Here is a 141,843-nt window from a genome sequence, read left to right as displayed (position 1 = left end):
AATGCACCACAACCCTTGGCAAATTCATCCGTTTCTCCTCTTGCACCTGTATAAATCTGGCAACGCTCCAGTGGAGTCACGCCAGCATGAATGAGGTTGGGACTGGGCCCAAACCGGTTCAGCTCAACCCAGGGCTAGATTTCTAACGATTGTACAGAATCAGAGGGCTGCTGCTCTCTCCCACCCCCACACCTTGTGCAGTCATTTAGACGGACTAGTTCACAGTGGGTAGGGAAACACTCCCGCAGTGACCTGGGCGGGGCTTGCACTGGTGCAAGTGACTACATAAGGTGTAAGCCAATTTGGACGTGGATAGGATTTAGATCTCCAAATCTCATTTCAGCCCAGTGGCACGTAGACCCCTGGGAACTCCACCTGCCTAGATCTTCAGGATCACTTTGGAGCTGACAGGACTCTTCTACCACCAGGCGGAACCTGCTCCGAGTGGGAGCTCTGGGCTTGCACTGAATTGCTCCCTTGTGAAGCAGGGCTCGCTGCTGCGCATGCCATAGCGAATCGTATCCCTAAGCCTCTGACCTGTCTGTTCCCAGGACGCTGGCCAAACCCACTCTGCCCTGACCTTGTGCAATCTACTTTGTAACTCTGTTTTCTAATCAGCGAATGACCCTGTCGCAGCAGGGGTGGCTGGGCGGGGAGATGGCAATGGGGCTCACTGAGCCCTGGCTCCCAGTCTCTGCCTTTGGGATACCAGGTGCTGTCACTGAGGAGAGAGCTGGCTCCTTCTGTCTGGGGTCCCTCCCCACGCCAGCTCCCTCTGGTGCGCTAGGGAGTGGGCAGCCTGGCTTAGGCAGGGTGGGGGCAGTTTGTTTTAGGCTTTTTATTTCTACTTTGGATTTGGGGGGGATTTTAGTTTATTTTATTCTTTTGCCTGGAGCGGGTGGGGTTGTTTCCGCTTGAATGCCACACGAATCCATTACAGCTGTCCGCCCCCTCGCTCCTGGAAGCCGGTGGGGGCTCACTCCAAGGGCACTAGCCAGCAGCTCCAAGGGGGGATGATAAGGGGCATGGAGCCTGAGCTACCCAGCTGGGCCTCCTTGCACCTCTGACCTAGGCATGCTGTGGCGGGAGCTCTTGTGTGTTTCTCTGGTGGGGAAGTAGGAGGGTTGGAACTTGCCCAAGGTGTCACTACAGAGGGGACTCGCACCAGCCTGCGGAGGGTCCCCCTGTAATTCCTTTCCTGCTAGCCATGGGGATCGTGTCACCCTCTGGGATCATTAGCCCCTCATCTGCTGGAAGAGGCCATGGCATCTTTGGAGCTGCCAGCAGCACCCCAGGCCCCCACTTCTGATCCTGGAAGCTCTCTGCTTCTAGCTCATCTCGTTGAGCTCTGAGCTGCCCTGGCTCCGAGAAGCTGGAGTCACCCCCTGCAGGGCACTCGGCAAAGAGAATGGGAATGGTCAGGGGGCTGGAGAATAGATGGGGGGGTGGAAGGGCCAAACCTGCCCACCCTTGAAAGGCCTAATGTCAAGAAGGGTGGGTGAGGCAGCAGGATTTGTGTGCACCGGGCGGGGCAGGGGCATGGAGAAAGACAAAGGTAGGGGGAGATGTGTCCCCAGAAAGTGGAGGGGGTTTCCCCCAGGGCCTGGGGGATGCGCCCAAGGGGCTGATCCCGCCTCAGAGGAGGAAGAGGAGCTGAATATGGTGGGTAGCTCTGTCCCAGCTCTGTGCTTTCACCCAGTGTACCGGCAATGTTGGGCAGCAGTGGGGGATGCAGAGAGGACCCCCTGCGACTTGGGCCCAGCAGTGGCAGGTGGTGTAGAGCTGGACGCCTACCAGGGCATGGATAGATTTGGATGCAGGGTTAAAGGTTGGGCAGGCAGGAGAGGACGGGACGGGAACTGGTGCCCACAGAGCTGGGCCTCCCAAGGCCAGCTTGGGGGAAGCCTGCAGGGGAGGGGGTGATTTTTCCAGGCAGGGATGGGGGGAGGTCAGGGGGCAGCCAGGATTCTGCTGTTCTGTGTGCGCTTTTCTGCAGGCAGTGACGGACCTCATGCTGCCCCATTAAAGCTGAATTTTCAAGCCTGGGCCTTGGTGCATTTGAATCATTGGTCAGTTTCCTCCTCGTTATTCCCTGCCCCGCCCAGCTTTGCTGTCCACACTGGAGAGGAAGCGGAGAGAGGGGTGGCAGTGGGCCAGTGTCCTGGGCTAGGAGTCACCATGCCTTGGGCTTGTAGGCTGTCTCCGCCACTGCCTTGCTATAGGGCCCTGGGTACGTCCCTTCCTCTCACAGATCTGGGCAGTTAGTGCTGGCCAGTGTGGTGTTCAGGAGGGCCGTGCTGCAGGGAGCAGGATGTAGGGCCTTTTCCCCTTGGACTCAAGGACGGCTCCAATGCCCCCGCTGCTGCCGGCGGGGGCCATGCTGCTCCGGGTTTTGCCTTTTGGCTGTGACGTGGTCCTGATTCACCCTAGGATCCCAGGGCACTTTTTTCAAAGAGCCTCATGACCTGGCCCTACTCCACCACTGGCAACTCCATCCTGCCTCCTTTAAATTCCCACTGCCGATTCAGCCAGGCCATGGATGGTTTTCTGCTTCCTGCCATCAGCTGTCTTGTTGCTGGGCCGTGTTCCGCCCCAGGCATGGCTGCAAGTGCAGCGAGGGGCGTAGAGGGCTTCTTGTCTCGTCTGCAATCTGCGCCTGACTCCTCTGCACCTTAGGCAGCCACTTACCAGCGCAAAATGCATGCAGAACGCTGCCCTGCTGCGTGACACTGTCCCCAAGGCGTGGGCAGGGAGGCAGCGCTGGAGGGAGGAGAGCTTCATGGAGCAGCCTGGCCACCAGCTTGTACGCCTGGGCTCCCACCCAAGCGGGCCTCTCCTCTTTCTCCCGTTCCAGTTCCGCCTCCCACATGCCCTGGAGTAAGTGACGGCGCGAGGTGCCTGGAGCGCTGGGCCCACACGCGTCTCCAAATGCCCCAGCGATCAGAGGGCAGGTGGTCGCACTCGCTCTATGAGCCTTCCAGTCCCATTCACTTGCCCCTGGCGCAGCAGGGCTGCTCTGGCCTAGCGCTGGTGGGTGCGATGTGTACGTATCAGCAGCCAAAGGGTTAACCCATTGCAAGCTCTGCCCCTAAGCCTATTGCTGCTGGGGATGTGGCCGGTGTTGTCCTGTGCTCCTCCGTTCCAGTCTCCCTGCAGGCAGGAAGGTGCCAGGAGCTGCTGAGGGCAGGATTCCTCCGCTGCCCCTGGGATGTTAGCTGCAGCATGGCCCAACTGCATTGATTTCGGAGCCAGAGCACCATGGCTCCTGGGATCGTGGACGGGACTCATGGCCAGGACGGGGGGGACGGGACTCATGGCCAGAAGTTTTAGGAGTGGAGTGGGCTTTGCTGCATCGGCTTTCTCTGTCTGACTGGACACGGGCCCTAGAGGGCAACTCCCCTCTGAGAGCCAGAGCTGGGGTGCAACCAGACCACAGAGAATGAAAGCCTTTGTTGCAGGGAGTGAGTCAGGCATTGAGGGGAACGAAAAGAGCGGAGCAAGTGAGTTCTTAGGAGCAGGGCCTGCCTTTCTGACCAGCACAGCGGGGCCCTGGTCCTTGGCTGGGGCTCCTGGGTGCTACTAATAACACAAAGCCCCTCTCACCAGCCTGCTTCTGCCTGATGCTGCTGGACATTTCAGACTCTAATTGGCATTAGCCTCACTTGTGACCTATGTGTCCCCCTCCCGATGGCACCATCCAGCTAATTTTTTACATTAAAAAAAACCCCGCCCAACATTTTAGATTTTTTTTTTCCTGAGCCAAACTGTCCACCTCAGCTCAGCTGACTAACCCTACACTGAGATCCCAGGGTCTTCATCTCACGCGTGACCCTCCACTAATACTGCAAGACTTGCCTATGGAACTCAAGGGACTTTTTGGAACACTGCAAGTAACAGCTCCAGCGCGCACGGGCCCTTGTTCCTTGCAGGCTTCCAATGAAGCTTTTCATTTCTATAAGCGAGTATTAAAGTAGCCCAGGGTCTCAGCCCACTGCCCCCTAGCAGCCCTACAATCAAATGGCAGAGAGTGTTATTTTATTGGCCCTACAATAACAAACCAGTCTGTATAACTTGTGCTTAAGTCCAACAATGACAAAGGAGTGCACACAGCTAACTCTCCAGGGTAACCCTTTGTCAACAGTACAGTGCATGGTGCCCGTGCACATGAGAGCCCTACAATAACAAACCACTGTTTGCATTGGAAAAGTATGTGTGAAGGAAACAGATTTCAGGGTGAGGCTCCCAGGAAGCTACTGTAAACAGCACAGCGAGGAAAGAGTTAAACATTCTCAAATGTGATCGCGCACCTCTCAGGACTCCGGGGTTCTCTGCCCACCACCACCACTGGCCTTCTGTAGGCTCTTGGGTAAGTCACCTTCTCTCTTTGCTGCAGTTTCCCTGTCTCTAAAATGAAGCTGTGCTTTGAGATCCTCGGCTAGACAGCCCCGGAGTGCTAAGCAGCGGGAAGTAATCTTGTGCAGATGTTTGTTTCAAGTGCAGTGGAAGGGGAGCCACTTTACCGCTGCTAATTTTCTTACGCCTGTCACAGCTAGAGTTTCTAGCTGAGTTTAGGGCCCTGTGGCACCAGGCGCTGTACGGACACAGAGTGAGAGCCAGGTGCTCATGATCTAAATAGATAAGACAGGTGGGAGGAACAGAGATGGGAAGGCACTTGGCCAAGGTCCCACAGCAGGTCACTGGGGTGGCCCCAGAGCAGGGCCTGGCCCCATCCTGCCCCCAGCCGCCCTGTCACTTCCCTTTCTTACTCCGTCTGTTCCCAACCTCCCCCCTGTCATGTGCATTTCCTTCCGTAATTTTGCGGCCGCTCTGAGCACAGCTCTTTATTTGGACTAGCCACCCCCGAGGGGACACAGACTTCAAGCGCCAAAGGATTGTGGGTATGTGCTTTCCTGCCCACCCCTGCGGCGATGTCTCTAAAGCTCTTTGGCTGCATTCCCCCCGTTTGCATTCACCACCCCCCACCGCCCAGCTAGGTTTCTTTCAAATGTTTTCACTTCCCCTCTTTTTTGGCGGTGAAACTGCGGCTCCATCACAGCTCTCTGCCAGCTCCTGGCTCTTCAGCTCCCAAGCGTGTGTTGTAAGGTACGTTCTGTCCCTGTCTGACCTCTCCTCCTTCTGCACCGCCTGCGCACCGCAGTGCCAGCCAGAGCCAGCCAGCTGCAAATTGTGGGTAAACGGAGCCCGCTTGGAAAATGTGAGTCGAGCCTCCCTCCCCCTCCCCGCTCTCCAGTTACTGCTCCATAGAAGGATATAACAGCCTACTATTGCTACCTTCAGTTCCAGTGGCTGGGCTGTGCGGCTGAAGCTCCAGTAGTTCAAACCCTGTTGAATTTGTTAGGTAAATGCCCCAATCCCCTCGTTTTACCTCCTTTATCAGCAGCCACCCTCCACCCCAGAGGTGGCTGCATTTCTGGGGCGGGTGACTCTATTTGAGGTGGGTAAACACCAGAGAAGGAGAAGAATCAGTTTGGCATGAAGGGGCGCATCTAGAAGTGATGGGGTGGAATGAAGGATGAGAGAATTTAAACTGACTGCCCCCCCCCCCCAGGGAAGGGGTGGGAGCCCCCTGGTGTGGGACAAGGCCCAGGAGAACACACCAAAGGGTCCTTCCTGCCTTTTCCAGTATGATCGTGCAACCCCTGCACACGGGACCAGTGTCTAATCTCAGTGGTCCCCGTGTCAATGCAGACACAGGCCACGGGTGCCACGGAAGTGACTGCAGATTTACACTCCACTCAGAATCTACCTGGTGATCCCTGTCGTCCGAAAGAAGCCATGGCAGGGTTGTGGAGAAAGGCTCGAGACACAGAATCTACAAATTGTGATGGTGTGCAAATGGAACACACTGGGAAAGTCCGTGTCGAGCCCTCCAGTGACCTGGTCCACGTACGAGGATAACAGCCTACCACTGCTGCCAGTAAACGGAGTTCAGCAAATGGGCTCAGAACACCCCCGAGTACTGCACTGTTTAAATCTGAGGGTTAGTTTGGGCCCTTTGTAAAAAGAGTACCCATGCACGGCTCAGAATGGTTATTAGTATTTATTGTCTGTATTCCAGCACTGCCTGCAGGCCCCAGGCAGGATCAGGGCGCCATGGCACCAGATGCTGGAAAGACAGCCTCTGCCTCCAGGAGCTCACAGGTTAAGGCCGGAGGACCTATAACTGTACACTGTACCCGCAAAGTGCTCACAGCTTCCCCTGGCTGTGACAGACTGACAACTTCCTGCAACCTCCTGAACGAACATGAGTTCAATCTTATTGAATTCGGTTAGTATCTTTGGGATCCACTGTATTAAAAATGCAATTGTCTTTGTGTGATTGAGGCATTGCATGTATCGTTTCCTTAGGAAGGGTAAACAGGAGATCAGCAGGGGGTGATTAGGCGAATTCATCTCCAGAGAAGCCGACCCCGCTGGAGATGGGTCACATATACTGTTTCAAACTGGATTCTCCAGGGACCAATGGCCAGATAAAGGGGTTTTGGATAAACAGCCTGGTTTTAAACTGATTCAGGGCCTTCTCCCTGATCCAGCAAACGGACAGGACCCCAGGGCCACAGAGGGCCCCAATCCTTTGGGAAGGGTTGGAAGGACGGGGCCTACTGTGGCCCCATAAGATGGAGCAGTTATTCAGAGCTGAAGCGGCGATGAACTTGTACCAACAAGGGATGGGTGTCCGAAGGCCTTCTGCTGCCAGAATCCATGAGACAGGTGGGAGGAATCCTGGTGAGCTGATTGGCAGGTGTGTAGGTTCTTTAGTTGCCCTGCATGTGTTTTCTCCGTAACGCTTTCACCTTGAGAATAAAGCAGACTTGTCTAGGAAATGCTGCGGGGTACCTTATAACTGTAGCAATGACATCAGGTCATAGGACTGAACAGGCAGGTGGAGAGAGGCAATTGCACCCATTCGCCATCTCCAAAGAGAAAGCCAGCAGGTGTCCTTGGGCAACCTGAACACCGGGCAGGGAACAGTGCAGCCTGGAGGAACCCCAGCCAGAAGGGCTACACCCAGAAAAGCAATGGCTGGGGAGCTGGCCTCCTGAGGGTGGGTGGCCTTGCTGGGCCACTGAGGGGAAATATGGGTGCAGTTGCCCTAAACCAGCCTCCCTGAGTGAAACCAGTTGAGCCAGCAAAAGCACAGATTTGCCAGTATAACAGCTTCTGTCACAGATTGTCCCCATACCCACAGGGCTGGCCAGGCCTGGCCTGGGTAAACTCAGGTCTTGAGTCTCGTCTGTCTCTGCTGGTGGCCAGGCGCTATCCCTTGCTGCTGTTACGATTATCATCACCATGCACTTTTTACAGCAGCTTTTCATCCGTTGATCTCTAAGCTGGTCAGTCTAGTGACCCGTTTTGCAGATGGAGAAACCGAGTCATGAAGATTTACCCAAGGGCGAAGCTGGGACTAGAACCCACGTCTCCTGCAGCTCAGCAGGCCACACTGCCTGCCTTAACAGCACCTCCGTAAGCCGAAGGGGAAAACTGGGTAGCTTTTCTTTGCCGTCCAAACGCCACCTGGGCCAAGCTCCGCCGGATGGGCGGGCTGAATGCTGGCAGAGCCTTCGCTGGGGCAAATGGGACTCAAACACTGACCTGGACAAATCTCCCAGCATTTGGTGCCTAATGAAAAACAAAATGTCCTATCACCAAACCTCAAAACCTTTATAACCCCCTCCCTCGATGTACCCCTTTTCCCCCCCACCTCCATTGCCTTCCCCCTGTCTGCAGGGAGATGGAAATTTGCCACTGATCCCTGGCGCTTTGTAATTATTTATTACATTATAACAGCTTCCCAGCCCCTACCCCAGCTGGCCTCCTGCTGCAAGGGATGGATGGAAAATAGGTCAGGGATAATGTTTGTCTTTCGGGGTGGGGGACAAAGCATTAGGGTGGGGGAAGGGAGGACTCAAAGGGTCTCTTCTTCTCGCTTGGGATTATGTTTATTCCCAGGGTCCTTTAACGACAGCACTTGGGCCCTGTGTGACGATCACTGAAACAGACAAAAAACAAACAAAAAAAAAAAAACCAAGGAGTGCTTGTGGCTGACTAAGAGCTCTTACTAGTAGCATTAGGGTAGCACCTAGTGGCCCTGACTGAGACTGGGGCCACACTGTGCTGGGTGCTGTGTGTGCATCTAGGAAGAGACCGACCCTGCCCCAGAGAGCTCACTATCGAAATAAACCAGCCAGACACAGAGTGTGTGTGCGCGTGTGGGGGAAACTGAGGCACAGAGAAGAAACACGACTTACCCAAAGTCACTCAGCAGATCAGAGCCTGGCCTAGAGCCCAGATGTCCTGACTCTCCATCTCACGTCACAGCTACAAACTGACATCTATCATCTGTCGTGGCCCCAGCTGTGATCAGAGACAGTGCAACTACAGCGACTGTTCCCTGGGCACCTCCAGGGAGGCTGGAAGCGCCAGGAATTGCCCACCAGGGCCCATTCTCTTGATGTTCACTCCCATGCGTGGAGGTGCTTAGAAGTGAGTAGCGGGCGGGTGTGGCGCAGCAAGGTCTAGATAGCCAGAGCAGAGCTGGAGAAATCGGCTCTGGGGATGGCCGGCCTGAGCACCCCATGCCACAGACAGAGCTGAATCCCCAGAGTCTGTCAGGACCTAGGCAGCAGAGAAATCTGTGTTAAGGGGCCAGCCCACATGGGTCACATAGTGGAGGAAAGTGGAGAAGGATTTCAGTGGGCCTGATTCTCCTTTGCCCTGCTCCCTGGGCCCAATCCTCCATGGCCCTGCTTCTTGGGCCTGATCCTCCATGGCCCTCCTTCCTGGACCTGATCTTCCATGGCCCTGAGCCTTGTGCTCGATCCTCCATTGCCCTGCTCCCTGGGCCCGATCCTCCATGGCCCTGATCCTTGTGCTTGATCCTCCCTGGCCTGACTGGCACCTTGCACCATCATTTACAGCAGCATAAACCAAAACTGTCGCATTTCACATCCACTTTGCCCTGATGTAAGAGCCACACGCTGACTCGTGGCCAGGGAGTTTGCAGGGCTGTCTCATAGCAGCAGCTGGCTGCCGTGCACAGACTGGGCTGTAATTAAGTCCCTTGTTTGCTGCTGCAGACTGAATGCCTGGCTCGAATCCCTGCTCTTCTCTGGAACTGGGCCTCCCTGCCTTCAAATGGCAGAGACAACTCTGTGTGCAGAGGCTTTATTTGGAGTGGCCTGCACCAGCCTGAGCTCAGGAATGTGGTCCCTGTTCCTCGCCATCCCAGGAGATCTGGTTCGTGCAGAGCAAAATCCAGACCCAGGCTGAGGTGGGAAAGAATCCAGCATGGAAACAACCGGGCTTGCTATTTATTGTGTGTATTTTTAGATCTGGCCACTGCAGACTTGCTACTCGAACTAGACACATTTAGCCTGCAAAGGCTTTTTTAACTGGGAGGGGAATTAACCTCTGGAGCAGCTCACCATGGGTTCATGGATTCCCCATCACCTGGAGTCATTGCATGCTTTTCCAAAAGATACACTCTAGCTTACCCACCAAATATGGGCTGGATGCAGGAATCACTGGGTGAGGTTCTCTGGCCTGGGGTTATGCAAGAGGTCAGACTAGATCTCAGTGGTCCCTTCCGGCCAGAGCTCTAGGAATAATCCCTAGAGAATCACTGATTTGGCAGAATTCTCCTCTTTCTCAGCTTGCAAATTATTTGTGATCAGTCCCTGATTTTCTACAATTCATTGGTTGTTCCCTGAAGGCTCCCACATCACTCATGCTTGGTTCATTGCTCTTTCAGCACAGCGGTTACAAATGTTCCATCCCCAAAGTGCCGGCTATGTCGGTTTCATTTTGACTGGACACTCAGGTCACGTGATATCATTTCCAATATCCAATTTCCAGCACTCATATGGGACACTAATTAAGTGTGTGTCATGTATACCCCCATCTTCTGGGCCACATAAGAGGATAACAGCCTACCATTGGTGCTAGTTGATGGAGTTGCTCCATTAGCTCAAGAGTTAGAGGCTCCGGCACTCTTTATGATAAAGGCCACGGGGTCAGTTCTCTGCAATGACTCAAGGTGGAGTAGGGTCAGCTGTTGCTCAGTGAACAGTTCAGAACTGGCTCTCTGCAAATGCTCACTGATGGTTGCTTAAAAACTGCTGGAATATTGATGGGATGGGAGCACCGCTGGGCACCGACATAGCCAGCTCCAGTGAGCTCAGCCCATATTCCCAAGGACTCAGCACCTGCATCCAGAGCTAGATTGTCAGGAGAGTCATGCACCCAACATGGCGAGTGCTTGGGAAAATCAGACCCCTAATGGTCTTTGGCCTGGGCCATGCAGGAGGTCAGACTAGAGGCTGCTAATGGTCCTTTCTGGCCTTAAAATCTATGAATCACAGGGCGGGATGTGTGTCTGTTAAATTAGAGGGAACTGTGTTTTCCTCCCCAGGCATGCTGATCCCCATGGGGTCCATCTGGTGGGTCTGATTGAAGGAGCAGGGTCATGTTCAGTCCTGCCCAAAGTCTGTTCCAGTCAAACCCATCGGTTGTTCCATTGCCAGCATCCCAGTGCCTTGGATTTTTCCATTTGTGCCTATGTTCTTTAGAAACCAACATCTTTACCTCCGAGGTGACTGTATCCATCCAGGCCCTGGCACCAGCCACCAGGCAGCTCCCTGCAGTGGGACATCAGCCCAGAGCAGCAAGTGACATAGGTATCACAACAAAGCCACAACCCTTCCTTTGGGGGAGGGAGGGGACAGCTCGGGGAGAGGTAGGGCACAAGGAAAGCAGGGCAAAGAAACTTTACCTGCTGCCAGATTTAGAGGGTAATTTTGCTTGCTAATTAATTAACTGGCACACGGCACTTCCCCACTGATGGAAAAACAGCCCCTGAGACCAGAGCTGCCCTGGAAAGGTTCCTCTGCTCACCCAGATCTCGCTCATGCCCCGCTAGCAGAGCTGGGCTGGGAGCATTGCAATATCCTGCCATTGCCCTGGGATGCAGAGGAGAGATGCAGTGGCAGAGGATGCTCTGAGTACCACAGTGCCCTGTGGTATCATGCTCAGCAGGACATGCTACTGCTATCACCAAAAAATAGCCAGGTGCTCGAATCATGCCTCCAGCAGCCCCAGTGTGCAAGGAGTCTGTGGTCTGGCCACGCCCACATGCCAACAGGCCACACCCCTTTGGAAATGTGACGCACGGTAGCTGGGGCTCTCTTAGACTGAGCAGGGGTGCTGGGTGGGTATTCAGCCCTGTTCTTGAGTGGGTGTGTGGGAATGCCGGTGCCCTGTCTCTCCTAAAATACCTGCTAGCCTAGCTATAGATTCGAACTGAACCCACCACTGAACTGCAGCCACTTCTGGGACAGAGCGTGGCAGCAGTTCAGCAGCCACATGGCACCCCTGCAGCAGGGTAGGGCCTGAGGGAGAATTCTGCATGCAGCTGAACTTGGAAGGAGGGGGTTAGTCTGACTTGTCCAGAGACCAGGGCTAATCTCTGTTCTCCAGCCACAGAAACCATGGGATCAGTAATGACAAGTGGTCCCAGGCCGTGCTTTCCCTTTTATTTGAGAGGCAGCAAGCACCTCACCAGTGCAACCTAATGAGCCCCCCACACCCCTCCCTGCAGTGCAGCACCCCCAGCTGAGCCCCCCACACCTTTCCCTGAAACACAGCTCATCACACGCTGCAGCTGGCAAATTGGAGCCATCAGTCATCACGGAGCAGAAGAGATCTTCACCTCTGGAGCCATCAGCTTCCTGCAACACCTGAGTTTTCCTTGCAGGTCTCCCAGCCTGGTCCTAGCCAGCTTTGACCCAGCTTTGCTTTGGAGAGTCAGTGAGCTCCTGGCCCAAGCAGGGCACAACAGATACCTGACGGGAGAATCCTAAGGGCCAATCTTCCCTAGCAGCCCAGGCTGTTCCCAGCATGTGCCAATTCTGGGGTTCCCATGGGGCTGGCCCTGCAGGCGCCAACTCTGGTCTGAAGACACAGAAGAGCCCAGATGGAGCGAGCAGGCAGAGAACACGGCCCCTCTTTAGTGGAAGGCTGAGGGCAGGCTCAGCTCGCGATTCCGGGGCTGGCAAGACAGAACGAAATCCTGCTCTGTGCCCTTTGTTCTTGAGTGGGTGTATGGGATTGTACAGAGGCGTTTCCTCTGGTACAATGACATCTAGTGGCAGGGCCAGGCAGTGGCTAACATTCGAGGAAGAAGGGATTTGGAGTGAAAACTGGAACTGGTTGACTTTATTTTTTTGGTCCGAACAAAGCCAGATTCTGAAAGTTTTCTGTAGCCTACAGCAGTTGGGTAGCGTCTCTTTACGGAGGCCAGGAATTCTCTAGTGAGCAGCCTGCCTGGCTGCTACTGCAGAAGCCACTAAAACCTAACAGAGCAGCAGTGTATCCATACGCTAGGCCTTGTGGATTTATATACAGCTCGTAAAAACACGGTTATTTGGAAGCCAGCTATGTTCATGTCGTCTGGATTCTTAGTATCGTGTAAAGAGCAAAGACACAGCATTTGCAATGGACTTTCCCCTCCCCTCCGCCCCACCTCCAATTTTTCATTTTTTGTTCCACTTTCAGTTTCTGGGCTGATTTATTTTTTTTTTTGTTTTTTCATCAGCACATTGCGCTATTTGGTCTATTCACCTGGGAGGAGGTTTCCACCCTGCTCCACTCAAACAACATTGGATTCTGCAAATAGAAAGTGTTCCTGGAGTGAAAAGCACCGACTCGGGGAACAACAACCACAACCAAGAATTTTATTTTTAAAAGTCTGTTGAAAATTTGAAAGAGGCCAAATTGGTTCAGGTCAGTTCCAAAACCAAGAGGAGGAAAATGCATTCATGATTTTTGAAATGTCCACAAATGGCGGGGTAAAAACACAGCCCAAAAAGACAGCCCCTGCCCCAAAGTGTTTACAAGCTAATGGTATGGAGGCCTGTCCAAATACTCACAGATATTTAGGTGCCTAACTCCCATTGGTCTCAATGGAGGGTACGCACCTAAACAGCTGTGCCTTTGTCAGCAGCCTTTTAATAATCCTTTTGGTGGACAAACTGCTGCTGGAGTAGAATCCTTCCTTTGTTACTGATAATTTGTATAAAAGCCTCAATCCAGATCAGACCACCAGTGTGCGAGGATCTGTAAGCACACAGAACAAAAAGGCAGTCCCTGCCCTGTGATGTGTCACAGTGCAGTGGCCGTATCATCAGAATTAAAGCTCGGATCTGCTTCTTCTTCCTTCTTCCTTTATGCCCCTTTCCCTGATGGGGGTCGTGGCGGCAGCATGGAGAGTAGGGAGGCCCAAACCCCCTTTTCTTCCGCAGCATGTTCCAGCTCCTCTTGGGGAAGATTCACCAGCATTCCCAGGTCAGCCGGGAGATATAATCCCTCAGCGTGTCCTGGGTTGGCCTTGGGACCTCCGCCCAGAGGGACATGCCCGGTAGAGTTCCAACAGAAGCCTCCTAGGGGGCATCCTTATCCGGTGCCCGAACCACCTCATCTGGTTCCTCTTGATCTGGAGGAGTAGCGGTTCTATTCCAAGGCCCGCCCGAGTAGCCGAACTCCTCGCCCTATCTCGGAGAGTAAGCCAAGCCACCCGGCGGAGAAACCTCATTTCCGCCGCTTATACCAGCAATCTCATCCTTTCAGTCATTACCCAAAGTTCATGACCATAGGTGAGGATGGGGACGCAGAGTGACCTGTAAACCAAGAGCTTCATGCAAGACCTCAGCTCCCGTGTCACCACCACGGATCGGTACAGCGCCCGCGTTGCCGCCACCGCCCCAATCTGCCAATTGACCTCACGCTCACGCTTGTCATCACTCGTGAACAAGACCCCTAGATACTTGAACTCTTCCACTAAGGGCAGCTGCTCCCTGCTCACCTGGAGAGAGCAGTCTACTGTCTTCCAGGAGGGGACCATGATGACCTCTGATTTGGGGGTGCTGATTCTCATCCCAGCTGCTTTCACACTCAGCAGTGAGACCTTCGAGTGCATGTTGGAGATTGCAGTTTGAACAAGCAAGAAGGGGGTGGAGTCAAGTCAGGCCACCTATGTAACCTGGCTGGGCCCAGCCCGAAAAGGAGACGGGAACCCATCTTGCGGGCTCACTACCCGCGAGGTGAAAGGTTGGGGGTCGGGTGCGATGGCAGAATGGCAGCGGGAGGGACAGACTGGCCCTCCGCAATGGAAACAAATGCAGGGATCATTAGTAAAATATTGCCGGGGGGAGGGGAGGGATTTGGACAAATGTATGCCACATTTTTCCTGCATGTGAAAAAAACCCACTAAGATTTGTGACATTTTTTCATAGTTTTTCTCTGAAAACTTCCCTCCAAAATTGTTTTGTTAGTTTCCATCACAAACCTATTTTGTTTGATACGTTGTCATGCCAACGCCTTTCTGGATGAGACACTTTAGCCAAACACAGTTTATAAACTCAGTTTATAGGGCTCTAACCCAGGGGAATCTGGGTGAAATATAATGGCCTGTGATATACAGAAGGTCAGACCAGATGGTCTAATGGCCTCTTCTGGCCTTAACACTCAGTGGCTGTATGGATTATTTCTAATTGTCTCCAAATACATTTATGATTGGCCACTTTGCAACACGTGGCGTTTTCTAAAAAAAGTGGGACTGCTCCAGAAATGGAGGGCGTGTCTGGAGAAATCACAGTTTTGGATCATGCATGTTATTGACTTTGGGCAGAAGCAGGAATTTATCCTAGCATGCTGCACAGGGCAAATTATATCCTACGTTGTGCAATATCTGGTCTAACATTATCCCCACCATACTAGATATTCATGAACAAAGTGGTTAGCCAGTACATATGCAGGGGAACCCAGATCTGATGGTAAATACACGGACGGCATCGTGAACAATGATTATTGTCCTTCACCCAGACAGACCCAGAGAGTCGCCATTTTTGGATGGTTTTTTCCCACTTGGCACACACAGAACGGATCTGTTCCCGCAGTGACTCCATTGCTGGATGCTGAGGAAGTGGAATTTGGAAGCTTTTTCCAGGGCGTCTTTCTGTCTCATACCCTTTCTAATCGCTCTTCCAGGCATGGAGTGTTAAAAGCCAGGCTCCCAGAACTGAGGACTGGAGTGCCTGATGTGAGATCTCTGCCACCTCCCTGCTCTCTCGCAAGCACTCTCAGCATCGGATGCTACCACAGTTCAGTGCCACGTATCTCTCTTGCTCAGGTTAAAAGCTCCACTCTGTGGTGTTATTGGGAACTCTGCCCTCAGCCATGCAGGCCCCAAGTAAGACATATAAGCATGGGCTTAAGTGGTTTGCAGAATAGGGAGCTGAGAAGTTCCTCTTTTTTTCTCTGGCCATTTTACCAGGAAGATGTTAATTTCTCACTGGTTTGAGGTGCATCCATTTTTGGGTACTCACCATGGCACTGGTTTCCATGGGTGCAGCATCACTGGAATTCAGACCCTGGGTATCTCAAACTGGAGGCGCCCAAAACTAGGGACCATTTTTGACAAAATGAGTCCCATTGCAATGAGAGACCTGTTCCCTAAACACACGTCTCCGAGGCATGGTCTGCTCCTTTGCCTCACGCTGACCCTGGCTCTTGAAATCCAGCATCCCCTTGATTTAAGTCCCTTTCATGGAGGAGAGGTCCATCAATGGCTACTAGCCAGGTTGGTATCCCTAGCCTCCATTTGCCAGAAGCTGGGAATGAGCAACAGGGGATGGATCACTTGACGATTACCTGTTCTGTTCATTCCCCCGGGGCACCTGGCACTGGACACTGTCGGAAGGCAGGATACTGGGCTAGATGGACCTTTGGTCTGACCCAGTAGGGCCGTTCTTATGTTATGTTCTTTGTTTTTCAGTACACAGACCAAAAGTCCAGATCCTCAGCTGGGGCAAACAGCTCTGTTGAAGTCAGTGGACTCTAGGCTGGGAACCGGCAGAGCTGGCTTCTATTCCTGGCCTTGGGTGAATTGTTTCCCCACCTGCCCTTTCTCTTGTCTATTGTGAGCTCTTGTGGGACTGCCTGTCACTAGGTGTGTCTGTGTGTAGCGCCACGGGTACCTGAGCTCAGGAGTGGTCCGCCAGCACTGCTGTAATATAGCAGATAATGGCGCAACTCTGATTTACACCCGTTGAGGATCTGGCCCAAAGCCTTGGAAGGCAGAGGGGAGACGGCATGTCCATTTCAAAACCTTTTTTATTAAAAGAAAGCAAGAGAGACAGCAAGCTCGGGAGCTTTGGGGGTGCTAGTGTGTCTGAGTGCGGGGGAGGGCAGGGCACTGGGGAGGTTCTATAGGTCACCCGACATCATGCTGCCCATAGCTGGTCCTGGTCTTTGCTGCAATTCTCCCTCAGTTCCTTTTTATCCATCTACCCTTCCCATCCATGAGTTTAATCTTTGCATAAATCCCTCAACCTACTGAGTTACCCATCCCAAAGCCATGTTGACCACAGAGCTTGTCCTCATGGGTCCTTCTCCAGCTCATCTACCTACGTATTCAACTCCTTGACATTGCCCATCTATCTCTCCAGCTATGCAGATACACCAGTGCATAGCCCCCTTCCACCCACCCCACGGTCTGTGCACCCAGTCCCTCGCTCCTCTGTACACTTATCGAGCTGCTCCACACTCTTCTGCTTGCATAGTCGTCTTTCTGCAAGGCCATTCTTCCAACGCTTCATACCATGCACTCCTCTTCTGTTGTCCCGTTCACTCATCCATCTTGTTCTTTGCTCCATCCTTCCATCCCACCCGTTTGCTCCAAAATGACACACCATCCCATGCGTCTATACAATTGATGTCACTGCTATAAAAACCCTCCTCCTGCTCCTTCGCGGAGCGGGCCTCGTTCATTTATCTGGACAGCTATAAAATAGACATATGTGTATAAAGATCTGATTTATTACCTGCATATTCACCCCTTGCACACCACTCCGTCACATCTGCAGAGTCTCTACCACTATCCATTTTACCCTGTTTTATAGACCCAAATAACCGGGTACATCTGCCATCCATTTGTTTCCCCATTCACTCTTCTCTCTACCTCCTTTGCCAGCTATCACTCTTTCCTCCGTTGATCCCTCCTTCCCAAACACCTGTCGCTTCATGAGTCTCCTTCTTCTCATCCTTCTACCATCCCCCAATCTTCCATTCTGCACCTGAACACTTTGTCCTTGGCTGGCTCCGTCTCCCCACCGCTGAACCATCCCACTACACCTTGGACTCACTCTCCGAGTTGGCCAGGCTGCCGTTCCTCTCCTTATCCCCTGCTTCTTTCTCTGTCCCTTCCTCCACCTTCTCGTCCAGCCGACTGGGGATGGACCAGTAGAGGTGGGCGTCCATGCGGGCCGTGGCCTCGGCCAGTTCCTTGGCGCTGCAGCTGGGCGTGGGCACCTCAAAGGTCTGGTGAAAGCTGTTGTAGTCCACCTCGTAGAAGCCATCCTCCAAGCTCAGCACTGACATGAAACGATGTCCCCACAGCACCTCGTCCATCAGGTAGGAGCTCCGGGCCTGGCAGGTCATCCCTAGGGAAACAAGCGGAGCACTCATAAGGCAATAAGGCCTAGTCGGGAGGGCACTTGCCTAGGATACAGGAAACCAGGCTTCTATTCCCAGCTCTGAGCTGCTGGACAGCCTTGGGCAAGGCACTTCCCCTCTCTGTGCCTCAATTTCTCCTACTAACCAGTGTCCATTTAGACTGTAAGAGTACATCTACACTGCAACTAGACACCCAGGATTGGCCCATGCCAGCCGACTCTGGCTGCAGGGCTGTTTCATTGCAGTGTAAACATTCAGACCCTAGGACAGTGCGAACATCTACACTGCAATGAAACAGTCCCACAGCCTGAGCCCAAGTAAGGGCTCCTGTTGATCATTAGCTTTCCTTAGGGCTACAGCGATCCATAAACCCCCTACAATTATAATGGCTAGTGACAGAAAGCAAAGCTGAGGACAAACTAATAATTATTCAGTGCATTGCAACAGAATGGGCTAAAGCGAAGCATCTCCACGAACCCAGCACATAGCACATGGGCACAAAGGTCTGGGTCTCCATCCGCCTGCAATTGGTGGTAGACAGACAGGTTCCTAGAGCTGCCTGCTCCTTTACTGAGTCTACTAAGCTTTTGACCACAGTGATATCATGTAGCAGTGAGTTCCACAGGCTAATTGTGCGCTGCATAGAAAAACATCACCGGTTTCAGTTCTATTCCCTGGGAGTTGCATTGAGTGACATAGGGGGCCAGCAGAGGTCAGGGCATTCTTGGAGAACACCTGCTGTCTGCTGGACCAAGAGACACGGAGGAGACAATCCTGGGGCAAACATTGGCCAGGAGGTGGGAAGTGCCCCCATTGCTGTTTACAACTGGTTTAGTTAGCACATGTTGAGTGGCACTCAGTGAACTCTGGCTTTGTCTTCACAGCAGGAAAGGGCGAGTTTTCCCATTGCTGTAGCTCTCTTGCTGGGAAATCAGGCAGGAGTCAAGACTCTGGAGTTTTTGCCATCGCTGAAGGAGGTCACACCTGGCTGGGGGAGCCTATAATGTTGACCCTACCTAGCTATACTGAAGTAAAAGCTACAGAGCCTTGTCTCCACTAGGGTTTCACAGTGAGAGAGCTAATTACGTACGTCAATATGTTCGTTATCTCGCTGAAAGAACACGCCAGTTTTGGCAGTGAAGACATGGAGTTGATCTGGAATAGTTCATCAATTTTAAATTCGCACTCAACCTTATTCTGGGTTAATTTTCATGGGCAGACTGTAACATGATCAGTGGACTGGGAATCAGAGGGCCCATGTTCCTTGAAGGGGCTGTTATTGAGGGGACTCTAGGGGAACAGGGCACTGGCGGAGTTTGGCTGAAAGCAACTCAGCCACATGGATACAGCAGTATATAGGATTTAATACATTTCCACGTGTTCACATGAGCCTGCATCCAGCTTCAGTCATTGCTAATGAAACACAGATAAATTCTCAGGCCTGGGTTACCCAGTTTTTGTCTTGGTATAAAGATGTTGGTTGGTTGGGGGGTGGTGATTTTTTTACCCCTCTACTTATGCTGGTACAACCCAGTTAGGCTGTGGCTACATTAGGAGTGCCGTACTGGTATAGGCACCCCGGTATGTTACACACACAACTTGCTTCTGGTGTGGAAAGAACAGGAGGACTTGGGGCACCTTGGAGACTAACCCATTTATTTGAGCATAAGCTTTCGTGAGCTACAGCTCACCAATGGAGTGAGCTGTAGCTCACGAAAGCTCATGCTCAAATAAGTTTGTTAGTCTCTAAGGTGCCACAAGTCCTCCTTTTCTTTTTGCGGATACAGACTAACACGGCTGTTACTCTGAAACCTTCCGGTGTGGAGGTAACTGTATCCCCAAGAGCAAGCTACAGCTGTAAAAGTTCAGTTTTGCTGGTCTAGCGGCTGCAGACTTCTGCCAGCACAGCTTTGCCGGTTAGGGATCCAGTGCTGGCAGAAGTCTGTGGTGGAGCGGTCTGATTGCTCACAGCTCCAGTATGAAACTGGAGAAAAGCCTGTTGAGAGTCTTTGGATTACGTTTAGAGGAGAGAGCGACAAGGGTGATGTCGTGGTGGGCATCTGCTACAGACCACCGGACCAGGGGGATGAGGTAGACGGCGCTTTCTTTGGACAACTAACAGAAGTTTCCAGATCACAGGCTCTGGTTCTCATGGGGGACTTCAATCATCCTGACATCTGCTGGGAGAGCAATACAGCGGTGCACAGACAATCCAGGAAGTTTTTGGGAAGTGTAGGGGACAATTTCCTGGTGCAAGTGCTGGAGGAACCAACTAGCGCCTCTTGACCTGCTGCTCACAAACCGGGAAGAATTGGTAGGGGAAGGAGAAGAGGGTGGCAACCTGGGCAGCAGTGACCATGAGATGGTCAAGTTCAGGATCCTGACAAAAGGAAGAAAGGAGAGCAGCAGAATACGGACCCTGGACTTCAGAAAAGCAGACTTTGACTCCCTCAGGGAACTGGTGGGCAGGATCCCTTGGGAGCCTAATATGAGGGGGAAAGGAGTGCAGGAGAGCTGGCTGTATTTTAAAGAATCCTTATTGAGGGCACAGGAACAAACCATCCCAATGTGCAGAAAGAATAAAAAATATGGCAGGCGACCAGCTTGGCTTAACAGAGAAATCTTCGGTGAGCTTAAACTCAAAAAGGAAGCTTACAAGAAGTGGAAACTTGGGCAGATGACTAGGGAGGAGTATAAAAATATTGCTCGAGCCTGCAGGGGTGTAATCAGGAAGGCCAGGGCACAACTGGAGTTGCAGTTAGCAAGGGATGTGAAGGGTAACAAGAAGGGTTTCTCCAGGTATGTTAGCAACAAGAAGGAGGTAAGGGAAAGTGTGGGACCCTTACTGAAAGGGGGAGGCAACCTAGTGACAGATTATGTGGAAAAGCTGAAGTACTCAATGCTTTTTTTGCATCTGTCTTCACAGACAAGGTCAGCTCCCAGACTGCTACACTGGGCATCCCAGTATGGGAAGGAGGTGAGCAGCCCTCAGAGGTGAAAGAACAGGTTAACGTCTATTTAGAAAAGCTGGACATGCACAAGTCCATGGGTCCAGTTCTAATGCATCCAAGGGTGCTGAGGGAGTTGGCGGATGTGATTGCAGAGCCATTGGCCATTATCTTTGAAAACTTGTTGCGATCGGGGGAGGTCCCGGATGATTGGAAAAAGGCAAATATAGTGCCCATCTTTAAAACAGGGAAGAAGGAGAATCCAGGGAACTATAGACCGGTCAGCCTCACCTCAGTCCCTGGAAAAATCATGGAGCAGGTCCTCAAGGAATCCATTTTGAAGCACTTGGAGGAGAGGAAAGTGATCAGGAACAAGCAACATAGATTCACCAAGGGCAAGTCATGCCTGACGAACCTGATTGCCTTCTATGATGAGATAACTGGCCCTGTGGATATGGGGAAAGTGGTGGATGTGATATACCTTGACTTTAGCAAAGCTTTTGATATGGTCTCCCACAGTATTCTTGCCAGCAAGTTAAAAAAGTATGGATTGGATGAATGAACTATAAGGTGGATAGAGAGCTGGCTAGATCATCAGGCTCAATGGGTAGTGATCAACAGCTTGATGTCTAGCTGGCAGCTGGTATCAAGCGGAGTGCCCCAGGGGTCTGTCCTGGTGCCGGTTTTGTTCAACATCTTCATTAATGATCCAGATGATAGGAAGGATTACACCCTCAGCAAGTTCATGGATGACACTAAGCTGGGGGGAGAGCTAGATACACTGGAGGGTAGGGATAGGGTCCAGAGTGACCTATTGGAGGATTGGGCCAAAAGAAATCTGACGAGGTTCAACAAGGACAAGTGCAGCGTGCTGCACTTATGATGGAAGAATCCCAGGCACCGCTACAGGCTGGGGACCGAATGGCTCGGCAGCAGTTCTGCAGAAAAGGACCTGGGGATTAAAGTGGACGAGAAGCTGGATATGAGTCAGCAGTGGGCCCCATTGCCAAGAAGGCTAGTGGCATATTGAGCTGTATTAGTAGAAGCATTGCCAGTAGATAGAGGGAAATGATTATTCCCCTCTATTCGGCACTGGTGAGTCCACATCTGGAGTATTGTGTCTAGTTTTGGGCCCCCCATTACAGAAAGGATGTGGACAAATTGGAAAGAGTCCAACGGAAGGCAACAAAAATGATTAGGGGGCTGGGGCACATGGCTTACGAGGAGAGGCTGAGGGAACTGGTCTTATTTAGTCTCCAGAAGAGAAGAGTGAGGGGGGATTTGATAGCAGCCTTCAACTACCTAAAGCGGGTTCCAAAGAGGACGGAGCTCGGCTGTTCTCAGCAGTGGCAGATGACAGAACAAGAAGCAATGGTCTCAAGTTGCAGTGGGGGAGGTTTAGGTTGGATATTAGGAAAAACTATTTCACGAGGAGGGTGATGAAACACTGGAACGGGTTACCTAGGGAGGTGGTGGAATCTCCATCCTTAGAGGTTTAAGGCCCGGTTTGACAAAGCCCTGGCTGGGATGATTTGGTTGGTGTTGGTCCTGCTTTGAGCAGGGGGTTGGACTAGATGACCTCCTGAGGTCTCTTCCAACCCTAATCTTCAATGATTCTATGACCTGGACTTAGAGTGCTATAAAGGTGCTTTATGATCTAAAGATGAAAAGTGCTATATAAAAGCTAGGTATTAATTATTTTACCAGCATAGCATTTTCACCTTCTCGTGTGGGAATAGTTTCACCAGGATAAGCACATTTATATCAATATAATGTGCCCACCATCAGAGGATTGGGCTCCTATCTGCATTTTAGGCACCTAAATACCTTTAAAAGTCCAAAACCTAGATACAGCAATGATGTAGGTAGGATAAGAAGTAGGACAGAATAGAATAGAATAGAATAGAATAGAATAGAATAGAACCCAAACTGCGAGGCCCTGCTGTGTTTCAGCTCAACTCACATAGCAGGACTTAGGCTGCCTGGTTCTAGGACTCACCACAAACATCTGTGTCCTGGAATGAGCACTTGGGGAGAGTCCAGATCAGCCTGTGCAAATGTGTTAATTATCTTGAGTTAATTGACAATCAATTTACTTGAGCTATAACCTCTTCTGTAGCAGGACTTGCCTCCAGGGGGAAAAACTAAGGGGTGAATTTAAATGGGTATAACCTTCATATGGACACTTATCTCAGTATAAGCAGGGTCTTTTTCAGTTTAGCTTATGTCACTTGGGAAGGGGGTTAAAGATAAACCAAACAACAACCACTCTTGTACTGGAGTGCTGCATGTCCACTTGGCGAGGTACACCGGTATAACTCGAGGGGGTTTTAACTGTCCAGGTCCAATGATAGTGATATGACTGATAACGCTTTCCTGTGTAGACAAGCCCCCGAAGTGTTTGTGGAGAACCTGGGACTGGCTTTGGGTTTGTAATAAACCCTTTGGGAGGAGAGAAAAGATCTGTACAATCCTAGATTCTGAGCCCAGAAGGGACTAGCTTGACCTGCTGAAAAACTATAGAACTATAGTTAGGCTATAGTCAGGCTATAGAACTTTGCTGGATTAATTCCTAGTTGAACTAGAGTAAATCTATTACAAAAATATCCAGTCTTGATTTAGAAATTGCCAGAGATGGAGAATCCCCCACAGCACTTGGCACATTGTTCCAATGGGTAATTACCCTCACTGCTAAAAATGTGCACCTAATTTCCTGTCTGAATGTATCTAGCTTCAGCTTCCAGCCATTACATCTTGTTATACCTTTGTCTGCTGGACTGAAGAGCCCATTATCAAATGTTTATTCCTCATGTAGGTACTTATAGACAGTGATCAAGTCACCCCTTAGCGTTCCCTTTGTTAAGATGAATAGATTGAGCTCCTAGAGCCTATGACCACAAGGCAGGTTTTCTAATCCCTCAGTCATCCTCTTGGCTCTTCTCTGAACCCTCTCCAATATATCAACATCCTTCTTGAATTGTGGGCAGCAGAGGTGATAGAATGGAAAGAGAAGTAGTGAGAGAAAAGAGAAACAACCAGTGGGTAATCGTGAAAGAGTCTGAAAGCAGAATGGGAGAAAGATAGTGAAAGAGTGAGAGAAAGTGAAATTGATCAAAAGGAGTGAAAAATAAGTGAGAGAAGAGAGAGTAAATGAGAGGGTGACAGTGAAAGAGGAGAATGGGGAGGGGGCTGTTTGGAACTGGAGGTTATATTGCAGTGTGCACATCATGTACTCAGCTAGTTGGCATGGCCCGGCGCTGCCATCCATTCCTCTTACACTTGCATTCACTCCAGCCATTCAGAGGGATTAGCCTTGTATAATCATGATCAATCAAAGCATTAAGCTTCAGCCTGGATAAAAGATACATGGATCCTGACTAATGCTGAAATCCCTGGGAGAGGCAGCCTGGCCCACCCTCTCGGAGGTCAGAGCGCAGGCTCCCTCGGGACGCAGAGAAGAGCTTGTTGGGGCCCAGACAAGGTGTAAGGAGGTGAAATTCCCATTGGGCTAGTGCCCCAATAGGAGACAGGGTGGGGCGGGAGCACGTGGAAAGAAAAGATTATCAGCTTCCAAAATTAGGGCCAGAGAATCAGTGACACACTCAGTGCACATGACAGCAGGTGACCAGGGTTTATGGGCTTCATGCCCATCCTGCTGGGGCACTGCCAGTATCATCCAATCCCAGGAACACCCCCCTGCCCGTCCCCCCTTACACTGGTTGCAGGGCACATAGGGAGAGGGCATCATAGCTCACCATGGAGCATCAGTGAAGTACCGGTGCCACCTATAGGTGCAAATGTGCCATGCACCCCTTTGTTTACAGCTCGCTTCTGCAACCATGTCCCCAGCCTAGCTGGTGTTTCCAATGCACCCGTCACCATGGTATCTGGGACCTCTTATATTTGGGGCAGAGGCTGCCCTTTGCCTGGTGACACTGCCCACTGGGAAGGGTCAAAATACAGGCTGCTGGTTTGCTTTCAAAGGGCAGATCAGAGCCTGGCCAGAGAGACAGAGAATCCCTGGGAATGTAGTGTTCAGAAAGGATCCAGCTGCCGTGTGTCTGACTCTTCTTCCCCCCTCAGTTGATAACCATCAGCAATAATAACTGAGTGCCCAGCTGGTGAATCAAGCGCCCGCATGTGAAATTCAAATCCTGTACATATGCAACCACCAGCAACATGCAACCACCTCTGAGGCAGGGGCATCATTTCAGAAACATTCAGGGGTAGGGCCATGTTGTGTGTCAGCATATGGAACATGACATGTGATTATATTGTATCTGGCAAAGTCAGGGTGGGGAGTGGAAGAGATAATGGAATATACAGACCTATGAAAAGTCGGCGGGGGGGGGGGGGGAACCAAGTTTAGGGGAGCAACTGTCCCCTTGCTCCATAGCAAATAACACCCTTACTCTGGGGCGGGATGCCATTCGACAGTCATGCTCATTGCATAGGCATACACAGCTCCGTTCATCTGGCTGGATCCCACCAGAGTGCACCAGTTTCATCGTGCCCTCATGTCAGAGGGCACAGAGGCAGCATAGTCCATAGGATGGAGCAGAGACCTGGGACTCTGAAGATCCAGGTTCTGCTCCTAGCTCTATACTGTGTGACCTTGCACAAGCCCCTTCCCTGCTCTGTGCCTCAGTTTCCCCATCTGTAAATGGGGGGTAATGATGCCCTGTTTTGAGCAGAAACTTCAGGGGCAATTTTGTAGGATCGTTATGATGATGGTGCTGTAATGTCACTGTAACATCCAAGACTGGCCCCCTGGTCCGCTACGTCCTGTGCGTCCACCTACCAAGAGGCAGTCCCTGCTGTGAAGACACTGCAAATAGACCAGACAGACACAGGACGGGAGGGGACTGAGAGGCACAGGCCTGCGCAAGGTCACACGCCATAGCTCGGGTCTCCTGATTCCCAAGGCAGGGAAGTGGCCTAACCACTCACCCACACTGCTTCTCTCGCAGCCTACCGCCTTTGTTCCATAAGAGTCCTGATGCAGCTGTAGCCTTGCCAGAAGGACCACAGGGCCGGAGAAGTCGGGGGCTGATCCCCAGTCAACCCTCCTATGAGGGAGGCACGTAGCTCTCGCCCAGGGGATGCATCTGCTCTTGACCTGCTCCTACCCTCTCTCAGAGCTAGCCAAGAGGCAGAATTCTCCACTGGTGACATGGGCCTGGGTTGCCGTGGTGACGAACGTTGCACTTAACGGCAGGGTTACATAACTCCCCGTGATGTGACGGGGCGAGGAACAGGTTTAAAAATAAAAGCTGCTGCTCCCATGTCCAGGAGCAAGGGATGAGGGGGAGAGAATGGACAGGAAGGCCGTGAGCCCTGGGAAGATGGGGCCCTGGGGAGAATTTTTTCAACAAATCCCCAGGAGGCAGGATCCTGTCCTTCATCATCTCTGTGCTGCCCAGAGCATGGCAGCCAGGCTGGGCTGTGGCTGAGGCCATTGCTTGGTCTCCCCTCTTAGCCAAAGTGCCACTGGAAAATTTCCACAGAACACCCAGGATTTGACACTATAAGAATGAGACCTAGCGCACTTCTCTAGCGCATCTCCTCTGTCGCTTTCAGAGCAGCTCAGGATCCTTGTCCCCCTTTCGCAGCTGGGCAAACTGAGGCAGAGGGGTGACGTGAGCTGCCCAAAGTCACCCAGCCAGCCAGTGACAGAGGCCGAGAGAGTTCCCGGGTTTCCTGAGTCTCTGTCCAGTGCTCTGTCCGGTAGAACACACTGCCGGCCATTTTGGCTGTTTCCACCAGTGTTTAGATGGCTGGGGCATGGTCTCTGGGTTAGAGTTTAGAGACTTGGATTCTAGTCCTACTGACTCACTGGGTCGCTTCAGGCAAATCTCTTCCCCTCACTGTGCCTCAGTTTTCACACCAGTATCCTGGTGAGACTACTACCTCACTGTGTCTGCCTTGTCTAGTCAGACTGTGAGCATTTCCAGACAGGGACTGTATCCAGCACTTAATTTGTAATGAAAGAAGTCCCAGGGCTCAAGCAATTAGGTGCGGGGGGCTCAAGCAATTTTTTTACTTTTATAACTGACATGGGAAGCCCAGAGGTGCCGGGGCTCTGAACTGCCAAGCCTAGAGGTGCCGGGGCTCAGCCCTGGCACAAATTAAGCACTGACTGTGTCTCATTATGCGTCTGTGAAGCACCCTCCACAATAGGACCCTGATCTTGGTTAGAGTTTGTGCAGTGTCAAACCCAATGTGGCCCCAATCTCAGTCAGGATCTGGGCTGCACCTGGCACAATGGGCCCCTGATCTCGGTGGGGCTCTATGCCCCACTTGGCACAATGGGGACCCTGATCTCAGCTGGGGTCTGTGCAATTCCTGGGGCAATGGGAGCCCTGATCTTAGTTGGGTCTCTGCAGTGTCCAGCCCAATTCGGGGGGTCCTGAGCTCAGACAGGCTCTGGGTAGTGCCCAGCACAATGGGGCCCTGACTTCATTTGGTGCCTCTATGTGCCACTGCAATACAAATCACAGTTCGCTACCTACTTCATAGCAGTTCTGTGAGGGTTAACAGACGTCTGAAAAGTGCTTTGAACATACAACCCCCATACTGAAATGCGAAGCCCAGCAGTTCTCAAACTGTGTTCTGGGAAGGCCTCGTGGTCTGTGGGCAGATGGCTGGGCACAAGGTGCTGGCTGCTGTAACACTTGCTCCGGATGCTAGATTGTGCCAACAGACAGCTAGAATAAAACCTGTGCCCACTCTGTATCTCTCCCAGAACGCCACGTCTCTGAGGTTCACAAAAGGAGGGCCCAGGGGCTGCTGTCGCTATGGACCTGCAAAAGGAAAGGCTGCGGCACTCCCCGGCTATCTGCCGCTGCTTATCTGGCCCCATCATGGCAGACCCTGAGTGCCTCACAAACCTCAATGAATGTAGCCTCACATCACCCATGGGGGGCAGCATTATTAGCCCGGCTTTAAAGGGTAGTGTGGTCGAGTGAATAAAGCACTGACCTGGCGCTCAGGAGACCTTGGTTTTAGTCCCATCTCTGCCACTGACCTGCTGCATGACCTTGGGCAAGTCATTTCCACTCTTGGGGCCTTGGGTTCTTTGCCTGTCTAATCTAAATCAGGAACTGTTTGGGGGCAGGGACTGCCTCTATGTGTCTGTGCCGCATCCGGCATGATGGTGCCACGACCTTAGTGGGGCTTCTAGGCACTACCCTACTATAAATAATAATCGTCACAGTGTGACAGATGGGGAATCTGAGGTGCGGAAAGGTCAGGGTTTACATTTTTGAAAGGGAGAAGTGATCTGGCGGGGGAAGGGGGCTGAATTCGTGACAGGAGCTGGATTTTCAGTTGCGGGGGGGGGGGGTCAGCACTCAAAGCCATTAGTCACAGCTGAAAACTAAGAGCTATGTGTCTTTAAGGGTCACGCAGGGAGCCTGTGGGAGCCCCAGAAATTGAATCCCGATCCCCCGAGCCCCTGTCCAGTGCCTTAATCACACAGCCACTGCCACCCGAAGAGCCCTCTTCACTACAGAGCACGTCCTGTTCGATTACATCGATCAGCGGCCAATGGAACTGGTGCGTAACAGCGAAGAGAACAGCTAGCTAGCACTGCAGCACAGAAGTGCCCGCGTCAGAGCAGAAGGCCTCCAGCACCCTGAGTAGCACAGATTTCATTTACACAAAGGCTCCAGGTCATTAACAGGGAATAAATGACGCATTCCTACCACCAGCTTCTGTCAATGGTGTGATGGTTTATTGCCTGTACTTGACATGAAGCTTCAGAATAAAGGAGAATTGTTTTTAGCTTCTTCAGAGTAATGGTGATTCATTCCCTACTGATTGAATCAAACAGGAATTGCTGTTTATTTAATGATCTTCTCTTAGGGTTCCTATTTCTTCCAGCTGCCCTTTTTTTTTCTTTTTCGTTTTTAATTAACTAACTCAAATGCACCCAACATATTATTATTTGGATAAAGGTCGTGCTTACAGAACATAACCAAGATCAGACTGAGAGTGGGGCCCCACTGTGCCAGGTGCTGCACACAGTCCTTCCCCGAAATCAGTGCCCCATCGTGCCAGGCACTGCACAGACAGGGATAGACAGTTCCTGCCTGAAAGAGCTCACAGTGTAAATTCCCATTTTACAGCTGGGGAACCTGATGCCCAGTGAGAGATCGTGACCAACCCAAAAATCAAAGGGAGTAAGTGGCAGAGCCAGAACTGAACCCAGATCACATAGCTCTGAGCCAGTGCCTTGTACCCATGATCTGTGTAAGCATTTTACCTCTACCTTCATGGGTTATCAGAGGGTTTTGTACCAGTGGCCTGGATCCCACTTTTAGCATTGCAGCACAGACCTCTCTCAACCTCTTGAGCAAAAGGAATAATTCCATTAGCTGTCAGGAGTAGTAGGTTGTTATCCTTTAAGTGGCTCTGTTGCTTCCATTGCTATATGGATGAGATGTGACCAGGAATGAGGCAGGAGGTGAGCTCCAGGGGAGATCAGGAGTGCGGCTGACAGAGATGGCAGAGCACCAGACAACCACAGGCTTCTTTGGAGTTGGATCGCAAAGAGGCTACATATCTGGGGAGGAAACCAGACGGCATGGGGAGGAATGTAATAGGCTGGCACACTCCCCACTGTGGATCCAGCTGGGGAATGGCAAGTGAGCTTTCTCAACTCACTGAAGCTAGGAGGCACTGCCCGCCCAGAAACAAGACAAATAGGAGCAGGCTGTCTGGGGAGGGAGCACCTAGGGTGTGGGCTGAGCAGTCCTGAGGTAGAATCCCAGGTGAGCCCAGCCTGGGGAAAAGTCTTGGTCTGGATTCCTATGGGCAAAAAAGGACACACCCCGCCCCTGTAAGTGATGTGTTCTGACCCAGTGCAGCTGCTCAGGGGTGCAAGTGGAGCAGCCACATGCTCACCTCCCAAGTTAAATGCTGCCCAAGACCTGGATTGGATCCAGCCTGAGCCTAGGAGGAACTCACTCTGAACCTTGTCCCTAAACTGGCTGGGAAAGTGTGAACCTAGGATAGGCTCAAAACCTGGACTGGAGTTTGTGTGAGACTAGAACGGACTCAGACCAAATATGGTCCCAAAACTGAACAAGAACTAGTGAGAGTCTGGATTAGGCCCAAATCTGGACTAGATCCAGGGCAAGACTGGGGCAGATTCAAGGTAAACCCTGTCCCCAAACCAGCATTAGCCTGGGTTAGGCCCAAAACCTATCCTAGTCCAGTATGATCCTGGGGGACCCCAGGCAAAACATCTTACCTGTGGCCTCCACCATCCCTTCCAAAATGACGACAATCTCAAACTCGTCCTTCGCCAGCTGCTCCCTGGAGACCTCCCAGAAGGGGCTGTGCTCATTGATCTCGTGGCTGATGATGAGGGGCGAGACCAGGAAGAGACGGTCATCGCCCGTCTCGAAGCCCACGTTGATGTCCGTCTGGTTGAGGGGGATAAACTCCCCCTCCTGGGTCTGCTTGGACTTGATCAGCTTGGCCCGGATGGAGGCCTCCACAATGTGGGAGCTGCGCAGGTCCCCAACCCGGAACATGAGGCACAGGTGGTCGTCGCGCAGCGAGACCACGGCGTGGGAGGAGAAGACGAGGGTCTCGGCCCGCTTGTTGGGCTGGGAGATCTTGACGAACATGCAGCCCACCATGAAGGCGTTGACCATGGAGCCCAGGATGGCCTGCAGCAACAAGAGGATGATGCCTTCAGGACACTTGTCTGTAATGACCCGGTGACCATAGCCAATGGTGGTCTCCGTCTCGATGGAGAAGAGGAAGGCCGAGACGAACCCATTGAGGTTGTTGACACAGGGTGTCCAGGTGTGGTCCTCCAGGTGGTCCAGGTCGCCACGGCAATAGGCAATGAACCACCAGATGAGGCCAAAGAAGAGCCAGGTGATGGCATAGGCCAGGGTGAAGACCAACAGGCTGAAGCGCCACTTGAGGTCCACCAGGGTGGTGAAGATGTCCGTGAGGTAGCGGTAGGTCTCCCGCACGTTGCCGTGCTGCACGTTGCACTTGCCGCCCTTCTCCACATACCGCTGGCGCCTTTTCTTCTTCTCGGCCTTCTCCCGCTCGTTATCCCTGCGGAGCCGCGCTGAGGCCTTGGACGGGCGGGAACAGAGCGGGGGCTTTGCCTCACTCACCGGAGTCTCAGGAATGGTGGAGAAGCCAGAGTTCTCCTTCGCCATCTTAGCACCCTGGAGGCTAGCTGCCCTGGCCAAGCTCCTTAGAGTCTGAGGGAGCAAGCAGGACACTGGGGATAAATAGATGCACCCCCCACTTTCCCAGTAAGGACACTTAACTCTTATAGCGCTGAGGACCTACAGACCCACCTCCAGTGCTCCCTCTACCCCCCACTATGGTGTCCCAGCTCTTCGATCAACTCTTGATTATCTCCCTGGTGACCCCTAACTCCCCTTACTCCTCAGGCTTTCCCTCAACTCCTGATTGCTCCCCTGGTTCCCCCCAACTTCCCTGAACCCCAGACCCAACCCTGACTGCCCCCCAGCAGCTCCCAAACTCCCCTCAACCCCCCAGACCCAACCCCAACTCCTGATTGCTCTCCTGGATGTTCCCCAACTCTCCTCAACCATCCCAAATCCAACTCCAACTCCTGACTGCCCCCCAGTGACCCTCAACTCCCCTCAACCCCATCACCCCCGAACCCAACCCCAACTCCAGACTTCCCTCTTGCAACCCCCAACTCCTCTAAACCCCCTCAGGCTTACCTCCCAACTCCTGATTGCCTTCCTGGTGCCCCCTGACTCCCCTCAACCCCAGACCAACCCCTAACCCCTGATTGCCCCCAGTGACTCCAACTCCACATAACCACCCTTCCAGGTCCACCCCCAATTCCTGATTATCTCCATGGTGCCCCCCACTCCCCATAGCCCCCTAAATCCCTCCCAACTTCTGATCTTGCCTTCTAGCCCCCACTCAAAATACAGCCCCTCAGAGCCCCAACCTGGCTCCCGCTCCCCTTCCATGGGCCTGGCTTCCTGCCAGCTCCCTTCCCTGAGCTGCCCCCACACTTGCCCTGTGCCACCCCTCCTGGGCTATGGGCTGCCAGCATGGCTCAGTGGTGAGGGCCTCAGGCTCTGCCACTGATTGGCTGCCTGGCCTTGGGTAAAGTCCCTGTGCCTCAGTTTCCCCCTCCCTCTGTGCAACGGAGGGTGATAGCACTCATCCTGCTGCTCAGGGCACTCTGGGGTAGAGGGAGGAGTGAACAGAGCAGAGACATTTAGGGATGATTTAGTTGGGGATTGGTCCTGCTTTGAGCAGGGGGTTGGACTAGATGACCTCCTGAGGTCCCTTCCAACCCTGATATTCTATGATTCTATGATTAGCAGAGCCTTGACGGGAGGAAGAAGCCAGTGGACGTCCCCAACAGCCCCTCCCCAGCGCCCGTGGCTGAGCTGGCTAATGTACTCAGGAGCTCACCAGGGGGTAGCCGGCATTGCAGCAGAATTGGCATTGTTCAGCATGCAGACTAGCAGGGGGTGGGGTTCCATCCTAAGATCCTCTAGCACTGTCTGGGTTTCTGCACAGCAGAGGTACACGTCATTTACCCACTTACCCCACCTCACTTCTGAAGGGCTGGGGCAAGGCTGATCTCCTCTCGGACTGCTGGAGAGCATCTCCAGGGCCCCTGGAGTCCTGCTTCCTGAAGCACCCTCTGCAGAGCTCAGACGAGGGGGGTCATTTATCACAGTAGTTTCTGTGATGTGGATACGGATCAAAATAAAACTCTGATGTGAAGAGGCTCCAGTGCATGGCGCCTCCCATCACCGAGCTCTGGGGACTGAACTGAGACCTACAAACTCATTGCACTGAGCCCATGGAGCAGCCGTGAGGCTCAGGTGACTTTCAGTCATTAGAGAGCACGTAAACCACTGACTGAAACTGCTTTGGAGTGTGTCCACTGGGATTAGGCCCAAAATTTAGATATTGTAAAGGGGGGGAAATGAGTTTTAATGAGCTAGATTTTGGGGATCCAGTTTTTAGTCTCTTCACAGGCAAAACTCCTGTTGAGCTACAGTGATTTAAAAAAAAAAAAAACCTGCATCAGAACTGGACCAAAACTTCAGGATTTAGCTCAGCACAAACAGAAATGTCAGATCCTCATCTGGGAGTCTGTGTCCAGTTTTGGGCCCCACACGATAAGAAGGATGTGGAAAAATTGGAAAGCGTCCAGCAGAGGGCAACAAAAATGATTAGGGGACTGGAACACATGACTTATGAGGAGAGGCTGAGGGAACTGGGATTGTTTAGTATGCGGAAGAGAAGAATGAGGTGGGATTTGATGGCTGCTTTCAACTATCTGAAAGGGGGTTCCAGAGAGGATGGATCTAGACTGTTCTCAGTGGTAGCAGATGACAGAACAAGGAGTAATGGTCTCAAGTTTCAGTGGGGGAGGTTTAGGTTGGATATTAGGAAAAATGTTTTCACGAGGAGGGTGGTGAAGCACTGGAATGGGTTACCTAGGGAGGTGGTGGAATCTCCTTCCTTTGAGGTTTTTAAGGTCAGGCTTGACAAAGCCCTGGCTGGGATGATTTAGTTGGGGGTTGGTCCTGCTTTGAGCAGGGTGTTGGACTAGATGACCTCCTGAGGTCCCTTCCAACCCTGATATTTTATGATTCTATGATCCCGAGCACAGCATCTCTAGGCTGGTGTGCCACAGAACCAGGATGTGCAACTGACCAGAAAGACAACCGTGAAACTGACTAGGATGCCCTCAGCTGAATGACCTGCAGAAAATCAACCAAACAGCATCCACAGCGAACAGTGAATGGGAGCGTTCACAAGCGGTATCGCCTTGACTCTCCCCGGCCCTGCATACTGATGAGCTGATGATGTTTTACATAAAGTTTGCCCAGGTGTAATAATAACACCTAATTCTTACATAGTGCTTTTCTCCAGTAGTCTCAAGGCACTTTACAGAAGAGGTCAGTATCATTACTGATTTGATAGCTGCTTTCAACTACCTGAAAGGAGGTTCCAAAGAGGATGGCTCTAGACTGTTCTCAGTGGTAGCAGATGACAGAATGAGGAGTAATGGTCTCAAGTTGCAGTGGGGGAGGTTTAGATTGGATATTAGGAAAAACTTTTTCACTAAGAGGGTGGTGAAACACTGGAATGCGTTACCTAGGGAGGTGGTAGAATCTCCTTTCTTAGAAGTTTTTAAGGTCAGGCTTGACAAAGCCCTGGCTGGGATGATTTAACTGGGAATTGGTCCTGCTTCGAGCAGGGGGTTGGACTAGATGACCTTCTGGGGTCCCTTCCAACCCTGATATTCTATGATTCTATGATTATCCTCATTTTACAGGTGGGGAAACTGAGACACAGGGAGGCCAAGTGGCTTGCCCAAGATCACTGAGCAAGCCAGTGACAGAGCCAGGAATAAAGCAAATATCTTCAGAGTGTCCGTCTAGAGCTCTGTCCACTAGCCACGCTGGGTGCAAGGGAGGGGAGAATTAAGACCTTTCTGTTTTAATAACCGCCAATGTCAGTAACACAGTGGTGAGGTTTGGGCCCCTCTGAACTGCTGCTTAGCAACCCCCACAATTGCTCCCTGCAACACACTGATTCCCCAGTGTTGCTACACAGCATCCCTCCCCCGTGCCTTCCCCCTGCTGTCTGCAGCACAATGTCCCCTCTCACTGCACTGGGATCAGCAGGGGCTCAGAGGGGAGGGCGCCCCCTACTGTATCACCAGCACCAATTCCTGCAGTTCCTGAGGTCTTCCAGCGGTCTCCCCTCCACACAGTGACAAGGCTGCTTAGCTGGAGAACTAACCAGGCTACAACTGGAGGGATCTTTGCAGGGTCTTGTAAGCCTCACTGAATGAGCCTCTTCATATGCCTGAGTGGAGGAAGCTGAAGACTGGGAGGGGCCTGGGCAAAGCCCAAGTAGCTGGGCTACACAGGTGAGGGGGTTGTCAGCTGCACATCCAGGTCCAGAGCCCTCCCATCCCACCCCACCCCAGACACAGCTCAGGCACCCTCCTTGTCTCTCCTCACCGGCTGAGTGCCTCATTGGAGAGATGAGCTGCGGCTGGACTCCCTTCAACCCGCAGGGAGCTGAGAGCAGCGGTGGGAGGGGGTGGGGAGAAGGGAGGATGACAACCTCTCTGCAGGGAGGGAGGCCTGGAGATCTCAACCCTGTGACAAGGACCCAGGCAACTCGATTGCAGGCACCGCTAGGCTGCATGGTTGGAGTGAGCCATGGTCACAAACAGCCAGGGGCCACTAGCTGGCTGTGAGTCTGTCCTCCCAGCCCCCCCTCTCCTCAGCATGAGCTCAGGGGTGTTCTTCACTGGCCATCCTCTGGAGAGGGGGCTTCCCTCAGGAGAGGTGCATGCTGAGCAGATGCACCCCCACTTCCCTCCCTGCTAACATCTCCCGCCTGCCTGAAGCCAATTCAGCCTTGCCTGGACCCAGAGCTCACACCTGGAGCCACCTTGCCCCACTCCTCATTGTAAGCCTGGCTCAGCGCCCCCATCTGCACTGTAACAAACAATAGGAGCTAGGGTTAGAACAGTGGCTCCGCATCTCCAAAAGCCCAGGCCTCCACTGCTTGAGCTAATGGAGGGCTCCCTGAGTCACCAGCAGCAGCAGTAGTAGAGCCTTTATCCTCTTGGGGTCAGCGATGAGGGAAGCTGCTGCCTCACGGATGGCAACAGGGCTCAAGGCTGCAGCTTACTGCTCTGTGCGGAGGCAGCTGCTCAGATGGACTCAGAGCCAGCTGCAGCTTTGGCCCAGATCCCAACCCCTTTCTATTTTCAGTTAATTCCCACTTGGCCTTGATGCCCCCTGTCCTTACCCTGGAGAGGTCACCCCATCTCAGCATGAACCTCATGCCATTTCCAACCCCTTTTCCAGGCCAAAGTGCTTTGGAGACAGAAGCGAACCCAACCCTCGAACTGCCTAGGGGTCACCACTGCGGGGCAAAGTCTCCCCTCTCTCTCTGAGCTGCAGGGCGCAGCAAGAGCCCACCGTGCAGAGGGGCAGGGCAGGGGGACTTACAGGCAGGGACTTTGCAGGGGGGTGGGACACCTGTCTAGTCTCCAAGTCCCCTGCAGGGGGAGAGCTGCCACCGTGCAGGCTACAAAAGCTACTAGAGCTGGGGGACTCGCTCCTCCACTCCCATCCAGGGCTCCATGGAACACCCCACCAGACACCCTCCAGGTCCCCACTCTCTGGTGTGATGCAGTGATCCAGCCACACCTCCCAGTCTCTTCTGATGACAGTGAAGTACAGACCCATAAGCCTCACTGGAGGGCCATAAGCCCCTCTGCCCCCTGCAGAGCATCCTGACCTCTAGCATTCGAGACATGGCTCCCCCAGGTCTGGTCTGGGACCGTGCCCCAGTGCGCCGGGCACAGCGTGGGCAAGTTAGTGATGGGGGGCTGAGAAGGAGCAAATGTCAGTCAAATCCTCCAGACTCGGGCGCTGGGGAATCTTTATACACTCATGACAACAAAGGACTCGTATCGCTGGCTAGAGCTGGGGAATACTGTGGGTGCCTCATGGTATTGACGCCCAGTACCCTGGCTATTCCTGTCCTGACCCCCCACTCCTGCTCGGCTGATGCTCCAAAATCCAGGTTTGCAGAACCCCTGCTGTTCCCGTCTTGGGTTCCTGCCAACAGCTTTGCTGGTGCCCCTCAATCCCAACTCAAGCCCCACCCCTGCAATCTTAGCCCTAAGCTCCATATACACAGAGCTCTGCCGGCCCCCCTCAATCCTGAGCCCTGGCCCCCTCACTATGCCTGTCCTGGGCTCTCCATCCACGCATCTCAATGCTGACCTCTGCCCAGGTACATGATACTCAGCAGCACCCCCTGCTGGAAGGGGAAAGGGGATGACCACAGGTTGCCCGGCGTGCTCTGTGGTGCAGTGAACTCAGCTCTGGGACACGGCATCGAACATTCATTCCACGCTTTTCATAACGAGGAGAGTCCAGCTGGGGAAGCTTGGCCTGGGGCCTTGGTAATAAATATTGACTTTGCATATGAAGATAATGGGGCTGTTTGTGCTTCTTATGCTGCAAAAGCACCCAGGCACCATGCCACTGCCTCAGCATTTGTCCCCCCGCACATTACTTCTCACCCTCGGTTAGTCCTTGGGAGGTTCCTGCCACTGGGCTTTCCCACTGTCGATTACATGCAACCAATTCCGTTGCAAAAAACCCACACAGTGGCCGCTACTGGCCCAGCCTAAAAACCACCTGGTAGCATTTCTAAAGCGGCTCCGGTCCTGACAAAGACAGCAGAACTTTGCGAAGTGCAGCTTCCATTAGACACACACACACCGAGAGTTGGTTTAGACACACTGAGTATCAGCTAGAACAATTTGCCCAACAGTGACATGCAGCCACCTTTGGGGAGTGCAGCGGAAGCTGCAAAACAGCGCACAGCAACGCTGCCTGAAAGCTGGATATCTGGCAGGAAAAAGTTGAGGGGTAACTTCTCCAACTGAAACTTGGGTGTGGTGGAGCAGCAAAGAAGAGTCTGAGCAGGAAAACCATCTGCCAAGCCCTGGAGCAATGAGATCTTTTAGGGGGTGCCCCTCTGACATGCTGGGACCTGCAATTCCCACGGAAGTCAGCACCCCATAGTGTCCAGGTCTGTGTCCCTCATCCAATAGATGGTGCCTCCAGCAGTGAGGCAGCCCAGAGCACTGTTCTAGGCCCTGGTCCTAGCTTGGAGACTCCCCGGATCTTGGCCTCGGGCAAGTATGTCAGGGCCAGAGTCAGGTCTCATGTGCTGCCACTCACAACCACTCTGTGCCTCAGTTTCCCCCACTGGTAAAATATTCAACCTCGTGCTAAATGCAGTAGAATTGGTTACCGCTAGGGTGCACACACACATACACTGACATACAACACACACACATCATACATACCACACAAAACCAAAACACACACATATGAGCAAAACATACACAATCAAAAATATACAGACACATACAAAGAAAGATAAAATGCACACACACACACAATAAACACACACAATAAAAACACACACAGCACTCAGACATGCACATACTCAAACAATAGCACAAACACACACACGGTATGTATATACACACACAAAACACACACACACACACACAAACATACCCAAACACGCACACCCTTACTTGTGAGCATTAATTTTTTAGCACAAACATCCTGTCACTATTTTCACAGACTTCCATGGGAAAAGGCTCAGCATCCCGAAATCTCACAGAATAAAGACAGGTTTACCAATTTGGGCCTCATGAAATGTTCTGGTGACTGATCTCACACCCATCCCCGTGACTCATGCCCCCCAGCCCAGCTCTAGCCCATGATGGAGCTTTCCCTAGGTATGTCTGAGGCTTGCTGTGTTGTATCAATATTATTCAACCCCATGTGTCTTTTTCTGGGGGTTGGCGGCTGGAAAGCAGCGTCTGCCAGAGACATAACTGGCAATTTTACCCACAGTGGGCTCTGAACCAATCACGGGACAGATGATAAGATCTTACCATACATTTGAGTTGCAAAACCCTTCTCTGTACTGTACATAGAGGCAGTACACGACCCAGCCCTATGGGAGGGGTATGAGACAGCTGCCAGTGCACCAGGGAAATTGACAATTTGGCCACAGAGAAAAACATAAGTCCTTGAGTAAGGACCCTCCTTATTCGTCCCTGGGGGGATTAGAACCAGGACCTTTAGCTGTAATGGGGAGGGGGAATTTCAAAAGCACATGGCACTGGCTTCATGCTGCTCTCTCGGCAGTCAGTGGGAGTTTTACCATTAATTTTGTGGAGCAGAACTGGGCCACGACTGGGCACTTCTGAAAATGCCACCCCAGCTTCATTGCCCCTTATCACTTAAGCTAAAGAAGCAACTCCACCAGCTAGTAGCAGTCATAGGCTAGCTACTGGGGAGATGCAGAGCAACAGCCTGGTGAATTTCACTTGCTCCAGATCAGTGCCCTGGTAATCAGGATGCCTGGGTTCTATTCCTGATTCTGTCATTGACTCGCCCTGTGATGTCTTCCCCTCTCTGGTGTTTTAGTTCCACCACCCCTCCTGGGATGATGTAGCATCCCACAATTTGAGAGTGACAGGCAGGGAGCACTCAGAGTTAGGACTGTGAAGCATGTGCTGGGATTATTAATAATAAGGCTGAGCAGCAGACAGAAGTGGGGGTGCTGATGGCCTACTGGAAAAGGCCCTTTGTAGCATGCCTGGGATTAGTCAGTTTATCTAGCTAGGAAAGAAGGCAGGATGAGTCAACCCTAGCAGGGGGACTCAGAGCTACAAATCCAGTCCCCAATCCTGCAGTGGGATCCAGGCTCCAGTGCAGAGCCCCACTGGGAGTGGGGTCTCCTCCCCAGACATGACTGCCAGACCATAGCCTGCTGCTAGCCTACAAAGCCAGGAGGTGCCATCCCGCCCTTTGACCTCAGGGAGTTGGGGGACTTTTTCTGCCCAGTATAGGCTCAGTTGACTTATAAGGAGCAAAGTCTCCTGGGTAATTAAAGACAAATCGCAGAGCTGCCAGCTGGGGATTCAAAGTGCAATGATTTGTTATGAAGGAAAGTCCAGCACAGAGAGGAGATGATCCGAGGCGCTCGGCATGCCTGGTGCTGGGGGCTCCTTGTGGGAGCTGAGCCTTGGAAAATCTGACCCCATAAGGCTACCCCACAGTCTCTCTGTGGATTTCAAGGAGCTTTGGACCAGGACCTACATTTCAGGGAGTCATTATTCCTAATCACCCATTAGGAAGCAGCCATGCGGGCACAGGGCCACGACTGGGATGTTGCTGATCTCTGCTGTGTGCAGCCAGCAGAGATTAGAGCAGCTCCCAGGCTGCTCCAAATCACTGGAGCAAGGAACCAGCTGTGCCAGGACCGGGGAGGGCAGAGAGGAGCTTTACCCCATCCCTGCCCACACCGAACCTGAAGCCTGGGCACTTTCCTCCCCTGCTTGGCCCCAGAAGCTCTATGCTGCATCATCAGAGTGGGACCTGTAACAGCATATCCCACTGCTGTGTCCTGGGCCTGTGAGGGGCAGAGAGCCCCCCCCCCCCACTGCCTGCCCACGGAGCACTCAGCAAAGGCCATGCATCTCACCCTCAGGCTCCCAATCTTAGGTACATAGCTGGCCCTGTCACCCTAGTATCTGGGCATCTCACAATCTCTAATGTATTTAGCCTCATCTTGCCCCCCCCCCCACCTCTACCCCCGCAGCAGGACATGGCCATCATCCCCATTTCACAGCTGGGAAACCGAGGCACAGAGACTTACCCAAGGTCACACAGGGAGTCTGTGACAGAGTGGGGACCTGGACCCAGGATGCCCGCAGGCCAGGCTAGCTCCCTCACTGCTGGGCCCTCCCTCCCTTCGACAGGCCTGGGGCTCTCAGAAAAGCCCTGCTCAGGCTCCTGCAGGCTGATCCAGCTGCAGCTTCCACCAGAGGGACTCTGGCCCCATCCAGACTGACCCCACCCAGTCACCATCCAGCTGGGAGTGATGCAAAGCCATAGCTCCAGGCTGCCCCCGCGGCTCTCCCCTGACCCAGATGTGTCCTTGGCCGCCCGCTGCCTGACGGGGGCGGGATTTCGCCTGGTGCTTCTGCCAGTCCCACTTCCTAGCCCTGAGCGCCCTCCTGGATCCTCTCCCTGAGCCTCCACAAGGGGGGAGGGGATAAATTCAGCCTATCCTTGCCCCCCACCCCCAGAATTGCTTCCAAAGTTGGGCTCCGGATCAGAGCGTCCCCAGATCTCAGGGGCGGGGATTGGGGGGATCTGACCCTCCATTGCCCCGTCACTTACCAGCACGGTGGGAACAAAACGCCACCGGATCCGAGTTCCCGCCCCCCACCCCCAGGTGTAAACGGCAGCAACCGGATCCGAAGTCCGGGTGGGCCCGCTCGCTGGGTGACCCTTGAAGTCAGGGCGAGTCGGGACCGGAGGAAGGGGGCGGGCAGCGCGTTTGAGAAATGAACCCGCCCACCCCATTGGTTTCTCTTCAGACCCTCCCCCCGGGACCCCACTGCCCAGGGCCCGGTGCAAACATCCCCCCTCCCGCAGGGCTGCCCCCCACCCCCCACCCCGCCCCGCAAAGTGTGAGCAGCCCCTGGGGCCGGGGGGGAGCCGCCATGGAGCCCGGGGGAGCCGGGGAGCCCAGCTCCAGCAGCGCCCGAGGAAGCCAGGCTGCAGCGAGCAGCCCCCGGGGCTAGCGGGGCCGGGCGAAGGGCCCCAGGGCGGGATCGGGCCCCTCCTCCCCGGCCAATGCCCGCCCCGGCAGGCGGCGCACGGAGCTGTCCGGCTCCCGGGTGCTGATCACTTACCGCGGCCGGGCGCCCGCAGCCCGCCCATGGTCCGCAGCGCGGCCAACCCGGGAGCGCCCGGGAGCCGGCCGCCACTGCAGCCGGAGCTGTGCGTGTGTCTGTCTGTGCGTGTCTGTGTGTCTGTGTCCTCCCCTTCCCAGGCACCCCCGCTTCCCGGCCGTTGCCACGGCAACCGCGCCGGACCTCCCTGGGCTGGGCTGGGCTGCCGGGTGATCCGCTCCCCCCGGCCCGGGATCTCGGGCCCGCTGGGGTCCGCCCCAGCCCCGGATCCCGGCAGCGCCCCGCTCCCGCGCACGGCGCTGAGCCGAGCCTGGAGCCGCCCGGCCCCGGGCAGAGCCGCGTGCGAGCCCGGAGAACGTTCCATAGCCACGGAGCCATAGACTGACAGACGGGCTGTCTGTCCCCATACCCCTAGTCCTCCTCCATCCAGCCACCCAGCCATCTATCCCCATACACCTTCTCCATCCCTCCCTCCCTGCCTCCATCCACCTCCTTCCATCCACCTCTTCCATCCCTCCCTCCCTCCCTCCCTCCAGACACCTCCATCCATCCACCTCTTCCATCCATCCCTCCCTCCCTCCAGACACCTCCATCCATCCACCTCTTCCATCCATCCCTCCCTCCCTCCAGACACCTCCATCCATCCACCTCTTCCATCCATCCATCCCTCAAGACACCTCATCCAGCCACCCAGCCATCTATCCCCATACGCCTTCTCCATCCCTCCCTCCCTCCAGACACCTCCTTCCATCATAGAATCATAGAATATCAGGGTTGGAAGGGACCTCAGGAGGTCATCTAGTCCAACCCCCTGCTCAAAGCAGGACCAATCCCCAATTAAATCATCCCAGCCAGGGCTTTGTCAAGCCTGACCTTAAAAACTTCTAAGGAAGGAGATTCCACCACCTCCCTAGGTAACGCATTCCAGTGTTTCTCCACCCTCCTCGTGAAAATGTTTTTCCTAATATCCAACCTAAACCTCCCCCACTGCAACTTGAGACCATTACTCCTCGTTCTGTCATCCATCTCTTCCATCCATCCATCCATCCCTCCCTCCAGACACCTCCTTCCATCCACCTCTTCCATCCCTCCCTCCCTCGCTCCCTCCAGACACCTCCATCCATCCACCTCATCCATCCATCCATCCTTCTATACTCATACACCTCCGTCCATCCATCCATACACCTCCTCCATCCATCTATCCCCATACACCTTCTCCATCCATTCCTCCAGACACCTCCATCCATCCACCTCTTCCATCCATCCACCTCCATCCATCCACCTCTTCCATCCATTCATACCCATCCACCTCCGTCCATCCATCCATACACCTTCTCCATCTATCCATCCAGACACATCCATCCATCCATCCATCCATTTATACCCATACACCTCCTTCCATCCATCCATCCATCCACCTTCTCCATCCATCCATCCATCCATCCATCCATCCATCCATCCATCCTTGTATACCCATACACCTCCGTCCATCCATCCATACATCTCCTCCATCCATCCATCTATCTCCATACACCTTCTCCATCCATCCCTCCATCCCTCCAGACACCTCCATCCATACACCTCATCCATCCATCCATCCATCCATCCATACCCACACACCTTCTCCATCCATCCATCCTTCCCTCCATCCATCCATCCACCTCCTCCATCCATCCTTCTTTACCCATACACCTCCGTCCATCCATCCATACACCTCCTCCATCCATCCATCCATCCCTCCAGACACCTCCATCCATCCACCTCTTCTATCCACTTCTTCCATTCATCCATCCATACCCATACACCTCCTCCATCCATCCATCTGCCCATACACCTTCTCCATCCATCCATCCCCTCCCACTGAGGCCCTGTGCTCACTCTGCCTCTTCCTGCCCCAGCTCCTCCTCCTCCCATGTGCGCCTCCACCTACCACCCACCACCAAACAGCTGATCAGGACCAGCCACAGAACAGCTGATCGGTGGGGGCCTGTGGAACAGCTGATCAGGGGACCGCTGAACAGCTCATGGGCAGGTGGCTGGTGGGTGTTGAGCATCTGCTATTTTTTCCATGGGTGCTCCAGCCCCAGAGCACCCACTAAGTCTGCACCTATACATCCATCCATCCACATACACCTCCTCCTCTATCCATCCATCCACTCATCTTCATATACCTTGTCCTCTATCCATCCATCTATCGATCTGTCCCCATACACCTCCTCTATCCATCCATCCATGTATCTGTCCTCATACACTGCCTCCATCCATTCATCCGTCTATCCCCATATACCTCCTCTATCCATCCATCCATCCATCCATGCATGCATCATCTCTCTATCTATCCCTATACACCCCATCTCTCTCTCTCTCTCAGTCCATTTCTCCCTCTATCAATCTCTCCAGCATCTTTCTATCACTTTCCATCTATCTATAATTTCTCTCCTTATAAGCCTCCATCCACCACAATTTTCAGTGTCAATCTCCCAAGTTCCTATATGTCTCTTTCTACAAAGTCAAATGTCTGAACCGTGTTTCTAAAAAAGATCTTCAGTATCTCCAGTGAGTCTCTCAGTTTCGCTGTGTCTCTGCCTGTCTTTCTACACACAGACAAAGACACACACACCTTCCCACAGTCCCACTATTTACAAAGCTTTCTCTCCTCTCTATACCCAGTGCATTATCCACACCCTCCTACAGGAGCAGTGACTATTTATAGAGCTCTCCCTGTGCTGCTCTCTTCATACAGCATTTGATCCACAGCCTCCCCTCCAGCAGCCACTATATATAGAAACGAAGGGAAAATGCGACAGGCTCAGCCATTTGGGGGTCTTTCCAGGGAAGGCTGGGCAGAGGGGGGAGGGTGAGAGATTTGCTCCCAAGGTGAGGACAGTGTGATTGAGGGGTTGACAAGGGGCAGCCTCTTTCACTGAACGAGCAGTTTGGCAAAGCACATGTGGATTTGGGGGAGCGGGTCAGGAGCAGAGTTATCTGCCAGCATAGGCCTGGGGGGTCTCTTCCCTTCCACCTGGTAAGAGGAGACGGGTGCACTTCATGGTCATCGCCAATAGCATCTTCCTTCTGGCCTGGTTTCTATAAATATCTCCTCAGTGCCAGGCCAGGGTGGCATTGGGGCTCCATGAGACGCAGGCTGGCATGTGCCCATGTGGAGGGTGTGGGCTGTGCCCAGATCTGAGAGGGTCAGAGGGGTTATCATCCCACCCTCCAAAACAGAGAGCAAGAGAGCAGCAGGGGTTGATTGGCAAGTGGGGCAGGGTCCTGAGACATCCAAGCACCTGAGCCTGGCTCTGCCCCCTCCCACATCTTGCTCTGTTTCTCTACTCCTCTCCCTCTCCCTCTCTCCTTCTCCTGCCCCCATTCCCTCCCTCTCCCCCAGGCTCTCTCCACTTGCTCCGAGCTGGAGTGGGCTGGGGCTGAAGCTCCCAGGACACTTTTGGGGTCCCCACTCCCCAGATTTCTGGGGATGGGTGAGGAGGTCTCTGGTACCCTGCGGGGAGTCTCACAGCTGAGCCTTTTGGAGCAGAGGCCCCATGCCCAGTGCCATCTCCCTGTCCCTTGTGAGTAACAATCCCGGTTATCCCATCACCGGCTGTTGTGTTGTAGGCTGAGGTGCTGGTTCCCTCCCAGGCAGCGGCTGCTGCTCCCTGACCTGTGAGCCGAGTGGCAAAGGGGCACTGCCTGGATGACAGCCTCTGTCAGGAGAAGACCAAAGGTCCGGCAGCTGTGGTGGACAGGACTGCATGCCATTGCCCTCCCACTGCTGAGCACTGCAGGATCCTACATGGATCCCAGCACACGCTGCTGGGCCTGGAGGGGGCAGAGCCAATGCACAGCTACAGACTAGGGACCGAATGGCTAGGCAGCAGTTCTGCGGAAAAGGACCTAGGGGTGACAGTGGACGAGAAGCTGGATATGAGTCAGCAGTGTGCCCTTGTTGCCAAGAAGGCCAATGGCATTTTGGGATGTATAAGTAGGGGCATAGCGAGCAGATCGAGGGACGTGATCGTTCCCCTCTATTCGACATTGGTGAGGCCTCATCTGGAGTACTGTGTCCAGTTTTGGGCCCCACACTTCAAGAAGGATGTGGATAAATTGGAGAGAGTCCAGCGAAGGGCAACAAAAATGATTAGGGGACTGGAACACATGAGTTATGAGGAGAGGCTGAGGGAGCTGGGATTGTTTAGCCTGCAGAAGAGAAGAATGAGGGGGGATTTGATAGCTGCTTTCAACTACCTGAAAGGGGGTTCCAAAGAGGATGGCTCTAGACTGTTCTCAATGGTAGCAGATGACAGAACGAGGAGTAATGGTCTCAAGTTGCAGTGGGGGAGGTTTAGATTGGATATTAGGAAAAACTTTTTCACTAAGAGGGTGGTGAAACACTGGAATGCGTTACCTAGGGAGGTGGTAGAATCTCCTTCCTTAGAGGTTTTTAAGGTCAGGCTTGACAAAGCCCTGGCTGGGATGATTTAACTGGGAATTGGTCCTGCTTTGAGCAGGGGGTTGGACTAGATGACCTTCTGGGGTCCCTTCCAACCCTGATATTCTATGATTCTATGATTCTATGAATCATCGCTGGGGATATGCTAGCAAGACTCAGCCTCCGGCTCTGGAGCCCCATGCGGCACTCAGGGCACTGGCTCTTGCAGAATCTTGGTTAGTTCAAGACAGCTGCCGCTGCTGTGGGGCGAGTCCCACACTGGGCTCTCAACTCCTGGGGACTTTACATTAGTTCTTTCTTTGATTTTCCTTCTGTTTAAAATAAAAGTAACCAGCACTGAAGATGCTTGTTTATTGTTTGCCTGGGACAAGACACACAGCATCTAATGGCACAACACCAGCTAGGGCCCAATACTCATCAGGAGGTGAACATTTTAGCTACATCCATGTCATCTCACATGGAGTAATAATTCTCTGTATTACCACAGACTCATCGGAAACCAGACCCCCATTGTGCCAGGCATTGCATGGAGTGAGAGATGGTCTCTTCCCCAAAGAGCTCCCAGGCTAAATAAACCAGACAGACCCAGAGTGGGAGAGGAAACAGAGACCCAAGGTCACCCAGCAGGGAAGTGGTAGAGCTGGGAATAGAACCAGGTATCCTGTGTCCCCACCCAGGGTCCTACCCACAAGAGTGAACCAATCTGATTGACATCCCCTTTTTACTGGCAATACAAGGATCATGTCAATGGTGAAACTGGCCAAATTTGTCCCTGGTGTCAGGGGGAAATCTCCAGCCATTTCTATAGGGCTGGGTACGCTGCAGCCAACTCTGCGTCTATTTGGCACATAGTGCTTTTCACCCCAACTCTCCACATGCTTGGCAGAGAAAGGCCAGTATCCTTAGCCAGGGTGAAATGCAGAGGCAGCCAGGGAAGAGCCCAAGGATGATTCAAGGCTTGCCAAGCCTGCCTGAGAGCAAGTGATTCAGTCTATGCTGCTGATTGAAAAGAAGGCCACGGCGTGACTTGCTCGTGGTTGTTCACCCCTCTGGAGGGAGGAGATTTCTGAGCGTGGAGATCTCTTTAACCTAGCAGATAGAGGCTGAGCAAGGGCCAGTGGCTGGTAGCTGGTGCCAGACACTCAGACTGGAAATAAGGTGCAGATTTTTACTTGTGAGGGGAATTAACCATTGGGGTAGCTGGCTAAGGACTGTCATCACCTGGAGTCTCTAACTCAAGGTGGGTGTCTCTTCCCAAGAGGTTGGCTCTAGCTCCACGGGACATGATGGGCTGGATGCAGGAATCCCTGGGGGAGATTCTCTGCACTGGGTTATACAGGAGCTCAGTCTAGGAGACCAGAACAGGCCCTTCTGGCCTTACAGTCTATGAGTCGTTCCCATTTCACAGATGTCATCTGATGGGCAGGGATGGTGTCCCTAGCCTCTGTTTGCCAGAAGCTAGGACTGGGCAACAGGAGATGGATCACTTGAGGATTTCCTGTTCTGTTCATTCCCTCTGGGGCACCTGGCACTGGCCACTGTTGGAAGACAGGATGCTGCGCGAGATGGACCTTTGGTCTGACCCAGTGTGGGCCGTTCTTATGTTCTATGGTCTTATGGGGCGATTGTGTCAGGGTAACTTGCCCAAGGTCACACAGAGCTTGGAAGAGAACCCCGGTGTCCAGGCTCCCCACCCACCGCCTCCAGCACGTACGAGTCTGAATCGAAACATTCCCCTTTGCCCGTCCTTTGCCCAGTGGAGGCAGCACAATAATCTAGGCACCCTGGGGAGAGCAAACGAGAAAAGAAAGCTCTGTGCACTGCCCAGGGGGCAGAGGGGTGAGCGGCAGAGCCAGCCTCTAGCAGCGGGAGCCGCTCCCCGCCCCACTGCTCTAATGAGAAGGAGCTTGCTAGCACGGAGCATCACAGGAGACAGGCAGGGATAACAGGTGATGAATCCAGCTACTAAAATAGGCCTGGCCTGGTTAAGGCTGGGTGTATAAATAACCCTTCCCCGCTGCCTCAGCACTGGCCCCTGGGGGATGCGTTTGGCACAGGGCTCCTGCTGGCTTTAGCAGTTTGATTTTCTTGTTGCTGCCTGGCGGGAGGTGCCAGGCATTGCATAAAGCTGCCGTGTTAAATACAGGAGAGTTCAGAATCCGTGTGCCACAAAGGAACTTTCCTGAGGGAAGGCGGGGGGGGGGGGGGGAGAATCTGGGGTGTTGGCAGCTCACTCAGAAAAGAAAATGGCTCCGATTAATTGCGCAGCCTGTCGCAGAGGTTGGGTGTGGGGGAAAGTGCTGCCGAGCAAGGGGGGCATAGGAGTCAAAACTCCTGGGTTCTATTCCCAGTGCGGGGAGGTAGTTGGGGTTGGTGGGCTAGAGAAGGGGGAAACTAGGAATCAGGCCTCCTGCGTCTTATTCCAGACTCTGGGAAAGGAGTGGAGGCCACTGGTTAGAGGGTAACAGTGAGGCTGGGAACCTGGAGCCTGATTCTCCTCACCTGCTCCTTACAGGTGTCACCCATTGGCTTCCCTGGACGTTGTATCCTGCTTGTGCCCTGTGAGATGAGAATCATGCCCTTGCATGCTGGCCCCAGCTCTGCCACTGTCTGACTGTGTGACCTTGGGAGAGTCCCTTCCCTTCTCTCGGGGCTGATTAGACCTGCTCTTTCCACAGAAGCTAAGAATAACCCCCACAGCCTGCCTTGCCCAGCCCTCTCCAGGCAGCTCTCTAAAGTCTTTAGCAGTGCTGAGTGGGCACAGGTGACACTCCCCCGCCCTTGCCGTGGGCAATGCCGATCCTCATCAGAGCACAATGCAGGGCACCTTTCAGCTAGGGAACGCAAAGCAATCAGCTGGAAAATGATGGCTGCATAGATGCACCTACCAGGGACAGAGCATGGTCTGGGACACGCTGCACTGCACTAGGGTCAGGGCGGGGGTCCTGTTCCCTGTTCTGCCACCGCCCTGCTGAATGAAACGGGGGCAAGCTGCTTTTCCACTTCACTTCCCTCCCTCTGTCTGGTAACATGAGAAACTCTCTGGGGCACAGGCTGTCTCTCACTATGTACTGTGCCGGGGGCTTGGGTTCTGCTCAATAACCAGCTCCCAGGTACTACCGCAGTACAAATAATAACAGACATACATACAGCGCCCAGCACAATGGAACACACTCTTGGCTGGGGCCTTTAGCCGACCAAGCACAGTGCAGCCTTGGTGCTCATCTTGTTGGTGTCTGTGACATGTGAAAGCCACATCTGATCAATTCCACAATCTGAGGGAACGTTCTAGGCATCCATGGGCAGGACCCTATTGACATTGGGTGGAAGTTGGAAAATCGGAAAAGCCCGCCACACCTACTCCCCCAAACCACCCCCACCCCTTGCCCCATCCCCTTCTAAACCCTTCTTCCACACCTGCCCCAACTGCTCAACACCTCCCCCTCAAACATACCCCCATTGCCCCACACCCACTCTGACTCCCACCCCTAATGTCACCAACCTCTACCCTCACTGCCCCATACCCATCCCAATCCCCACCCACACTTACCCCCACTGTCCCAAAACCACTCCAACCCCTTCCCCATACCTACCCCCACTGCCCCACACCCATCCCAACCCCTCCCTGACACCAACCCCACTGCCTCATGCACTCCATTCCCATCTCCTCTGCTCTCACAGGACCCAGCTACCCCACTCCCACCAACCGCCCCAGACCCAACTCTCTCCTGCAAAGTCTGTCACGCCACCCCCTCCCATCCCCCATACCCCTCACCAGGACAAACCAGAGCTTGATGCCCCCAGATCTCCCAGTGGGTTCATCCCCATACCTGGGGGAGGGGGTGCAGAGCTGCCCCCCCCCCCATTGTACATGCAACACAGCCAGCTAAGGACCCTGTTAAGGCTGCAATTTGTCAGAGATGAAGATGAATCACCAGGTGCCCTGGATGGCTGCCAATCACCGCTCGGGAGGGAGGGGAGGGGGTGGCAAAGCCTCAGGCTCAGGCAGTGACAGTTGCCCCCCCCATCTCATTATGCCAGCAGAGCCATGGGCACGTCTGACCCCTGAGGAAGGACGCCTGCCTCTCGGCACAGTGCCTGGAGCAGTATTTCTGAGACACGCCTGTTAGGATACAGATATTCAGGCCTGTCGGCAAAGGCCAGTACGCTAAGGATTTAGGTGTATTCTTATCACTTGGCTAGTTAGGGGTATAAAAGAAAGAATCAAAATCACTGTCTGCCAGTGTAAGGGCCTTCTCTTACTGTGACAGTCTGAGGCCCTGGTCTTAGGCTAAGGCCTTTGGCTAAGCAACAGAGGCAGCCATAAGTGGGGAAGCGACCGGTCACCTCCTCACATCCCAAACCAGTCACATTGAAAGAAGGTGCTATTGGGCTGTTAGGATACAATCCTGTCCTGATAATGCCTGTCGCCTCCAGAGAAAGGGAAGTGCCTAGAAGATGTAAAAGGAAACTTAGCTTGATAGCATCCTGTCTGGCAAGAACTCACTTATCAATAGCTGGGATGTGAAATCCTCACTTCTGTATTGTTTTGTCATTATAGTTCCCACTTTGCTATTGTTTGTCTGTATAATCTCTGTCTGGTTCTGTGATTGTTCCTGTCTGCTGTATAATTAATTTTGCTGGGTATAAACTAATTAAGGTGGTGGGATATAATTGGTTACATAATCATGTTACAATATGTTAGGATTGGTTAGTTAAATTTCAGGAAAATGATTGGTTAAGGTACAGCTAAGCAGAACTCAAGTTTTACTATATAGTCTAAAGAAAAGGAGGATTTGTGGCACCTTAGAGACTAACCAATTTATTTGAGCATAAGCTTTCGTGAGCTACAGCTCACTTCATCGGATGCATATATATAGTCTGCAGTCAATCAGGAAGTGAGTGGATGTGTGGGGGGGAATGGGGTGGAGGGAGGCCCCAGGGCGGGGGGGTCAGGTCCTGCCCTAGGGTGTGTGACATGGGGAGGAGGGTCTTGTCTCAGGGGGAGGCCCAGAGGACAGGGGTGTCGGGTCCTGCTCAAGGGAGGATGGAAGGCCTGAGGGGGCGGTGACAAGCAAACCCACCCTGCACTCTCCCTGCAGCAGTTCCTGTCCTGTGGGGCTGGTCTGGCTCCACACGCTCTCCCGTTGGCTCTCGGCCCAGCACGCAGGCGGGCATCTCCCCTTATAGAGCCCTGCCCCCTCCCTGGAGCTGCTGGATCACCTGTCCCAAACTGGGCTGTGGCCAGTCAAAAATGGTCACGCCATGGGTGGGGTGGTCCCCCCAACTCTGTGCCCTGTGCCAGCCTGAGCAGAGAAGTGCACAGCCATCAAAGAAGCTGCTGCCCCCAGTCTGTGTAGGCAGCATCAGGGGGCATCAGAAAGCTTCGTCTGCCTGTGGGAACCAGAGATCCTTTTGTAGTTCTTTGCAGTCTGTCTGGGACTTAACTATCTGGAGTAGTTTTTTATCATGGTATAACCCTTCTGCCGGTCAGAGTTGGCAGCAACAAGGGCCGGGTTCAATATCTAGGGGTTCCGTTCCAATAACACAATGCAAAACCGGCTCGAGCCCCCACCCAGTGACCTGGGACAAATATATACCACCACCACCCCCACGCCTCTAAGAGGTAATACTTCCCCTTTCACAAGCACAGAGTCTGAGTGTAGCAAAAGCCTCTTAATAACAGAGAGAGACAAGGTGGCATTATGTTGGGGAAACACCACCAACAGGATTCATAACACAAACCATGAGCAAAAACCCACCCCAAGCAAATTGGGCCTTTGGTTCTTGAGACCAGCAACCCAAAAGTCACCCAAAGTCCCAAAAGTCCAACAACCCAAAAGTCTCTGTCCCTGGTCAGTGCAGCCCCTGAGTTCGAAAGTTTATCTGCAGAGTTTTAACTCCCAGCCTGGGTGGAAATTGGGGGGAGGGGTTAAGGGGCACCTTACATGGTCCAAAGCCAACTGCCCTGCCTCTTCATGGGGCTCCGCTCTGCTCCACCAGCCATCCCACAAGCCACTCCGCTCCGTCAGCCACCCCACAATAGATCTTCATGCCCCACCCCCACTACTTAACACAGCACTCAGTGACTTCAGCTCTTAGTAACTTTAGCTCTTCAGTGATTTCAGCTTGCAGCAGCAGAGCCTGAGTTCTGGTGCACCATTGGCCCAAAATGGATTCAGCTCAGCAGCCTGTAACTAGACTCCTATAGAATCAAAATTAGCTCTGATATTCCACAGTGGAAAGGGAAGACAGTGCAAATGGTGTTTTAGGCTCTTACAACCAGCCCATACCTCCCCCAGCCTCTTTCAATTCACTAGGATTTGGAACCCATGACCTTTGCCTAGCGAGTGCTACTTTCTTGATGGAGAGTCCCTCCATCATAACAGAAGGTCAACTACAGTTCCACTGTCCTTGATTCACATAATCAGGATAATAAAAGTTTGTTCTTCCTGCTCCAATAAAAGAGAAACTGGGGCTCCTACAGCAGCCAAAGTGACCATCTAGGCGGTGTGGGTGTGCCTATGCAAATGAGATCAGCCCCTGAAGTGCTTTTCCACAACCCGCCACAACTCGCCACCAGATGTCAGGGTAGAGCTCATCCTAACTCTGCTTCCATCCAGTTTTTGTAAAGGGAAATCAGTTTTGTAAAGGGAAATCACACCTCACCTATCTACTAGAATTGATGAGGGAGGTTAACAAGCATGTGGACAAGTGGATATAGTGTACTTAGATTTTCAGAAAGCCTTTGACAAGGTCCCTCACCAAAGACTCTTAAGCAAAGTAAGCAGTCATGGGATAAGAGGGAAGGTCTTCTCATGGATTGGTAACTGGTTAAAAGATAGGAAACAAAGGGTAGAAATAAATGGTCAGCTTTCAAAATGGAGAGAGGTAAATAGTAGTGTCCCTCAGGAGTCTGTACTGGGACCAGTCCTATTCAACATATTTATAAATAATCTGGAAAAAGGGGTAAACAGTTTTGTAGATTTGCAGATGATACAAAACTACTCAAGTTCATTAAGTCCCAGGCAGACTGCGAAGAGCTACAAAAGGATCTCACAAAACTGGGTGACTGGGCAGCAAAATGGCAGATGAAATTCAATGTTGATAAATGCAAAGTAATACACATTGGAAAACGTAATCCCAACTCTACATAGAAAATGATGGGGTCTAAATTAGCTGTTACCACTCAAGAGAAAGATCTTGGAGTCCTTGTGATAGTTCTCTGAAAACATCCACTTAATGTGCAGCGGCAGTCAAAAATGCAAACAGAATATTGGGAATCATTAAGAAAGGAATAGCTAATAAGACATAAAATATCATGTTGCCTCTATATAAATCCAAGGTACACCCTCATCTTGAATACTGCATGCAGATGTGGTTGCCCCATCTCAAAAAAGATGTATTGGAATTGGACAAGGTTCAGAAAAGGGCAACAAAAATGATTAGGGATATGGAAACAGCTTCCATATGAGGAGCGTTTAATAAGACTGAGACTTCACAGCTTGGAAAAGAGACAGCTAAGGACAGATATGAGAGAGGTCTATAAAATCATGACTGGTGGGGAGAAAGTAGATAAGAAAGTGTTATTTACTACTTCTCATAACACAAGAACCAGGGGTCACCAAATGAAATTAATAGGCAGCAGATTTAAAACAAACAAAAGGAAGTATTTCTTCACAAAATGCACAGTCAACCTATGGAACTCTTTTGCCAATGGCCTCTTTGTGAATGGCCTCTTTGTGAAGGCCAAGACTATAACAGGATTAAAAAAAGAACTAGATAAATTAATGGAGGATAGGTCCATCAGTGGCTATTAGCCAGGATGGGCAGGGATGGTATCCCTAGCCTCTGTTTGCCAGAAGCTGGGAATGGGCAACGGGGGATGGATCACTTGATGATTACCTGTTCTGTTAATTCCTTCTGGGGCACCTGGCATTGGCCACTGTCAGAAGACGGGATACTGGGCTAGATGGACCTTTGGTCTGACCCAATATAGCCGTTCTTATGGTCTTATGACTCGAAAGAGAGGGAACCCCAAGCCATCTTTCACCAAAAAATGACAAAGGAGCACTCTGGACTCCATGGGAGACCTGCGCAGATGGGCGATCAGCCGTCTGGCTGGAAGGTGGACTGGTAAGGAAGCTTCTTGAACAAAGGCTGCAGCTTTGTTACGTCTTAGTCTCGCTTTTATGTGCTTGCCCCCATTTCTAACTCTGTCTTTGAACTCACTGATAATCCTCTCTCCTTGTGTAAATAAACTTGTTTTCCTTGTAATCTAAACCCACTGGGGGCCGTGTTTGAACTGAAATGCTCGCTAACGCTGGTTAAGGTGATAAGCTGTGCAGTGGGTCCCTTTAGAATCATACAATATCAGGGTTGACCTCTCAGAAGGTCATCTAGTCCAACCCCCTGCTCAAAGCAGGACCGATCCCCAATTAAATCATCCCAGCCAGGGCTTTGTCAAGCCTGACCTTAAAAACTTCTAAGGAAGGAGATTCCACCACCTCCCTAGGTAATGCATTCCAGTGTTTCATCACCCTCCTAGTGAAAAAGCTTTTCCTAATATCCAACCTAAATCTCCCCCACTGCAACTTGAGACCTCCTTGTTCTGTCATCTGCTACCACTGAGAACAGTCTAGAGCCATCCTCTTTGGAACCCCCTTTCAGGTAGTTGAAAGCAGCTATCAAATCCCCGCTCATTCTTCTCTTCCGTAGATTAAACTTCCCCAGTTCCCTCAGCCTCTCCTCATAACTCAGGTGTTCCAGTCTCCTAATCATTTTTGTTGCCCTCCACTGGACTCTTTCCAATTTTTCCACATCCTTCTTGTAGTGTGGGGCCCAAAACTGGACACAGTACTCCAGATGAGGCCTCACCAATGTCGAATAGAGGGGAACGATCACGTCCCTCAATCTGCTGGCAATGCCCCCTATTTATATATTCCAAAATTCCATTGGCCTTCTTGGCAACGAGGCCACACTGTTGACTCATATCCAGCTTCTCGTCCACTGTCACCCCTAGGTCCTTTTCTGCAGAACTGCTGCCGAGCCATTTGGTCCCTAGTCTGTAGCGGTACATGGGATTCTTCCATCCTAAGTGCAGGACTCTGCACTTGTCCTTGTTGTTTAGAGAAGCAAACAAACCTTATTATTCCTCTCAATGGTCCAGGGCAGGACTGGACATTGCAGAGCACATGGATTGGGGGCATTCGGGGCCTGGAGGTGCTGGGTTCTTGCCAGGTTTAACCAGGAGGCCAGAGGGTGGCTGGGGTGTAGCAAGCAGGCTGCTGAAGTCATAGAGGCGGTCCAGGGCGGCTTATTGCACGGACACTCAGTGCCTGCGGCCGGCTGGCTGGGGGCCTCCAGACAAGGGAGCTACAGCAGCAGATCACACGGGATCACAGGGCAAGTGATGGCACAGTCCCTCATGGATAACACCCCAAACATGACAGTGACAGGTCTGGGGGGGCAGGGAGGGGTGTTTTGGGGCGGAGAGGGGTGGGGCAGTGAGGACAGGGAATGGAGGAAGGGGTTGGGCTGGTTGTGGGAAGTAGGTGGACCCATGGAAAAGAAGCCCTTGAGGAATTCCACCATGATTTCAACAATTTCCATCCCACCATCAACCTCAGCCTGGACCAGTCCACACAAGAGATCCACTTCCTGGACACTAGGGTGCTAATAAGCGATGGTCACATAAACACCACCCTATACCGGAAACCTACTGACCGCTATTCCTACCTGCATGCCTCCAGCTTTCATCCAGACCACACCACACGATCCATTGTCTACAGCCAAGCTCTACGATACAACCGCATTTGCGCCAACACCTCAGACAGAGAAAAACACCTACAAGATCTCTGTCAAGCTTTCTTACAACTAAAATACCCACCTGCTGAAGTGAAGAAACAGATTGACAAAGCCAGAAGAGTACCCAGAAGTTACCTACTACAGGACAGGCCCAACAAAGAAAATAATAGAACGCACTAGCCATCACCTTCAGCCCCCAACTAAAACCTCTCCAACGCATCAACAAAGATCTACAACCTATCCTGAAGAACGACCCATCACTCTCACAGATCTTGGGAGACAGGCCAGTCCTTGCTTACAGACAGCCCCTCAACCTGAAGCAAATACTCACCAGCAACCACACACCACACAACAGAACCACTAACCCAGGAACCTATCCTTGCAACAAAGCCCGTTGCCAACTGTGTCCACATATCTATTCAGGGGACACCATCATAGGGCCTAATCACATCAGCCACACTATCAGAGGCTCGTTCACCTGCACATCTACCAATGTGATATATGCCATCATGTGCCAGCAGTGCCCCTCTGCCATGTCCATTGGTCAGACTGGACAGTGTCTACGTAAAAGAATAAATGGATACAAATCAGACGTCAAGAATTATAACATTCAAAAACCAGTCGGAGAACACTTCAATCTCTTTGGTCACTCGATTACAGACCTAAAAGTTGCAATTCTTCAACAAAAAAACTTCAGAAACAGACTCCAATGAGAGACGGCTGAATTGGAATTAATTTGCAAACTGGATACAGTTAATTTAGGCTTAAATAAAGACCGGGAGTGGATGGGTCATTACACAAAGTAAAACTATTTCCCGCTCCCCCCCCCCCCGACTGTTTCTCAGATGTTCTTGTCAACTGCTGGAAATGGCCCACCTTGATTATCACTACAAAAGGTTCACCCCACCCTCCTGCTGGTAATAGCTCACCTTACCTGATCACTCTCGTTACAGTGTGTATGGTAACACCCATTGTTTCATGTTCTCTATGTATATAAATCGCCCCACTGTATTTTCCACTGCATGCATCCGATGCAGTGAGCTGTAGCTCACAAAAGTTTATGCTCAGATAAATTTATTAGTCTCTAAGGTGCCACAAGTCCTCCTTTACTTTTTGCAGATACAGACTAACACGGCTGCTACTCAGAAACCTGTCATCTCTGCCAGGTATCTGAACCTCAAGAATTGAATTTGTGTTTGTATGAATATTGATCTTTTAACCAACACTCTCTTTTTTTTCTTTTTTAATAAATTTTAGTTTAGTTAATAAGAATTGACTATAATCGTGTATTTTCGGTAAAATCTAAGTTATCATTTGACCTGGGTCTGGGGCTTGGTCCTTTGGGATAAGGAGAACCTTTTCTTTTATATGGTGAAATATGATTTTCCGTAATCATCATCCTATTTGACATGTGTGTCTGGATAGAGGCCTGAGTCTGGGTACTTTAAGGGAACTGCATTATCTGGACTTCCAAGTAACCAGGGAGGTACTATAGGAGCTGTTTTGTGAGGGCTTGGTAAATCTAAATATTGGAATATCCACCAGCTTTTGGGGTTTGTCTGCCCCGTTCTGTTTGCAGTTCACCCTGATTGAGTGACCTCAGCTGGCTCCCATGGGCAGCATCGTCACACCTGGGGAACTGGGACCAGGACCCGGGGGGGTTCAGCTCCACAAGTACCCTTGAGCTAAAGGAGATCTTCAGTTGGCAGCAATGGGAGACCCCTTTGCCTCCCTGCGGGCAGCAACTAGACATCCCTGTCACCCACAGCATCCTGTTGGAGGTGGCTGAGCTGTGACCATTCACCTCTGGCAACCCCCATGCAAGGCTGCTGGGTGATTGTCCTAAGTGAAATGAGTTAGGGGGTCTCAGCTCAGCCACCCCCCTGCCCACCCTTGCCCAGGGCAGAGTCCACAAAACAAGCCTACCCCATCACTCCGTTCCGTGCTTCCCAGGTGTCCGTTCCAGGCCAGCGTCGGCAGGTGAGCCCTCGGTGGGCTCACTCAGTTGGTACAGTAACGGGGAAGCCCAGCTAAAAGCACAGGGAGAGCCCCCAGCTTGGGGCAGCAGGGCTTCCCACAGCTCCCCCTCCTCCTTGTCTGGTAAGATGAGAGTGCCCCCTGCTGTCGCCACCTCCTTTTGTCCCCAGCATGTCAGAGGAGTAGCCCTGGTATCCCAGGGGGCTGCACTGGGCTTTCTCCCTGTTCCTTTAGAACTGGTTGGGTGACCCACCCCACAGCACCTTGCTGTCTCCTTTCCCAACCTGTCCCCCCAAAATCCCTCAGCTCCAGCTGGATGTGGTGTTCTCAGCAGCTGTGCAATGTTGCTATTAAACAGTGGCTGTGTCCCACCCCAGAGGTGGCTGCATTGCAGCCATGTCTTGCGCATACCTAGGAATGGACAATATTGATCATCTCTGGCCCGCTCTCCGTTCACCAGTGCATCTTGCTGCTTAGCATAAAAGTGCAGAGGACGGCTGTCAGCTCAGCAGGCAGGCAGGTAGGGGACAGGCCAAGTCGCAGAAGGGAGAATTGCATAAGGATGAGAAGGAACCAGGATTCACTGGACTGCCCCACCGGGCGCAACATCCCCTTGCTGGCCATGAGGAAGGAAGGAAGGAAATAGGGGTTAGCCAGATAGAACAAGAAACAAATAAAGACAAAACAGAAGCAGCAAAGTAAAAACCTGAGAATGAAAAAGCAAGAGAGAAGAAAAAAGGACAAAACAAGAAAGAAAAAGCATGATAAAATAGGAAAAAAGAATCCAAAAGATGAAACGAGAGAAAAGAAGAAGAGTGAAAAAGGGAGCTAGAATAAGAAAAGAAAAAAGCAACAGAATGACAGAGAGGAAAAAAGATAAAGACACAAAGAGAGGAAAGAAGGAAAGAAGGCGAGATAGAAAGCAAGCAGCCTGATTTAATCTGTCAGGCGCTGAGCTCCCAGGGCTCTGAAAGGGACGTTTGTTTCTTGCCATTAAAGCCCCTTTGATTTTGTTTCGAGAAACAGACCCAGCAAATTTCGGTTGGGGAGAAGTTACGATAAAGCCGACGCTGCGTGAGAGCAAAGGGGCTTTCACGGGGGGCCAGATCCTGCAGCTAGTGCCTCCAGCAAAGCCCTGCTGAAGCCAATGGTGGGAGAGCTGCAGGGGGAGATAGACACAGAGAGAGGCTGAGTGTGATCGACTCCTGGCAGAAAGAAGCCGGTGCAAGCAGAACCAGGACGCCCACCTGCAGCAGAGGGTGTGTGAGGCCGAGGTCCCCCCTGTGCATTCACTGCCCAGGAGGTGCCACCAGGGGTCAGCGCAGCTTCAGAGAAAGAAACGGTGTTGAGATCTGTCAAAGCTCACTGCACTGAGCAGCCCTCCAATGGGAAGGTATCAGCCCCAGCTCCTCCTCACAACAGGCACTGGGCAGGTGTGAAATACCGGGCACGTTCCTGCCACAATAACACTCTTTGCTCTGAAATATGGAGAAGAGGATTCATTGTCCAAACCAGGGCAGGCCTTGCTGGACCCATAGGTACGCAGAGCCCAGGGGGAGATGACTTTTATGATACTACATTTCCGGGCCAACATACCATGACTGGTCCTGATACAACAGACAGATAGATCCCCCTACACAAGCTCCCCACACCCAGCAATGGCAGTCGCTGTGTCCAGAAGCCTCCCCCTCCCCCACACTGATGCCTGGAGCGGCTGGGAGGTTTCCCTCCCCTCTGAACCTAGAATACTGCCCCCCACGCCCAGCAGCAGCAAAAGTGACAGCAGGGTCCCCACCAAAGAACAAGAGAGGCCTGATCTGACAGGTGGCAGGTGTGGGACCAGGTGGCTTCCTCCCTGGCTGTAGCAGCTGCTGCTCCTCCCACCAGTGGAGGCTGCCTGCAGACTCAGGCAGTGTTGCTGCGTCATTTACATGCAGAAAAGTCCTTGCTCCCTAGAACGACGGGCTCAGGCTCTCTGCAGACTCAGGCAGTGTCGCAGCATCGGTTACACTCAGGGCAGCTCCGCCCACCCAGAGTCATGGGTTCAGGCAGTGAGCCCCTGAGCAGCGCCAGCCCCATGCCCGATTCTGGCCCAGGGGCAAGTGCCAGCTGGGGAATCCTTCCCCTGAGGGTTGTAGAGTTTGATCCACAGAGATCCAAGTGCCGAGCCTTGAGAGGAGAGAGTGGAATCGGTTCCCAGGGGCCGGGCAGGGGGCTGATGGGGCTGGGGGAGGGAGGGTAAGGGATGGCTTTTCTGGCCAGCTCCAAGGGAGCCGACGAGATGACTGGGGCTGACAGCCTCCCGCCAGGCATGGGCCCCGGCCAGCTCAGTACACAGAAAGGCTGTTTATGTTTCTCGCTTCACATGCTGCAACAGGAGGGCGATTTCCTCCTTTTCAACCCTCCAGATCAAACTCAAAGCCATGTCGGGTGAGATCCTCCTGAGCGGGACAAAAAGCAGCAAAGCCTAGCCGAGGCCCTTTCTCAAATGCTCAGGCCCTGGGATCAATCCAAGCACTGGGAACAACAGTGGTTTTGTGTCCACCCCGCTAAATTATGGAGGGCTGCTTGTTCGGCTGCACTCTGGGACTGCTGCCCATAGGCAGACTTCGAGTCGGTACCGCAAGGCATCTTCATGAAAAACCCAGAACGGGATCAGATGAACAGGGCCCATGTTCAGTGAGTTAAACGCTGGCTGGCGGTTAGGTCTCAAAATGTAACTGTAAATTCAGACTCACCATCAAGAGGGGTCCCACAAGGATCGGTTCCTGGCCCCACGATATTCAACATTTTTATGAATGACCTGGAAGAAAACATAAAACTGTCGCTGATAAAGTTTGCAGGTGACACAAAGATTTGGAGGGGGGGTGGGGGGGTAGATAACGAAGAGGACAGGTCAGTGACACAGACGCCGACTTTTCAAAGTGCCGGGGGTGGGGCTTGAGCCCCGGCTCTGCCCCAGGCCCCGCCCCCACTCCAGCCCTTCCCCCAAGGCACCACCCCTGCCCTGCCTCTTCCCGGCCCCACTCCATCCCTGCCCTGCCTTTTCCCGCCCAGTTCCATCCCCTCCCCCGAGCGGGCCGCATCCTCGCTCCTCCCCCTGCCTCCCAGAGCCTCCTGAACGCCACGAAACAGCTGATTGCGCCAGGCAGGAGGCGCGGGGAAGGAGGGAGAGGCACTGATCAGCGGGGTCCACCGGTGGCCGTAAGGCGCAGGGGGTGGGGTGGGAGCTCATGCGGGGGCTGCTAGTGGGTGCTCAGCATCCACCATTTTTTCCTCGTGGGTGTTCCAGCCCCGGAGCACCCACAGAGTCGGCGCCTATGGGCACAGAGAGATCTGGCTGGCTTGGTAAACTGGGCTCAGGCAAAGAATATGTGTTTTAACATGGCTATATGTAAATGTACACAGCTAGGAACAAAGAATGGAGCCATAAGGATGGGGACTCTATCCTGGGAAGCAATGACTCTGGAAAAGATTTGGGGCGTGTGGTGGACGATCAGCTGAGCATGAGCGCGGCGCTCTGGCCAAAAGATCTAATGGGATCCTGGGAGACAAACAGGGGAATCAGGAGTAGGAGCAGAGAGGTGATTTTACCTCCATATCTAGCACTGGTGTAGCTGCTGCTGGAATCCCTGTGTCCAGTTCTGGTGCCCACAATTCAAGGAGGATGGTGTTAGATTGGAGTGGGGTCAGAGAAGAGCCACGCGAATGATGAAAGGATGAGAAAACCTGCCTGAGAGCGACAGACACTTGGAGCTCAGTCTATTTAGATGAACAAAGAGAAGGTTGCGGGGTGGCTGGAAGTACCTAGACAGGGAACAAAAACTGGGTGACGGGCTCTTCAGTCTAGCAGACAAGGGCGGGACAAGATCAAAGGTCTGGAAGCTGGAGCAAGACAGGTTCAGACTGGAAATCACATGTGCAGTTTTAACAGTGAGGGGAACAACTGGAACAACGTCCCCAGGGCGGTGGGGGATTCTCCATGACTGGCCATTTGTCAATCAAGATGGGATGTTTCTCTAACAGATCTACTCCAGTTCAACCGGGAATTAATTCAGGGAAGTCCTAGGGCTGAGAGGTCTGCTCGGGACCCAGACTTGAACTGGACCCAGGCTCACTCGACCCAAGGGTTGAGTCATTTTCTGACCTGGCTCTTCCTCCCATACCTTAGTTAGTGCCAACATCTCCTGCCACGGGTGGAGATTGGGGGGGTCATAGGGCAACATTGCCCCCCCAAAACTGGATACAGCGCAGAGGCAACGCTTGGTGGGATGCCCAGATTTCTCCCTTCTATTTGGTCCTGCTTCCTCCTTGTGGAGGAACATTTGGGGGGCGAGCAGTGATGTCAGGCGCTCCATGCGTCCAGGTCGGTTGGACCTATCCCTGTGATTAATAGTATTAGGCTCCTTGCACACACACACACACCCCAAATAGAGAAGTCAAACGATGCCTCCTGCCAGTGGCGTCATCTCTTCTCCTCCTGCCCGTGGCTTGGTGGAAGCTGCATTCACCGATGGCTGCGTACCCTGCTCCTGCCACCTGCCACCCCCGGGCTGCGCTCTGTGTGGTGCAGCAGGGGAGGCCCAAAGACTCCTCAGCACATGAGGGGGGCAGGAGGTGGCAGCCGGCAGGAGCAGGGCACGACCCCAGGGGCAGGAGTTGGAGAGCCAACCCGAGCCTGAGAAGATCTGGCTGACCCGGAGGCTGCACTTTTTATTGGGTCCCATCAGGTTCGGGCCAGATTGCTGGGCCTTGCTCTGGCCTGCGTTAGCCAGGAGATCAGACAACATGATTCCAATGTCCCTTCTGGTGCTGGAATCAAGGAATATTTTCTCCCACGTGGTTATCCATCCATCAACTGGAATAATAACACTGCCCATCTCTCTGGGGTCAGGAGGCCCAATGATTGGGGCACTGGACTGGGATTCAGGGGATCTCAGGTCTATTCCCATAACAGGGAGAGTTACTTCCCTGTCCCCTGCCTTTGTTCAGCCTGTGGGCTCCCTGACACTCACTATGTCTTTGCACAATGGGGCCCAGAACCGGACAGTGACGACAATAAGGATCTACCACCTTCTGCTCAAAGTGCCTCACAGACCTCACTGAGTTAACCCTCGCAGCTTCACTGGGGAGCTGGTAGCACCACCCGTGTTCGTAATGTTGAGGAAACTGAGGCACAGGGAGGTAGGGACAAATTGGCAGCAGATCCATGTGTGTGGCAGCGGTACCCAGCTGTTCTTTGTCTCCCACCGGCCTGGCCAGAGAGAGACGCAGCCACCGTTCTGGGTTTGTTATTTCTCTGGGTGGCAGGGGAGGCAGCTGCCTGACAGCTGTGGCGATGGGCAGGCACTCACTGTTTACATGTGGGGGGGGTACAGCTCCAGCAGTTCCAGAGCCAGCACACCTCCCCCAACTAGACCAGAGGGTCTCCCGGGGGGGGGGTGACATGGGGGTTCAGTCAGGCCTTGGCCTCTCTGCCCAGGTTTCCCCGAGCAGCCCATTAGCAAACAAGGACTCCATTCCAGGGACAAACCTCGTCTGTGCCATTCTTCTCCGTCCCAGCATGTGGCTCCTCCCCTCGGCCGGCACAGCCTGACTGGTGCATCAGAGCTGAAGCGCTGTCCAGCTTTGTGCCTAGTAGAGACAACAGGTCACTTTCTATCTAAGTACTTACCTGGCCCCCTCCCTGAGGTACCCAAGCACCTCACCACCTTTACTGTGTCTCTTGACAGCCCCCCCTGTGGGGCAGAGCAATCCCCCCGTGGAACACCAGGGCAAAGTGACTGGCCAAGGTCACACAGACAGCTTGGAGGAGAGGGAATTGAACCTACATCTCTAGGAGCCATGGCTACAGCCTCAACCACCCTGTTTCCCACACATGGAGATTTCACAGCTCCGATTCTGCTCTTCTTGTCACAACCCCATTGACCTCAGTCTCGCAGGCAGTCAGGATTTAGCTCATGCTCCTGCCTCAGTGAGAGGACTCCCAGGACCATAGGAGTGGGGCAGGGCCTGCACTGGAGACTGCTCTGGCTCCGTCCCTCTTGAGCCAGCCATCACTGTACCTGCCCCAGGCTATGGCTGCTGCGATGCATTGAAAAATTAGGGGTAAATGCAAACTCCCTTAAGCACTTAATGCAAGGAGTGGGGGATGGGAGTAGAACCAGCAACCTGACATAGCACTAATGAGCATGTTTCATATAACTTCTTGACAGCTGCATAACACTACAAGGCTGCATAACACTACAAGGATCACTCAGCCAGCAAGGAAATGCAGCTGCCTCTGGGGTGGAACAGGACAGCTGCTTAAAAGCTACACAGCAACACTGCACAAGAGTTGGGGGAAAGAAAGGATCCTGTATCCGAGTGAATTGGCATGAAGGGTTCCCAGGAAAAGGTGCCATCCGAGCAGACATAGCTCAGGAGTGATCCATTTGTCCTCTTTTCTTTTGGTGAAAAATGGCCCCTTCTTTCTGTTGTACTGTCACTTTTCTCACAGGGACTCCTGCTTTTTAGGCCATCTCTTCTCATCTCTTTCACTGAAAGGGACTCGGGTTTCAGGGTTGGATCAACTAAAGGGTCCCAGACAGACGCGTCTCTGAAAGCATCTCCTGCGATCCCCCTGGGCCCACGGGCAAATGGATGGAGAAGCTGCATCCCGCCCAAAGTCACTCGATACGCCTGGTCGTCTCACTCTTATCTGCACTCGGAGTTGTACTATAATGGTCACTTGTTTAAAGCAAGCATGGTTCGCGGCTGCGGTAGTGTGGTCTAGTGGTTAGAACAGCCAGCTGCTCATGCCGGAGCTTGTAGTGGCAAAGTTCTGTTCCTACATCCACCACTGACCTGCTACAGTGTGTAACCTTGGTCAAGTGCTTCGCCCTTCCTCAGTAGCTGAGCGATGATTGTTGCCCCCAGGACTAAGACAATCCCAGGAATTTTAGAAACGTTGCAAGTCTCATAGACCAATGGTCTCCAAAGTTTTTGGATCGTGCACCCCCATGGTGCTGCCGAAGAAAGAAGGAGCGAAGACCTGCCGCCGGCGTGCAGAGCTGCCGCCAAAGAAAAGAGAAGGTGGAGTGCCTTCCGGTGACACTCCTCCTGCCGCGCACCCCCTGGGATCCTCTGGCGCACCCCACTTTGGAGACCACTGTCATAGACTATTAGGGCAGGTGTCTAAAGCGACGCTTAGACACCCTGATTGTCAGCATCTGCGGCTCCCATGGACCAAGCTGCAGGAGCTCGTCACCTTTGAAAGGGATCATTATTACACGCGGTACGGCAGCACCCCAGCCGAAGCACTGTTATGCTGGCTGCTGCACAGGTGCCCAGAGAGAAACGGTCATTAGAATGGTTCGGCAGCAGTTCTGCAGAGAAGGACCTAGGGGTGACAGTGGACGAGAAGCTGGATATGAGTCAACAGTGTGGCCTCGTTGCCAAGAAGGCCAATGGCATTTTGGGATGTATAAATAGGGGGCATTGCCAGCAGATAGAGGGACGTGATCGTTCCCCTCTATTCGACACTGGTGAGGCCTCATCTGGAGTACTGTGTCCAGTTTTGGGCCCCACACTACAAGAAGGATGTGGAAAAATTGGAAAGAGTCCAGCGGAGGGCAACAAAAATGATTAGAGGACTGGAACGCATGACTTATGAGGAGAGGCTGAGGGAACTGGGGATGTTTAGTCTACGGAAGAGAAGAATGAGGGGGGATTTGATAGCTGCTTTCAACTACCTGAAAGGGGGTTCCAAAGTGGATGGATCTAGACTGTTCTCAGTGGTAGCAGATGACAGAACAAGGAGTAGTGGTCTCAAGTTGCAGTTGGGGAGGTTTAGGTTGGATATTAGGAAAAACTTTTTCACAAGGAGGGTGGTGAAACACTGGAATGCATTACCTAGGGAGGTGGTGGAATTTCCTTCCTTAGAAGTTTTTAAGGTCAGGCTTGACAAAGCCCTGGCTGGGATGATTTAGTTGGGGATTGGTCCTGCTTTGAGCAGGGTATTGAACTAGATGACCTCCTGAGGTCCCTTTCAACCCTGCTATTCTATGATTCTATGATTCTAATAATAGAATATCAGGGTTGGAAGGGGCCTCAGGAGGTCATCTAGTCCAACCCCCTGCTCAAAGCAGGACCATTGCCTGAGTCGACACAGAAATGACAGCTGAAGGGTTACTAGGCCCTTGGTACAAAGGGGGAAGCTGCGGGGTGAAATGACTTGCCCAAGGAGAGCTAGAAGTGGAAGCCAGAGTTCTAGATCACCAGTTGAGCCCTTAACCATGAGGCCACCATCTGCCGGACTTGCGGTCACTTTTATGTGTCTACCTGTAAGCAACCAGGTTTGACCCTGTTGGCCTGGATGCCTTGTCCTAGCGCTGACCTGCGGGGGAGGCTAGCCCTGATCCCTAAGCCCTTTCCATCTCTGTCCTAGCAACTCCAGCCAGTTAAAAGCACCGTGTCTCTCTCTTCTGTGCAGACAATAAATTCTCATGTCACTGGAATCCTGCAGGAACCAGTTCCCAGGCACAGTGAAGCCCTTATCTAGCATGTCAAGCAGGGCAGCTGTTGCCTAAAGGCGAATGCGTCCACCCCCCACAACACACACAGAGGTTACAAATGGCACAGGGGAGCCGCAGGTGGTAGGCGGGCATGGGAACCTCCCTTTACCAGGAAGGCTGGGCATGTGGCTCAGTTCCCTTCCCGGCTCACCACAGCCTCCCCTCCCTGCATGCCCTTGGACAGTCATCTAGTCCTGCTGCACCCAGGTCACCGTTTAACACTCCCTGTCTACCCCTCCCCCTTTGTCCGTCTCGTCTAGGTGGATGGGCCAAAGAGGATGGCTCTAGACTGTTCTCAATGGTAGCAGATGACAGAACGAGGAGTAATGGTCTCAAGTTGCAGTGGGGGAGGTTTAGATTGGATATTAGGAAAAACTTTTTCACTAGGAGGGTGGTGAAACACTGGAATGTTTTACCTAGGGAGGTGGTAGAATCTCCTTCCTTAGAGGTTTTTAAGGTCAGGCTTGACAAAGCCCTGGCTGGGATGATTTAACTGGGAATTGGTCCTGCTTTGAGCAGGGGGTTGGACTAGATGACCTTCTGGGGTCCCTTCCAACCCTGATATTCTATGATTCTATGATTCTATGGGTAGCTCTGGGAAGCCGGCACTGCCTCTCCCTGTGGCCCCAATCTCAGCTGAGGCAGCTCGGAACTACTGTAATAAAAACAGGTGAGGTGGATGCCTCCTGGGGATGCTGGTTTCTGCAGTGTGTAAGCTTGGAACCCTCCCCTTTAAGGAGCCGGGATGTGGGGTGATAAAAGTCACAGGGATAGGCTCCCAGGATGACTCCTTTAAGATCCCTGCACTGGCAAGCCTGGGGGCCTATGCAAGAAACAGGTGGGACATGAACCCTGTGCTACCTCGCCTGGGACATGACCCCTCAGCTCCCGCCTGTGCTCTGCTCTCTGTGCAGAGCTCACGTAGTGATGTGATTCCCCTTCTCTTTTGTGCCCGGTGCAGGGTCCCGACCCCCAGCGGAGCCCTCACTGCTGTGGCTGAAAACGAAACTGGTTTGGAAAATGGCTTCACTTCTCTTTCCAGTCCTTTGCGGCCATGCTCACTCTCACCCCTGCGACCCTGTCAGGGAGTTGGCACTTGTTCCTCACACCCAGGGTCAAATGATTCTCCACCAACAGGGCTCGGGCGATGTCCTAGCACGGAGCTGACACAACACTGAATCCATGCCCCAGCATGCTGATAGGGGGCGCTGCAGGGGATACTTTTCAGCTGCGTTATAAATCGAGGTCTCAGGCATTTTTGGTCTCTGAAGATCCCAATGCATTTTCCTCCAAAGAGCCAGAGTGTTACCCTTAGTATCTCTGCCAAACTGTAGCAGACCCTGACAGGCACAAGACGACACAGAATTCTTCACCTCCTGTCCTGAACTGCTCTGTGGTGTTGCTGCACACTGTTAAACAGCTGCTGCCTGTCATCTCAGAGGTGGCAGCATTTCAGTGGTGGGTGAAGTGATCCCTTGAGATATAGTGAACAACTGAGAGAGAAACATTTGTATCCATCTGGATGAAAGATACAAATACTATTGTTATTGCTGCCTGGCCGCAAGTTCCTGTCCTGAGCCAGGGATGTTTGGCCACTGGGGACAGGGCTAGAAACCAGGTGGTGACAGGTGCCTTGAACTTATAGTTCATTAACCCATTTTGCTCCTTTCAGGGTCGAGTGAAAACTGAGTGGTCCGGCTAGAAGTGACTGGTCTCAGGTCGCTCAGCAGTCTGTAGCAAAGCCAGGAAGGGAAGCTGATCTCCTGCGTCCCAGCTGAGGGTGAGAGCCACAGAACCAGCCTCCTCTTACTACAGGATTTGGCCCTAAACTTCCCTGCTATTGCTACCACCACTGCAACTCCCACAATGGCAGCAATGGTGGGAGACCTAGTGTAGACAAGACTCTGGTGGCTGCCTGCAACTTTACTATCATATGGCCAAATGCCGTTAAAATGGCACGACCCCCTGGTGTGGGTGCAGTGATACCGGTGTAAATGTGTTTAGGCTGCCATGGCTATCCCTGAGCTCGAAGGAGAATAAGCTATCCCAGTAAAAGGCACCTTTATACCAGTAGAACTGCAGCCATGCTAGGGGTAAAAAGTCACACACACCCTACCTATCCCAGGGCAAACAATGTCTGTAGGGTCGGGCTAGGGGCCAGGTTCAGGAAGATGCCTCCTTATTGCAGTCTGGCTCCTCAGTTTTAACTCCCCTTGGCTGCATTAGCTGAGTGTCCTCACTCCCATGGAGTCACACCATACCCTGCGCCCAGTCCATGGGGCTGGAGACAAAGGGAGGTTAGAGAGGGGAAGGAGAAAGAGTCATGAAACCCCAAGGAGGAAGAAGACACAAGTGGCAGGTGGAGGGAGCCAAGGGCCCTGTTCCTGTTTCAAGGCCAGTTGTGTTCTTTGGTTCCCATCCAGAGGGGCTGAGGCAGCACCCACGATTCAAGGATGAGGAAAACCACAAACCACACAGCTCGGCTCTGCCGGAGGGGCTGGCATCCCAGCTGCAGATCCGGGGGCCTCGCAGGGTTAATTAATAGAGCAAAAGATTAAAACCCAGAGCCTGCTCCACTGGCTTATACCAGCAATAGCTGGGGACAACTGGCAGTGTGGGGTCCTGCCTTTATCCGGGAAACTGCATTGCACTTGTGCAAAGACCTGCACTGGGATTTTCAAAGCATTGGCTGGAGCTGGGCACCAAACTCCCATGGCTCCTAACACAGAGTGGCTGCACCAATGAAAAGCCAGGCTTATGCCGGTCCGGTGCATGGCAGCAAGTGCCCGGACCTGTTCTCCGTCCCCTCATGCAGTTATCGACACCAGTGCAAGGTCATATAAAAGCCATCCTGGCAGAATGGTGGTGATTCATGGTGTTGCTGCACACTATTAAACAGCTGCTGCTTTTCATCTCAGAGGTGGCTGCATTTCAGTGGTGGGTGAAGTGATCCCTTGAGATATAGCAGACAATCAAGAAAGTTACGTTTGTATCAGTCTGGATGAAAGGTGCAATAGGCATCATTATTGCTGCCTGGCTGTAACCATGCAAAGTTCTTTTCCTTAGCAAGGGATGACTGGCCACTGGAGGCAGGGCTGGAAATCAGGTAATAACAAAACTAAGTTTAGCCAGAAAATGCCCATTCACTGAACTGAAATATCTTGCTGATTCTATTGCAGATTTGACAAAACTTTCACAGAGCCACAGGCAGGTCTCCCATGTGTTCCAGGGTCTGCAGCTCCACAGCAGGGAGCCTGCCAGTCGAGGAGTCCTGGCTAGAGCTGGCCTCTTGGGGTTGCTAAGTTCTACATTCTGTAACAGGCAACTTGCCAGCCCCTGGATCTGGAGCCCTGGCTCCAGCTGGGTCGCTTGGGGCTGATAGGCTGGGGCTGACCTGCCAGGCAGACTGCCCCAGAGTCAGGCATCCCAGTGCTTCCAGGGTCATAGAATATCAGGGTTGGAAGGGACCTCAGGAAGTCATCTAGTCCAACCCCCTGCTCAAAGCAGGACCAATCCCCAACTAAATCATCCCAGCCAGGGCTATGTCAAGCCTGACCTTAAAAACTTCTAAGAAAGGAGATTTCACCACCTCCCTAGGTAATGCATTCCAGTGTTTCACCACCCTCCTAGTGAAAATTTTTTTCCTAATATCCAACCTAAACCTCCCCCACTGCAACTTGAGACCATTACTCCTTGTTCTGTCATCTGCTACCACTGAGAACAGTCTAGATCCATCCTCTTGGGAACCCCCTTTCAGATAGTTGAAAGCAGCTATCAAATCCCTCCTCATTCTTCTCTTCCGCAGACCAAACATCCCCAGTTCCCTCAGCCTCTCCTCATAAGTCATGTGTTCCAGTCCCCTAATCATTTTTGTTGCCCTCCGCTGGACATTTTCCAATTTTTCCACGTCCTTCTTGTAGTATGGGGCCCAAAACTGGACACAGTACTCCAGATGAGGCCTTACCAATGTCGAATAGAGGGGAACGATCATATCCCTCGATCTATTGGCAGTGCTCCTACTTATACAGCCCAACATGCCGTTAGCCTTCTTGGCAACAAGGGCACACTGTTGACTCATATCCAGCTTCTTGTCCACTGTAACCCCTAGGTCCTTTTCTGCAGAACTGCTGCCTAGCCACTTGGTCCCTAGTCTGTAGCAGTGCATAGAATTCTTCCGTCCTAAGTGCAGGACTCTGCACTTGTCCTTGTTGAACCCATCAGATTTCTTTTGGCCCAATCCTCTAATATGTCTAGGTCCCTCTGTATCCTATCCCTACCCTCCAGTGTATCTACCTCTCCTTCCACTTTAGTGTCATCCGCAAACTTGCTGAGGGTGCAATCCACACCATCCTCCAGATCATTTATGAAGATATTGAACAAAACTGGTCCTTGGTTCTGAGGCAGCCCTGCCATGCTAGGGCTTTCAGGCTTTTGGCTGGGAGTCCCAACTGTAATGGGTTTGGCTCCTGATTCTGCAGCAGGGACCCTGAAAGCACCAAGAACCACCCTGACCGGAGCTCCCTGGTCTGTGGTCCTGGGGCAGCTCTGCGGGGGACACTAGGGCTTCCAGGCTGCCCCACGAGTCAAAACCCTTCTGTTAATGACCATGGGTCTGGGCTGTTTCAGTGCTGCAGACCCAGTTAGCCCCTGCAGTGTTGAATGGAATTCACATTCTTGTCAGTTTCATGGCTGCTGTTCCAAGAGCCTCCATTTCACTCAGCAGCTGCCTGTCCCAGGTTGCAAATTTAACCCTGGCCACATCACATGGCATTTCCAGAATGAATTTCTCATTTTGGGGAGAAAACCTGATCTGAACCAAGTTTTTTTTTTTTCTTCTCATTTTTTGGTTTGGGCCCTAAACCAAGAAAATCGTTATTTACTCAGCTCTCCTACCAGGTGCCTTTAACCTGTGTTTCATCACCAGGAGTGGAGTGAGAACAGAATCCTTCCCCCTTCTGTGTGCTTAGCTGACATAAGCACTAGTCTGAAATGAGCCAGCTCCTCCCCTGGAGTAAATCAGCATCAGCCCATCGGGCCTGACTCCCAGTCACAGTAAGACCCTGTTCGTTACACCCCTCTGGCAGGGTCAAGGGGCCTTAGCGCGAATGACAATCAGACCCAGTGATCTCAGTGAATTTAGGCTGAAATACTCCACCTGGGGATCTGGCTCACTGTGTAAAATAAAATTAAATATCCACCCAAGACACAGGGCAGCGAGCAATCAAGTGTTTTCCTTTGGCAGGTGTTCTCAGTGCTCAGAAAACCTGCAGGCAGCAGCACTGAGATTGCAGCCACGCAGGAAGGCAGAACTCATGTGGAAAGTGGCCTAGAGCAGTGAGAGCGTATGTGGGACAAGGGGACTCTTTGGGCAAGGAAGGGAGCTTGGATCCTGACCAAGGCGCAGTCCTGTCGATAAATGACCCAGATAAAAGAAGGGGATGTTTTCCCTTGGCCGAACCCCAGAGCACTCCTGCCACTTTGTTTGCACGTTGCCTCCTTAACCCCAGCCGGACTGTCCCAACCAACTTTGCACAGGTGGCAGTCGGAGCTGGGAGAATAACTGATATTTTGGTTCACTGGGAGTTCAAATATAAATAATACATTGGTTGGGTTGAACTGAATTTGAAAATTCAGAAACCTTTTGGCGAATTGTGACAGTCCATTTAAGGAGGAACAAAATGTGTTGTCCGGCCTGAAACATTTTGTTCTGGGGCATTTCTTAGTAGCTAGATTCACACAATGGGGAGGAGGACCCAGCCTCCTTAGGGGCCTCAGCTGGCCTGGGGGAGACTCAGCTTCATTTCCCCCCTCTGCCCAATGCAGTGAATGGATTGGAACTTGGGTCTCATACATTATACAAAGGGGCCCCAGACTGCCAGCTATGTGGGGGAGGGGCGCTTTTTCAGTCATTCTGGCTGAAGCTGCCCCAGGGTGTTATGAGCTGGGTGACAACTTGTTACGGGTTGAGTTAAAACCTCTTTAAACTGATGTGTGAACTAGTCCCCCATTTCAGCCAGTTGTAAGAGCGAGTTAAGGGGCCACCCCTAAAACTAAGGCTCATCGAATCTGCTCAGAAACTAGCAGGAAGTGGGTGATAGGGTGCAAGCAGATAAGGGCGCTCTTGGTTCTGGGAGCAAACAAAGCTGGTTCCTGCTCTTTGATTCCCTCTGTGTTCAGAGGCATGGGGCTCGGTACATTCTTTGGAAATACACAAAAGGGGGCTTGTCTACCCTTAAAACGCGGCAGCAGCACCGCTATCTGTGACCATGCTGACGGGAGGGTTTCTCCTGTCGCCCTAGGTATTCCACCTCCCTGAGAGGTGGTAGGTAGGTGGACGGGGGAATTCTCCCGTCGACTTAGCGCTGTCTGCACTGGGGGTAGGTCACTTTAACCGTGTCACTCAGGGGGTAGATTTTTTCCTAGTGTAGACCAGGCCAGAGACATACCTGACTGCCCCCAATTTCTGCACCCAGCTGGACCGCCCCCCAACCTTAACTAGCCACTCAGAGCACAAATACTTAGTCAGTGGAGCAGGGACATAGGTCTCCTACCCGAGCACTCTAACCACTAGGCTGCAGAGTTGTTCTCTCGGTCGCTTGCTGGACAAATGACTGTTTAATGATTATAGGCAGTGGACTAGCTTCACCAGGAGAGCTCAAGAGAGATTCCCTAGGTCAGAGCCCTCAGCTGTACAGCAGGAGAGCGGAGCTCAGACACCATCTCCACGCCAGCTAGAGTGAGGCCATGCCAGGCCAGTTTTCCCCAGCCCAAACGAGTGCTAATGGCTGGGCACGCGGCATCTTGTCATCCTCCAGCTGTTTGGTGAACAGTGCTTCAGTCCTTTAAAAAACAACATCATCATTTTCTGGCTGAAACTATTCGGCAAACGGGTGTTACGTTTGGGAATCGTTTCAGTTCTCCGAAACATGCATGTTGCAATGAATTTACTATTTACCCCAGCTCTGGTGGGGTCAGAAGGTGCAGGGCAATAGGAAATTGGGCCCCTAGGGGAGTGCATTACCCCCACTGAATGTGAGCAAGGGGAGAATCCTGCTATTAAAGGATCTATCCCTACAAGGGGTGCCAGCCGCTCAGCAGAGTGGAGCTGCATGAATTGTGGTTTTCTTCATTCCTGCAGCTGGTGCTCTCTGTTTTCCTTAACTGTCACTGTACCAGGAACCTAAGTACTTAATTATCCCTGAAACAGAAACGGACCCCTTGGCTCCCTGCTCTCATCTTCTTCCTCCTCTGGGTTTCATTACTCTTTTCTCCAGCCCTTTTCTATCATCCCTTTGTCTTCACAGCCCATCCTGAGCAGCTCTCTCAATTGACTGGGCTCCACCTCACATCACCCCTCGCATGGGTTTGGAGGCTGCCTCTTGCCCATGGCCTTGAGCACTATTTACACCTCCAGTGCCGGTTTCCACTGAGCGAGAGGCAGTCAGCCATCAGGCCTGAAGTAGTAGAGGTACAAAATCCTCTCCAGAGGCAGGCTTGTCCTATGCCTAAGGAATGGTGCTGGGACTCAAAAGACTGGGTTCTGATCCCAGCTCTGCTGCTGTCCTGCTGTGTGTGCTCATGTGCCTCAGTATTCCCATCTGTAAAATGGGGCCATGTAGCAAAGTGAAAACTCACCGGCACAGCGCCTCCTGCTAGTTGTCCTGGGAATTAGCTCAATTCCAGCCCAGAGCACCCTCTTCAGGCCAGTGGCTCACCCGCCTCAGGCCCCGCATGTCCCTCCCAGACCCTGGTGCCCCTTTACCTCAGGGTTCTGCCCCTAGCAGTAACCCACTGTCTGGGTCTCCCCTCCCAGGGGAACCTCCAACCCTCTAAACCCACCTTGCCTCAGTGGCTACTGCCAGTCATCATCTAGCCCTACGCTCACTGGGGCAGACTGCTGTCTGTAATGGCCACTCATCATTGGCAAGGGGTTAGGACCTGCTGCCTTTGCCTATTCCCAGGCTGTATCTCTGTATCTCCAGTACCTCTGTAGGCCTTCACCAAGGCCTGCAGTCTGGGGGTTTACCAGGCTGGAGCTCCCCCTGCACTGTACTGGTCCAGGTGCCTTACTCCCAGGCAGGTAACCCTTCCCACTCCACAGCTAGAGTGAGACTCCTCCCAGCTCCTAGCCCACAGCCCTCTTATGAGGGCCAGCTGGGCCCAAATTTAGCTGGCCACAGCTGTGGCTGCTTCCCCAATCAGCCTAGCTTGGCTGCTTTTAACCCCTGCCTAGCGGAGTGGGGCAGCTGCCCCACTACAGGGCAGGATATGCTATTTGCTTGGAGCTCTCTGGATACAAAGTGCTATGTATGAGCTGGGCAGTGCTGTGCAGGCCCACGGTGGATGTAGATGTCTCTGGCCTGGTCCAAGCTAAATAAACAAGACATTAAAGGAAGGTGTATTAGCCCAGCACTGCAGTGGAGGCCCAGAGAGATTCCAGATGTAGCTATACACAGTTAATTTTGTCTCCATCTGTACACTCTAACGATCGAGGTGCCTTTACACCAGTCTAACTATGTCCACCTCACAGGATGGTGGTGATCCAACTAGACCAGTTGCTAAACCATCAGTACAAAAGGTTTGCCTCAGGTCACACAGGGAGTACGTAAGAAAGCAGGTAGTCAAGCCCAGCTCTCCCCTGACTGCCAGCCCATGTGCTACAGCCAGACACCCCACCTCCCTCTCCTAACCTGAGCTGAAATATGGCCACGGACGTGATCAGGGTAAGAGCCCAATAATGTCATTGAAATAAACGTCTGACGCGAGTCTCCCTGCAGAAGAGTTAAGCTCCTAGGGTGAATTCCCCCTGCCGGGGGAAGGAAATATTATTGCTTTCCTTTTACAGATGGGGAAACTGAGGCACAGAGAGGGGCAGTGGCGTTTCCAAGGTCACACAGCAAGGGCAGCCCCACTCCACTACAGAGGGGCTTGCAGGAAGCCTAAACACCATTTAAATCCCTCTTAAGCCCTTGTGCTCACCATCTGCACTGGGTTGAGGGGGAATTACATCCTGTGGCCATTGCAAGAGATGTGCCTGCTGTCCTGGCAGATTTGGGGTAACAACTCAGGGCCCACAATTCAGCTCCCTCTGAAAGCAGAGATGAAACCTCTATGGACTTAAAAGGGAGCAGGACTGAGGAGCCCTGAGCTCTGGGGAGTTGAGGCAATTCTGGCCACACTATGCCAAAGGCAGGAATTTGTTTCTCATCTACTGGCTTAAAAATGACGCTTGCCCCTTAAACTGGGCAGCCTGCCCCATAGGGCTACAGGCTCAGGGGTGGAGGGGGGTGATTTTGATTGGCTGGCCGCTGATAGGGTGACCCCATTTCCCTATGCTGAATATGGGACACTTGGTAAAATTACTTGTATTCAAGCGAGTTCAACGGCAATCAGTCAGAACTAGGCAGGACAAACGTTCAAATTAACATCAAGTTGACTGAGCCCCTGTTAAAAAGAAATACTGCGTAATTGGATTCTTTCTATTTACCTTCTTATCTTTAAGGATTTAGGGTTCATACGGGGAGAGGTGATACACACACCCCTATTCCCCCCCCACGGGGAGAGGTTACACACACACACACTCCCGTACACCTCTCTCCCACGGGGAGTGACCGACTGACCCAACCCTCCCTGCCCGGCGCTTTCCACCCTCCTTGCCTGGCTGGGCCCCTGGGATGAACTCGCCTCTCCTGGAACCTGCTGCTGCGTCTTTCCAAGGCAACACATTGGGGAGCACGCAGGGTCACATGCCTCCCCCCCTCAATTTCTGCCAGGGTTCACACCAGAATATGGCCAGCAGCAGCCTTTTGGCATTGTGCAGGAGGAAAGGGATGGGAGCTGCTTCCAGCTGCGGGGGGTGGCTGGGGTGGGAGGAAGGGATGACCTGGCCGATATCTTTGCAGAGCTCATCTCTCCACGCCCGTGCCGCCCCACCCTCCCCTGTGGCTGGAAGCAGCTTGCCCCTTCCTGCCCGCACAGTGTCGAAAGGTAACTAATACCTCCATGCTGCTGCTGACAACCACATAACCCAGCTGCTTCCTGTCCCCTGGCTACAGCGCCTGCAGGAAGGGGTTAAGCCCCAAGGATGCATTGTGCACAGGGCCCAGGGAACCTGGCGGGGAGGGATAGCTCGGTGGTTTGAGCGTTGGCCTGCGGGTTGTGAGTTCAGTCCTTGAGGGGGCCATTTAGGGATCTGGGGCAAAAATTGGGGATTGGTCCTGCTTTGAGCAGGAGGTTGGACTAGATGATCTCCTGAGGTCCCTTCCAACCCTGATATTCTATGATTCTGACTGCAGGGGCTTCAGCCAACCCAGCCAGAGAGGTGGCTCAGCAGGGGAGGGTGTCTAGAGAATGGAGCACCCTGCATTCCCTGGGGCATGACCCAGGGCGGGTGAAGAGGGTGCTATGCCCCTACCTGGGGGGCTGCTGTGGAGCCTGCAGGGTTGGGGTGTGAACAGGCTAGAAATCGCTTCCGCCCCCCACCACTCCAGAGCTTAGCTGTGGGGCAGAGAGGCTTCCCCGTGCCAGTGCTGGGCGAGGCTTTGGTACATGCAAGGCTTGGCTCCCCCTGGCCAGTGCCCGGGGCTTAGGCTTTCCCAGGGCGCCGGCCCAGCCGCAGGCAGTGGGGGAAGGAAGGAGCCTGCCGGCCAGGCTGCTGGTGAGCTGAGCGCTCCGACCAGGGGCTGGTTCTCCGCCCAGCGCTGAGAGTGGGACGCACCCCGCCGGGGGGGATATGGAGGAGCAGCAGGGCTGGGGCGGTGGGATGAAGGGGCAAAGCAGGGAGAGGACAGTGAGAGGAGGAGCACATAAAGGGCTGATGGGTGGGAATGAGATTTTCTGGCTACTGCTGTGGTGTATTGAAAACTGTGTTAAAATTACAATCAGTCACTTTAAGTCCTGAGGGAGGGGGCTCTGTAGCGAAGCAAGCATGTGATTGGTGTCAGACAGCAGACAGCCAGCATAGAGGAAGGTGTGAGGACTTGTTCCCCTCTGTTTTAGGGAACAGCATGGGTGGTGGGTACCATAAGCCAAGGGAGGCCAAGCCTCCCCTAACCCAGGCCATGCCCCCCCATTGCTCTGCTGGGAGACCCCGCCCTTCTTTCCCCCCTTCCCTGAAGCCAGCAGGGGCTCAGCTCCAGCCAAATGGCCAGGGCTGCTCAGGCCAGCCTTGGGATCTGACTGGTGCTGGGGCCAACCAGCAGCCCCGTGCTCGGGGGTTGGGCTGACTGGTGGCTTGGGTCTCTTCCAGCCACGGGGGAGCCAGACCTCTGGTGGTGGTGGGTGGAAGGGGCGGGGCCAGCAGGCTAGCCTCCCCAAGGGGGGCTTCACCTGCCGCCCAGGGGGAGCAGCCTGTTTGTGACCGTTCTGAATTCTAAGCAATAAAGTTGTGTTACGTTGCCAACTTCCTGCAAGATATGCTGTGAAACATAACACCTGCTTCCCACGGCTGGCTGGGAATCCCAGCTGGGTTTTAAGCCCCAGCTCTGGCCTGTTATTCAATCGTCTGAGAAGGGCTAGCCGTCCTTGGGAGGTAGAAAGCGGAAAAGGGGCAGCTGGGGTGCAATTCACACCACCTTCTCTGTGTAGCCTTGGACATGCACACACAACCAACCGGGTTATGGGCCAAACTCACCTTTTTCCCCAAGCTTTGCCTTTACAGTGTTACCAACAGTGTGGCACCCTCTGAGGCAAGACAACAACATCTTGGGATGTTGCCAAAAGCTCCAGCTAGCGTGTGATTTGGGGAAAGTGAAACAGAGGGAGAAAGAGCCACCTAGGTATTGCACTTTGCCTAGGGAAAGAGGCACTCAGCTGTGAGCCCAGCACCCACGAGATCTAATCCACACCCTGTGCCAGCCACAGCCCAAGTTCCTGTCTTGGGGATAACTCTCATTCCCTCCATTTCCCACCAAAGACAGTTGAGAGTTTGCGTAAGGGCACATCGGACAGAGCTGGGAATAGAACCCAGGTCTCAGACAGAGCAGTGGCTTGTATTCCGTTGCCTTTTGGTAGAAACACACAAAACTGTTTGCTAGGAACTGGGAATGGGCGACGGGGGATGGATCACTGGATGATCACCTGTTCATAGAATCATAGAATATCAGGGTTGGAAGGGACCTCAGGAGGTCACCTAGTCCAACCCCCTGCTCAAAGCAGGACCAATCCCCAACTAAATCATCCCAGCCAGGGCTTTGTCAAGCCTGACTTTAAAAATATCTAAGGAAGGAGATTCCACCACGTCCCTAGGTAACGCATTCCAGTGCTTCACCACCCTCCTAGTGAAAAAGTTTTTCCTAATATCCAACCTAAACCTCCCCCACTGCAACACTGTTCTGTTCATTCCCTCTAGGGCACCTGGCATTGGCCATTATTGGAAGACAGGACACTGGGCTAGATGGACCTTCAGTCCAACCCAGTATGGCCGTTCTTATGTTCTTAAACTGAGTGCTTCTGCGGCTCACTCCCCAGCAGCTAGACCACATCTAGATGTTTGTGACTCTGCTTCAACTTCTACACTAAGAAATTTGATACTTTGCATCCAGTAGCAGCAGCTCCTGCTTGGCCATGCAGCGGTCCCAGGTCCAGGGGCCCATTGGGCATTGGTGCTGTCTGGCCCATAATCTGCACCTGGAGCCAGGAAGCAAAACCAAGAATCTCAACACTTGCTGCCCAACAAATGCTTGTGTAACGAGCTGGCAGAGTGAGTGCTTTGCCTCCCTGTCTGGGCGGGGCCACATTCAGGCTAACAGCACCCTTCCCCTAGTGCCGATCGCTCCCACCGAGGATGAGCGCCGTGCTGTGGATTGGGTGGTTCTGGGTTCAGACCCGGGTGATGGCAAGAAAAGCTGCTTGTATGTTTCATTGTTGGTGTAAGGCCCCTGCAGTCATTGAGGGAATGCTTTGATCTCGCTTGATCTTTAGATGTAGTTGTGGGGGTTGTGCTGATAGCTGTTCTGCGGTGGCCCTTCTAATCTCTGAGGAGTCCAGTGGCGCTTTAAAGACAAACAGATTTATTTGGGCATGTATGGGGGGAGACAGAAAATATGGGACAATTTGACTGCTTTTAAGAAAATGTTAGGACACCCGCAGGAGGTCTTAAATACCGGCCTGTCCCTTTAAAAATGGGACGTCTGGTCACCGGAGCGGCCGATGTCTGGGAGTGGTGGCTTTGAGTGGCAGTCCAAGCAGATGCCTTGAACCAAAGGCTTTAATTAATTAGATGCTCATTTATTTGGGGCAGGGACTGTCTCTCTGTCCTTTTGTGGGTAAAAAACCTACTTCTTCAGATGCATGGCACCCATAAATAGGTGAAGTTCACACCACCACCTCTCATGCATCTGAAGAAGTCGGGTTTTTTTACACACAAAAGCTTACACCCAAATAAATCTGTTAGTCTTTAAGGTGCCACCGGACTCCTCATTGTTTTTGTGGATACAGACTAACACGGCTACCCCACCTCCCCCCGATAAGTCTAATCTCCGTATGTTGGGTAATGGGAACTATCTCTTTAAGAACAGGATGGGGCAGGTGACTGGTTTGGAGGTTTTCCCTGGGTGAGAGCGGGGCTCCCTGCCATGGGGTGCAGGGGGGAGGGGTGGGCAGCCCAGGAAAGAGTAGGACTCGATTTAACCAAAGAATCTTTAACCAAGCTCCTTCCACACCCACCCCTGCCCCAAGCACAAATTCAGAGCAGGGCCCCCTCACTATCCAAGCGCTGATCAGAACTCCCAGCCCTTTGACTGATTTGGAGGAAGATTCTTTGGCCTGGGTAATACAGGGGGTCAGACTAGAGGGTCCGAATGACACAGGAGCCGACTCCGTGGGTGCTCTGGGGCTGAGTGCTCAGCACCCATCAGCCACAGCTGTCCCGTGAGGCTGCCAATCAGCTGTTTGGTGGCTGGGGGAGGTGCTTGGGGGAGGGCGGAAAGCTGGCAGGCAGGGGCCTCGGGGAAGGGTGGGAAGAGGCAGAGTGAAAGTGGGGTCTCAGGGGAGGGGGCGGAGCAGGGTCAGGAAGAGGCAGAAGGAGGGCAGGGCCACGGGGGAGGGGGCGGAGTGGGGGGCGGGGCCTCAGGGCAAAGCACCTAGGGTTAAAATAAAACTCAGTGCCTATGCAGAATGGGCCTTACTCCAAATCAGTCAAAGGGCTGGGAGTTCTGGGGCCTCACTCCCCTCCCCGGGGGCCGTCATTTACCCCAGTGCCATGTGAGTGTGAGATGGTACCAGGTCAGAACACCAGGGCCTGATTCTTAGTTCCATTAACGCCGCTCTGGCAGCATAAAGGGGGCATCTGTTGCCATCCCACAATGTTGCCAGATTGCATGACTTTATCACAAGCAATATTGGAGCTCCTGGAGTCAGGGCATGATGGGAGACTCTCAGCTGTCTCTCTTTTTTTTCTTTTTTTAAAGTAAGTTTCTAGCCCTGCTGGCTGCAGAGAAGAGCCCAAGAATGTGACCCTGGAGGCTGAGAAACCAGAGACCCAATGGATTGAACCCAACATGTATTCTTTAAAAAAATGAATAAATACAAATCTCAAGCCAATCTCGTGATTTTGGCATGTTTGGGGCTGTCATGGCAGATCATACCCACGTTAAGGCCCCTTTGTGCTTCCAGTGCGATGCAAAGATGTAAGTAAGACGCAGGTGGGTGGGGTTTGGGATTACCATGCCCTGGTATAAGCAGCTGTGATAGGTGCCAGGGCAGGGAGAGCCAGGCCCTGTGAATGATTCCCAGCCTGTCCTGCCCACCTTCCCTCCACGCCCACCATCCGGAACCTGCCACCAGTCTGGGGATGCTCACCCAGGTGGCTGCCTGGGTGTAACTGACCTGGTGCTAAGCCCCAAGGTGACGCCCTGCATTATACCATATGCAGTGCTCTGCAGAGCCTTTGTACTGCGTTAACTGACACCGGTGCGAACAGACAGGGCCCAGCACTGACACCTGCTAAGCCCGGCTTCCTGCGCCCTTTAAATCCACAGAGCTCTCCAGGGACTGGGGACTGGTGAAATCCTGCACTGTTCCTGTTGTTCTCCATCCCCCACTTTCCCTGGGAGCGGTAGCATGACCCTATCTGAGTGAGGGATTGATTTCCACCTCATTAACTTTCCTCTCAAACTTTCACTCTCCATCCTCCCTCTCCCGCCCCTTGCGTCCCACCTTTCACTGCCAGTTCTTTCTTTCTTTCTTTCTTTCTTTCTTTCTTTCTTTCTTTCCCTTTTTCTTTTACACTCCCCAGCTCCTCCCACCCCCCTGAGCCCCTCCAATCACTGCCAGCCCCATCCTTCTGCGATAGGGCCCTCGGGAATGTCAATCAACTCCCTTTGCCACCCCCTCCTTTTAAAAAATAATCCTTTCATTCAATTGAACTTGAACAAAGTTTTGTAAGAGGGGAAGGAAAAAAAAGAGGCATGAAATAGATGGGAGACCAGGGCTTTTCAGAGCCTCTTATCTGATTGTGGAAACAGCACTTAAGAGCCCTTGCCCCCGCGCCACTGCAGCTGAACCTTGGCAGTTTAGGGCACCAACTTTACCCCGCTCGGCTCGCAGTGTGAGAAAGTTTTGCACACCACTGCTCCCACCGGGCGAAGGGGGGATCGGGTCGTTTTCATCTCAGGTTCCACCACAGTCCAGCCATCGTGGACCCCGCCTGCGAACTGTCCCTCTTCCTCTGGACTCAAGGTAAGGGCAGGATCCATTCCTAACTGGGGTGAAGGCAGAGCAGGGCATGGTTCTGCGTTGCACTCTGATTTGATGGCCTGGACTCCTCATGGGTGCTGCTGCTCAACTGGCGTTACCCTGACTTGGACCTTCCATTCCGTCAGATGCCAAGATGATGGTAGGCAGAGAGAGAGAAAGAGACAGGCTGATTCTGATTGTGCTGATGCTGTTTTTACACTGAGGTGCATTTCAGTGGGATCTATCCTGCTTTATACTGGGGTAAATGAGAGCAGGATCAGGGCCGGAGAGAGAGGGAGGGGTAGAGGGATGTAAGAGAGAATATAGCAAAACCTTTAGAGAGACTCAAACTTTTATTTGAAGTGCAGGCAAAGAGTGGAAAGTCTTTCATTCACGACAAAAATCTCCTGTAATCAATATGTCTTTGGGATCCCAGCTGACCCCCCTGCCCTGTGTCAGTCAGCTGTGAAGTTCTGTAGCCCGAGTGTTTACTCTTTTGCATGTCTGTGTGTGCAGGGGCGGGTGGGATCCCACCAGACAGCCCTCCCTGACTGCCCTCTGCCAGCCTGACATTCCGGGCTGCTGGAACGGGATCCGTCCCCGGCCCGTATGGCCGACCCCAGTGCGGCCTCCTTGTCGGGCTGGGATTCCTTTCGCAGCGGGGAGCGGGCACGGACTGATGAGTAGGTGCCACCGCAGCCAGTTTTGGGGGGGAGATCAGGTCCTGCAGCTCTGAATTCACAGAACCCGCCACCTGGAGCTTGCTTCGCAGCTGCCCACACTGGAGCCCCAAAGCAGGCACCCTGGGCTCCCCCTGTCACCTCCTCCGCCCACCTCCCCTTCCCCTCTCTTTGCATCTGACATGGGCCCAGCAGCTGGAGACGGGCAGCTGGAAAACCGCTGCCCTCATTACTCTGCCCTGCCTGCGTCGCGATGGCTACAGGGCCAAGTGCCTGCACTCGTCCCCCAGCGTGACTTGGTGACAAACACAGGTTTGGGTCCATGGTTCGTGAATGATGCCGTTAAATGTCCTCCAGGCTCCCAACAATTGGCTCGATCCAGCTGGTAACGGCACAATTATTAGAGGACCCCAGCCGAGAGCAGGGGCTCCCTTAGGTGCTACAAAGTCACCTCGTGAGAGAGGGACCCCAAAGTGCTCACAACCCACTGGCAGAGGAGAGATTATTATCCCCACTTGACGGCTGATGGGGAGAGATTAAGGAAAGTGCCCCAGGCTGTCCTGGGCAACTGTGGCAAAGCCGGGAACTGAACCCGCTCTCTAGATTCCCTGCTCGACTCTTATGCTACAAAAGCATCCATCCTCTCCTTGTTTAGGTGGAAGCCCAGCCCCATAAAGGCCGCACCTGCCCTGCCTCCCCGAGGCATGATGCCTGGGTGAGTTGGATGCTCTGTCCCGAATTGCTCAAAAACAGGCACACAGCTGCCGATTGCCCATCCTGCCTGGGCTGAAAAGGTGGAGAGGGGGCAGAAAAGGGCCATGCAAACCATCTGAAAAAGGCTTCTCGAGAGAGACATACAGAACTCTGGTTGTTTACCTGATCAAAGAGAAGATGGAGAGGTGACTTGATTACACTGTAGGACTGCTTTCCCCGGGAGAAAATAATGAATGCTAATGGGCTCTTTGATCGAGGAGAGAAAGGCCGAATCAGAGCCAGTGGCTGGCAGCTGAAGCCGGATAAATTCCAGTTAGAAATTAGGCCCACGTTTCTAACCAGGAGGGTGGTTCGGCCTTGAGACAAACTCCCAGGGAAGTGGGGACACTGCCTCTCTTGATATCTTCAAACCAAGACTGGCTGCCATTCTGGAGGAAATGCTTTAGCCAGACACAAGTTACTGGGCTCAATGCAGGGGAAACTGGGTGAAAGTTCCTGGCCTGTGATATGCAGGGGGCCAGACTAGATGATCTAATGGTCCCTTCCAGCTTTAAATTCTACGATCTACGACCCTATCATGCTGGGAGGCTGTGCTGCATTATACAGACATGCCAGCCCCACCGTGCTCATTTCTAAAGATATCCCTAAAAGGGCCGGGCTGGAGCACGAATGGCTTCTCTTGAGATAACCGACCAGGTGAAAGGTTGGGCCTTTATTGTGGACATCGGCTCCCCAGCAGGGTCTGCTTCCCGTCTCCAAAGCCCTGGACGGGGTGAGGCAGTTCCAACGCCTTGATTGTTTTATTAGTGCTGGGTGAGAAGTACAGCGCCAGGTCTGTGAATGCCACTTCAGAGCCTTAGCTGCTTTGTGCTTCCTCTCGTCCCTATGCGCTAGTCATTCGTGCCAATGGGATTTTTTTTGAATCCATGTCTGGGGGCTGGCTACCCTAGTGAAACAGGGGTAGAGGTGAGCAAATCAGAGAATCCCCTGCTCATTATTCTGCCAGGGGTCTTCAGTCCCAGAAGGAGGAAGGATGGTCAGTGGTTCAGGCACTAGGTGATAACTCAGGTTTCCTCTGGCTCCCTGTGTGACCCTGGGCCAGTTAATTCTCAACAACTGGGGCCAGATTTTTAGATGCAGCACAGTGGGTGCTAAGCGCATACAAGGAGCTGTTGCTGACTCTGGCAATTTTATCCCAAGTCTCACGTTTACTTGCTGTTTTTCTTCAAGCCCCAGCTGCTGGAGTCAGGTGATGACATGAGCCTTTCAGCTGTCATTCAGTACTAACGTTTATAGCTCTCACAGTTAGGGAGAAACGCTGAACATTGTGGCCCTGAAAGGCTCACAACCCAGAAGGCAAAGAAACAGAACCCACAATGTATTATTATTATTTGTATTCTCATAATTTTTAAGCCAATCTAAAGTGATTTTTGGGGGGCCCGGCTCATGGTTTTTAAAGGCTTAGTGTTGACAAGATTGTAGCTGGGGCATGCTGGTGAGCTCTTGAGAATCTGCTCCCCCTCTATCTATCTATCCCCATTCACCCCATCTATCTATCTATCTATCTATCTATCTATCTATCTATCTATCTATCTATCTATCTATCTATCTATCTATCCCCACATACCCCCTCTATCTATCTATCTATCTATCTATCTATCTATCTATCTATCTATCCCCACATACCCCCTCTATCTATCTATCTATCTATCTATCTATCTATCTATCTATCTATCCCCACATACCCCCTCTATCTATCTATCTATCTATCTATCTATCTATCTATCCATCCCCACATACCCCCTCTATCTATCTATCTATCTATCTATCTATCTATCCCCATACCCCCTCTATCTATCTATCTATCTATCTATCTATCTATCTATCTATCTATCTATCTATCTATCTATCTACTGCACTTGAGCACCTCACAGATACTTAAAAAATCATCTTTCTTTCCAAGGCTGTACAAAATCTTGTACTATATTGGGTGTTGTGTAAGTAGATGGGTGTTTTGTGGTGGGGGGTTTGTTGTGTGAGTGAGTAGATATGTTGTGGGATGTGTGTGTAAAATATATCAAGGGAAAGTGCAGTTGAAGAAACCAGTTTTCCTATAGTTCTGAGCATAGTAAGGCCTGTGGCCTCTTCTTTCCAGTGGCCGCTGTGAGTTCCTCAGTCTCGCTTTAACCCCATGACCATTCTGCTTCCTGCGCTTATGAGCCTTCCCCCACCCCCCACCCCCATTGCTTCCTGACTCCATTGTACTGTAGCTGTCATGGCAGGTCCTGGTTGTGGGCTGGGGTGTATTCTCACTGGTCCCACAAAGGGCTCTGAAGAGCAGGACAGATTCGGCTGGACCCTGGGAGCTGGTGCAGAGAGGGCAGACCTGGCAGGACATGTTGCTGAGTAGATGTGCTGTACCAGGGCATGTGGCCTCCCTTGCCACCCCTAGTAACTGGAGGCCCGGGTCTGTGCTGGCTCCGAACGAATCGTTGCTCTGGGCATCCTGTGTCTCTGTGTCCTTTGGGTTTTCACTGCCTTCCTCGTGCCACTGGGCTGAGCTTTTCTTGCTTCCCGTGTTTGACAGCATCCCCACCCCCAGCACCAAGAAAGGGCAGCATCTTAGCCCCCTACAGCCACTTGTCTGCAAAACCATCACCAACAAGGGGGCAGCAAGATGCAGGTGGAAGCAGCACACAGAGAACTGACGGGGAGTGTGGGGCAGCTCTTATGGGTGTGAGCTGGCTCCGAACAGACAGAAAGGAGCTCACGTCATCGCCCCGTGCCTCAGTTTCCCCATCCGTACAGTGGGGATAATGGCCCTGTGTTGACTCCCAGGGGGTCTGTGAGGAGGAATACAGTAAAGATTATGAGGTGCCCAGACACTAGGTGACAGACAAATTACTTGCACAGCTGCATATATGGACTTGGCAGAGGCAAACACATCCACTGTGAAGAGTTTACAGTGTAGGAGGGGCAGGACAGGCATGTGGGGAGGGCATGGGGTTACGGATGGGGAAGAAGTGGTTATTATGGTCATTACATTTGGCCCTTAGAATCCCTAGCCCTCAGAGTGCTTCATGACACAAATGGGGAAACTGAGGCACAGAGCAGGGCAGGCCTTGCTCACGTTCACACAAGAAGGGAGTAGAACAGCTCCCCAGTTTCCCCAGTCCCGGCCCTGTGCCCCTACCCCCTGGAGCACACTGGCAAGCTGGGGAAGGGGCTGACAGAGGGTGCCAAGCCAAGAGTGGGAGGGAGGATCAGGAGGAGCATCGGTATCTCGGGGCACAGGTGGGCTGGGCAGAGGAAGTGAGACCGGAGATGCGGGCGGCGGTGAAATCACACAGGGCCCGGTGGGTGAGGATGAGTTGCCTGAGCCAGCTGGGATCTAAGGCAAACAGCCAGCGTGGCAGGTGAAGGAAGGCCGGAGTGGGGTGGGAACGGGGCAGAGACCCCAGCAAGGAGCAGTCAGTGACCATGGGGCAGGCAGAGCCTTCAGCAGCTGCCAGCCGGGCCGCTCTGTTGAGGAAGAGGCCGGATGACTCTGCAGGGGGTGCGCTACAGGATGAGAAGGGCCCAGTGGCCACAGGAAACGGGCAGGCTGAGGGATTAGGAGGCCAGTAAAGGCCTCATCTGTTTGCCTCTCCCTCCCCACCACGTGTGGCACAGTCCCCCGGCTGCAGGGCCCACTTTGGCACGTCTCTCTGGTGAACCAACTTCAGATCACGACTGCCAAGGAGGCCAAGGGGTTTGGGTGGCCCTGACTGGGAAGCCCAGCTTGAGGGGCCTCAGGCCCGACCTTCCCTTGCCCTGCCCCTCAACACGACAGCTGGCACCCTCTCCCAGGGCAGCAGCAAACACAGGACTGCAGGACACACCATTGCAATTTCTTAAAAGGCCAGACCCACTCAGCACCGACAGCTCCCCTGGCTATCCAAGCGGGGTTTATCTGACAGCCGTCCGACTGGAACATAGCAGAACGTAACCCACCCACCAGAGAAATGTACCTAGGTCAAAGGACAGTCCTTGAAACCTGTAGACTCTCCTAGTGATGAAACTTACAGGACTCTACAGAAATTACACAGGGCTTGGTTTATGCAGCCATGTCGACCCCGGGATATTAGAGACACCAGGTGGGTGAGGAAATGTTTTTCATCGGACCAGCTTCTGTGAGTGAGGGGGACGAGCTACCCAGAGAAATTGATAGAAATTACTCTCAAAATCACACCACTATAAAGTGGATGTCTGAGAGTGTCTGACCCCATTTTGCACTTGTGAAAAGCTGTCCGCAGGGCAGGGTGATGGAAAACCAGGCCCTGGAGATTTCAAGGCCGACGTGTCTAAAACAGCCTCTAGCACTGAATAGGACATTTTTTCTCCCGGCTATAGAATTTCCCAAGTGAGTCTGAGAATTCTGCAGAAATTACAGTGACCTTCCCTAGGACTGTTCCTGGAGGGAAGCACGTGGTGACAACAAGCGTCTGTTCAGTCAGACTTTTTGTATTTGCTCAGGATTCTCTGCGCTACATTTTTAAAGTATATGTACTCAAGAAAGATCTTTATCAGAAAGGAAAGCTGCCATTGTAGTTAAGGCACTAGTCTGGGACTCAGGGAATCTATGTTTAATTCTTAGCCCCCTCCTGAGCTAAGTCACATGGTCACCCTGTGCCTCAGTTTCCCTTCTGTGAAGTGGGGGTAATACCCCTTCCTGGCTTGTCTATTTCAATCATGAACTCAGAGTGGCTCTTAGCATTTCCCATCTCTTTGCATGGGTGCAAATTAGAGCAGGACTGTTAGCTCAATGCAGTCTTGCGTTCCACCGACATCCCAAAGCCAAGCGTTTCTGATAAAGAGCTGAATTTTCATGGGTTTATCTGGGGAAAAATCCCTGGTTGTTTTGAGCTCAGCTCTTTCTGGGATTGCCTCCAGGGCTCCCATGTCACAGTGGAATGAGTCCTTGTAGTGTTTCACACCCCCTCCAGGTGGGTGTAGATGATGATGTCAGCTGCAGGGCAAGAGAGAGTGAACGGGGGACACTGACTCTTCCCTACCTCGCTGGACAGCACTTATATGGGAATGCTTCCAAAGTCTCCCACAGCATTGGCAACAGGGGCCGGTCACAGCTGATAAGGCCCATTCTGATCATCTGGTCCGACCTCCTGCAGGGCACAGGCTAGAGAACCTTCCCCAGGGATTCACGTGATGCTGGGTGAGGTTCTGTGGCTAGAGAGAGGTGGGCGTGTACAGGGATAGAGAGAGAGAGAAAGAGAGACAGAGAGGGGTGGATGGGGCTGGGTAGATAGATAGATGGGGATGGTTAGCTAGAGACAGATGGGTGTGTATAGGGATAGATAGATAGATAGATAGATAGATAGATAGATAGATAGATAGATAGATAGATAGATAGATAGATAGATAGATAGATAGATAGATAGATAGATAGGGTTGTATGGTGATAGACAGATAGATCCCACTCTTCGGAAGATTTCCATGACAGTTCAGCCTAAATTTCCCTTTGCTGACTTTCCTCCCAATGCTTCTGGCTGTAACTGCTGGGACCACACCTACCTCTTCCTCCCCTCCTAGGTGTTTCCCCCTTGAGGCCCCGCTTTACTCCCCAAACAAATCCCCAGTGCTGTGTAGGTTCACCTCCGGCGGGGAGCCCTCTTTGCACTGTCAGGGCAGCAGTGTGTGTATGTTAGGACATGGGCTTTGGAACAGCGCTGTCTCGAATACGCAGCTCACCTGCCCAAGGATTAGGAGTGGATTAGGGTCAGATCATGTTCTCTGGTTTGCAAGGAGTGGAAACCAAACCAAGAGCATAAATCAGCAGCCCCTGCTTCCAGCAATGGAGCATGACAGCCTCTGAAAATAAACCAGCCAGGGGAAACAGATGCCCGTGTAACCCAGTGGTGAGAATGTGTGACAGGTCCCACTCCGGGCCGTTCTAGAGCGCATATGAGTTGTTACAGCCACAAGCTACAGCAGCTTGGATCTTTAATTCAAGTTATAACAGCTCTTGCTTTTAGTCCTGGGGATCCCCACGTCCGGCCCTGGGGTGCCAGACGAGTTGGCAGCTGTTGCATGCACTTAGGCTGCATTTTCAAGGGTTCAGCTCCTACTTAAGAGTCAGAGTTTTAAAGTGCCTGATATCCACAAACTCCCTCTGTGAGGCTTAAGACATAAAATGAATTGAACTCCGGCTGCTTGGGGGGATGTGGCACGAACATTTGACCCCATTTGTGGACTCCTTGCTTTTCAACGCCTTGGGTGTCCAGTTTGTTAGCGCACAGGCCAGAAGCCCGGGCTCTTGAGGTCTGTCCTGGTTCTCTCAGGGTGTGTCCTTGGACAAGTTACTTCCCCTCTCTGTGCCTTAGTTTTCCTCTTTGTGAAATAAGAATTGCCTGTGTCATGGGAGGAGGCAGCTGTGAATAAACAAGTGTCTGTGGTTTGACATCCGCAGGCGGGCAGTGATGTAGAAGAGAGTAAAGTATTACTGTGATTGATTAGGCACCCATATTGTGCTATAAATCAGTGCCTCTTACCGTCTCAAATGACAGTATCTGGTGCGCCAGCATCTCCTGAAAACAATCCTGTTTTCCAAACAAAAGACTGGAATTAGGTTAGCTGATTCTGTCACGTAAATGGATTTGCGTCTGGAAAGCTGATTGGTGATTCATGGCCAAACTACACCATCTCCAAGCAAACAGATCAATAAGCAAAGTTCAGGAAGCTGAAATACCAATTTACGTAAATATATTTTAGCCTATTATATCAACAAGCATGCTAGTCGTTATGAGGTTTTTCCATATACAAAGAGCAATTGGGATGGATGGCTGACGTACCAGGGATTGAACTGGGAATCTCTGAAGCTAAAATCAAGAAATACCACAGCCTGAGTTAAAGCACCACGATACCCTAGCTGCTGCTCTAACAGCTTCATGTCCTCTGTGGATCAGAGACCTGTCTCTCACACATACTCACCAGCAGGTTACACAATTGTACCTTTCAGTTTGATTTTCCATTATTTTAGCATACACAAAATCAACATCTATAAAGAACCAAAATCAAGTCTCCCGGAAGAGAGCAGAGTGTGTGTGCCTCTCCTATAACAATCTGCATGCTGTGCTCTTTGATAGTATTTGTGGCACTGTAAAGGAGCAGTGCACAGAAAACACAAGGTTTTACAGCTTCCTAGGACACAATCGTGAACTCTCTAGCAAGGGTTGCAATCTGGTTTTAATTCTCAACCCCTCAAAACTTTCTGACTTTTTTTTGTTTGTTTTTGTTTTTGGTCTATTCTCAAAAGTGATGTTTCCAGGGTTTATTTGTGAGGTTTGTGGACAATCACTTTTGCTGTTTTCGAGTCCGGTGTGTAGAAAAAAGGCACTTTTCTTAGGGGGGTGGGTAAAGAGGCTGCCACACTTTTATCTTACACAGACAACACACAAACGACTGACCTTTGAAACTTGGTTCCTGATCCTGCAGTCAGCTCAGCACAAGTAGATCTTGCATTGACTTCAGTGTGACTTTGCATGGTGCTTATTACAGAATCGGGGCCTTAGGTCCAGTTCTCCATTGCCTTGCTCCTTGTGTTACCATGTACACTGACGCAAAGTGAGGCCTGAGTTATACTAAGGGCCCTTTACACACATGTGGCAAGTGCAAAGGAGTGTTAAGGTGAGGGTAAATATAATTTACACACAATCTGAGGCCCTCCATACACAAACTGGAATCTCTTTGGGTCAGGGACCTTCTCTTAAACCTGTTTTTGTACAGCATCTAGCACATTGGGGCTCTGCTCCATGAATAAAGTTCCTTAGAAATACAATAATAATAAATAGCCTTAGTATAAATAAGAATCGTGCACAATTATGGTGATTTGGTAGCATTTCAGTGTTGCCAGATCTCTTGATTTTACGGCAAGTCTCATAACATTTGGTGCTTTTCTTAAAGCGTTTCTTAAAGCTCCAACTCCTGGAGTCATGTGATTAGGTGAGAATCTCAGTTTTCATTTAAAAAAAAAAAAACAGTATGTGTCCAGCTCTCCTGAGTGGGGCTAAAAGCTGGAAAATGTGATCCCAAAAGGTCCAGAGACCAGCAAGCCAATAAAAAGGACCCCGTAATCTATTATTTTTTGAAAACCTCATGAATTTGAAGCCAATCTCATGATTTGGGGGGCCTGACTCCTGATTTTTGATCCTGGCATTTTATACCCACTTTGCACTGAGGTAGATGTCTGCTAAAGGGGGACAGCAATGGGGAACAAAACGTTTGATGTGTAAATAATCCTGGCTCTCAAATCCGCTGCATGACCAAATGTGGAAAAAATTGGCTGGAAATAAACAAAGTAATGGCTCTTTGAAAGTTGCCTGGGGAGTTTATACAGGAGAAAAGGGACATAAGAATGAAAAGGGACATAAGACCATAAGAACGGCCATACTGAGTCCGACCAAAGGTCCATCTAGCCCAGTATCCTGTCATCCGACAGTGGCCAGTGCCAGGTGCCCCAGAGGGAATGAACAGAACAGGAAATCATCAACTGATCCATCCCCTGTCGCCCATTCCCAGCTTCTGGCAAACAAAGGCTAGGGATATCATCCCTGCCCATCCTGACTAATGGCCATTGATGGATTCATCCTCCATGAACTTTTCTAGTTCCTGTTTGAACCCTGTTATAGTCTTGGCCTTCACAGTATCCTCTGGCAAGGAGTTCCACAGGTTGACTGAGCGTTGTGTGAAGAAATACTTCCTTTTGTTTGTTTTAAACCAGCAAGGGGTGGGGAGGAAATGGCATTGCTATCCTTTTCTGCTTCTTTATGTTGAACAGTGCAGCCTGGAAGTAGTTTTTTCCTCCCAGAAGAAGTATATTCTGGTTTGTTTGTGTGTGTGTTTACCAGTAGAAATTCAGGTCTTGTTTACCTGGTCTGTGGTCAGTGTTACACAGGAAGTCAGGCAAGATGATCACATTGGTCCCATCTGACCTTAGAAGCTATGAATCAATGACAATGAAGCGACTCTGAAAGACCTCGTGGAGAGCTGAGGAATCATTAGGCTCATCCGAGAGGCCGTGCAATGAAACCCGCCCCACAGCGTGGGAAAGTTGTTTGGAGTGTTGTCATAGCGTATTTGTTCGTTAAGAAACAATTAGGAGAGAAGGTTGTTTATGAACTTACTCAGATCTTCAGATACATAGATCCTCACCAGCTGCCTCTCTGAGACCTCCAGCCAAACCAGGGACGACTGGACTTCCCCTTGCGCTTGGCACTGTACAAACACCACAAAGAAGACAGACAAAGCCCTGGCTCTGGACAGCTCAGGCTCAAAAGAAGGGAGACTGAATCCTCACTGAAACCCAGGCCCCTTCACAGAGCGTTGACAGCACAAAGGGACTGTGCAGTCAGTGGGTGTGAAATTTACACCCACTTTGAGGTGTCTTTACACTTCCAGAGCAGTGTGAAGTGCCCTTTGGGTCTGTTTCTGCTCCAGTCACAGGTTGGGCTTGCAGCCCATGTAGACGCACTCAAATTAGCTGTAATCTAATTACCTCAGGTGCAGGAGCAGTGAAACCATGGCAGCGACCTAGGGTTCCCGGAGGGCTTTGTACAGTCATGCCGGGGCCCGTGCTGCGGCAGCTTTATTGCTCCGGATACCACGCTAGCTCCATTAAAGCTAGCTCGGGTGTGTCCACATGAGCTGCAGCCGCACTCTGTGACAGCAGTGTAGACATACCCTTCCTGGCAAGGAGAATCTGAACCCTGAAGCGTTATCATCCCCGTTTTGAGAAAACTCGGGTGACTCCGGTAGAGCCAGGCTGGGGCAGTTGCAGGGAGTCCCTGCAATAGAGGGGGATGGGAAGTTGGCACACAGGAATGGGGTGGATGAAGGGATGCAAGGAGCCCCTGACCTTTGCAGTGAAGGAACCCCCAACAGGTCCCCCCTGCTAGTTAGTCAACAGCCACTGAAGGGTGTTTGTCTACACTGGAGCCATCCATGGAGTGTAACATTGCTCAGGCCAGGTCTAAACTAAAAAGTCATGACGTCCCAGCTACATCGCTCAGGGGCGTGAAAAATCCATACCCCGAGCGACATAGTTAAGCCGACCTAACCTGCAGTGTAGACAGCGCTAGATGGATGGAAGAATTCTTCCATCAACCTAATGACTGCCCCTTGGGGTGGTGGATTAACAACAGCGATGGGAGAACCCCTCTCTCTCACCAACAGACGTTGGTCTGTAAAAGCTATTACCTCCCCCACCCTGTCTCCCTAACATCCGGGAACTGACTCGACTGCAACTATGGTGCATCCATCAGCTGGGTCATTTGAAACCGGCCTGGGGAAGGAATGATTCCACGCTGGCCTGGATGACCGCACTGGTCTGTCTTGTCTCTGGTTCTCTGGGTCCCTGAGGACTCAGAAAGGATGTTCCAGTCCCGGGCTCCCTCCCCAGGGGTTTTTGGAGATGCCCCGCGTCTATGGGCGTCTTGAAAGAGGGGTTTCAATTCCTTGATTATCCCCACTCTGCCTTCAGGCATTTCAGGCATCGGTGACTCCTCGTCCAGGGCCTTTCTCTCTGGCTCTGCTGGGTCGGGGAGCCGGGCTTTTGTGTTGCACAAACGAATTTCACCCGATCTCCATTCTCCCCAGCTGAGCTCTGTAGCAGGGTGGGAGTAGCCTACAGCTGGCATTCCCTAAACTTCCCTGCAGGGGCAATGCTGATTAAGGATGGGGTGATTAACCAGTTAACAAAGGGATTCAGCTCATCAGCTGTGGGAAACTCAGGAAGGGCAAAGACACCCAGGATCTCAAAGCAGTGAGATCTCTCCCCCACCTTCTGCCCTGCACCTACCGCGTAGGTAGATGCTTGGGGAAAGCCTTCTGGGGGGACACAAACCTGTATAAGACACTGTAAATAAAGCACAGGGTGTTGAACCTCCCAGGGAGCATGTGAGGATTGTTTGTGGTCGTTGTTGCTCCGTTTTCTGGTCCCTGGGGGTTCAGCACGCAGCAGGTGGGGGGCGAGGGGGGTACCACACACAATGGTCTAGACCTGATTTTAATGCTTCTAGTAGTGTGGTGAAGGGCTGATGGAGCCCACCCTGACGCAGGGTTGAAGTCTGCGCTGGCTGCCACAGACGGTTAGATGCAATGTGACCTTTCAAGCAGGACATTGATACATGGGAGAGGGGTAAGAGAAGACCCACGGGAATGATGCCAGGGTTGGAAAACCTGCCTCACAGTAGAGGCTCCAGGAGCTCAATCTATTTAGTTCAACAATGAGAAGGTTAAGGGTGGACTTGATCACGACCTGTATATACCTAGATGAGGGGCAGAAATTTGATAATGGGCTCTTCAGTCCAGCAGACAAAGGTGGATCAAGATCCAATGGCTGGAAGATGAAGACAGGCAAAATAAGGCTGAAAATAATGTGTGAGTTTTTAGCAGCGGGGGTAATTCACCATTGAAACAATATACCAAGGGCTGTGGGGGATTCTCCATCACTGGCAATTTTTCAGTGAATATGGGATATTTTTCTATAAGATCTTCTCCAGTTCAACCAGAAATTAATTTCAGGGACATCCTATGGCCTGTGACATGCAGGAGGTCAGACTAGATGATCGCCTTCTGGCCTTAGAAGCCATGAATCTAAAAAACCCTGTTCAAGCCTCAATCTTGCCAATCTTGCACCTCACAGACTCAAACTTTACAGCGAAAAGAGACCATTGTGATCATCTAATCTGGCCTCCCGCACATCTGAGGCTGCAGATCCTCACCCACTCCTGAAATAGACCCCTAACCTCTGGCTGAACGACTAAAGTCCTCAAATCATGATTGAAAGACTCCAAGTTACAGAGAATCCATTTGCTCCAGTTTAAGCCACCAAATAGCCCATGCCCCATGCTGCAGAGGAAGGCAAAAAAAAAACCCAGGGTCTCTGCCAATCTGAGCTGGGGGAATATTCCTTCCTGACCCCAAATATGGCGATTAGTTAGACCCTGAGCGTGTGGGCAAGACCCACCACAAAGACACCTGGGAAAGAATTCCCTGTAGTAACTCAGAGCCCTCCCCATCAAGTGTCCCTTCACCGGCTGTTGGAGATATTTGCTGCCAGCAGTCACAGATCAGCTACATGTCACTGTAGGCAGCGTCACCATCCCCTCCAGAAATGTCTCAAACTCACCTTGAAGCCAGTTAGATTTTTTGCCTTCACTGCTCCCCTTGGGAGGCTGTTCCAGAACCTCTCTCCTCTGATGGTTAGAAACCTTTGCCTAATTTCAAGTCTAAACTTCCTGATGGCCAGTATATATCCATTTGTTCTTGTGTGCACATTGGCCCTTAACCTAAATAACTCCTCTTCGTCCCAGGTATTTATCCCTCTGATATATTTATAGAGAGCAATCACATTTCCCCTCAGCCTTTGTTTGGTTAGGCTAAACAAGCCAAGCTCTTTGAGTCTCCCCTCATTGGGTAGGTTTTCCATTCCGCAGATCATCCTAGTAGCCCTTCTCTGCCCCTGTTCCAGTTTGAATTCATCTTTCATAAACACGGGAGACCAGAACTGCGCACCGTATTCCAGGTGAGGTCTCACCAGTGCCATGTATAACGGTACTAACACCTCCTTATCTCTGCTGGAAATACCTCGCCTGATGCATCCTAGGTCTGCATTAGCCTCTTTTCACAGCTGCATCACATTAGCAGCTCATAGCCATCCTGTGATCAACCAATACACCCAGATCTTTCTCCTCCTCTGTCACGTCCAACTGATAAATCCCTGGTTTATAGCAAAAATTCTTGTTGTTAGTCCCTATGTGCATGACCTCGCACTTGGTACTATTAAATTTCATCCCATTTCTATTACTCCAGTTTTCAAAGTGGTCCAGATCTTCTTGTACAATATTCCGGACCTCCTCTGTATTGGCCATACCTCCCAACTTTGTGTGTCATCCACAAATTTTATTAGCACACTCCCACGTTTTGTGCCAACGCCATGAATACAAATGTTAAATAGGATTGATCCCAAGACTGATCCCTGAGAAAGTCCACTAGTAACCTCCCTCCAGCCTGACAGTTCACCTTTCAGTATGACACATTATAATCTCCCTTTTGGCCAGTTCCTTATCCACCTTTCAGTTCTCATATTAATCCCCATCTTCCCACCTAATAATTTCCCTGTGCAACTGTATCCAATGCCTTACTGAAATCCAGGAAGATCAGCTCTACTGCATTCCCTTTGTCTAAAAAAACCAGTTCTCTTCTCAAAGAAAGCAATCAGGCTGGTCTGGCATGATCTACCTTCTGTACACCCTGAAGGCAGTGTCACGCAGGAGAAAATTCCACATCAGGAGGGAATAAGGAAACACTTTGGTGGCAGTTTGGGTGTTGATTGAAACTACTCTGGGTGTTGAGTTGATTTGAGGTAGCCCAGGCAGAGAAAGGGCAAGTGTGCAGAGGCAGGTGAGGAAGTCAATGGCCTGTGGTTAATGCAATTTGTCTCATGGTTCTTCTGTTCCTTCCAGGGAAGCACCACACATGTGGCATGGAAGGGCTCAGCTCAGGGTCATGGAGCAAATCAGTATCAGAGACAGGCAAAGAACCAGGAGTCCTTTCCCTATTCACCAGCGCTCATGTCATCAGCCCATGCACACCCCGAGGAGATACCTTTGCTGAAAAAATACTAGCTGCAACACGGGAGAAGGGGATTTTTCTACTGCGGGCTTCCTTGAAAACACAAGTGGCCGATTAAAATCCCAGTGCAAAACTCGGCCCAGTTTGCTGGGGGCCGGGCCAGGACAGGCAGGGGGGCTCTGCCATCTTTTTCCTTTCGCAAAGAAAGCTCGTTTGCTTTCTGACAACTTTGTGCTCCGTGGAGCTGGCGAACGAAGGAGAAGCTGAACAGTAGCCTGGCCTTGCCTGCTGTCGTCCATTTCCCCTCGTTCATTCTCCCCGATTCCTTCCCTCGCTCACCTCTGCGTGACACAGGGTGGCAGGGAGCAATGGAGGGGGAGACAGAGTGATGCGAGAGGAGGCAGCTAACTTGTCCCTGTGCATACTGATGAAGTCCCCATTGTCAAAGCTCCTTTGTGTGGCTGGAAGCTCATTCAGCCCCTCTCCTACAGGGAACACAATGGAGCCACTGTCTGGCCTGTTCCCCCCACAAACAGTCAGATGCTTTCAGAACCTCCCTCCACCTCCCTCCCCGGAGCCCGGACCAGTCCCTGCTCGCAGCTTCCTGATTTATCAGCCCTGAGATCTCCAAATCCCGCAGCAGCTTTGGGGTGTGAGTGTCCTTGCCCCACTGGACAGATCGTGGGAGAGCTGGGGGGCAGTTTTGGGGGGCCCAGCATGGTGCTGTGAGGGGTCTTGGAGCCAGAGCTGCAGGGAAGCTGGTGTGCAGTTAGGAGTCACAGTGCCAAGCTGGCAAAGGGCTCTCCCTGCTCGGGCTGGCACGCCAGGAGACGGAAACCAGCAACAGGGAATCAGTCCCAAGCTGGGCACTAGCAGCAGGTCCCTGGGGGTGGGTGCTGGAAGGACCCGGGGTAGCAGTGGCGGAAGCGCGTGCTGGTGGAGGTGCTGGGGATGGGCAGTCTGGCCTTGCCAGCTGGCAGACTCCTGCCTCCTGTCCCCCGCTCTGCTGCCTGCCTGCTTCCTGCCAGGGCCTTGTGTGCTTGTGGTTTCTGTGCAGGTCACATTCTGTCACCTCAGAGGGAGTCGCTGCCCGGACGAGGCCCTGGTGCCCGCTGAGCTGCCACTCCCAGCCTAGCCCCACAGGAGCCCAGCCACGCCTTACTCGGGGCCAGGGTTGGGGACACAACACATCAGGAGTGCTTAAAACATGGATCCTCATCTGCCCCACCCCCCCACCCCCGCAGAGCTTCCCCCCACAGCTCCCACCACAGACACACATGCAGAGCTCCCACCACACATACACTATAGCCCAGTGGACTAGCTTGCCTTTCTTCGATTCACTGCTTTGCATTATATTCAGCAGCAACACAAGGAACCTACAGACCTGTATCCTGTAAAACGCTAGCTTGAGCAAGTTAGCATCTATTCGACATTGGTGAGGCCTCATCTGGAGTACTGTGTCCAGTTTTGGGCCCCACACTTCAAGAAGGATGTGGATAAATTGGAGAGAGTCCAGCGAAGGGCAACAAAAATGATTAGGGGACTGGAACACATGAGTTATGAGGAGAGGCTGAGGGAGCTGGGATTGTTTAGTCTGCAGAAGAGAAGAATGAGGGGGGATTTGATAGCTGCTTTCAACTACCTGAAAGGGGGTTCCAAAGAGGATGGCTCTAGACTGTTCTCAGTGGTAGCAGATGACAGAACAAGGAGTAATGGTCTCAAGCTGCAGTGGGGGAGGTTTAGATTGGATATTAGGAAAAACTTTTTCACTAAGAGGGTGGTGAAACACTGGAATGCGTTACCTAGGGAGGTGGTAGAATCTCCTTCCTTAGAGGTTTTTAAGGTCAGGCTTGACAAAGCCCTGGCTGGGATGATTTAACTGGGAATTGGTCCTGCTTTGAGCAGGGGGTTGGACTAGATGACCTTCTGGGGTCCCTTCCAACCCTGATATTCTATGATTCTATGATAAGGCTTGAGGTTTATCAACTTTGCACAGGGAAATGGCCAAATGGAAAACCCCGAGTATTGGGGAGCTGAAAATAAAGTGTTTAAGGGGAAGTTTTAACCACAGGTACATTATTCAGCCACAAAAGTGTTATGGCAAGAAACTGATGAGATACCTCCATAGATACCTAACCACAAAAGGCCATAGTAACAAATTAACGCATATAAGTTAAAATCGTTGATATACTAACCTGTAAAAGAAAGACACCCAAAAATTAGTAAGGTAAGAATATACAAATAAGGAAAAGGGGGAAAATCCCCTACTAAATATGCATCAAACACGGTAATGTCAGCATAATATATTATTAAAGTTGCATCCCAGCCTAGGGGCGGGAGAAAAAGGAAACGTGGGAGGTGCCAAAATGATGCCCACTGGTAATGATAGGGAAGTTGATGAGGAGGAGGAAGATGATGGCTAATATTTCTGGTTGTTCTACAAGGGATGGGGTGAGTAGACAGATGTGCAGCTGTACTTTCTTTTGTCTCTCTTTTCAGAGCGGTAGCCATGTTAGTCTGTATCAGCAAAAACAACAAAGAGTCCTTATGGCACCTTAGAGACTAACAAATTTATTTGGGCATAAGCTTTCATGGGCTATAACCCACTTCATCAGATGCATGGAGTGGAAAATACAGTAGCAGGTATATATACACAGTACATGAAACGATGGGAGTTGCCTTACCAAATGAGGGTCAGTGCTAACGAGACAATTCAATTAACAGTAGAATACCAAGGGAGGAAAAAATAACTTTTGTAGTGTCAGCAAAAACGAGGAGTCCTTGTGGCACTTTAGAGACTAACAAATTTATTTGGGCATAAGTGATTTTTTCCTCCCTTGGTAGTCTACTGTTAATTGAATTGTCTTGTTAGCACTGACCCCCACTTTGTAAGGCAACTCCCATCTTTTTATGTACTGTGTATATATACCTGATACTGTATTTTCCACTCCATGCATCTGATGAAGTGGGGTTTAGCCCATGAAAGCTTATGCCCAAATAAATTTGTTAGTCTCTAAGATGCAACAAGGACTTCTCATTGTGTTTGTAGTCGCTCTATCTACCTTACTGAGCTGGGGTGTTTGTCACTGTGCTAAATGTAATAATAAACTATATTGGTAAATATAAAAGAGTTCCCCTAGTGTGAGTGTGACCAATGCGCACATTGGGGTTCCCAACTATATAATAATTTAAATAATACTGGGCCTGATCTTGGAACAAGAACCTGCCAACCCTCAAAGTAGTAACTGGGAATGCTTAAGCAATCGATATAATTAGGACATAATCTAAAGATTGGGCAACAACACACACAGAGAGCTCCCACCATACACACGACACAACTCCCACCACATACAGAGCTCCCCCACCACACACACACCACACCACACACAGAGAGAGCTCCTACCACCCAGCGCTCCCATCACATGCACCATCCAGCTTCCACCAAACACACTCACACACACAGAGCTCCCACCACACACACTGTAGCCCAGTGGGCTAGCTTGCCTTTCTTAGATTCACTGCTTTGCATTATATTCAGCTTTGCATTATATTCAGCAGTAACACAAGGAACCTACAGGCCTGTATCCTGTAAAACACTAGCTTAACAAGTTAGCATAAGGCTTGAGGTTTATCAACTTTGCACAGGTTAACCGCCCAACGGAAAACCCCGAGTATTGGGGAGCTGAAAATAAAGTGTTCAAGGGGAAGTTTTAACCACAGTTACATTATTCAGCCACAAAAGTGTTATGGCAAGAAACTGACGTACATCACAGGTTCATAAGATACCTTCATAGATACCTAAGCACAAAAGGGCCATAGTAACAAATTAATGTATATGAGTTAAAATCATTGATATGCTAACCTATAAAAGAAAGACACCCCAAAATTAGTAAGGTAAGAATATACAAATAAGAAAAAGGGGGGAAATCCCCTACTAAACACTCATCAAACACAGTAACGTCAGTGTAACATATTATAAAAGTTGCATCCCTGCCTATGGGCGGGAGGAAAAGGAAACGTGGTTCTTGGAAGGAGCCAAAATGATATCCCCTGGTAATGATGGGGAAGGTGATGGTGAGGAGGAAGATGATGGCTAACATTTCTGGTTGTTCTACAAGGGATGGGGTGAGGAGATGGACGTGCAGATATACATTCTGTAGTCTCTCTATCTACCTTACTAAGCTGGGGTGTTTGTGACTGTGCTAAATGTACTAATAAACTATACTTGTAAATATAAAAGAGTTCCCCTAGTGTGAGTGTTGCCAATGTGCAATCGCAGTTCCCAACTATATAATAATTTAAATAATACTGGGCCTGATCTTGGAACAAGAACCTGCCAACCCTCAAAGTGATAACTGGGAATTCTTAGGTAATTGATATAATTAGTACATAATCTAAAGACTGGGCAACAACACACACACAGAGCTCCCACCATACACACCACACACTCCCAAACATACAGAGCTCCCCCACCACACACACACCACCACACAGCTCTCACCATACACACACACACCACACCACACAGCTCTCACCATATACACACAAACAGTTCCTATCACACAACAGAGCTCCCATCACACACACCATCCAGCTCCCTCCACACAACCCACTACTCCCACCACATGCACCCCAGTAGCTACACACACCACACACTGCTCTCACCACACACACACCCCTACTCAGGCCACACACACTCCAGTGGCTACACACCCCACACTGCTCATGCTTCACATGCACCACGCTGTTCACACCTTGCACACAATGCTGGGTGTGAGGATTTTGTATGTGTGGTGGGAGCAGTCACTCCCCATGCACAAAATCCTCACACCCAGCATTCTACACACACACAAAACCCTCACACCACATGCCTGCACGCCCCATGACCTTTACACAATCCTCACACCATATATACACCCAACAACTCCATGCACTACATGCTTCTCCCCTGTATACCACATTCATCCCTCTCCATCACACAAATCACACAAAGCTGGCCCGCCACCCTCTCCACCCGCACACCACCCCTAGCTCTCTGGAATCCCAAAGGCCCAGTGCCATGGGGCTCTTGTGCCAGACACCCCCGTCCCATCCCCCAGAGGCTGCCTTGCTCCCTTTGGATGCTCCAGTATCTGTTCCCCTGCTGCAGCCTGGCTGGCTGGCTCTTGGGTATAGTACGTCTCCTCTCCGTGGGCATCAGCTGTGCCCTTCGTCCCCTGACAGCCGAACACAGGGTTTAACAAGCTGGCTCTTGTTGCCGATACCAGAATGTTGCCCTGGAGGTGGAAACATGTTTTCGACCTGGTCGTTTTAATCATCACTCGGGTTACAGTTTAACCCTGCTCCCCGCAGGCTAGGAAGACTGTGTGTCACCGGTACAAACATGCAGCCAGAGCTCCCAGCTCCCGCAGCAGAGAAGCGTTCACCCAGACGGTACCTCTCCACCGCGGGCCAAGGGCTCACTAGGAGCAGGGTGCTGGCGCTTCACAGACCAGGGCTTAAATTCTCATAAAGTATTTCCCAGAAGCCCCTGCCTCCCAACACACTGTGAAAACTCCAGGGGGAGTTGAAAAGCTGGTTGAATTTAAGCCCTGGCCCACAAGACAGTCCCTGGCCCAAAGAGCTCCTGATCTAAACAAAGACTGGGAGGAGGAGCAGAGAGGAAAAGTGTTTTTGCCCAGGGTCACACAGCAGATTTGTAGCAGAGCTGGGAAGAGAACCCCGGAGTCCCGAGTCTCATTCCAGGACACTAAAACCACAAGGTGCTGGAAAGCACCCCCACATGTGAGAGAGAAGCCTTATAAGGTATGTATACACTGCACACTAAGTCCAAGCTCTCAGTCAGGTTTAAGCCCAACCCCCCCACCCTTCACACCCAAATCAGTGACTTGGGTCAACAGGCACTCGGGACCCAGGCCCTACTAGGCAGGTGGGTCAGAGTCCAAGTCCAGCTGTGACTCATAATTTTGCAGTGAGGACGCAGCTCAAGCCACAGACCTGAGTCAGAAGGCCTATGAAGTGCAGTATGGATGCATTAGCACAGCTGTCAGATGCGGGTACAGCAATTGTAAGCCCAGGTTTACAGTGCAATGTGGATGCACAAGGGTGGTCTTAGAAATGGCGAGTCCACAAGCTCAGGTCCCACTGGATTTACAATGCAACGGAGACACACCCTAATAGTGGGCAACTGGTCCTTAATACAAATCACTTCCTTTGCCTGGAGAGCTGCTTGCAAAGCTATATGAGGCAGTGCGCTGGGACTATGAGGTCGCCAGTCCAGTGCTGACAATGTTCAAGGAGGGACAGGGATGCCAGAGATCAGGTCTCACAGCCGATCTGCAGAGGAGAAAAAAAAAGCTGGAGGTTTGTGCCTTTGTTTGCTTCTCTGTGACGACTAATGAGGGTGAGACGAGGTTGGGAAAGGGGTTTCCTCCTGCTTGTTTTTACGTTATAAATATCTGCAATATCCAGGCTTATCTCCACGGCGAAACTTATTGGCAGTCTCAGAGATGTGGCTTGAGAGCTTCCTCCCACCTTTAAGTGAAGGGGTTGAATCTTTAACAGTCATCTGCTTTCCCATGTGTTTATTCGGCATTGGAGTTAAATAGTTGCTAACAAAACAAAGGGTTTTAAAAGGCTGATGGAAAATTGCTTCCCCTCTGGACTGGTCAGGAGGGTGAGTGAGGTCATAGTTTCACTGGGTCTTTAGTCACCCATTGGGCCGGAGTATGTACAAAGATTGCGTTTCTAATGCGAAAAAACAGTAGGAAAAAAATCTCTCTGTGACATTCGCCAGGGTACAGACTGGACAGTTGAACAGCTGGGCCCTCTCAACCCTCCAACCTGGGGTGCCTTTCACACTGCTTTACTGTGAGAACAACCACTGTTCACCTGGTCACACACAGCCTCCAGCATGCAAAATCACTCCCACCTGAATGATATGAGTCAGTCGCTCCTGAGTTCTATTGCAGGATGACACCAGCAAATTCTCAGTCCAGACTTGTACCCAGAAATGTGCATCTTGCACTGCCCAGCACCGTCTTGGACAACACAAGTTCATGGAAACTCTCAGATGAAGGTTATCTCAAATGAAGGTTCCCAAACACTTCAATCCAAACACACTGGTTTAGATCAAACAATAAAACAAGTTTATTAACTACAGAAAGATGGATTTTAAGTGATTACAAGTAATGAGGCATAAAAGTCAGAATTGGTTAAAAAGAAATAAAAAGTAAAAGGCAAACTAATGCCTAACTTAACCAGCTAAGTGTACTTAAAGCAACAGGATTTCTATCACCTCACAGCAGCCTGGCTGGATATTTCAGCCAGGAGTCCTCCCCCAGTTCAATGATGCTCCTTTTGTCTTTCAAAGGTTGTTGATGGTGTGAGTAGAGGTGAGGGGAGAGAGGTGATTTGTATCTTCTGTTCTCCTTTCTTATAATATTTCTCTTCTTTGAGAATCATCTCCAGCTGGGGTTCACGGGACAGTGAAACCTGTCTGCCGAGGTGTAAATTTCTCACTCACAGCCTTGTTCCTGCCAAAGAATGGCCACTTAACCACTAAACCATTTGATTATATTGACACCTGGCTGAGGTGCTGGCTTTTGTCTCTGCAGAACTGGTTTGAAGCTGTTTCTCCAGACTTGGAACATGTCTTATACAGTAGAATTTTATAACTTTACATACAATGTTGCCACAAATATTTCACAAGGACAATAATGATCAGCAAATTATGAGTTTTCAAAGGCTACCTCTTAAGGAATACTTTGTACAAGATTTATCATAGTCTTGTAAAAGTGGTGAACATAAGGTTACAGTCTGTCACACCCTCCTAGTTCTTCCCTTATTAGAAAGGGCATGTGCCTATTAGCCCTGCCCAGAACAGGTCTCCTTGAAATCAGCATAGAACTGTGGTCTAGTGAACAGGGGACAGGACATCAAAACATCTGGGTTCTTTTCCTGCCTGTGCCATCAACCTGCAGGGTGGACCTTGGGCAAGTCACTTCCACGCTCTGTGTCTCAGTTTCCCCATCTTTAAAACTGAGCTATTTATTATTTGTTTTACAGCAGCACCTACCAGTTGCATTTCCCAGACATATAGAGAGACAGGCCTTGTCTTGAAGAGATTATAAACTGAATAGATAAGACAATAGGTGGAAGGGGAAACTGAGGCACAGATAGGCAAACCAACTTGCCCAAGGTGATACAGCAGAGCTGAGAATAGATCTCATGTTTCCTGACCACCAGGCCAGCAGGTTGTCTATTGACTCAGTACAGTGCCTCTTAATCTAGTGATACTGTCTGGCACTATAATGCCAAGGTAGGCTGGGTGATCTGCTGGGTTTAACTCTTCCAGCTGCACAAGGAATTAAATAGCATTCTCCGCTTCCTCCAAATCCGTAATACACCGAGTGCTGTCACACCAGCCAGCAAAAGCAAGGGAGAGACAGAGACACAGAGTGCACTTTGAAGACCCCCACTAAGGAAATGAAAAGGGGACAGATCCTGCTGCCCAGGTCTCTGGGGCTTCCCTGCCCATGTAAAAACATTAGAATGGCCCTACTTGATCAGCTAGCCCAGTGTCCTGTCCTTCCGTAGCGGCTGGTGCCAGCAGCTTCAGAGGGAATGAACAGATCACGTCAATTATCAGGTGATCCATCCCCCACCGTCCAGTCCCAGCTTCTGACAGTCAGAGGTTTAGAGACACCCAGAGCATGGGTTGCTTCCCTGACCATCTTGGCTCATGGGCCTCTCCTCCAGGAACTTGGCTAATTCTTTTTTGACCCCAGTTATAGTTTTAGCTTCCACAGCATCCCCTGGCAACAAGCTCCTCAGGCTGACTGTGCGGTATGTGAAGAAGTATTTCCTTCTGTTCCTTTTAAACCTGCTGCCTGTTGTGTATTGTGTGCGATTCAAATTCCACCAAGATCCCAGGTACCTTCATTTCACTTTCCAGCCCTCAGGTAGCAGGATGGCTGCTAGCAAGTGGCATGCAGCTTCCCCTAGCCTGAATCCACAGGCGACGCGTGAACCACCAGCTGGGGAAGGCTAGTCCCCAACCCTGCCCCTTCTGCCCGAGGCCCCGCCCCTTCTGCCTGAGGCAACCCCCTTCTGCAGCCCCCCCGCAGAGCCCAGAGCTCCCCCCTCACTGCGGCCACCGGCCCCTACTCCAGGCCCCTACTCCCCCCAACCCCGGAGCTCCAGGAGGGCGAGCAGCCCAGCCCCAGCCGGGGCCAGCACTGGGGGACTGGAGCCACACACAGAGCGGGAAGCAGGAGCAGGAGGCTGGAGGTGGAGCGTGGGTGGGGCCACACCTGGCCTTTTAGGGAGGCACGGCTTCCCCCAGCCTATGGTACCCAGCGCCCGTGCCTGGATCACTCCATTCAGGTCCGTTCAGAGCCGGGGTCTGGAATGAACCTCACCCAGCGTCTCTGGGAGAAAGGGGGGATTGTCCGTCACACCAGAGAGCCGAGGGGTTACATTTTCCATGCCAGCCCTTTAAGGGTTCGGTAAGAGGCACAGTCCTATATGGGGAAGGCATTCTCCGGTGCAGGCAGTCAGGCTGATACCAGTTTCTTTCTCCAGGCCACATAGCAGCGCTGTGGCTTGATACGCTGGGGCTATGGCAGCTGTCTAGGCATTGCAGCCAGCCATAGGCACTCACTATGCCCTCTGGACTGGTCAGGAGCGTGAGTCTATGGCACACTATGCCAGCAGCGTGAGTCTCCCGTGTCCCAAAGCTCTGTTGTCATTTACAGCCGGGTACAGTGGGTGTAAAAACACAACCAAAGCCACAGATCTCTATTCGCTGTCGCTAGCATTTGACACAATGCCCACACATCAGACAGGGCCAGTCTATGTGGGATTCAGGGCTTTGTTACAGCTGAGTGGAGAGGAAGGATTACCCAATAGTTTGGACACTGACCCGGGATTTGGGAGACCTGGGTTCAAGCCCTTGCTCCACCACAGACTCTTTGTATGACCTTGGCAAGTCCCTTAGTCTCTCTGTGCCTTGGTTCCCCATCTGCACAATGTGGACAGCAGCACCTAGAGGCTATCAGTCGAGGCCCTGTTGTGCCAGGTGCTGCACACACATATAATGAGACTTCCAAGCAGCTGAGACATCAGATGCGGAGAACAGTGAGGCCGCTGGAGTTAGTCTCATAATCAGGGGGGACAGTTCAGCCATTTTTGGTCATCCCAGATGATCCTCATGGGTGGAGTGGAGCTGGGGGTGATGCCTGGATCCTCTGTATGAAATAGAAGGTGGTGCGGGGCTAGAGCAGGAAGGGTTAAAAGAGAAGTGACTTGGGTTCCCTCTACAAAGCTGTTATGTTGCGAAAGAAACCCTGTGAGCCAAACCCAGGCCACTGGGCTGGTGAGTGAATCTCCTGCAACTGGGAGCAGAGCCGATCAAATGTCATGTAAAACAGATCCACTGAACGACCTATGGCTGCTACTGAGGGGATAGGGTGACCAGATGTCCCGATTTTATAGGGACAGTCCTGATATTTGGGGCTTTTTCTTATTCTGTCTCCTATTACCCCCCACCCCCACCCCCTGTCCCGATTTTTCAAATGTTCTATCTGGTCACCCTATGAGGGGACGATTTATTCAGCGAATAGTTATTCCACCAGCAGCTGAGTAGATCAAATCCCTCCCGAAGAGGCAGCTTCTCCATCTTTCCATGTCTTCCGGTCCAGGCTGGCTGCCTTTTTGGAAGATGCGTTTGTCGAACACTAAGTATTGGGCTCTATACAGATGCAGCTGGGTGACACTGACTGATCTGTGTTATGCAGGGCGTCAGACTAGAGGCTCTAATGGTTCCTTCTGGCCTTAAACTCTATGGTTTAGAATACAGTATGAGTCAAAGTGTGAAATACACTGAATGATCATAGAGTCATAGCAACGTAGGGCTGGAAGGGACCTCAAGAAGTCATCAGATCCAGCCCCCTGCACTGAGGCAGGACCAAGTAAACCTAGAACATCCCTGACAGGGGTTTGTCCAACCTGTTCTTGACAACCTCCAATGAAGGGGAGCCCACAACCTCCCTCGGAAGCCTGTCCCAGAGCTGAACTCCCCAAACCCAGATCTCCCTTGCTACAGAGGAAGCCCATTACTTCTTGTCCTGCTTTCAATGGCCCTGGAGAACAATTGATCCCCATCCTCTTTGTAACAGCCCTTAAAATCTCTGAAGACTGTTCTCAGGTCCCCCCCAGTCATATTCTCTCAAGATTAACCATACCCAGCTATTTTATCTTTTCCTGATAGGTCAGGTTTTCTAAACCTTTTATCATCTTTGCTGCTCTCCTCTGGATTCTCTCCAATTTGTCTAGCTCTTTCCTAAAGTGCGTTGCCAAGCATAGGACACAGTATCTAGCTGAGATCTCACTAGGGCTGAGTAGAGCAGGACAGTTACCTCCCGTGTCTTACGTACAACGCTCCTGTTATTACACCCCAGAGTGATGTTAGCCTTGTTTGCAGCTGCATCCCGTTGTTGACTCATATTCAATTTGTGATCCACTCCAGCCCCTGGATGTTTTTCAGCAGTCCTGCCGCCTTGCCAGTTATTCCCCATTTTGCAGTTCTGCACTGGGTTTTTTTCCCTTCTTAGGGGCAGTGCTTTGCACTTGTCTTTGTTGAATTTCACCTGGTTGATTTCAGAGCAATTCTTTAATTTGTCACGGTCGTTTTGAATCCTAGTCCTGTCCTCCAAACTCCTTGCAACCCCCCCAGCTTGGTGTCCTCTGCAAATTTGATTAGCTCCACTGGATCTTGCAGACAATAACCTTCCTTCCTGTTCAGGTGGCTCTGCCCCATCCCTGACCATTATACCTATTACAGTAATGATGTTTTTACTGGAGAGGAACCAACACCAGAGCATGATCCCCTCACAGGCCTGTTGAGAGAAATGTGGAGTCCCAGTATATCACCTTCACAGAGGCCTCACTCGCCCCCTCCCATTTCACCCCAGTTACAAACATTTGGGGGGCCCTGAGCCAAACCGCAGGAGACTTACTGAGCTCAGTCACTTCAGAGGCCTCCATGCCACTGCTCCCTACCCAGTTTACTGGGCTGGTTTTATAACTGGACTGGGCCACCCCTTGTGACCCCTGCTCAAAGGGGGCGGTGCAGCCGCTCTGCCACTCCTTAGCAGGATGCAGGGGGCACCACCCGCCGACGCCAGCTAGCTCCTTGCTCACGCTCCCTCTTCTGCCCCTGTCTACAGGCCAGGCCCAGAGTCCATCGCTCCCACCTGCCTCCCATTAGTAATAATTTGCACTTCCACAGACCTCACTAGGGCAGGACCTCATGGCATTTTGTAGAGGTTAATAACAGGGGATGTAGATATGTACCACAAGGCATAACAGCACTGAGTTCACGTGGGTAACCAAGGCGCAGAGAGGGGAAGTCACTTCCCAAAGGCAAAATAGTGAGTCAGGACCAGAACGCAGGAGGCCTTGCACCTGGCCACTAGCCCACACGTCTTCCCAAAGCTGGCACTAGAGTCTGGATTCTGACTGGCATCCCTTCTGCTCTAACCACTAGGACTTCCCAGAGGTGTGACTAGAGCCCTGGAGTCCTGACTCCCGGGTGCCTTACACTACAGCATACTCCCTTCCCAGAACCAGGAATAGAACCCGGAGTCCTGATTCCCAGCCCCCCGCTCTACCCCACTAAACCCCACTTCCCTGCCTGCTCCTTTCCAAGCTAGGCTTAGAGACAGCTCCCTTTGAACAAGGCACCGCTGATCTCATTTCAGAGCCCAATTTTCCTCTGCCCCACACCAGCCTGCTTCTCTCCCTGCTTGTCCCTCCCTGTAAATTATTGACACGACTAATGCAAATTCCTGGAGTTGAGGTTAGAGCAAATATTCCAAGCACAGCTGTTGTGTGCAGGATCCCCTGCAGTCTGTCTGGGGACTGAATAGTACTGGGGTTGGCTGCTGCTCAGACACAAAGTGAGAGACAGTCTCTGCCTCAGCTCATATCTGGCTTCGGTTGTGCTGGGCGCTGCAGACACAGACAGTCCCTGCCCAACAAGCTCACAAGCTAAACAGACAAAAGGCAGGAGGGGAAATGGGCACAGAGAAGCAAAGTGATTTGCCCAAGATCACCCAGGAGTCAGTGGCAGAGCGGGGAATACAGTATCGCCAGCCCTGAGCCCTTGCAAATCATGAGTCGTGCCCAAAAAATCATGAGATTTTTTTAAATTATAAACGCGGTTTCTTTGCCTCCTGGTTTCTGACCTGTCAGGGGGCACCTGGGTGCCATTCTCAAGCTTTTTCCTGCAAGCAAGATAGCTAGAACCGGCCTTCTGTTTTTAAATGGAAGCTGAGACTCTCACATCTTCCCATGACTCCAGGAGCTGAGGATTTAAGAAATAAAATGATCCCTGGAGCTGGCAGCTCCAGGCATAGAACCCGGTGCTCTCTAGAGCCCTCCCCACTGGGCCCCCCCAAGGGCAGATGTTTGTCTCTTATCTTGTTGAGCATCCAGGAGTGCTGGAAGCTTTGGGAATGTGTGCTTGCTGCCGTCACCCTCACTGACCTGGCTTGGCAGCCTGAACTAGGAGGCCAAGGACTGACCCAACTCCCTCCTCACCCCCTGCCCATTGACCCTGGGGAGCGCATGAGAAAAGGGGAGCGCTCGCAACCAGTGACTGGGCTGGCTGTGGGACTGAGGCCTTCCCCTTGCAAGGCTGGAGGGGGCTGTGGCTCAGACACTAGATTACAGTGAAGTGCATTAAACCAAACGTCAGTTGGCAGCAGAGCCTGTATGTACGCCTCGCGCCCCCACCCTCAATGGCCATCCCTGCCTTGATGCTCTACCGGCCATTGGGTATTACCCAGACAGACTGGGTTTTGGCTTCTGTGTCCAGGTGCCATTTAGGGTTGCCAGGTGCCCGGTTTACAGCCAGAAAATCCGGTGAAAAACGGGGACAGCCCAGCAAGTGACAGCGGGTGGGGAGGAGAGGAGCAAGCAACAGGGGCGGGATCTTGGGGAAGGGGCAGGGCCTCAGGGGAAGAGGCAGAGCAGGGTGTGACCCTGAGGAAAAGAGGTGTGTCAGGGGGCGGGGCCTCGGGGGTCCGGTTACCAGCAATTAGAAAGGTGGCAACCCCAACTGTCCATCCCCTTCTACCAATAGTCCTCTGCCCATAAAGCTCTCCATTGCTCAGCCCCTTAAGCATTCAGGAACAAGGCTGCCTTTGGTCCCTTCATGTCCCCCAGCCACCAGTCTAGCAGCTCTCCAAGTCCCTTCCCCATGCCCATTTCTCCACCCCCTCCCCAACTCTCCCCCTTTCGGACTCTCTGGGAAAAGGGAAAATAACCTTTGGCCTCATTTCCAGTCTCACACAGTTTGGCCCTTTTTCCTTGGCACAAGCATTCCCATTGTGCTGGCCAGTCCCGCCCACCAGGCCGCATGCCAGTGCATCTCCTTCTTCCTCCCAGCTTGGTGTGCAGCAGGGCATCCCAGAACACACTGCCCTGCATCCTGCTGGTGCCGCTCTGTGCACATGTCCCTGGGTTCTTCATCCCCGAGGCGCTTTGGGAGAGGGGTGTGGATTTTTCCCATGATGCACCGCTCAGGCAGCATGATCAGTGTTGGCGCGCAAAGGCAGGCAAGACGGGGATGTGTCATGCCAGAACTTGCCCTGTGCAGCCAACACAACAGCATCTGTTGTCATGAGGTTGGAGGAAGGTATCACCAAATGAAACATGAGGACAAAACAAGGGAGGCCTTTCCACTTATTGTACATGCATGTAAAATGTGTGTGTCACACCCCCATCTAGTGGCTTACACATGCAGAGGATAACAACCTACTACTTCAGCATCCAGCATCCTCTTTGGAGCAGGGACTGTCTTTTTGTTCTGTGTTCGTACAGGGTCCTGAGCCATAACGGAGGTCATACAGTCTTTGGTCATACAGTCTTGCAAATAATAAATATTAATGACGTTGCAGCTACCAGTTAAGGAGGTCGCTCCTTTAGCTCTGTGTTTACCGCTGAAGGTCCCAGATTAAGCCCTGCCCCTACCAGCAAGTCATAACCCTAGCAATAGTAATTCAAGTTCTGCTTTCAGGCAGGTACCGGTATACAGGTCAACCATGGCACGAACTGGGCACGGTGCCAGCCCTTTTACAAACCCCGCCAGCATCTGTAGGTCCCAAGCGTCCAACCCGCAGCCACCCAGAGCACCCAGAGCAGAAGACACAGACCTGCTGCTTGGCTGCTCATTGCATAATAGCCCCCTGTGCTTATCTCCAGGCAGTTACAGGGGCCTGGTGTTGTCTATTGCCCACGCTGGGGCACCTCGAAGGTGGGAGCAGCAATTAGCACTTTGTTAGGCAGGCTGCGTGCCTGGCTCCCGAAGCCGCCGTCAGGGCTGTTTTCACCCAGGTAGAATTCCTAGCATAGCAACAGTGTATTTCAATAGCAGCCCTGCGTGCCAGTCTCTGGCTGGCTGCTCCAAAGCTCACCTTCCTGTCACAGCCTCCAGCATAGACACCGACCCACGGTCCCCTGCCCCATTGCCCCAGTGGTAGGGTGACCAGATGTCCCAGTTTTATAGGGACAGTCCTGATAGTCGGAGCTTTTTCTTATATAGGCACCTATTACCCCCCTCCCCTGTCCTGATTTTTCACACTTGCTATCTGGTCACCCTACCCAGTGGCAGCAGGAAGGGAGGGGACCCAGATCTGTCTATGGGTCTTACACAGCCCCAAGCATAGCCTGTGAGTGCCTCACAATCTTCAGCCCTGCCTCCCACCCCCATGACAGAGGGCAGCGCTATTATCATAGCTCAGTGCTTTGAGCATTGGCCTTCTAAACCCAGGGTTGTGAGTTCAATCCTTGAGCAGGCCATTTGGGATCTGGGGCAAAAATTGGGGATTGGTCCTGCTTTGAGCAGGGGGTTGGACTAGATGACCTCCTGAGATCTCTTCCAACCCTGATATTCTATGATTTGACAGAGTCTACCTGCACTGGCGACATAATTTCCAGCTAGGACGGGCATCCCTGCACTAGCTCTGGGCAAGCTGGTGTGCTAAATACAGAAGTGTAGCCATGGCAGGACGGGCGGGTGGGATGGGCTGAAAAAAAACAAAACAAACATATTTTTAAAAAAGTTAACATGTCCCATCTTGATTTTTCACTTTGAAATGGTGTTTTGGTTTCCAATCTGGCTATTGAAACACACACGCTGAAAAACACCCTGAAAACAGCTGAATCAAAAAAAAAAGAAAAACTTTTAAAAAGTTTTGTTTTGAGTCAACCCAAAATGTTCTGATCAATTCAAAAAGTTTTCCCGTGTTTTTCGATTTGATGCAAATTGTTGGAAAAATTGGTTTAGCTTCAAATTGAACTGGATCTTTTTTTTCCCCAGATTTTTTGGTTTGGCCCCTGAACTAAAAAATCCATTATTCGCTCCGCTGCAGTCAAGTCTCATTAACTCCGTTCAAAAGAAGGAGAAACTGAGGCACAGACTGAGTGCCGCAAAGCAGCAAGGGAGGGGGTGGCAGCGCGAGGATCAGCACGCTAAGGGCTGGCTCTGAATGGGGGTCATTTAAATTCTCTTTGTAGGGGTGTAAGAGATTGCATGAGGGGCAGGACACTGGCCCTCGAGGCCCTAGTCTGGTTGCTACACCATCAGCCCACCCCTCCACCTGCTAAAAATGGTAAGGGAGAGCTCTCGCCCGTCGGCTTACAGCATCATTAAAGTGCTACTGTGGCAGTGCGGCTGTGCTGATCCCAGGTTTTAAGTGTAGACATGCCCTTATCTGGCTCCTGTTAATATCTCAGGGCCGGTCTGCGCTACAGAGTTCAGCTGACTCAGGGAAAATGATGCCGACCTAACTATGGAAGTGTCCACCTTAAAATTTCACTCCTGCCAATGTAGCTGCCCCAGCCTAGGCCAATTTCATAACTCCCCCGCCCTGAGCAGCGTAGAGTCCCAGGCGATGTAGTTAAGTCGGCGCAGCATCTGTGTAGACGCTGCATTGCCTACATCGACTGTTACTGGCTTCCAGAAGCCATCCCACAATGCCCCACACTGGCAGTACAATTGATATGAGCACTCCTGCTGAGGACGCACACTGCTGACACAAGGAGCAAAGGGTAGACCCGCACCTGCGCTGGAATTGCTGCGGCGGCTGTATGCCAAAGTAAGGTAGGTCGACTTAATTTTGCAGCGTAGACATGACCTAAGTGACTTGCCCAGGTGTGCGGTAGAACAGGGACTTGACCTGGGTGCCAGGGGTCCTCTATTTCCAAAGGCTAGGCTAGTGGGCAGTCATCTCCAGAAGGAAGGGCTGGGAGCACCCTGGCCGGAGACATTTAAAACAGCACCTGGGTCCGTGCTCTGCACACAGACTTTTTGTCCCAGAATCACGACGCAGGGTTATTTTTTAACCCTACAATTATAGCAGTTCACCCCCTAGTGTATTATCCTGGTACATACCGGTGTGTTCTATTGGTACAGAAAGGGACCATGTACCAGTCTCATTTATTCCCCTTTTCACAGTGAAGTTGCTATAGCAGGATAAACACTTTTCTACTGATATGACAGTGCCCCTCTTACACTATGTCTGCACTTTAAAACGCTGCAGCTCTAAAATGTAGACATGACCTATGCCGATGGGAGGGGTTCTCCCCTGGGTGTTACCACATCCCTGAGAGGCGGTGGCTAGGTCAACGGAAGAATTCTTCCAGCGATCTAGCACCGTCTATGCCAGGGACTTAGGTCAGCTTAACTATACTGCTCAGGGATGTGGCTTTTTCACACCCCCAAGTGACATAGTAGGGTCAGTCTAATTTTCTGGCATTAACCAGCACTTAGGAATGTTGCTTTGCTTTATCTAGACCAGCACAGTTAAATCAGTACAACTTGTGTGTGTAGACAAGGAACGATGCTGCCCTGCCCTTGGGGGTATGGGGCTGGAGGAGTCTAGCTGGAATCTACCAGGCCTTTTTCCAGCTCTCGTTTCCATGAGCCTGTTTTTTGTTTGGGTTTTGTGACACTTTTTATTAAACCAAAGTTACAATAAACCATTAACATCCTACATTTATGTTACTTATTCAGGATCAAGTTAATATTCAAAGAACCTGGCTAGATTCTGGTTTGCTGGCTGGGGAGCCCTTCTCCTCTGACAACGCTCGACAGGGCGACCAAACTTCTAAATACCTATCTTCTCTTTGGAGCTTCTCTTGTGCCCGTTCTTGGGGTGAAAGATCTTCCATTACAAGGCCAATCCATATTTTATTATGCCCCAGTTCCATAGGAGAGTCACATTTTTCCAACCCAGAGTCTAGCTGCTAACAATAAAAAAAAAAGAAATGAATGTGTTGTTCTGTTTACACTGCAGATCCTTCCCTGGATCATTAAGTAAGCAGATCAGGAGACGGTGAGGAAGCCGGTATTTTGTCATAAAAATCAATCTCTTTAATAATTTCCTCTCAAAACGGTCTAATTCCTCTGTTCCCCTTTCCCCACAACCGCTCCAAAGAAGCACCTTCCTAGTAGCAAAAACAGCTGGAGTCAAATGCCATCTAGACAGTAATAAATACAAATGTTCTTCAGGAGCATGTATTTAAGAGGCAGCTCTGTGTGCAGCTCAGTAACAATCAAAGAAATCCCCCAGGCCTGCACCCACCCATTACTTTTGATCTCTTTAGGGTTTTATTCTCCAAGATTTAGTGGAACAATGGCCCATTAAGATAGTGCCAGGAGCACTGGGACGTTAAACTGCAGGCAAGCACGCTGAATGCCATCACAGGGGTGTGTGTGGCTCTGTGCCACTAGAGGGTGTGTGTGTGTGTGTGTGTGAGTGAGTGTTTGTGGGATTTAACCCTTCGAATGCTGACATTTTCCACACTCCTACACCAAATCAGCGCTTAGGAAAGAGAGACCAAACAAAGGTGGTCAGGGTGCTTACGGCCTGGTGTTTTTGGCAGTCAGGGTGTTACAAAACCTTTGGGGGAAGCAGGAGCGGCTCTACCAATTTTGCCGCCCCAAGCAGTCGCCGCCAAATTGCTTCCGCCCCCAGAAGAGCAGCGGAGCTGCCGCCGAATGGCCACTGCGGGACACGGCCTGCCGCCCCATTCTCATTGCCGCCCCAAGCACCTGCTTTGAAAGCTGGTGCCTGCAGCCGGCCCTGGCGGGAAGGGGGATTCATAGATTCCAAAGCCAGAAGGGACCATTGTGATCATCTGTCTGACCTCCTGTGGAGCAGACACCAGAAAACCTGCCCAAATGAATTCCCGAGGGCAGAGCTTTTAGAAAAACATCCCGTCTTGATTTTAAAATGGTCAGTGGTGGAGAATCCACCACAATCCCTTAGCAGGTTTTCCAACGATTAATTACTCTCGCTGTTAAAAATGTACACCTTAGTTCAGGTCTGAATTTGTCTAGCTTCAACTTCCAGCCATTGGATCGTGTTCGACTTTTCCTGCCTAGACTGAAGAGCCCATTATTAAATATTCTTTCCCCACATAGGTACTTATACTCTGTGATCATGCCTTTATTATTCCATGTTTCCGAACCACAAGCAGGGGCCCCTTGGGCTAGGCCCCGACACTGCTACTCAAAGAGTTTATAATCTAAAGGGACAAGAGAAGGATTTTTAGCCCCACTTTTACAGCAGGCAGCTGAAGCACCAAGGGTCTGTCTACGCAACAACTAGACACCCGCAGCTGGCTCGTGCCAGCTGACTCGGGCTCACCGGGCTGTTCCATTGCTGTGTAGACTTCCAGGCTCAGGCTGGAGTCCGAGCTTTAGGGCCCTGCGAGGTGGGAGGATCCCAGAGCTTGGGGTCCGGCCTGAGCCCGAAAGTCTATACAGCAATGAAACAGTCCCACAGTCCGAGCCCCACGAGCAGGAGTCGGCTGGCACAGGCCAGCCGCAGGTGTCTAGTTGCTGTGGAAACATACCCATAGTGACTCGCCAAGGGGAGCGACGCTGGAGTTGGGAATTGAACCTAGCTCCTCTAGCACTCCCTAACCCGAAGGTCTGGCACCCTTCCTTGTGCGCATCTCTACAATCCTGCCTCCAGCCTCAGTTCTGCAAGCACCATCTTTTCCTCCCCTATGCTTCGGAGGTCATCATGGCTGTTCCCTGGCCGTCCCAGCTCCCAGAACTATCGGAGAGGGGCCCCTGCTGCCCGGCGCGCACACTCACCTTTTGTGACTCCAAAAGCTCCGAGGCCCTTCCAGAAAATTGCTTGGAGAAGGTCCCGGGAGTGAGGTTACATGGAACCAGATCTGCTGGCTATTCACCGCGGCGGCAGATTGTCAGCTCAGATTTTGCACCGTCTGCTTTTGGATGAATGATGGCGGGCAGCGTGGGGCTGCTGCCTGGGGAGGGGAGCCCAGTTCCTGCCATTTCAGCTCCAACCAAGGGCACCTGCGGGGCTGTGTTACCTGAAGTGTGGAGGAGGGGGGCCCATCCTCTGATGGGCTCAGACAAGCCTCTCGATTGTTCTCCAGAGTCTCCACAGTCATTTAAAAAAAGAACAAGCCAAGTGTCTAACTGCTGTGGTAATGAAGGACCCCTGGAAAATGGGCTCCGAGTGGAACTGGTGCACGGGCGCCTGTCTGAGCTTGCAGAGAGCCTGAAACAATCCCTCCAAGGTGAGAGTTACCCCGTGAGTCTCCATGGGGGCAGACTCAGATGCCCTTGAGGGTGCTTTTAATGTCACCATTGTTAACTATTTCACTGCACACCATGAGAGAAACCAGAGGGGAGCCCGGCTCCTGGTGCACGCCAGCCTTTTCCTTTCTGTGTTGGCAGGGGAATGTAGCGGCCTAGCCGTGCAAAGGGACTGAAGATGTATGTATTAAGATGTACAGGACTTCAACAACACATGGCAGGGCACTGGGGGTAACCGCTGGTTTCATGTTCCTGACGTGGGGGCCAGCTTCCAAAGGTCAGAGTAATGCTGCTTTAGGTGAGCAGTTACTGTTGGGAGCTCCCAGCTACTCCAGTCCTGGTGTGACCCAGCAGGGGGCACTGTGGGAAGCAGGGCAGGAGCACTGCCCATGGGGGGAAGAAGGGGGCGGCATTCCTGGCTACTCCAGCCCCAGCCTCTCCCAGCAGGAGGTGCCGTAGGGAGCGGGGTAGGAGCACTCTGTGTGGGGGGAGTTCCCAGCTACTTCAGTCCCAGTCTCTCCCAGCAGGGGACGCTGTGGGGAGTGGGGCAGGAGCGCTGGCTGTGCAGGGAGCTCCCGGCTACTCTGGTCCCAGCCTTTCCCAGCAGAGGCCGCTGCGGGAAGCGGGGCAGGAGCGCTCGCTGTGGGAGCGTGCCGGGCTAATCCAGTCCTGGCCTTTCCCAGGAGCACATATGTTGGGCAATAGTATGTTAGGCCACTCCTATCATGTGACTTGCCACCACTATTTTAACAAGGGGCTCCTACACAAATAGCCACCCTTATGCCACAACAAGCCCTGTGTCTTAGAGGTGTGTGCACAGCAGAGGGTGTTGATTCCTCTCTGGATGCCCCTCGCCCCCAGCTCACAACCTCCTAAGTAGAGGGATGTGGCCAGAGGAAAGGAGGTGCTCCCCAACCCTGGGGCTCTGTGCTGGACCTAACAGTCAGGGCCATAGGGGCGGGTGAGAGCATAGCACAGGGAGATGGGTGTAACAGGAGGAAGGATAACCTCGGGTGGCATAGTGGTTAGGGTCATGGGGCTGCAATGGGGGCGACCTGGGTTCAAGTCCCCTGTGTGTTGGTGATTGTGGGTGACTTTGGACAAGTTGCTTATTTCCTCTGTGCCACATCTTCCAAGTCTATAAAATCGTGATAATACTTTGCTAGCTCATTAGGTGCTGGGCAGATGACTGTGGAGTCACATAACTACTGTAAATCATGTACTGCCCTCGCCAAGTATTCAAAAACTATGAGCAAGCCCTGTCAGAAATTCTGAGGTTGTGTTAAAAATCAGGGGGTGATAATAGTGCGGTCTCCAGGGCTCACATTTTCCAGCTTCTCTCTTCAACCTGGAGGCACATAATTCCATGGCTCCAGGAGCTGGTGCTTGAAAGAAAAACAGCAAATATTGCGGGTCTCACAATAAGACCACAATAACTGGCGATGCTGGAAGAGGGGGCTTGGGAGGAGGCCCTGGGGGGAAGATTTTTTCCAAAAAACCTGTCACTGTGAGTGCAATCTGATCCACTCAGAAGGCCAAAAATAAAGGTCGTCTGCTTGTCAGCATCCTTCTTGGTGAGGGGGTGGGAGAGATGTCAGGCAGGATGAAAGGCACCGGTGACAGGGAATGCAGCCTAACCCTTTGTACACTGCAGCCAGGTAGCAGAATATTAACACAGGGCTTCCCTGGGGCATGGCCAGCTGATCAATGCTCCAGCCTCTCTCTTTCTTGGATGGCCACATGCATTGGTGATTTGAGGGGACCCTCAAAGGAAAGAGACGCCGTCCTTTGAGGAGAGTGTAACAAAGGGGAAGCATGGACATTTTTAATGACTCAGCCAAAGACGGGGGCCAACTCTGACAAAAGAGACCCAAAATGCCACCTACGGTCCCCCACCCTCAGATCCATCTTAGATCTGCACCCCATCTGAATTATAACGAAGGGAGATTTATCCTGGCACCTCTCCTCCCACCCAGGCCTGAGGACAGAAGCCCGGTGTTGCCAACAGCTGGCATATTAAGGGCAAGGAACGTTCTGCCTTCTTTCTAGCAGCCGGAGAGATGGACAGGCGCACAAAGCCTGTCTGGAGCGAGATGGGCGATCAAGCGAATGGGGTGGATACATAGAATGACACTTCCTGGCCCTTTTGCCCCACAACACCTCACTGTCGCCCCCCCTTTCCCCAGCCACCGGAAACGCCAATGAAACAAGAAAGGGCGGTGCAGGGGCCATGTGACTCCAGTGGGGGGAGGATGAGGATGAGCCAAGCTCTTCGCTTCCAGGACAAGTTTCCAAACATTGACGCGAAGATGAAAAGGGCCTTTCTTGTTCCCTCCCGGCTTGTTTTCTGTTTGCAGGGAAGGAGACCGGGGCTGGGGGAAGCAAAGGGTTGGGGCGGGGGGAGCCTGGCCGTGACTCAGTCAGAAACACACATCGCTTTCTTCCCCAGCGGGTTTTGTCTCTGTCTGGTTCCATTTATCTCCCAGGCTGGGGATTAGCAAGGGGAGAGAAAGCCCTGCTTTTGGGGCCTTATGTAAGATGGCAGGGCCCCCTCTCCTGCCGCCTTCCAGCCCCACTTTCTCCCTTCATGCATTTGCATCCCATCCTGCCCCAGTCTCTGGAGTGGAAAGACTTGCTCCTTCAGTGCAGCCCTCCAGCCACACCGAGGCAAGCAGGGGGCAGATGCGGGCCTCCCCAGAGCATGAGGTTGTAGTCACACTCAAGCAAGTACCCCCATTTCTATGGGGACAACAGGGGGGAGGGAAGTGGCTTCTAGTCACGTAACGGGTAGGTCTGTTATATTTGGACCAAGTAGAGCAGCAGTTAGACCCAGACCCAGAGGGAGCTGATAGAGACTCAGCTATCTGCATTATTCAGGCAGCAAAACAACAGGAAAATGGGGCTTTTCACTGGGTTGGGGGAATATGCTGACATTTAAAGGGACAGGACTTCACATTCCTCCATCCTACTTTAAAAGACTTACCAAGCATACATTATGCTTTACATGGCTATCGTAAAACACTAACAAGAAGTTGTGGGTGGACCGAGGGATTATTCTGCCCTGGAATAGCAAAATATTAATTATACAATTTATAAGTGCAGGCATACCCCTGGTTTTCACGCTGTGTCCTGAACAACAGGTGCAGTCAGTGGTAAGCAATCAGCTGGCTCTGGTATGGGATCAACTGGATCTGGTACCAAAGTTTCTGCCAACAAGTCACCAAAATTAGGAGTTGTAATGGAAGAAGGTTTGACTGGAAGAGCAGAAAGTCCTGCTGAAACATCACCAGACTCTGGTACTTATTGAGGCCACAATTGGTCCATATGTTGTTTCCGTAAAATACTGTTGGCTAGTTTCACCACAAATAAAACTGGACTCATGCATCTCACAAGTTCTCCAGGAATCCATTTCACTCCACTGCCATAGATGTGAGTCCAGACTAAGTCTCCTACTTGAAAAGAATGATTATGCGTCTCATGTCGTCAATCAATTTGCAGAGCTTGGGATTTGGCTACGCATGAGAGGCAACATCAGGAGGAAGCCGGTCCCAATAGCTATGCAAAGATGGCTTCAAGAAAAGAGTTGCAGGTGACTTCAGGGTAGTAGTGTGTGGTGTGTTCCTCCAGACAAACAAGAAATTGTCCAATTTCTGCTGAGGACTCAAAATAGACTTGTTAGCTTTTAAGACGTGCTTGAGCATCTGTACAAAGCGTTCCACTAGTCTGTCTGTAGCAGGATGGATGGAGCAGAGCGTACCTCTGAAATTCTTCAGAGCAGAACTGAAGTCCATTGTCCAACTGTAACAATAAACAAAATTGGCTAAACAAGGTATGAAGAGTCCCAGTTGTCTTGGTAGAATCATAGAATCATAGAATATTAGGGTTGGAAGAGACCTCAGGAGGTCATCTTGTCCAATCCCCTGCTCAAAGCAGGACCAACACTGTAATAGAAGTCATTCTGAGAACTTCTGACCATTTCCAATGGGCATTGACTACAACCAAGAACATATAACATTCTAATGGTCCAGCAAAGTCCACGTGAATATGTGTCCATGGAGCCTGAGGCCACAACCATGGGTGTATCTGAGCTGGGCCAGGATCATGCTGAATTTGCTGGCACATAATACAGCACTTTGCCTTCCTCTCAATATCATCGTCATTCACTGGCCACCAGACACGACTCCGAGCTATGGCCTTCCTCCATACAATGCTCAAATGACCTTTGTGAAGAGCTTCCATAATCTGAGATTGAAGTGATTTCAAAATGATCACTCACTTTCCCTATAAGATGCCACCATGATTCACAGATAATTCATGTTGATGTGACATGTGGTGTGTAAACTGAGGATTCTTTTGATCCTTATGATACCATTCCCTTCACAAGAGAAATAACAGCATCCTCAGTGGATTCTTTGTTGATGTCTGTGCTTATGAAGGGCAACCTATCCGTCAAACTGAGATAGAACACTTTGTCCAAGTTTCTTTGTGTAACCCTTCTGCCCGTCAGAGTTGGCAGCAACAAGGGCCGGGTTCAATATCTAGGGGTTCCATTCCAATAACACAATGCAAACCGGCTCGAGCCCCCACCCAGTGACCTGGGACAAATATATACCACCCCCGCTGGGCGCCTCCAAGAGGCAATACTTCCCCTCTCGCAAGCACATAGTCTGAGTGTAGCAAAAGTCTTTTAATAACAGAGAGAAACAATGTGGCATTATGTTGGGGAAACACCACCAACAGGATTCATAACACAACCCATGAGCAAAAACAACCCCACCCCAGGCAAATTGGGGCATGCCCTTTTCCCTTTGGTTCTTGAGTCCAGCAACCCCAAATCACCCAAAGTCCCAAAAGTCCAATGCCCCAAAAGTCTCTGTCCCTGGTCAGGGCAGCCCCAGAGTTCGAAAGTTTATCGGCGGAGCTTTACCTCCCAACCTGGGTGGAAATGGGACGGGGGTAAGAGGCACCTTACGTGATCTGAAGCTGACCGCCCCATAGCTCCATAGCAGCACTCCGCTCCGCCAGCCGCCCCACAAAACTCCTTCGCTCAGCTGCGCTCTGCTCCACCAGCCGCCCCATGAACTCCTTCACTCAGCTGCGCTCCACTCCGCCAGCCGCCCCACGAACTCCTTCACTCAGCTCCACGGCCCACAAGCAGCTCCTGCCATCCACACACTGCTCCGCGTCGAACTGCTTCACCAGCCGTCCCGCAAACTGCTCCACAATATATCTTCAGGCTCCCCCACTACTTAACACAACACTCAGTGATTTCAGCTCTTAGGTGAATTCAGCTTATAGTAGGGGAGCCCCAGTGCTGGTGCACTGTCAGCCCAAAGTGAGCTCAGCAGCCTATAACTAGACTTCTAATGAAACCAAAATTAGCTCTGATATTCCACAGTGGAGAGAGGAGGAAGTGCAATCAGCATGTAAGGCCCTCACCAAGGGGCCCATGCTACCAAGTATTAATACTTGTCCCCAACCTCTCTCCATTCACACAGTTTTGGAACCCATGTCCCTTGCCTACCGAGTCCTACTTAGTGGATGGTGAGTCCCTCCATCATAACAAAAGGCCACGTACAGTTCCAAGCACAGTTCCCATAATCAGGGTAATAACAATTTATTCTTCCTGCCCCAATAACAGAGACACTGGGGATCCCACAGCAGCCAAAGTGACCATTTGGGCAGCTATGGTCTCATTCTAGGCGTGGTGGGTGTGCCTATGCAAATGAGATCAGCCCCTGAAGTTCTTTTCCACAACTTGCCACACCTCACCATCAGATGTCAGGGTGGAGCTCATCCTGACACTGCTTACATCTGCATTGACGGGAGCTTGAGCATGGTAAGCATGACAGCCAAATTGAATAGTATGGAAATGAGCTGAAAGTTGTAATGTCCCTCACTGCATACGAGCAGCAACTAATGATGGAATTCCACATTTCAATCCAAAATTGAAGGTAACAGGTGATGCTACAAAAAAGAGGCTTACAAGAAGTGGAAGATTGGACAAATGACCAGGGATGAGTATAAAAATATTGCTCAGGCATGCAGGAGTGAAATCAGGAAGGCTAAATCACACCTGGAGTTGCAGCTAGCGAGAGATGTTAAGAGTAACAAGAAGGCTTTCTTCAGATATGTTAGAAACAAGAAGAAAGCCAAGGAAAGTGTGGGCCCCCTACTGAATGAGGGAGGCAACCTAGTGACAGAGGATGTGGAAAAAGCTAATGTACTCAATGCTTTTTTTGCCTCTGTCTTCACGAACAAGGTCAGTTCCCAGACTACTGCACTGGGCAGCACAGCATGGGGAGGAGGTGGCCAGCCCTCTGTGAAGAAAGAAGTGGTTTGGGACTATTTAGAAAAGCTGGATGTTCACAAGTCCATGGGGCCGGATGCATTGCATGCGAGAGTGCTAAAGGAATTGGCAGATGTGATTGCAGAGCCATTGGCCATTATCTTTGAAAACTCATGGTGATCGGGGGAAGTCCCGGAAGACTGGAAAAAGGCTAATGTAGTGCCCATCTTTCAAAAAGGGAAGAAGGAGGATCCTGGGAACTACAGGCCAGTCAGCCTCACCTCAGTCCCTGGAAAAATCATGGAGCATGTCCTCAAGGAATCAATTCTGAAGCACTTAGAGGAGAGGAAAGTGATCAGGAACAGTCAGCATGGATTCACCAAGGGAAAGTCATGCCTGACTAATCTAATTGCCTTCTATGATGAGATAACTGGTTCTGTGGATGAAGGGAAAGCAGTGGATGTGTTATTCCTCGACTTTAGCAAAGCTTTTGACATGGTCTCCCACAGTATTCTTGTCAGCAAGTTAAAGAAGTATGGGCTGGATGGATGCACTACAAAATGGGTAGAAAGTTGGCTAGATTGTTGGGCTCAATGGGTAGCGATCAATGGCTCCATGTCTAGTTGGCAGCCGGTATCTAGCGGAGTGCCCCAAGGGTCGGTCCTGGGGCTGATTTTGTTCAATATCTTCATTAATGATCTGGAGGATGGTGTGGATTGCACCCTCAGCAATTTTGCCGATAACACTAAACTGGGAGGAGTGGTAGATACGCTGGAGAGTAGGGATAGGATACAGAGGGACCTAGACAAATTGGAGGATTGGGCCAAAAGAAATCTGATGAGGTTCAGCAAGGACAAGAGCAGAATCCTGCACTTAGGACGGAAGTATCCAATGCACCTAGACCGAATGGCTCGGCAGCAGTTCTTCAGAGAAGGACCTAGGGGTGACAGTGGACGAGAAGCTGGATATGAGTCAACAGTGTGCCTTTGTTGCCAAGAAGGCCAATGGCATTTTGGGGTGTATAAGTAGGGGCATTGCCATCAGATCAAGGGATGTGATTGTTCCCCTCTATTTGACATTGGTGAGACCTCATCTAGAGTACTGTGTCCAGTTTTGTTTAGTCTACGGAAGAGAAGAATGAGGGGGGATTTTAGCTGCTTTTAACTACCTGAAAGGTGGATCCAAAGAGGATGGATCTAGACTATTCTCAGTGATAGCAGATGACAGGACAAGGAGTAATGGTCTCAAGTTGCAGTGGGGGAGATTTAGGTTGGATATTAGGAAAAACTTTTTCACTAGGAGGGTGGTGAAACACTGGAATGCGTTACCTAGGGAGGTGGTGGAATCTCCTTCCTTAGAAGTTTTTAAGGTCAGGCTTGACAAAGCCCTGGCTGGGATGATTTAGTCGGGGATTGGTCCTGCTCTGGGCAGGGGGTTGGACTAGATGACGTCCAGAGGTCCCTTCCAACTCTGATATTCTATGATTCTATGATCCGTCAGCAAGGTAAAATGTCCACAATGGAGATAGACATGGAATTTCCAAATTCTGAAGATAATGTTGAGAGCTTCTTTCTCTATTTTCACATAGTTCTTCTCAGGCATGGCAAGTGTTTGTGATGCAAAGGCAATTGGTTTCTCCATGCCATTAGGAAAAATGTGCATGGAAAGAACTGCAATCACTCCATTTTGGTGAAGCTTCACAATCCAGCTGCAATGGTCGCAAAGCACGAAAGTGCGTAAGAACTTTGGCTGATGTCAACAGGTTCTTTGCTTCCTAAATACACACTTACATTCTTTAGTCCATTTCCATTTTTTCTTTGCTTGTAATGTTTCATGTAAAGGTGCCAATACCGTCACCAGATTGAGCAGAAATTTACTGTATTAGTTAAGCAGTCTGAGGAATGAACATGACCGTGACATGTTCTCTAGCGGTGGCACTTCAAAAACTGTCTTCTCTTTCCCCGTAACGTCAATTACATGTCCAAGGGATTCAGCTGAAGGTTTGAAAAACTCATATTTGTCTTCACGTACTCTCAGTCCATCGTCTTCCAAACATTGCAAAACAGCATCCAAATTTTGAAGATGAGCCTCTTACTCCTTTCCTGTAATAAGGATGTCATCCAAATAGCACTGAACTCTATTCAGTCCCTTCAGAATCTCATCCATGGCTTTCTGGAACAGGGCAGGTACCAGTGTGATACCAAAAGGCATCATGTTGTAACAAAATGCACCTTTTTGTGTGTTGATTGTGAGATATTTGCGAGATGCCGTCTCAATCTCCATTTTTGGCATGCGCAGAGCAAATTCAATTTACTGAAACCCTGTCCACCACGAATAGTAGCAAACAAATCTTCAATACGAGGTTGTGGACATAGTCTGCATGTAAAACTGGATTCAGCGTCACTTTGAATCTCTGCAAATTCGGACTGAGCTATTCTTGATCACTGGTCTGATGGGTGTGGTCCACTCACTGTGTGAAACTGGTGACAGGACTCCAATGTTCACTAAACAATCCAAATCAGCTTCTACCAGAGGCTTCAGAACATAAGGCACAACTCTGGGCTTGCAATATTTTGACTGGTTGTCATACTTAAGAGTGACCTTCATTAACATGTTTCTTACCTGTCCAAGCTCTTTTTAAAACATTGTGGAGTGTCTGTCCAGTATTTCTTGACGATTTCAAGGTGCTTTCATGATCACCTTGATCTCCATCCAATCCATCTTGAGCTTCTCAAGCCAAGATCTGCCAAATAATGATGGATACTTTCCTTCAATCACATACAAGGGTAAAACAACTGGTTGTCCCTCTAGTTGAACTTCCACCTGGAGTATCCCTTTTGACTTCCACCTGGAGTATCCCTTTTGGAAACAACTTTTCTCCAATTTAAGTCTTCAAAACTGTGGAGGTTTCTTCCAGAGGAACTTGTGACAAAGTCTGGTGATAGGTAGATGCAAGAATCAGTGAAACAGCAGCTCCAATATCAAGCTCCATTCTTATAGAAACTCCTTCAATCAAGGGCATGATCCAGAGTCTGGTGATAGGTAGATGCAAGAATCAGTGAAACAGCAGCTCCAGTATCAAGCACCATTCTTATAGAAACTCCTTCAATCAAGGGCATGATCCAGATGCCATCTCTCACTCCAGCTTCTGATAACATGTGTAGTGCTAGATTTTGGTCAATGTCACTAGAGCTCTTGTTTTTTCCCACATTATGAAGTCCTGACTTTCCTCCTTTCTTAGGTTTAATCTTCAGAGGTGTCGTCTTCGCTGGACGGTTACTCTCTGTTGCTCATCAATGAACTGTGTGACAGGTCACGGTGATGTGTCCTTTCTTCTGGCACATTCTGCAAATAATTTGGCATGTCCAGCAATCCTCTCAGCATGCGTAGTTTGTGCACAACGGCCTCACAGAAGTTCTTTACGTTCCCATGATCCTCTTTCTCACCAATGCAGGAAGTGAACTTCTTGGTGCACACTAAAGTCCAGAGAACCCTTCTCTACAATCTTCAGGGCAACTGCTACTTCAACAGCCTTCTTGAAAGTAAGTGCTGATACAGTTGATAACTTCTTCTGGGTCGGGTCACTGTGTAGTCCAGAGACAAATTGCTCATGCAGGACATCACTTAATGGCTGTCTGAACTGACAGTGCTCTGACAGCTTCCTTAGAGCTTCAGCGAACGGTGCTACTGACTCTCCTCTTCCCTGGTGTCACTCATGGAACCAATATCATTCTGCTACCATTGCTGCAGTAATCGCAGTGTATGTGGCCGTTCTGGGCACAGCTGGAGACACTAGGTCGCGCAGCAGTCCATGTGCCTTCAGACCCATCGCTGTCGGCAAGGCTGAAACTCGTTGTCCGTCTGGAATGGGGTCGCAAGTTACAAATTACTCAAAACGTTCAAGGTACGCTACTCAAGAGCTGCAATTGTCATCAGCTTCACCGACACGCTCCAGAAAAGTTGCCATTTTCTCTCCTCTGCTGTTGGACTTCACAGCTCCTGGACGTCCCTCGCCCCAAAGAAACTGTCTTTTTTGGCCCGGCACAATCTGCACTTGACCTGCCTCTTCTGGCTGTGTGCCATCGCAGCTGTCCGCAGTATTCTTCCTTCAGCTGTGCTTGGGCTCCCTCTGCTAGCTATAGACCCTCCGTGCAGGCTGAGCTGTTTCTCTTTCTCTGCCTGCTTGCACGAGGGCAACCAAAGGGCTGCTTACTTCCCCCTCACTGTTATGTTTGCAGGAGCTCCAGGCAGCAGCTTGTTCCTGTGGTCTGTTGTTAATTGCCAATTCCCCGTCGCTAGCTGGCTGGTTCTCACTGTCCCAGCAGCAAAAGCAGCAGTTGGCCACCTTGTACCTCTAGGTGAACTTTCCCCCTCTTTTCATAGTATTATTAGCGTACATTTTCCTCTTCTTCTTCAGGCAGAGGCAGCGCTGGGCACTCATGGGCTAGAAATCTTTTTCACCAAATGTTATATCTGGACCCAGCAGAGAAGGGCTTAGACACAGACCCAGAGGGAGCTGGTAAAGAGACCCAGCTCTCTGCTCTGGTGGTAGCTTTATTGTTCGGGCAGCAAAGCTGAAAACAACACGAAACTGAGGCTTTTCACTGGGGTGGGAGGAAGTATTCAAACGTTTACAGGGACAGGACATCTCAGGGTAGATGGCAGTAAAAGGTCCGGTGGCACCAGGGTCCCATGGGATTGTGGGATGCCAACAAAGACACAGCCACCCTCAGTTGCTGTGTAGCGGTGCTGGCTTTCAGCTGCATGGCAGAGAGGTCGGGTTAGCAGCTCTGGAGGGAAGCGCTCTCAAGGTCTGTGCTTCAGGGGTGTCCCCAGAAATTTTTCACGTGATACGCAAAACTGACCCTCTCTTGTATCCACCTCCTCCCCGCTGGCTGCCCCAGGTGGGCAATCACCCTAGCTCCCCGGACTTGTAGCTGGTCTTGAGGCTGGCACTGAGAGCATCCTGCAGGCAAAGCAGAGAGGACACGGACTGCTGGAAGTGGGGCTAGACCAGGCAGGAGCCCTAGGGCAGGAACCAGCCCTATGGCAGAGGTGAGAAGGAAAGGCACTGGGCACCCCACGGCCCCCTATCGTTTGGGCCCCATGGTTCCTCTGTCTAGAGATAGAGTGGGGGGGAGGGCGGGGGCTGGGAATCAGGCCTTCTGGGTTCTGTTCCCAGTTCTAGGGATGTATCTACTAGAGGGAAGCTGGCCTTGGTGAGTCTCATGATTTATAGTGGTGGGTTTTGAAGCCCCAAATGCTAGACCCAAGAAGGTGCAGGAGAATCTCAGTCTGCACTAAAGGAAGGGTACGTGTCTAGCCCTCGTGGCTGTGGAGAAAAATTTGAAAATGTGATGGGAGGCTCAGAAACCAGAAAGTAAATAGATAGTCCTCAGCATTTATTAGTTTTAAAAAAAATCATGATTTTTAAGCCAATCTCGTGATTTTGGAGGGGAGGGGGAACTGGCTCACATGCTTTGAAAAACTCAGGGTTGGAATAGAACCCAGGAGTTCTGGCTCATAGCCCCCTACTTTAACCACTGCCCTCCCCAACCTGGGACAAGAACCCTAGAGTTCTGACTCATAGCCCCTGTCTCACTTTAACCACTAATCCCCACTGCCCTCCCCAAGCAGGGAATAGAACTCAAGAGTCCTGACTCCTAGCCCCTTACTTTAACCACTAGACACGAGCTGTGGGGTACAGGAGGCAACAGGGGGGCAGAGTGCCTGGGTTCTGTTCCCAGCTCTGGGATTTTACCTGCTGAGTTAAAGCAGGGGAGTTGGAGCCAGGATGCCTGGGTTCTGTTCTAATCTGGGATGAGAGTGGGTTTTTTGCATGGACTTAAGTGAGTCACTTCTCTTCTCCATCCCTCAGTTTCCCCTTCTGTAAAACTGTGGGTGCTGATGCTGCCCTTATTTGGCAAAGTGTTTTGAGGTCAATAGCTGAAACATGTGAACATGTGCCCCATGTGCCCGGCAGCCTGGTAAGTAGCTGGTGATGGCACCAGGCGAGGGGCATGGGCCTGTTGTTTTGCACGTCACAGCCAGATATTTCCTCTTGCTAATTACATGTGCCCTATGCCGTCAATCATTACCCCCAACCCTTTTCACCGGAGGATCCCAAAGCACTTTATAGACACCTGTCAGCCTCACAGCAGCCCTGGGAAAATGGTCTCCCGTGGTGCTGATGGGGAAGGTGAGGCCTAGAGTGGTTACAGTAGCGGAGCCAGGAACAGAACCCAAGCATCCAACCCCCAGTCCTGTGCTTTAGCTACAAGATCAGCTGTAAACTCCTCTACAGTAAATTCTGGAGCTGCCTTTGTGCCCGGCCTACTCTTCCGTTCCAGTGACTGGAGCTGTCTTCCCCGGTTACTCCTCAGCCATGCAGTGAGACAGGATTTTAGTATGCAAGGCGTTCTGGGTGACAGGCCGGTGCACCTGCAGGGGATTCGTGCTCCCGCATTCTCATGGCCCAGCTCCTCCTCTGGAGCACTGAGGACAAGTGACGGTAATGAAAGGAGAGAGAGAGAGGGAGAGGGAGGGAGGGAGAGGTCCTAGGCTGCCCGCCCTGGCGAAGGGAGGCCTGATCTAGTTAGGGCATCTTGCAGGCCGGTGCTTTATGGGTCCTGGTATCGGAGGGTCCCAGAGCATGTGACAAACTGAAAGGCACCCAAGGCTCTCTGGGGAGGAGGGTAATTAGCAAGTAACTGATGTGGCCCATCAGACACACCCACCCCCCTTCCAAAAGGGGCTCGGACATGGCAGGAGGGATGGAGAGGGAGAGAGAGAGAGGTGTGTATGGGGATAGTTAGAGGGACAGATAGATAGATGGGGGAAGTGTCTGGGGATAGATCGATAGGTTTTTGCAGGCTGCACAACGCTGCATGCAAATCCTAGTCCTTCTCCCAGAGGCGAAAGGAATGACCAGGCCTGGGCAGTGGGCACGTGAAGGAGAGGGAGGCTGTTGTGGCCAGTTGCAGGTGGCAGGAGTTGCAGAGGAGAAGACATGTGTGCCCCCAGCAGAGAGGTTGTGGGGAAGCACAGGGAGGAGGCTGGGTGCAGCCAGGAAGAGCAGGAGAGAGATAAGGTCGAGAGGGCCACAAGCACATCCGTGGCAGGGGTGGTTTAAGATCAGGGGAGGCCTTTATAGCTGTTGAGTGGTCCCCGGGGGTGAAACAAGTTTGTCGGGTCTCAGGCTGGTTCCTAGTGGGCGAATGGCTCCACCACAAAAATCATCTTCCCAGGCAGAAACCAGGTTTGCTCCCTCAGCAGGGACGGCAAGAGCCAACCAGGTCAGAGGGACTGAGCTCCCCCTTCAACCCTGGGGCTGGTCTCTCCGGCTCATGGTCAAGGTTCACTGGCGGAGGGGGGTGAGTGGCAGCTGCTGCGGTTGGGGAAGATATCGTCACCTCTAGGAGGAGAGATCAGGGCTCCAGAGACTGAGGACTTTTTAGAGTAACTCATTCATTTACACTACATGCACCAGTCCTGGAACAGCAGTGTCCCAGCCAGCAGGCCGGCAACCCCCCTCTCAGGCATCTCAGGCCACGCCCGGTCCCCAGGGCGCAGCTCTGCCCCAAGCGCCGAATGTAGTTAGAGAGATTCCACCAAACTGCCTGTTGCTTGCAACAGCTCCCCCAGAATACAACATCACCCCAAACTAACACCACTCCTATGACTGTGCAAGAGCGCCACCTGGTGACCCCTGCCAAAACAACATCAATCTCGTTAAAACCAGGCCCTAGACCAGAGCAGTGGAGTGGAGCAAACACTGTACTTGAGCCTGATTCCCCATCACCCTGCACCTGTGTACCTCAGGTCTGTGTTTACACCAGTGCAATATGGGGGGTAAATCAGAAGAGCAGTGATCTGCACTCCTGTAAATGATGACAGTGATGGAAAGTAAGGCCCACTATCTTTCAGGATGCCCCTAAGAGTGATTCTGGGAACTGCAGGCTTCAGTACGGATACACTGGTCGGAACAATAATTAAAGAGACATAACAAAGAATCCAAAATAGTTCACAGGCTGAAAAGCCAATGGGAAATTTTGTGATCGCTGCCCCTGACTGGCTAAGAACTGCATGCAGCTAATGGTTATCTTTGGTTCTCCATGTGCCTTCCTGCCCCCTGCATCCTCTCTCCAGCCGCTTCCTGGTTGTGCCCACCTGTTTTGCCTTGTCTTAGACTGTAAACTTCTTGGGGTGTTACTATGTGTTTGTACCAAAATATTGCGGTTTTCATAGAAAAAAAATTTAAAAACCGGTTTTCCATGGCTGAAAACTGAAAAAAATTGCAGGGTGGTTTTATTTGGTTTTGTTTTTTTGCTTTTCAATGAAAACCTGGAATTTTTATAGGGGGGAAAAAATCATCTGCCAGCCAAGCTATCGTTTCCAAACTGATTTAGTTTGAGTCCCTTGTGTGGACGCTGTTAAATGAGTTTGAGTGGCTTATTGCTATCCAGAAACTTGGGTTTGAACTGGCAATTTAGGGATGAAAGGTTCAATGGGCCAGATTAAAGCCCTGGTGTAACCCCTTGAGTTCTACAGCATGATAGTAGGGATGGGATTGCCTCTGTATCACCTCACATCCATCCTGTTTTATTGGTCGCCTCCACTGATCACCCAGGTCATGCTGTTCACATGGATCCCAGTGATCATGTCAATTACAAGCGGTCACGTGGATTTCTGTGAAGCTCTGCCTAGTACACGAAACCGGACATAGGCGGGGTAGAGTTTTGCCAAGCAATTCTCCCCACCAGCAGGAAATGAGCATTGATGTGGATTAGCGAGGGTGAGGGCGAGAGGAAAAAGCAAAACATTTTCTTTTCACTGCAAATTTCCGTGCCGGCAAAATGGCATCGAGCCCCGGCTGGGAATCTGTCAGCTCTTCCCAGCCAAGCAGCTGCTTTTCCTGCAAAGAAACCTCCCTGACAAACTTCCACTGGGGTGGGGGGAATTCGGAGCGGGCCGAATTCAGCGTGGAAAAAGGCAGGGCCTGGGTTCTGCACTGGACTCACCAATTTTGGGGGGATGGTTATAAAGCTGCAGACTTTGGCTTGAGAATGCTCACGGTGGCAGGGTGGAAATTCACCCTGTGCAACGTAGTTTAGTTCCCACTTAAACTGCTAGTGCGTAAGTGGCGAATAGGCCCTGTGAGTCCAGGTGACTCCGGGAGCACACTTGCTCTCTGGTCACACTAATCCTAACTGAAACGGCTGCCAAATGACCCTCTCCTGATATTCATGGGGAGTGTTTAATCACCTTGAAAGTCCTTCTGGCTCAGGGCCCAATCCACAGCAAGCTGAAGTCAGTGGAAAGACTCGTATTGACTGCAAAGAGCTTAGGATCAGCTCCATAGCGTGTTCAGTCACATCATCCATTAGGGTGCCTCCCTAAGGGTAGGCAGCCTTGTTTAACAAACTGGGAATTGCACTGGGGCTCAAGAAACCTGGGTTAAATTCCTGCCTGAGCCATAGGCAGCCATGGAGTTTAGGCCAGTCACTTCACCTGCCGTGTCCATCTGTAACATGAGGGTGACACTCCCCTACCGCCCAGAGTGCTGAGAATATAAACCCCATTAGTTGTGGTAAGGTGCCAAGCCCCTTGAGTGATGACAACAGCCTGGAGTCACCTCTAGCAGGCAGCCACCCATGGCCAGGTGAAAAGGTGTCCTCCATCAGGGTTGGGGCCAGTGCTTACGCAGCTCCAGGAGTCAGGGTTCCCGTCCACCTGCCGACTGCGGTGTGTGAATGTACGTGTTAGAACCTGGCCGCCCCAGTGGGACTCAAACCCCAAGAGGCGTCCGCTGGCTGGGAGGGGCTCATTCAACCACGTAACGCACACGGAGAGCTACTGCATCGGTTCCCTGCTGACAGCTGTGCGGTGTGTGATGCGTAACCAGGGTGGGAGAGACAGCTGAGAAGCGGGACTGCCCTGTGCATTTCTGGTGATGGCAGCCCCACCGTCAGAGGAAGGAAGAGTTAGAGAGCCAGCTGGTGGCCTGGGCTCAATTCCCTGCTCCGCCGCAGAACTCCCAGATGACCTGGGGCAAGTCACTCCGGGCTTGACCCACAAGGATATTTAGGCGCCTAACTCCCTCTGGCGGCTCTGGGGACAATGGGGATTACAGCACTGCCATGCTGATAATGAGCACCATCAATGTACTAGATGGAGGTAGGGTCAGAGACGTCCACCCCTGCTGGCCTGGCCTGCAGCCAGCATTATCCCTCTACAGGTGTCCACGAAAGTGAGCAGGGGTCAGAGGGGTCACATGATCCTTTTATCTTCCCTTCCCCCGCCCCCCCCGTAAAAGCGGCACCATCACCCTCCTTCTCATCCTAACTCCCTGAGCTCCCCCTCCTGTTCATCACTGTGTACTGCACGTACTGCTCTATGTTATCCCTGGGAATTAGCTGAAAATTTTTTGCCCATAGTTAAGGGAGAACTCATTTGCTGGTGAACATAATCTCGTGGTGACTTGAACTTCGGAGAGATACAGGACCAGGGCAAAGCCTTCCCTAAGCCAGTCTAAATTAAAGAGGGGCTCTGGGTAAAGTCTTAGGGCAGCTACTAATGAGGTCTGCTGAATAGCGGGCTAGACTGGGAATCAGGGGACCTAGGACCTTGGACAGGTCCTATCCCACACCTTGTCTTAAATGCTTTGAGGTAGGGACTGCCTCTGTGTCTGTACAACACCCAGAGCCATAGAGTCCTGGGCTCTGGCTACAATAATAAAAATACAAACATACCTGCTCAAGTGCCCAGCTGATATGGGAGTAGGAAATCCATGACTGGTGAGAGCTTTCACAGCTATGCTGGGCCACTGACATGTGGGTCAATCACTATCACGCCACTGATCTACTTATCCACGGTGGTTATTGAGCTTTCTACACTGCCTAGTTAACCAATAATAGCAAATCCATGTACGGGATCATGCCCCCTGTGCTCCGGGCAGCGGTGGGGTTAGAGTGACACTTTCTGGGGAAAATGGGGAAAGGAGGTTTGGCTTATCTATTACTATTGAAGGGACCAGGACATGAGAATGACCTGATTTGTTCCCTAGCCCTTCGTGAATTCACAGCGTTTAAAGTACCATTAGATTGTCTCCTGTGATTGCCTGTATACCACAGTCCTTACCTTTCACCCATTGCCCCTGAGCTGAGCCCAGTAACTTGTGTTTGGCTAAGGCGTATCTTCTAGAACGGCAGCCAGGCTTGAGCTGAAGACCAAGAGATGGAGAACCCATCACTGCTCTTGTTCCAGAACTTCATTACCTGAACTGTTAAAAACCACGTGCCTTATTTCTAATTTGAATTTGTCTGGCAGCAGCTTATTGGGTCATGTCATGCTTTGCTAGCTGAAAGAGCCTTTTAGTACCCGAGATTTTCTCCGCATGAAGATACACGCTGTAATCAAGTCACCTCTCAGTCTTCTTTTTGACAAGCTAAACAAGTCCTTGCTCAGGAAGAGGCTGAAGTAACTCACCATCGAAGCGTCCGGTTACCTCATGCCTCCCTTGCTGCAAGCACGGTGGAGCAGAACTGATAGTAGCAACAAATAAAACGTGTAAAGGGGGAGACTAGGAATGAAACGGTAGAGAAAGGCTGGTCCTGGGGTCTGTCATGGGGCCCACTCACCACAGCAGCGCCTCCTGCTGGCTGTCACGGGGATTAGCTCTGCCAGCCCACGTGCCCTCTCCTGGTGGTGCCTCTCCCATCGTCATCTCCGCCTGCAGACCCGCCTCAAGCCAAGTACTACAGTGTCCTTTTCAGGACTCAGCCCTCCAGTCATGCCACCATCAGTATTTCCCCGTTTCCAGGATGCGTGTGTGTGTGTGTGTTTGTGTGTGTACGGGGAATTACTACCCTTGTCCAAATCCTGCCACTTTCCCAGTGGTGGAGGAGGAGTACCCAGGCCCACCCATTACTCTGGGTCCCTGCCCAGGGACCCTGTGCATTGCAGCCTGCTTCTGAGCTTCTTTAACTTCTGTCTCTGCTGCTTCAATACCCTGCGCCACTTCCCCAAGGCCCCAGCACCATCTTCACTCTCTTCTCCAGGCATTCAGCCCACTAGTCCCAGCAGCCAGCCAGGAGCTGCCTCACACTCCCCCTGGTCTCTGCTAGCAGCTGCTCTGTCCAAGGTACTGCTAATCCTCTCAGCTCCTCAGGGATACCTTGCTCACTCGCTGAACCACTAACTGTCTCTGGCCCTGCAGCTCCTTTTATGTGAGCCCCCCGGGCCCTGATTGGCTATTCCATGCAGCCTCCCTCCAATTGGCTGCTTCCTGTGCAGCCTCCCTAAGCTTCTTGGAGGACTCACCTCCACTGCTCCTTTCTGGGACAGGGTGTGGCAGGCCCATGAAGCCTCCATTAACCCCTTCCTCTCCGGTACAGATGAATACCCCATCACAGGGTCAAAGCCCTGATCTAAACTAGCCCTTGGATGACAGCGGTTCTATTTCCTTCTCTACTATACACTCTCCATGCGGCCTTGGGCAACTTATTTGGGCCCAGAGTCTCAGAGATGCTTACAGCACCTACCTCAATGTGAGTTAGATGCCTGCATTTCTTTGGGGATCTGGCCCTTAATCTCTCTGCCTCAGTTCCTCCTCTGTAAAACAGGGAGTGGGGGAAAGTAACGTTTGCTTTCCCCCTACCCATCATCTGTTTAGACTCTGAGCTCTGTGCGGGGCCAGGCCTCTCACACACTATATGTTTGTGCAGCACCTGGCCCCATGGGACCCTGATCTCAGCTGGAGCCTCTTGGAGCCACTGTCGTACAAAGAAGTAAGAATAGGCCTAGCGTCAAAAGGGCCAATTTCTAAGGTTTGAAAGGATCTGATGCATTGGCTTTGGGGTCCTTTTCCGGGTCTCTAGAGAGTCTTCAGGCTGAAAAAAATACAATCTGAGGACTTTTGAGGACCAGTTTAGCAGCCTTGGGAAGTTCCTTGGGGTGAGATTAGAGTCATAACTATAACATCCTCTCCTGGTAATGACACCTGCCCCGATCCCAGGACACGCCCCCAGCCTGTAAGCGCTCAGGCTGCTTCAAGGATCTAGGGAGTCGGGTCACATCTGGGTCATTTCCAAATAAGATCAGGCTCCTTGCTCAGTTCCAACTCAGGCTAGAGCCCAGTGGTCTCAGGGATTCACATGCTACTGTACAGAACTGCCCAGATGTGTGTCATAGGCCCTCTACTGCTAATGGCTAATGGATATGCCCATTAGTTCAGGTTGCACGGGCATGTACTGGTAGAGAAGGAAGTTCACATCTGGCTTCCTTCCCATCTTGAAAGGGATGATCAGCCACTTCCATCCCTCCCCAGCTGCAACCCTTTGCTGGACCAGAAAGCTATGTGTCAGGCAGGAGTAGGCTGTGTGTGGTGGTGCGGGGGGAGGAGGATTTGTAAAGTCCACTGCACATATTGCCCACCCCCCTCCTGCACCAGACTGTGGAAAAATTAATTTCACCCAAGAATACTTTGCTGCTCCACACCCTTAACCTGTGGAACCCCCTCGACACACATACCTTGAGAGTGATCCTATTGGCAAAACAGGGGAAGGCTCCAATGATAGATAGATAGATAGATAGATAGATAGATAGATAGATAGATAGATAGATAGATAGATTAGATATAAATGACAATCATTTGCTAGCTAGATAGATTCATATGGCAAGAGACAGGCAGTGTCTGCTGGTTCGTATACACTGCAATAAAAGACCCATGGCATCACGTCTCAGAGCAGGGTCAAATGACTTGGGTTTGTGGGGCTATAAATAGCAGCGGAGACGTTGGGACTGGAGCCTGGGTTCTGGGACCCTCCCCCAGCCAGGTTTTAGAGCCCAGGCTCCAGCCCCAGCCCCAACATCTGCGCTGCTGTTTTTAGCCCCATGGCCTGAGCCCCATGAGCCTGAGTCAATTGACCTGGGCTCCGAGACTCAGTGTGGCAGTGTAGATGTACCCTTTGGGTGAAATGTTGGCCCTAGTGAAGTCAGCAGGAGTTTTACCATTGACTTCAATGGGTCAGGATTTCCCCTCTCTGTCAGGTAGGTAGCTGGATTGTTTGGTCTGTCTGTCTCTGTCTGTCTGACCGGCAGATTAGATCCAGTGCTACTGAGAGAGTGGTTGACTTTCTACTTCACCCACAGGCCTTGTAGAATTACAGTCATGGCCCATCTGCTTCCAATTACAGCACTTAATAGCTGACAATGAAATGAAGGAGATCACATCCATGCCTGGGTATTTAATACCTGTGTCGATCCCCATTTGAAAAGCTGGCACATTTGGTTTCATGACAGTACACAGTGGGAACGAAAGAGGTCTGTGCATTGAGTTTATCAGTGTAAGTCATTTCAGTTCTTGCAAATCTACAAGGAACTGGTAGGGTTGTCGAAGAAGAAGAAAAAAAGAAGAAGGATTGGATTCTTGTTGCGCTAGGTGCTGTACAAACATAAAAGACTGCCCCTGCCCAGAAGCAGCATAGAATCTAAAAGATATTGTATTACTAAGTCATTTATTATTAAAACTAATAGAATCCTGCCCCCTCGTGGTTAATTAGCAATTTTCTCTTCCAGGCTTCTCCAGTATTTGAAGTGCGCGGGGGAGAAAGACTGATAAGTGAGCCCAGGAATCAGAAGGGCTAATAAACACACTATGGTGTCCCTGGTGGAGATAGAGGGCAGGATCTCAATCACAAAAATCCTATGGTGATCATTGAATGAAACATTAAACATTCCTAGACCTAACAGCAAATAGAAACTGCCCCTTGTCTCCCTTCCGTACAGTCGGCTAAAGTGGCAAACATTAATTAACTTTAATAATAAATTACTGAGTAATACATTATCCAACCCAGCAATCCTCATACAGGCTGTCTGTCTGCCTGTCTCATTCAGCTGCTGTCCATGCTCAGCCCCTCGTTGTGTCTGAGCTCAGCCCACCCTGAGGTGGCTCCTAACCATGTCCATCCCTTTTGCCCTTTCCTCCAGATGACTTCCGCCCCCAAGGTGTACTACAGCCAGACCACCCAGACCGACAGCCGCCCCCTCATCGGCTCTGGCCTGCGCAAGCGGCGCGTGATGACCAAGGACGGCCGGAGCAACGTGCGGATGGAGCACATCGCTGACAAGCGGTTCCTCTATCTCAAGGACCTGTGGACCACCTTCATCGACATGCAGTGGCGCTACAAGCTGTTGCTCTTCTCCGCCACATTTGCCGGCACCTGGTTTATCTTCGGGGTGATCTGGTACCTGGTGGCCTTGCTGCACGGGGACCTACTGGAGTTCGACCCCCCGGCCAACCACACCCCGTGCGTCATGCAGGTGCACACACTGACTGGAGCATTCCTCTTCTCCCTGGAGTCCCAGACCACCATTGGCTACGGCTTCCGCTACATCAGCGAGGAATGCCCCTTGGCCATTGTACTGCTCATCAGCCAGCTGGTTCTCACCACCATCATGGAGATCTTCATCACTGGCACTTTCCTGGCCAAGATCGCCCGTCCCAAGAAGAGAGCTGAGACGATCAAGTTCAGCCAGAACGCGGTGGTAGCCCAACACAATGGCAAGACCTGCCTGATGATCCGGGTGGCCAACATGCGCAAGAGCCTGCTGATTGGCTGCCAGGTGACTGGCAAGCTGCTCAACACCTACCTCACCAAGGAAGGGGAGTGTGTCCGACTTAACCAGGTCAATGTGGACTTCCACGTGGACACGGCTTCTGACAGCCCCTTCCTCATCCTACCCCTCACCTTCTACCATGTGGTGGATGACTCCAGCCCCTTGCGGGACACGGCCCTGCGCACGGGCGAAGGAGACTTCGAGCTGGTGGTGATCCTCAGCGGCACGGTGGAGTCGACCAGCGCCACCTGCCAGGTGCGCACCTCCTACCTGCCTGAGGAGATCCTGTGGGGCTACGAGTTCAGCCCAGTCATCTCCCTCTCAGCCAGCGGCAAGTACGTGGCTGACTTCAGCCTGTTTGACCAGGTGGTCAAGGTGTCGCCTTTGTGCTGCGTCCACGAGACAGTGCGGTTCGGGGACCCCGAGAAGCTGAAGCTGGAGGAGTCCTTCCGGGAGAAATCAGAGCGGGAGGGCAGCCCCCTGAGCGTCCGCATCAGCAACGTCTGATCCTGCCCACCGCACACTGAGCTCCAAGGAGATTCGCTTCACCCTTTCTTTTTAGCTGTTTTTTTCCCCTGGTCTCTTTCTTTCTTTCTTTCTTTCTTTCTTTCTTTCTTTCTTTCTTTCCTTTCCTTTCCTTTCCTTCCATGTCTCACGGGGCAACTCCAGTGCTCCACTCTTTTTGGGAACGCACCGGAGGATGGCAGCTTTAGTTCCCCCAAAAGTGCCACTCCTGTCCTCGCTGGGCCCGGGAGGCCCTGGGCCCAAGGGAGCAGCTGGGATGCAACTCTTCCATTCTCCATGCCAAAGCATTTTCCAATCCCTCCTTTTCAGTGGCGTGGTGGCGGCAGCATGACTGTCTGGGAGCACCGGGGCCCCCTGGGGGACAGCTGGTCACCAGCCAGGAGGACTGCATCCTCCCGCCACAGAACACAGATTCTGTAGGGTGTGGGGGGGTAACTATTCTGCCTTTGATCTGACCCCGTCCTCACCATGCAGACTCAAGCCTAATGCCCAGCTAACCTGCCAGCGAGAGACAGTGCCAGGTGGCCCCAAGAGAAGCTGGCACCTCCCTCCCCTGCCCAGGACCTAGGAACATAGCAATGGCTACACTGGATCCAGCCAAGGACCCATCTAGCTGCCCATCTCCAACAGTGGCCAGCACCAGCATCCTCAGAGGCTGAAACTCTGTAGCAATGGAATAAGCTGCCCATGGGGAAGTTTTCCTCCTGACCCCCACTGGCCCTGAAGCAGTCCGGTGGATAGCCCCTTCCAAAGCTCTTGGTTGTTTTCTTAGATCCTTACTCTTCTAACTCTGGATCGTCTTGTTACACAGAAAAAGGCCCAGTCCTTTTGCAAATCCTGCTAAGCTTCTGGCCTCTATGACCCTTGTGGCAGTGAGTTCCACCGGCTCACTGTGGGAAAAAACATTTGTTTAAATTTGCTGTGGGGAGCTTTGGGGGGAGGATTTTGCCAACAGAAACAATGGATCTCTGAGATCCCCCAAACTGTCTCCATGGGAATGAAGAGAGGGCAGCATGAAGCTTTGAAAAGAGAAATGGTCCCAGTTCAAAACACCTTCTGCCATCCACAGGCCTTCATGTGGTCCATGGTGCTGGTCTATTTTCCTGGGATGTTGTGCATACAGTCTAGGGGCCTGACGGGAGATTAATCCCCTTTGCTTGCTTCTCAGCACCAGGGACAGCTGGACCCAGGGCTGGCAGAGCTACACACAGTCCTCAGAGCCAGCAATTAGAGAGACTGCACACTGGGTTTGTGTCCCTGCTGTCAAGCAGCACCAGCATCCAGTGCTCATCACCCTGGGTTCCTCTCTCAGACCTCTCTGGGGATTTTCGTCACACCTGAAGGAAGCTGCACTTCAACCGGAACCAGGTGCAGCTTTTGCATCATCAGCTTGGGTTGGCTCTTGTCCACACAATGGTTATAACACTGTGACAAATCGGACTTGGATTTCACTGCTGTTATCACCATGCTGCAGGCTTGGGAGCGTACGGCGGTAGTCGCTCCCAGCCACTGCAGCCTGCGCTCAAGGAGAACCCTCATCAACTCTTAGCAATACAGGGCCTGTGATGGGTGGTCAAGCAGTTCTGATTCCATCCAGAAGAGAGCAGTGGTGACAGACCCACTGTGACAGTGGTGACAGCCAGTATGACAGCAGTGGTGACAGCCAGTATGAATCCCCTGCATTCAAGCCGGAAACCAGCAATACCCCAGAGAAGTTAAAACGAAGGTGGACACTTACCTCTCCTTTGTACCCGAGCCCCAGGTACAGGCATGCAGCTTAGACCCAGCCTTACCTCCACTGTCCCAAACAGACCTGCTGTGATCTCGTTCTTTATTACTGTAAATTACTGACATCAGAAATGCTGAATCCAGAAGCTGAGGCTATGGGAAACCTGATCGGTGTTAAAGAAATGTTTGATCCCACTTCATCCCAGGCTCTCTGATCTGCCGGCTATCGCATCCGATCTCTGTCACACATTTCAAGGATCAGTGTCTTGGAAGTCTGGGAACTGAGCAGGGACATTATACACTGATCTGCAGTACTGTGTCTGTGTTTAAGGTGCCATTTGAAATTGATTTTCTGCCTGCCACATGGTCCCTGTAACAGTTTACTCATGGGTCAGTTTCTTTCATTTAAGGGTTTTGGAGAGTTTTTTATTATAGTTTTAAAAAGAAAAAAACTTCATAAAATATACATTGACAAACATTCACAATGGAGAAGCTCTAGATTGAACAGTATTTATAAATCTTCTAACTTTTTAAAAGGCAAAGGACTATTCAGGGAACTACATGTTGGCTGAATTGTTCTCTGCTGTGTGAAAACAAAGTGAAACCATGTTTAATTTTCTGTCTCCCTAGAAACATGGTATCGTGTAAAAATGTAGACAGACTAGTTTAGTTTATTAACTGGAGTGATGGTAATAGCTTCCACAGAGAGTTCCTTTTAACGAGTAAAGAGTTTAAAAAAAAAA

The 141,843-nt window shown here is 51.6% G+C and overlaps 2 protein-coding genes across 5 annotated transcripts; one reads left to right on the top strand and one right to left on the bottom strand.

Moving 5' to 3' along the window:
- Positions 1-7,401: 7,401 nt before the first annotated feature.
- Positions 7,402-41,034, bottom strand: KCNJ9 (potassium inwardly rectifying channel subfamily J member 9). Of its 4 annotated transcripts, none has more exons than XM_084613168.1 (4): positions 40,804-41,034; positions 29,734-30,712; positions 17,220-17,516; positions 7,402-7,641 (listed from the first exon to the last, which is right to left on the bottom strand). In XM_084613168.1, exons 2-4 carry the CDS (start codon positions 30,665-30,667, stop codon positions 7,472-7,474), a joined length of 1,401 nt encoding a protein of 466 aa, XP_084469294.1. In that variant the 5' UTR covers positions 30,668-30,712; positions 40,804-41,034; the 3' UTR covers positions 7,402-7,471. The 4 variants fall into 4 exon arrangements, with proteins under 4 accessions (XP_084469294.1, XP_084469295.1, XP_084469296.1 ...); XM_084613169.1 differs by lacking the exon at positions 40,804-41,034 and adding an exon at positions 32,056-32,075; XM_084613170.1 differs by lacking the exon at positions 7,402-7,641 and adding an exon at positions 16,171-16,857 and having other exon boundaries at positions 40,804-41,031.
- Positions 41,035-81,050: 40,016 nt separating this feature from the next.
- On the top strand, positions 81,051-139,417 carry KCNJ10 (potassium inwardly rectifying channel subfamily J member 10). Its single transcript, XM_084613985.1, has 2 exons — positions 81,051-81,273; positions 138,218-139,417. The coding sequence occupies exon 2, from the start codon at positions 138,218-138,220 to the stop codon at positions 139,352-139,354; it is 1,137 nt and encodes a 378-aa protein (XP_084470111.1). The 5' UTR covers positions 81,051-81,273; the 3' UTR covers positions 139,355-139,417.
- The last annotated feature ends 2,426 nt before the right edge of the window (positions 139,418-141,843 follow it).

The sequence above is a fragment of the Lepidochelys olivacea genome (genome assembly GCF_965140295.1).
Source record: "Lepidochelys olivacea isolate rLepOli2 genome assembly, chromosome: 24".
NCBI lineage: Eukaryota > Metazoa > Chordata > Testudines > Cheloniidae > Lepidochelys > Lepidochelys olivacea.
Note: the sequence above shows the minus strand (reverse complement) of the source record. Positions and strands in the feature narration are given on the sequence as shown.

Coding starts and splice junctions, on each gene's coding strand:
- KCNJ10 (XM_084613985.1), top strand. CDS start 138,218: ATGACTTCCGCCCCCAAGGTGTACTACAGCCAGACCACCCAGACCGAC.
- KCNJ9 (XM_084613168.1), bottom strand. CDS start 30,667: ATGGCGAAGGAGAACTCTGGCTTCTCCACCATTCCTGAGACTCCGGTG. Junction 17,517..29,733: donor AGGGATGGTGGAGGCCACAG/GTAAGATGTTTT, acceptor TTGTTTCCCTAG/GGATGACCTGCCAGGCCCGG. Junction 7,642..17,219: donor CAGCCTGGCCAACTCGGAGA/GTGAGTCCAAGG, acceptor GTTTTTCATTAG/GCACCAAATGCTGGGAGATT.